The sequence below is a fragment of the Odontesthes bonariensis genome, chromosome 16, assembly GCF_027942865.1.
Source record: "Odontesthes bonariensis isolate fOdoBon6 chromosome 16, fOdoBon6.hap1, whole genome shotgun sequence".
Taxonomy (NCBI): domain Eukaryota; kingdom Metazoa; phylum Chordata; class Actinopteri; order Atheriniformes; family Atherinopsidae; genus Odontesthes; species Odontesthes bonariensis.
The window spans coordinates 12162171-12278170 of NC_134521.1; the positions used below are offsets into that span (position 1 = coordinate 12162171).

At 41.2% G+C, this 116000-nt stretch overlaps 8 protein-coding genes across 13 annotated transcripts; 5 read left to right on the forward strand and 3 right to left on the reverse strand.

Moving 5' to 3' along the window:
- The first annotated feature begins 5715 nt into the window (after positions 1–5715).
- Positions 5716–7356, forward strand: LOC142401706 (odorant receptor 131-2-like). The gene has a single exon (XM_075487169.1). The coding sequence runs from the start codon at positions 5780–5782 to the stop codon at positions 6704–6706; it is 927 nt and encodes a 308-aa protein (XP_075343284.1). The 5' UTR covers positions 5716–5779; the 3' UTR covers positions 6707–7356.
- Positions 7357–11709: 4353 nt separating this feature from the next.
- On the forward strand, positions 11710–45200 carry nectin3b (nectin cell adhesion molecule 3b). 2 transcript variants are annotated; one of them, XM_075487938.1, is made up of 8 exons: positions 11710–11842; positions 20717–21064; positions 22481–22780; positions 24477–24594; positions 24920–25071; positions 39389–39533; positions 42382–42484; positions 42881–45200. In XM_075487938.1, exons 1-8 carry the CDS (start codon positions 11767–11769, stop codon positions 43052–43054), a joined length of 1416 nt encoding a protein of 471 aa, XP_075344053.1. In that variant the 5' UTR covers positions 11710–11766; the 3' UTR covers positions 43055–45200. The 2 variants fall into 2 exon arrangements, with proteins under 2 accessions (XP_075344053.1, XP_075344052.1); XM_075487937.1 differs by lacking the exons at positions 39389–39533; positions 42382–42484; positions 42881–45200 and adding an exon at positions 28975–29757.
- rtn2b (reticulon 2b) lies at positions 44366–51627 on the reverse strand. Its single transcript, XM_075487939.1, has 7 exons — positions 51566–51627; positions 49933–50140; positions 49638–49776; positions 48423–48492; positions 48176–48222; positions 48036–48094; positions 44366–47947 (listed from the first exon to the last, which is right to left on the reverse strand). Exons 1-7 carry the CDS (start codon positions 51576–51578, stop codon positions 47839–47841), a joined length of 645 nt encoding a protein of 214 aa, XP_075344054.1. The 5' UTR covers positions 51579–51627; the 3' UTR covers positions 44366–47838.
- Positions 51628–53949: 2322 nt separating this feature from the next.
- On the forward strand, positions 53950–60134 carry ppm1nb (protein phosphatase, Mg2+/Mn2+ dependent, 1Nb (putative)). Its single transcript, XM_075487170.1, has 6 exons — positions 53950–54779; positions 54943–55514; positions 56946–57063; positions 58877–58991; positions 59081–59138; positions 59231–60134. The coding sequence occupies exons 1-6, from the start codon at positions 54374–54376 to the stop codon at positions 59246–59248; spliced, it is 1287 nt and encodes a 428-aa protein (XP_075343285.1). The 5' UTR covers positions 53950–54373; the 3' UTR covers positions 59249–60134.
- Positions 60135–61055: 921 nt separating this feature from the next.
- Positions 61056–62881, reverse strand: kcnk12l (potassium channel, subfamily K, member 12 like). The gene is made up of 2 exons (XM_075487171.1): positions 62533–62881; positions 61056–62152 (listed from the first exon to the last, which is right to left on the reverse strand). Exons 1-2 carry the CDS (start codon positions 62879–62881, stop codon positions 61146–61148), a joined length of 1356 nt encoding a protein of 451 aa, XP_075343286.1. The 3' UTR covers positions 61056–61145.
- Positions 62882–66762: 3881 nt separating this feature from the next.
- ccdc61 (coiled-coil domain containing 61) lies at positions 66763–71975 on the forward strand. Of its 4 annotated transcripts, none has more exons than XM_075487173.1 (13): positions 66763–66970; positions 67823–68004; positions 68083–68165; positions 68543–68703; positions 68794–68946; positions 69028–69235; positions 69312–69412; positions 69529–69749; positions 69836–69914; positions 70008–70205; positions 70290–70323; positions 70543–70609; positions 70715–71975. In XM_075487173.1, exons 2-13 carry the CDS (start codon positions 67857–67859, stop codon positions 70807–70809), a joined length of 1548 nt encoding a protein of 515 aa, XP_075343288.1. In that variant the 5' UTR covers positions 66763–66970; positions 67823–67856; the 3' UTR covers positions 70810–71975. The 4 variants fall into 4 exon arrangements, with proteins under 4 accessions (XP_075343288.1, XP_075343287.1, XP_075343289.1 ...); XM_075487172.1 differs by having other exon boundaries at positions 67847–68004; XM_075487174.1 differs by having other exon boundaries at positions 67847–68004; positions 69312–69394.
- Positions 71976–72163: 188 nt separating this feature from the next.
- On the reverse strand, positions 72164–95164 carry atrxl (ATRX chromatin remodeler, like). The gene is made up of 35 exons (XM_075487940.1): positions 95030–95164; positions 92279–92385; positions 92111–92166; positions 89905–89933; positions 89573–89694; positions 89118–89234; positions 88700–88809; positions 87516–87583; positions 85659–87439; positions 85072–85132; positions 81080–81231; positions 80781–80957; positions 80599–80698; positions 79437–79527; positions 79123–79308; positions 78843–78975; positions 78494–78603; positions 78203–78346; positions 77700–77877; positions 77474–77611; positions 76259–76434; positions 76058–76175; positions 75780–75910; positions 75619–75692; positions 75240–75325; positions 75006–75150; positions 74833–74924; positions 74639–74744; positions 74368–74545; positions 73629–73820; positions 73409–73552; positions 73235–73306; positions 73045–73140; positions 72608–72736; positions 72164–72527 (listed from the first exon to the last, which is right to left on the reverse strand). The coding sequence occupies exons 1-35, from the start codon at positions 95041–95043 to the stop codon at positions 72426–72428; spliced, it is 5715 nt and encodes a 1904-aa protein (XP_075344055.1). The 5' UTR covers positions 95044–95164; the 3' UTR covers positions 72164–72425.
- A 4737-nt stretch (positions 95165–99901) lies between these two features.
- Positions 99902–115055, forward strand: LOC142402327 (plastin-3). 2 transcript variants are annotated; one of them, XM_075487941.1, is made up of 16 exons: positions 99902–100000; positions 104584–104688; positions 104870–105021; positions 108304–108433; positions 108582–108714; positions 109521–109602; positions 109701–109866; positions 109973–110115; positions 110682–110777; positions 110881–111076; positions 111283–111361; positions 111448–111565; positions 111639–111769; positions 113473–113596; positions 113757–113881; positions 113980–115055. In XM_075487941.1, exons 2-16 carry the CDS (start codon positions 104628–104630, stop codon positions 114110–114112), a joined length of 1869 nt encoding a protein of 622 aa, XP_075344056.1. In that variant the 5' UTR covers positions 99902–100000; positions 104584–104627; the 3' UTR covers positions 114113–115055. The 2 variants fall into 2 exon arrangements, with proteins under 2 accessions (XP_075344056.1, XP_075344057.1); XM_075487942.1 differs by lacking the exon at positions 99902–100000 and adding an exon at positions 102678–102696.
- Positions 115056–116000: the final 945 nt, after the last annotated feature.

A 116000-nucleotide genomic window follows, 5' to 3' on the forward strand; every position in this document is an offset into this window, starting at 1 on the left:
CCACTGTCCTGTCCAATAAAGGCATAAAAATCCCACAAAAATAATAAAAATAATTTTAAAAAAAAGATACCAGGATCAATCGAATGCAGAACATTCCTGCAGCAGTTATCATCTGCACAGAGGATAAAGCATCGTGAAGTCAGATTATTGTTGGAAATGTTTCAATATGTTGAAACTGAGGTTTGACTTTTGTTTAGATGTTCTATAAACACATCCTGACATGGTTTGGGGCCACCTATCTCCTAACAGAGAGATAGAGAATGAAAGAATATCTTTCGTTCTCTATCTATAAGAATGAAAGAATATCTTATTCATCCCAAAGGAAAATGCTATTGTTGCACTATTTAACATCAGTACAAGCTTGCTGCTGGTAGGAATGACTTCCTGCATCTCTCAGAAGCCTCATACTGACCACACTCCGTTGTTACTGTGTTATAGATGGAGGGTGGGGGTGTTGTTCTTTATGTTCATTAACTTAGGCAGCCTTCTTCTCTTTACAATCCACTCCAGAGCAGTCCCCAGCACAGAGCCAGAGCCCTCTATCACAGTTTGTTCAGATTCTTTGAGTCACTGGCTCTGATTCTGCTTATGAAAGATATGCAGCATCTTTGTGCAGAGATTAAAGGACTTAAGCGTCCTTAAGTACAGTCTGTTATGTTCCTACTTATAGACGGCCTCAGTGTTTCATTTCCAGTCTAGTCTGCTTTCTCGGTAAACTCTCAGCCATCTGTAATCATCGCCCACCTGCACCTCTTCTGCTAGGATGGAGACCGTGTTTGGCTTATTCCTTAAATCCATAATCATCTCTTTTGTTTTGGATCACTATAAACTGACACAAAGCTTTTTACCTGAGTTATCACCTTTATGGTGCTCTTCCTAATAGGAGGGACTTCCTAGGTCACTGTAGCTCACTGAATATTTAGATGTGTAAAAGCGACATAAAAAGAAAAATGTGCTTCGCACTGTTTCCCAATTTATCACCCTTTGGATTAAATAACGCTCTCCACAACCATCATAAAAACAAATTAGGGGATATCTTTCGGAAGAATGGTGTCTCATTCCTCCAATAAATATAATGTGTCCTAACTCCGAACTGAAGAACTTTTAGTTTTTTTTCTTCTTGTATAAAGATAAGGAAGCGTTATTAAGTTGCACATGAGGCATAGAGCAAAATAAAACATGCTTCTTTTCTTGAGGACCATGACTTTTGTTCATTTTTTTTCCCCTGAATTTCTTTAATCTGTAGCTCCATTTGTTTCCTCGTATTTTCAATTCCTCCTTTATAATCCCTCTGTTATTTTCAAAAACAACTTGGACAAATTTTCATATTCCAGAGAGGAAACATGTTCACAGAGACACCAAAGCGGTAAACTGAGGAAGGATATTAAACCGACACACCAGAACATTCAAAGGTATTCACCAAGCCACCTGATACATAAGAAAAATTACCTTCGATATGATCACACAAACTTACTCCCCCCCCTTCTCATGTGAGGGGTTACAACAGAGTAAATGTTTTACAGAGAGACACATCACAGGATACCTCATCTTAGACCCAAAGAGAGCATCTTTTCCAAAATTAGGGTCAATCCCACCTGTAAAAATCTCATTTGAGAGGTTGAAGTGTTTCTAAAAATGTAACTATGTTATTAAAAGGAACAACTGACATGTTAGTCTGAGGAAGTGGTTGTTTTTCTGTCCACTGACAGAACCTTTGAGATAGCAGACGATGGGCAGCAGTTTTCTGATATTCACACTGAATCATTTAATTTCTAAGTCCTTTGGTGACAGTTCCATAAATGTGGTTACAAATTATTGTTTAGTTCAGGTTTGCGGGTTCCAGAACTTTTTTCCTTTTTCTTCCTGATAAACTCCACAGAACTAAAGTTTTTAATTGTCCCTCCATAGAGAAGCACAATGAAAAACATGTTGCATGAGCGATGTAAACATGTGAATTATTAATGAATCTTAATGACTGTCCTCTAAAGAACCAAAGCCTCTGAGGTTATTTTGTTCTTTAAGTCCGTAAACAAACATTTTCTGTTAGTGACAGCAGCTGATGTATTTAGGTTGCATCATTTCAACTGAGAATGGGATATTTCCTACTTTCAACACAAAGACTGAAAACTGTGGAATAGTGCCACAGTAAGAAAGCGACTTTGTCCTAATTTGCTTAAATGGGTTTTCCACTTGAATGAAATCAAAAGAACAGGTAAAATCCTAACTGACTAGTACCAGTCAACCACTGTCATTCATCCTCATGTAGGAGCTGAAACACAAAGAGCAAAGCAGGAGTTTCTCCAACAGACTTGACTACTGTAACGGTCTTCTGACTGGACTCCCCCAAAAGAGTCTCAAACAGCTGCAGCTCATTCAGAACGCTGCAGCCCGAGTATTAACCAGAGCAAAGAGATCAGATCACATCACCCCAGTTCTCAAGTCTTTACATTGGCTCCCGGTCAGATACAGAATAGATTTTAAAGTTCTGCTACTCGTCTACAAATCACGGAATGGTTTAGGTCCAGAATACATGAATGACATGCTAGCAGAGTATAAACCCAGTAGAGCTCTGAGATCTACTGACTCAGGTCAGATAGTGAAGCCCAGAGTTCAAAGTGGAGACAGTGAAGCAGCTTTTAGCTGTTATGCTGCACACAACTGGAACAAACTACCAGCAGAACTGAAATCAGCCCCAACTGTAAGCACTTTTAAATCCAGGCTAAAAACATTTCTCTTTCGGTGTGCTTATGGTTGAGTTCCTTTAAATAATTTTTAAAGCATAATCCTCTTAATTGTTTTATATTTTTATTTTTCCCCTCTTCTTTGATTGCTTTTAACTGTGTATTTTAATTTTTATTCTATTTTTTTTTTTCTTTAAATTCCTTCTTTTTATGCTGCTTTATGCTGATCTTTTAAATGCCTTGTCTTTATGTAAAGCACATAGAGTTGCCTGTGGTATGAAATGTGCTATATAAATAAAGATGCCTTGCCTTGCCTTTTATAAAAATAGTCCCCATTACTGGCACATATGTTGGCACTCTGGAGCAGCAAACACTGTAACTACACAACGTTATATTTCACGCTATTTAAGATATTCATGGGCTCCAAAGGATGAAACTGACTACTTATCTCAACTTTCCTAAAAGATAAGTGAACAACTTAAACAAATAAATATAGAACTTTTACCTACAAAATGATGCCAAAGAGACTATTCTAACATTGTAAATACAAGCATAGAGTTTATTGATATTAAACCTGGGGGCCTGTTCACTCATCATGTAGATTTTGACTCAAACTTAATTATTAATCAATGTTTAACTTTACTTGTTGTTGCAAAGAATATTGAATAAAAAGGAAAGTTTAGCTCTTGATTATCTAAACGCTATCTTACAACGACTTTACAGGGGACTCTTTTCCCAAACTAAGAACTTCTTTAACGTTCTATGTCACAAGGACATTTTTATGAGAACATTTAGCAAAGAATTAACAATATGAAGGAAAAGAAACTCTTTGGGAATATTTTTAAAAATGAAGAAAAATTTCTAATTGCTCAATAAAGTCTTTAAAAAATAGGTCCCTTTGCATACTTCAGATTTGTTCACGTCTAGTGGCGCGGCGATGACGTCATCCCAGTAGACGCGTGTGTAGAAAGCCCCCGATAAGCCCCCCGATCCCCCGATAACAACAACACGGCAGCTCTGAGCTAACAGTGCACGTTCATTCCTTCATTGGTCTTAAAGTATTGGTGAAATAAAGACAGATAATGCCTTATTTAGAGGCTGTATTGTCTATGTCCTGTGCTCTCCCGTTATATGGATATACTCAGATCTTGAGTGATCTAAATAGCCTCAGAAGGATGCCGACTTTCACCAAACTGTTATCGGTGAGTAGATGAACGTATTTTATGCCAGAAATAAGGTCCAGGTTTAAAAAACCGAACTTCTCCTTTAACAGTCAGCTGGTCAAAAGGCACGCTGTAAAAAAGAAAGTAATCCACAAAGTGAACATTAAAACTTCCATTACTTATTCTTGGTCTTATAATAAAGTTACATTTTTTTTAATCTCATTTTTATTTAACCTTTATATAACGAGGAAAGGCCTCATTACGATTACAAATCTCTTTTCCAAGAGTGTCCTGGCCAAGACCGCAGCAGGCAGATAAAAATGTACAAACAGACATATCAACACACGTATAAACCGACTGATCAGGCAACATCTACAAACAGACGTATCTCCCTCTAAGTCATCCAGCATTAGGAGCATGTCATGAAGTTTCAACTCTTTTTGCAGTTCGTTCCAGACAAAAGGAGCAGCATACATGAAAGCTTTTTTCCCATCTCGGTTCATACCCTTGGGACTGAAAATAATAAAAAAAATAATCCTGTGAACGAAGGCTATAAGGCCCTGAACTCTTCAGATGGAGGAAGTTCGAGGGGTAAGACGGGAGTAGACCAAGAACAGCCTTGTAAACAAGAATATGCCAATGTCTTAGCCTACATATTGACAAAGAGGACTATCCAACACGTTCGTACAATAAACTGTGATGGGTGAGAGATGTAAACTTAGTGACGAACCTCAGAACCCCGTGATGCAGAGTATCAAGAGCACACAGACACTGAGATGAGGCACGTATGTACAAAACATCGCCACAATCCAAAACTGACAGAAAGGTTGCAGCAACCAACCTCTTTGTGGATCCATATGAAAGACAGGATTTAATCCTGAGGTAAAAAGCCAGCAGATGAATATGTGCAGTAAAGGAAAGAGCTTCATCAATTAAAATTCCTAAATATCTACAACACAATACAAATTCAATCTGTGAACCTTGCGAAGGGACAGTTTAAGGCAGGTTCTATGTTTTGTCCTTAGCATTTGAAAAAAGCCCGACTTTGGGTTTGTCTGTATTTATCAAAGGTTTTGCTGAACTGTGTTAAAGGCCAATTGTAACTGGATGAGTGCCTTGGTTGGGGGGGGGCTGTCAATATTGTTTATATAAAGGATAAAAAGAAGTGGCCCTAGAACTGACCCCTGAGGCTCTCATTCTGTTTCTTTAAGGCGTTGTGAGGTGTAACCTTCAGCCTGCACGCACACTGTTCTATATGCTAAATCATTCTCAGACCAGCAGACAGTTTCAGTTGACAGATCTACTCTAACTAAATTATGTATTAGCAGTGAGTGGTCCACCAAATCAAATGCTTTAGAGAGGTCAACGAAGAGGGCAGCACAGTGTTGTTTAGTGTCAATGGAATGAATAAAATGGTTAAAAGCTTTAAGAGCTGCTGTCTTTTTCTAAAACCGGGCTGAAAATCAGACATAACCTTATTATTGACTAAAAACACCTTTAGTTGATCACAACTTCCCTAAAAGGAAACCACAACTAATACAGAGTTCTGATAGGCTGTTAAACCCACAGGGGTGTTGATGTGAAAAACACAGATCACCAATAAAGAGGAACGTGATGAGCCGAAGGTTGATTCTCTCCACAGAGCTTAATTGCCAAATGAGCTCAGACCAAACCAGTGACATGTAAGTGATGTGTTTAAGACATACAAACTGTTCACAAGGCATCCGGCTCCATTAAATGTTACTTTTGTAATACAGTGTATTTTAACTGATGTATGTTGTGGCTTTGTAGCAGGGCATCATATTTAATATTGTCATCTAAGAGAGTGATCTTGCACAGGCTTCACTCCTCAGGACTGTTCGTGGTGTTGGTCAGGATCCATCTGATGTGTTTGTGTTTGCTCTTCCTTTACAGACGCTGCATGAAGCCACAATCATGAACTACACACAAGACCCCCAGATGGTGCAGTTTGAGACTACTGTCAAAGCTCTGCTGTCTTTACTGCCCTGTCTCTTTTTCTTGTATGTCAATGGTGTCATGGTGTTTACCTTGCTGAAGAAGCCTATCTTTCTGGACTCCCCTCGATATGTTTTATTCGGTCATCTGCTCTTTACTGACTCTCTTCTGCTCCTACTGACTGTGCTGCTGTACATACTTGCGTTGACGGTGGCCAGAATGATCACCTTTTTTTGTATCATTGTCAGTGAGCTTGGAGCCATCACTGTAAAGATATCTCCCCTCAACCTGGCCGTGATGTCTTTGGAGAGATATGTTGCCATCTGTTTTCCACTGAGGCATGCTGCCATTGCCACGGTCAGGACAACAGGTATAGCCATCACTGTGATGTGGATTGTGGCCTCTTTAGACTCATTCACACAGGTTTTTCTGTTAGTCAGTCTTGAGAACACAGACTTCACAGTGCAAAGATACTGCAGAAAAAGCGACATCTTCCGGCAGCAGGTCTATGTGACTTTGACCCTGACCTTCACTATAGTTAATTTTGTATTGGTGAGTGTGATTATCATTTTCACGTACGTTGCAATTGTCGTTACTGTAAGGTCTACCTCTTCTTGTGTGCATAATGCCAACAAGGCACATAAGACTGTGTTGTTACATCTGCTTCAGTTGTGCCTTTGCCTCATCTCCACTATGTTTACCATGATCAGCTCCAACGACATGTTAACCAAAAATCCGGACATAGCTGCTCATATTAGGTACATCCTTTTTTTAGTTCTAATCGTTTTCCCAAAGTGTTTGAGCCCGCTCATATATGGCCTCAGGGATCAGAACTTCAGCCATGTTTTCAAATACTATTTCACCTTTGGCTTCAAATCTACTGTCAAGCCATTTCCCAGGTCATGATTTTGATGCTCTTTTTATTCATTTTCTTGCTCCGTGTCAAGCACGTGCAAAGTGTGTGTGGTGAGTTTAAAGAAGCTGTATCTGGTTACATGTGAAAAAGTGGTCAAAGTCATGTCAGATGATTCTGAATATTACATAATTGTTTCATTTTAAGCACAGTTTAGCTCTTAATTATTTACTTGTACTACAGTTTGAAGACTCTTGGGTCAAAATTCTTTCAAGTTTAGTTTATAAGCTGCTTTTATTGTGTATTTTTGGGGATGACACATCTGATCGCAGGAAACAGTCTTTGATCACATACATTCACAATGAAGAGAGATTCATAATGAACCCTAAATACATCTGTTTGTGTGACACTTTTGTATTTGTTCACAAAACTAATTATTTCTTTAATGACTTATTGGTACAATTTATGAAAAATTCTGATTATATTTTTGTTTTGAGTTTCTAACTATGAATTATGACCTAATTATGTGAAGAATGTTTTTGACCATCTGAGCTTTTTAGTGTTTCTTTTTCCACACTCGCAACTGTACAATTACTTGTTTCTATATTACATGTAATGATACAAAATCTACACAAAAATCGAACTATTTGTTTGTTGCTAATGTAATCTGAGTAAAAGCTGATGTTCAAAATGAAAAAAATAATTTCTAATGGCTTTGTCACTTTTACTGGTGTCATCAAGGTGGAAATGATCAAAACCTTTCATCTTTATCAGTTTTTCACCTTAAATTGCTAAAAAATAGCAAATTTACTAATGAGATGTATTGTTTTATTCAAGCCTATTAGCCTCAGTTCATGAGAACAGCACAACAAGCCCATTTTCACACAGCACTTTTAGTGGTTTAATGACTCGTATTAATTGAACGAATAAGGTCAGCCAGAAAATTACTTTGTAAGTAAAGAGAAGAAAACATTTAATTGTCTTTCCTTTCTAATGCAATAGCACTGTGCAACATGAAATATCGTTATTAGATTAAAGACCTTTGTGGTGTTGATGTCTTTAAATCTTCTGTTGTATTCTGTCACCTTTCATATGCACTGTGTATGAAAAATTAAATTACTTTTATTCCATCAGTTTCAATGCATATTCAATTAATACATACATTAGAAAAAATAACTACACACCAGTTTTAAAACAAACTGAAAAGTATAGAGTTTATTGATATTAAACCTGGGGGCCTGTTCACTCATCATGTAGATTTTGACTTGGACTTAATTATTAATCACTGTTTAAGTTTGCTTGTTGTTGCAAAGAATATTAAATAAAAAGGAAAGTTTAGCTCTTGATTATCTAAACGCTATACTCACAACGACTTTACAGGGGACTCTTTTCCCAAACTAAAAACTTCTTTAACGTTCTATAGGCACAAGGACATTTTTATGTCCTTATGTCTAGTTTCAATGCATATTCAATTAATACATACAATTGAAGAAATAACTACACACCAGTTTTAAAACTGAAAAAATAGCTCACACATCTCACCTTGTGCAAATAACATTAAATCTGAGGATTTGCGGCTATCTTTATCCAGAGCTCACATCTGTGTGTTTGCCTGGTTACAACCCGCATGAATATTGCAAACATCAAGATGATTTGACTCATATCAATGGCAGATTCATTCTGAATCCCATGTAAAGAGTTCATATTTCAGCCAGCAGATGTCACCTTTGACTCCTAGTTCCATGGTAGACACCATGGCTGCAGCTGCAGCTCTTGAGTGGTATTCTAGTGTGTGAGCATGTGGCTCAAGTCGTACTGAAGATACACATTCAACAGTTGGTTGCAACGAATTATATTATTAATGAGATTCCTGGCCCCTTCTTTTTCCCATAGTGCAGATAGATACTCATGTTGGGAAAAGGACTGAGACAGAGTGCAGAGAGTGCAGAACAATTTACGTGGGCAAACAGGGAGAGAGGTGCTGACCGGCAGAATAAAGGAAGTGTCTGAGCAGGAGGTGGACTAATTTAAGCAATCTTTACTCCGCCACAATCCTGAATCCCTCTCAATACCTCTCTGGCCTCCATGAAACAGCACTTGAAAGGTTGAAAAACATTCCAGAGTGAGAAATTACCTGGTGACCGAGAGCCGCTTTGGTTCAGAATACGAGCAGGGGGGGAAAGGTTGTTATCATGATAACAAAACTCTTCACATCCTCAACCAAGACAGTGAACGCCATGCTTTGGGTTTGATAATGGCAACTTTCTTTGCAGCCACAGTTTTACATTTGATAACAGAGGATATACAGTTTGCCAGCTTCTCCGCTGTGTTGTGGTATTTCAATGTAAAAGCAACGAGTGCATCCAGAAAAGAGCCTGAAGCACAAACAAGAGATGGTACAGAAACAGAGAAGGCTTGCCTCTTTGTGTTGCTCGCCTCGTACATTCAATGAATGAGAACACACTTCATGACGTATCCTTGTTAAATTTGTACAACCAAATTGTTTTGTATGACCAAGGTGCTTATATGGTCTATGTCTGGCACAAGTTCAAGGTGTTTCTATAAGAAATAGGCTTTAAAATGCAATAAGAAAAAGAACCTATGAAGTAAAGCGTAAGAAAAGAAAAAAGAAAAAAGCATTCTGTATGGTAGTGGAAAGATGGATGTGTAGGTCTACAGCTCCCTGAAAAGGCCTTGAGGAGAAGTTGGAGGGGGATTAAGCTCAAATTCCAATATAGAAGAAGCCCCTAAATCAAATTATCCAGTCTTTTCACAAGCTCTTCTTCTACCCTCAGCTCCGATTCTTAGAATATATGGCAACGTGTTACTTTCATGTTGATGCACTGCCCAATGCATTCTCCTGACTTTCAAAATAGATCCAATAAGATTAATGCTCACATACACATGGCTGTGCACAAATGTTTCACCTGCAGATGACTGGGGTGGCATGAGCAACTCAATCCCTACGAGTCAAATTAAAGCACTGACCTGGTTAGCTCTCTGTCCCCAGTAAGGGTGGCTGCTGGCCCCCAACTCCCTCCACCATCCCACACACTGATTAACTGAACTGGGAAAAGCAACTCGAGCTACATGCTGTATGTCTGTGCCATCGAGAGAATACAATAACTAATGTCACTTTATTTCTAGTGATTGACTAAGATCACAGAGTTAGTGGTACTGTTACAGATAATAAATGCAATCACCATAAAGTCTGACTCTCACAACATATTATCAACATTTTTTATAAAGACCATGATATTTTACAAAAAAAAATAACTCGGACAAATAGCTCAAACCTTGTTTTTTCTATTTCTTATTTTCATACTGCATACAGGTCCTAAAAAGTCCTGTTTTAGGTAATTAGGAGTCAGACTTTTGGCTACTAAATGAATGCTTATGTCATTATACATCAACTATAGGCCAAATGCCAGTTATGAATTAGAGGATTGGTGGGGATACATATATCATTGTAGCTGCATGTTTCAGGATTTTTTAAATCTATATAAAAAAAATGCTCACTAAGAAATGATCTGTGGGTGTGGGGAAGGTTTGTGGAACGTAACAAGTGTTGGTTTCATCCAGCACTATATGATGCACATTAAAGCAAGAGTAGCTGATCTGGCGGTAGCCCAAGTGGGGATGCCAATATTGAAAGAAATCCGCAAAAGGCAGGCCTAAAGTTTGCCAAAACTTTCATATGTTTGTATGTAAGCTACAGTCTTTGTGTGATGATGTTGAATGGACAGAGGAAGACAAAGAAGAGCCCTTTTGGAATGCAGAGCATTTTAGTTTATAGGTTAAAAAATTAGGCTAATGAGGAAATAAACAATTGACCTGTACTAAAACACATTGGAGGTCATATCATACAGTGGGGCTGCTTTAATGCCTGTGGTACTGAATGTCATGAATAAATGAATGTAATGATGAATCAGAAAATTACCATAGCCTTTAGAGTGAAGTGTGTAACCTCATGTCAGAGAGCTATGAGTGAGGGGGTATTGGCTCCTTAAGGTCATCAACAGCACAAATAAAGAAAAATATGGGTGTTTTTAAACTGGCCAACTAAAAGCCATGACCTAAGTCCCATTGAAAACCTTTAGAGAGAATTTACATCTTTCACTGCACACACAAAGGACTCCAGCCAACTAAAAAGAGCTTAGAGTGCCAGCAACGGCTATCAGACAGGTGAGAGAGGCTTCAAGATGGCAACAAGAAACTGATGCTTAAGGCTGTGCAAATGTGTGATGCATTTAATTATTATTAAGTATTCTATTTTGGTTACCTTATATAATTTTTTCTACGCTTTTTAAAGGTATTTCTATTAATTTTGTTTTTACTTTCATTGCATCTTAATGTACATATTTCTGTGCTTTTATTACATATTACTTATTTCCTTTTAATTCTGGCAGGAGCACCTGTGGCATAAAGATTAATAAAGTATTTCGGATTCTGATTCCATAAGTTTGAAAGTGAAATTTTAGGCTGTTAAAGAATAGCTCTGAATAAATTCCTAATTCTGTACTTAATGTGTGCCAATCATTCTGGCCAGCAGTGAATGGTTGCACCAGCTGTCTAGCAAAATAAAAATCCTGCCGCAATTACAAAATACATAAGACGGCCCCGTCAGCAATGTAAATGTATCTTGTAAATGCATTTTTTCTTTGAGAATAATTAAGCCGCTTTCCATCACACTTTATTAAATGTGTCTTCTTCTGTTCGTTCAAACCCTGTTGGCAGACAGTGAAAAAAAAGCAAAAATGACTAAAACAGCTCTAAAACATGAACATGTATTTTCACAGAGACAACAAAGAGGCCTGTAAAGTATGAAGTGATATGATGAATCAATATATGTCGAGTTACCAACAAAGATGACGTAATGTGTATACTAATGGATCCCTCCTTCGGGGGGAGGTTGCTGTAGAACCGTGACCAGTTCCCGGTTACTCGCATGGTCAGGTGTGCCCCAGGTCTCCCCACTCGGTGCGGAGCAAATGGTACAGTCCACATGCAGTTCGGAGTTGTTGCTGAGGAGGCTCCACTGTTCAGCACTGTTCAAATTGGCATGCATCCTGCGCTTTGGCTGAGGAGCAGGAGACTGCACTACTTTTGAAAAATGTTACCGTCTTCCCAGCGGAATTACCCCGGGCAGAGCAGGGTTGCAATATATCACCTCTTGTGCATTATTTCAGGTGAGTCCCGATTTTTTTTTTTTTTTTTTTTTGCGGGAGTTTTATTTGTTCCACCAAACGTTAAGACAGAAGTTTTGAGGGGGGAGCCAATGTCTCGCGCATCATACAGAAGCCTCAACGAACGAGTTGTTAAACGGCTAACGCCGCGTGCTTTAAGTTCCGATTCTAGCAAGTTTAGCTAGTACCATTTAAAGCCCAAAACTTGCATATAAGTTTGGTTAAACATCTTTGAAGAGGTAGCAAACGGGAGCAACCACCACGGCTGACGACGCGACCCGAGGCTGTCATAGAAACGGTCCACAGAAGACGCCGAGGAGCGCAGGCGGTGATGATCAGTCATATTAACCGTTACTCAGCCAACATAGAGGTAACTTAGGATTCAAGGGAAGCCATATTAGTTCCAGACACGTTTATTGTAAAGAAACACCACTGTGTGATGGCGCGACGCCACCTGCTATTAAGAAAGTGTTGAGGAACTTAGATTCGTGCCATCAGAGAAGACAATGCTAATTCAGCCTCCCCTCCACCCACTCACCCCGTCACCCCGTCAGGATGAGGGTCAGCCACCATGTGCCTGCTGTGCAGCCTGAGCTCATTATGGTTTAATCAAAGAGAGGCCAGTTCACTAACTCCACCCCCAAAAACGCCAACTTTGTGTCCAGTGTTGCGTTGCTGTGGCGTTAAAGTAAAACCTAAATATTTTTTTTCCTTTAGCTGCTCTAACTCTTGAAACTGGCCTCTTATTTGCCCCCAGGGTTGAAAAGAAATCGGTGACAATACCTGACACAGCACTGATACGTGATAAGGTTAAAGCTTTTCTGTGCAAACTGTTCAATAAGTCACCTGAATCGTCTTAATTGTACTGTATACCGTAGTTTGCAAAACCACCTTTAGAAAAAACTCTCTGAACGGAATACATAAAAAAAAAAAAGGAAATCACCTTTGATTAAATCTTTATTGTCTCCAAGGATAGGCCTCATTAAAGTTAAGTGTCATTTCTCAGGCCAGACTCATTTATCCCCTCCACACTCATCTATTGACTAGAAATAATGCAGTTAAATGCCAAATTATTAGCTCCACAGCCATGAATCTCATGAAACAGAGTGCACACCCCAGTTTCTTTTTGATCAACTGAAGGAGAAGCTCTCGCTTTTGTGCACTTTGATTCGCCTTTACATTAGAAGACCCAAATATTTTGTTCCACATACATTATTGATCTACTGCGTGTTCTTCCATTGAGAAGAGCTCCGAGTCCACTCTCGAGCTGTTAAGGAGCACAGACAGGTGTCCATTTGTGTCTGTTCAGCTTTAGTCCGCTGTACATTTCAGTGGTTTTGACCTTCTGGTTTTGTTGAAGGCAAAGCAGATGCACATACCCCTTGAAGTAGTAATATGAAGGCTTTAAAGGGGAGCAAACGCTTTTGTTTTCCCTTACATTTTCCTGTCTTTGAGGAAACAGACAATGCTATAGACACCTGAGGCCAGGGGATACCCGCATCCGGCCCTGGAGGGCTGCTGTCCTGCAGGTTTTAGATGTTTCCCTGCTTCAACACACCTGATTCAGAGCAATGCATCATTAGCAGGCTTGTGCAGAACTTTGAAGAGATCCATTTCTTCTGTTGTGTTGAAGCAGGGAAACCTCTAAAACCTGTAGGACAGTGTCCCTCAATGTCCTTAGACACTGGAGAAGTTGGGAAAATAACATGCGGGATAGCAGGAAGTGCACGTGCAGCAACAGGCCTGCTGGAGTTAAAATGCAGTAATGTATGAAGAGTCAGATGGTCATGGACTTGTATCTGTTCAATATTATAAACACAAAATCTTAAGACAAAAACATCAACTGTGCACTGATTTAAACTATTACCTGAATGCCAAAGGATCAGTGAGACAGTTGGAAGCAACAGCATGTTGAAAGGCAGGATGGAAGAATGAAACAGGGCAACTTTAGGCTGCTGAGATCGCTGCTTAATTAGAAAAACTGCAAATGTTGATCCAAAGCCACGGTGTTGGTTCATCTCTATTATTATCATCAAATAGCACTCCACTACGCATTTCATTGAGACTTTAAACACTTTAACAGGATTATTGTGTTCATTAAAACAAAAAATACTAATTTAGTTTAGTACAGCATAGAGACAATTCTTTTACCTTCTAAAAAGGCTTTGATATATCTTAACCTCTTTCCATGAGAATGCTCATTAGCTCTTCCTTCTCATTTGTGAGGAAGCCTGCATGTTTTTTTCCCCAACAATAATCTTTTGATTTTCTCTTTCTGTGCTGTGCATGTTTTCGCTGTGCTTTCCTGTGTCTTTGTGTTGTTTCACTGCTCTTTCTCCTCTGTTTTTGTGTCACTCTATATATGTGTGTGTGTGTTATATTTCCCCTTTACACAATATTGTGACCCTAGAGCTGCTCTGTGTGTCTGCGCCTTGCATCTCTGGATCTTTGGTGTTGGTCATGTGGAGAAAGAAGAATGTGAGAAGGAAAAGTAATTGGGTGCATCAGTTTTTCCAGCAGAAGCAAATTCTTGGAAGAACTCGATTTTCTTTCCTCCCGACATAACCAAGTTCTGCTTCTCCTTGAGGTTTTGTTTCCGGTTAGGGACCACCGCTCTGTTTTAAGCTGCCGTACGTGACCTAGCTCGTTCTAGCTCGTATTTGTTCCGAACTAGTTTCTGGAAATGCTCCCGATTTAAGACACTCGACAGTTGGATGGAGCAATTGTCGTTAAAAAGTTAGCTCAGTGTTGGTGTTTTCGATTCTCGAGAGCTTCATCAAATAAATGGTTCTTTGGGTGAATAGCCACTGATGGACTGTGCCGGATCAATTTTAAGTCTTTGTAAAAAAACATAAATTTGATAAGCTAATGGGGATGAGATGTGTCTTCGAAACTACTGTTCAGTCCTTTCCTGTCTTGCTCTGCCACTTCCATCCCAACACCTTTACCACTTATACTCGTATTTCCGCTTTTAACAAGGAAAGCTTCCCTCTAGCAGGATAACACATATTAATGCACTTACTGCCACGTAAGTGGTGTATGCGAAGGTAATATTGACTAAAGTGAGACTGAGTAGCAGAGAGTCCCCAAGGAACAGCGTGTCCTTGATGCAGAGAAATGTCTAATCTGTTTTGTGCTCAGTTTCTAAAAGATACCTTTTTTCTTTTCTTTTTTTCAGTTATAAGCTCTGCACGAACTTAATACAGTTTATTTTTCTTTGGCTGGATATCAAATGGGAATAACTGTTGCTATGTCAAGATAGGCTGCATGTAACATCAAATAGACATTGCTCTTACTCTCATCACTCTTTTTTTTTTTTCACTTTGAGTTGGATAAAATGAGGGCGCAGTTATGTAAGGTTGTCATCAAGTCGCCAATAAAAATTTAATTCAGCTGCCATACCTCTTCCACCACACATTCAGTGCAGGGGAAATTCTGCTTTACTTTGTCCCACTGAGCTGCTGTTCGTGCCATCTGTGATCGTTCAGGAAGTAACCGAATGGATCTTTTTGTGCTTATTGTTCAGTAGTAGCCATTTCTATGCATCCGTTAATTAGCTTTACCTACTTTGTGCTGCTCGGCGTGGCAATGGGCTGCAGCCTATCCCAGTTAACGTGGGGCAAGAGGCATGGTCCATCATAAAAGAGTGTGGCATTTTATATTTTTAAAGACGACAAAAACACTGTTGGATTAAAGTTGAGTCACTGCAGACCAGCTTGCTCTGGCATTCCTATGTTAGGATAAGCTAGCTCCCACTCTTTTTAAGAAGCCTCGTAACTAAGTTTACACATGGGTTGATGGACAATGATTAATGGCTCTTAATTGTTATCAGTGGTTACAACTGAGTGGTAACTGCTTGATGTGGCTGGTCAGGCTTTTCCACTGTGCATCAGAGTAAACATTGTCAAGCTCCTCTCTTATAGAAAGTGGTTCAAAGCATTTTTGGAAGGAAAAAAAATCATTCTGGAAAGTTGACCTGCATGTTTGAACTTTCTCAAATTAAGTGTTTTTTTTTGTTTTTTGGGGGGTTTTTTTGCGCACTTCTCGCATCTAAAGAATTAAAGACCCATTTGATTTATTTATAATGGAAGTCTGTGTTCCCACAACAATAGGAGGCTTTATAGCGTTAGCATATTGTGGTTTACTTTTCTGTAAGCTACGTATGCCCACAGGCCACATCTGTTTAACTTAGGATGCTGAGGGACTCTCATTATTTGTTGAAACACAAAAAGAGGACTAAGCTGCCATTCTTGGTTATTCTTTGCAAACAAAGGTTTGGCACCAGCTGAGTCACACGAGTCGGCGGAAGAAAATTCTTGTGGCCAGTTGGAGAATAAAGCTGGGGAATAAACCCTTATAGCGGTTAGTCCTCATTCTGCCTAGAAAATGTTAATTATGTGCACAGCAGATAAGTGTACAAATAAATAGAGCAGAACAGAGGAATGAGGCAGTGGTTTGAACTGTCATGCTTGTGCTCTGATTGGCTGGTGCCTCCAGTGCGCTGCTAATGCTTTCTGCAGCATAGACAGCTAGGTGGTTTCCACTCAGCTCCTCACTCCACTTCCATCAGAAGTTCCTGAAACCCCTCTTAAATATCAAATGGTCACAAATATTGGCGATTGTGCCCCAATAAGATGCCAACAGCTCACGGCTTTATTTGTCACTATACCATTTACGTGTAAAATCCAAGACGCTTTTAAACTCTGCTTCTCTGACTATTTGCTGTCAGGATTTTTCTATGTAGTTCCCTCCATTGTTGTCGCATCTTGAATAAGATTAGCCGAGAGATTACCGTGGTATTCATTGTGTCGGGCTGATACTTGAGCGTTTGCGCCATCCCCTGGATCACAAGATGCACTACAGTCTGATTAAATTTGTTTATACAACATAAAAGCACATACAGACTGTTTATCAATCTGAATGGAGCACTGACGTTTGAATATTCCCCGACTGTCGACACAATTTTCAAACTACTTGAATGTCTGCAGACACAACCGCACACTAAAACTGAGATGTTTGATGGTTGTATGAGTGTTTATTAGAGCCACTAAGCACTGACGTTGTGTTGTGTTTTGTGAAAAAGAGCAGATAAGCAAGAAACGGGAGAAAATAAATTTAAAAAAATTAGTTGAGATGAGTGCATGGGAACCCTTCTGCTATACTGTGCTCATGAAGCCGTTGCCTCTGCTTGTACAGGATTCCTAGAGGTATTTTTTGCTGGGCCCCACTGTGCTTTTCTCCCTGCAAACGAGGGGCTGATGGATTGCCCCTTCCTCTTTCATTGCATGTTCCACTGCTCTCCATTGAGAGATCACCACATTGAGCACATGCATCTCTGCTGCTTATCTCTGAGAAAGGGCTACAGTTCTGCTGTGAGCCTCCATCTTCAGACAGTCCTTAATTTCAGCTTTAATTTCTGTCAAGGGGCACTTCCCTGTAAAATGATCCTGATTGTAGAATGATTAATTAACGTCCGAATCAACTTTTATGTCCTCGTGTGAAAATTCCTGTTTTTCATTTTTCTTAAGACAACTTCTGCAAAGTTAACACATTAACACAGTGTCACTTTAACATTATTAAGTTAGAGTTTCACACATCTGCCAGGGGATTTTAATGAACTCTCATAAAGATATTAGGAAATGATGCATGAAATGCTGTTCTTAGCCATACTGACACAAACAAAAAAAAAACCTTGCATCACATTCTCAACATAACATTTTCTAAAAAGCAATAAAAACAATTTTTTACGGAATAAAACGTCCTGCCATCCTGACTTGGATTAAACGGGTATAGAAATAAATGGATGGATGGATGGAATAAAATGTTAATATCCAGTCTTTTCATAGTGGCTATGCTTTAAGGCACAGATGAAAATGACCCAGAAACCAACAAAAGTGTGTAACATGGACAGATTTTTAAACAGCAGCTGAAGCAAACTTCCTGGTTTTATGGCGCTTCTTGGCTCCACATCCGTTGTGAAGACACGGGGTGGAGCGATGGTCCTCAGCAGACTTTGTCTAATCTACCCTGAACTTTGGAGCTAAATAAGAATGCAACAGACTCTGTGCTTAAATAATCTATTAGTCCTGGGTCCTGTTGGTCAGAATGAAGCTAAAATTTCTCAACAGTTCTAAGGAGCACTGCTATTAATTGCTATAGAATAACATTTATGACCTGCATTTCATTTCATTGTCTGCTGAAAGTGGAAATCTAACCAATCAGCAAGAAAAAATATCACTCATTAGTGATTAGGAGTACATCCTGCCAACAATATCCTGTGCCGGTCAGGCTAAAGTTCACACCGAACATGCTAGTCGTGGTAATATGTGACCAATGTAAGCTCTGCAGTGCTCTGTGAAAAATGTCAACCTCCGGTTAACTGATAGCAGGGTTTAACTGATGAGCATCACAGGAACATGTGACTGCCACTAGTGTAAAATTACTGAAAATAAGCTTGGAACTTTAAATCAGTCTGGTACTTATTTCCAATTCTGAGACCCTGATCAACATTTTAGATTTATGTTGATACCAAAACCTTGTTTCATTTAGGCACTTCATGCTCTCCTCAGCTGCCGATTTGTTGTGAACAAAACTAACCCTTGTTCAACCGTTCAAAACATTCCGCCTCTTCTAACTTTCTCCGTGTGAGATCATCGTACGTGTGCACGGATGACATCTTTTAAGATGCTTTAGTAGATTTAGTAGAACGGCACCACGTTCAGGAAATCTGTTCAGTGACCACAAGTTGACAGGTTGGCCGTTTAGTAAGCAAATAAAACGGAAACATTTGTGAATGAGAGGCGGTTTAGTGGAAGTTCGGCTGTATTAACATACATTTGCACTTTCAAATGTAAAAAAGATGTAACTTTGGAGCCATATATGTGGGGAATGCCGGAGTCCGTTCGAGTCTAGTTGGACGCATACATGCAGGAGTGCTTGGATCTCCACCAGAGTAGTCTGGGTGTGTTAGTCTGATTTTGAGAAGCTCAGTTTTTGTGTTTTTCAGTTGCACCAACGTGTTTTGCACATGTTTTAAAAATCATGTTGTGGTCGGACAAAATGAATGATTCCCCCCGCAAGTGTCATGTTAAACATTCCTGCTGAGTGCAGCAAACTCCTTCGAGCTGTCAAAGCAGCTTCTGGTCAGAACTTTAAGAATAAAGGCGTAGAGAAAACAGAATGTAGAGATTTGAGTTTATCTATCAGGTGAACTGAGGAGGCTTGTATCCATGCTGTACACAGCTAATCATCAATCTGCAGGGAAAATCAAGATTTCGGGGTATTTTTACTCCGTAAGATCAGTCGATGGTCATGACGTCATCTTTTTTCCAGGCCGTTTGCACATAATTAGGCTCTATTCCAACGACAGTAAATCTAGGAAAATAGACATTTGTACTGAATATTTTTGAAGTAGGAAGGAAGACAAATTTCCACCCACAGTGCCAATATTTGAGGACACTGCCTTTTTAGAAGAAGATTGGTCAGAGACAGAGTTGTTTCTGGCAAAGCAACAATAGAATAGTTGAAGTCAGTTGCCAAGCAGTGCAGCAGATTTTGATTTGTGATGATGTCTTCCTCCTGGCATCTTGTTACAATTAGTGATTTTAGTTGCAGGCCTTTGTAATCTTGTAGTGTTGCATTTACTTTTGAAGCCCTGAGGATGTTTCCTTCCACTTTTCTCTCTCTCTCTCTCTCTCTCTCTCTCTCTCTCTCTGTGATGATGGCATCATCGTGTTTGAATGTTTCTTCTCCCTCCTCATTTTCTTTCTTTCTTTGACCTTCTGCTGTGTAGCATTGAGACTTGCATTTCTGATAAGTGTAGGTAACAGAGTGCAGGGGTTAGTTATATTTGGACAGAAGACGTACACACAGCCTGCTTATTATTCCCGAATCCAGGTCAGTAGGAGGGAGACTTTCTTCATTATTGAGAACACTTAGTTGCACAGTAAGCTGTGTATTGTTTGTTTCAGGGCCATTGCTTGCTTGCTTTAGTGGTGTAAGGCTTTGATTCCAGTTTAATACCAACAGATGTCAGATGGCGCTGTGCATGTAAAGATATGAAATGGATTTCAACATCTGACATCAGAAATCCCCTTTTCTTACTGAGTGTTCTTGATTTTTCTTCACTATCAACTCTAAACGTAACATGTGTTTTTCAACCAGCACAGTTAAATCTCAGAGTTTTTCCTTCATACGTTTGCATGGTCACATGGCACTCTTGGAACTCAATTTTGATCAAACAAATTAGGTTGCTTTAAACCTCGAATACTGAATAGCGGCACCAGACGCCAGTGTGATCAAATAAGAAATCATGCTGGCATCAGAAGCTCAGGAGGGGGAAAAAATGCAACCTACTTGGTGTTCACTGCTTCGAGAATGCCTCTGGGAAAAAAAAAAAGCAAGGTGTTCCCTGAAAAGGTTGTTGTCTGGAGTGCCAACCCCTGTACAATTTGTTCAGCATTAATGAGACCATACAGATGAGGAAACTGTGCCATGTGCTCCAATAAGTCTCCATACAATCCCAGATGATGGTTATATGCAGATAAAAGGCTGGATGGTTGCTTTCCTCTTTCGCCTGGAGGGCACATTATCCAGGTCTATTTTCACAGAGCAACTTGCAGGTTGATGAGCTGAAACAACCCATAAATCCCAGAATGAATGGATTTATTAAGAATATGAAACATTTTCCAAGGATTTTTCATGCAGTCCTGGCTTGAGCCAGAGAGTTTTTGATAATAAAGTATTCATTGTGGTTGTTTAATCAATCAATGTGACAAAGTCTCATGTCTCCAGTTTAAGAAATTAATGAAATCTAGTTAGTTTGCCAGTGAGGGCGGTGAATATTCATTAAATTTCTGTTTTGCGTGTCCTCGGCAGGTGCATGGTGCAGTCAGGTGGTCGTGCCTAAAAGGGTGAGTGCCGTTCTGGGAAAGAATGTGACGCTGGAGTGCAGGGTGGAGGTTGGCACCAACCTGACTCTTACTCAGAGTTCCTGGGAGCGTCGTCTACCTTCAGGCTCCGCCACTGTGGCTGTGTATAACCCACAGTTTGGCACCTCCATTCCTCCGGAGTATATCAATCGCCTGTATTTTCGGTCACCTTCTTCCCACGATGCCACCATTGTACTGGAAAATGTGGGATTTTCTGATATCGGGATCTACACCTGTAAGGTAGCTACGTTTCCTCTGGGAAACACCCAGGCCTCCACTACCGTCAATGTTCTTGGTAAGTATGTATGTTTATGTATTTAGTATGTTTCACTTGGGTCCAACTTAAAATTATAGGTGTGAAACGTCCCGTGGATTTTATGGAAATGGTCCAAAAAGAGAGCTTCCGCAACTTTTTGGAAGGGAAATGGACCGAATTTATTTCATCCTCAGCGGTCACTTGAAATGGAGTTTCCACGTCCCACAGAGCAGCTCACAATGTTTTCCTCTTTGTCGGTAGCGGGATCGATTTCATATTCAAACTATTCTCGAGTGTTGCACTTCAAGTTTGTGCTGGTGGTAGGAAAGGGAATGATATTCTTAAACTGCCAATGAAATTATCCTCAGGATTCATTTTACTACATTCATTCGAGTGATTACAGCCCCCCATTACCCATTTACCTGTCTATGAATTAACCAATGTCAAGTTTACTGTGAAGCAGATCGTGTGGGTGATGACAATAGGTTGTAGGTATGTGTCATGAAGTGGTTCAGTGCTTTTGGATGAAGTGTATTGTAACACCAAACTTTCTTATATTAAATGTATGGACTTTAACAACATAAAGTTTGGTTCAGATCATTTGGAGGCGAGAACACCTTCAGTCTTCTGGAGTCGCCTTTTAATTGTAGGAATTGTTTAAGGGGAAAAATGACACTAATTGTTTGATCTTTTTGATGATGGAAATGTGAACATCTCTTGTCTGCACAATACATTTAGTTGTTAAGCAGGGCAGAATGGTTTAAATCTATTCCAGCTTGGATTAGATATTTATATTTGTCTATGTTGTCATGACAGTGTGTAGAAATAATGAGATGAGTGCAGCGGATTTTGGTATTTTGGTTGTAATGATGTAAGTAAAAGCATTGATTACTTAATGACACTTTTCTATGTAAGTTGATTTAAAAAAAAAGATAATAGAATTATTGCCCAGGGCCCCTTTTTCTTCAGTTTTACCTTCTGTGCTGGAATGTATTCCACGGGTGTTTTTGACAATATGTTATCCCCCCTGCATGAACACATACTGATACTGTGAGCTTCTCTGCAATTCAGTGGAAAGTGGCAATTCAGGGAGGAAAGGAAAACAAATTTTGCCACAGCAGAAAACGCCAGTTTAGTCAGTGTCTACTGGCAGTCCTCGTATTGGAGAGCCCGTTGTTTCATTTGTATGCAATAGCAGGTTTTCAGAGCTGTGTTTTCAATTTGCTGAGGGAATTACCCATTTTTATTTGGATCGGAAGTTGCCACTGCCCACTCAGACACGACATGTTCTGTCATTCAGTCCGTTTGGGTGGCTGGAGCTGCCAATGATGGGTTGAACTGAGTTGAAGTGACGAGAATGTACTAATTAATGCAGGAAAAACAGAAATCTAGTGTTAACCTTTCAAAAACTACAGTTATCTCTGTAAAATTGACCTTTTCTCTCTTTATCAACAGTGGAGCCAAAAGTATACGTGTCTGCTGGCTCAACTGCCCTGATCGATGGTGGCAATGAAACTGTGGTGGCCATCTGTATCGCAGAGCGAGCTCGGCCCACCGCTGAGGTGTCATGGGAGTCCAACCTTTTTGGCAAGTCAGAAGTCCAGCTATTTGACGACGTCAATGGCACGACCAGCACCCAAGTGCGCTACATCTGGCAGCCCACACGCCATGTCCAGGGCCACGAACTTACTTGTGTCGTCCGGCACCCAGCTCTGCAGAGTGACTTCAGGATTCCCTACCAGCTCAACGTGCAGTGTAGGTGACTTATATTTCAATCGCGTTGAGAAACTTCACCAATTTACTTCTCAAAACAGATGACTCGACTAAAAAAAGAGAATATTTGTGTACAGGCTCCTCACATGTGTTGATTGTGGTCACTTTAAAATATGAAAGGGTTAAAATGACTCCCTTTAAATCAAACAAATGCAAACCAGCAAAGAAGCTAGAGTTTTATAAATGGCATCCTAAATGCTGTCATGGTTTTGGAAATGTGTCGATGATGTGGAATTAAGTTGTGGCAACTATCATAACATTCATGTCATCTGAATGATCATGATCCATGTAGGGGTGGGTGATATGGGCAAAAAAAAATATCTCGATATTTTTTAGGATTTTCACGATAAAGATATTTTGACGATATTTAAAAAAAAAAAAAAAAAAAAATTAAAACTTGCGTTAAGATCACAATAAAATGAACATAAGCATGCAAGTCTAAGAACACACGGCCGGTAGGCTACAGTGAAACTGCTAATGGCTCATTAAATCAGTTATGGTTCCTTTGATCGCTCTACCGTTACTTGGATAACTGTGGCAATTCTAGAGCTAATACATGCAAAACGAGAGCTGACCTTCGGGGGATGCGTGCATTTATTAGACCCAAAACCCATGCGGGGTGCCTCGGGGTGCCCCGGCCGCTTTGGTGACTGATAACCTCGAGCCGTTTCTCAGGCTACTTCTTCTCCCTCGGCGCCCCCTCGATGCTCTTAGCTGAGTGTCCCGCGGGGTCCGAAGCGTTTACTTTGAAAAAATTAGTGTTCAAAGCAGGGCGTGGCTCTGTGGTAGAGGACGACTGGCGCCGCACTTTATTGATTTTTGGCGATTTGGGGAAAAAAAAATATATATATATATATATATATATATATATCCTATATCTCGATTATTGCAAAATTACTCATCGTCAAAACAACATTCACGATAATTTCGCAAACGATACATATTGCCCAGCCCTAGATCCATGGTGGATATTGGGAGAACGGGCCTATGGGTCCATGACTTATCTCGGCTTTAGTTTGTATGCTGCACTGTGCATCGTCCGTTTTCACACATGAACACCAGAGATGTTCGGGAGAATGTGAGGACGGTTTGATTCGGTCTTTTTGCACAGTTGCTGATCACATAAGCGCATCACAGCGGGAGGCTTTCTACAGGAGATTTACTCTCCCGCCTGGAAATGCGAGGGAATTGGTGTGGGGGAACAAGTAACTAAAGTGAGCGTGAGGCACCGCATAATGCTAAAAAGAGTACTGCATGTATCTGTACCTATATACAGTAATGGGGAGTGAGGGGAAAGCAGCGTACAGGTCAGCAGAGGACATACTCTCACTCGCACAGCGACATTAAATGCTCTGGAGTATTTGCTGACACCGTTCATACATTGTCTCACGCTGACGTTCCGGAGGTTTTACATGCTGATGGAAAAGAAGTATGAAGCATGTGTTGCAGACATTTCTCACATGCCACCACTAGTGTGTTTGTGTGTGAAAGTTGCTTCAGAGGTGGGATTTATTGCATGTGCGCACCCCAGAGTCTCTTCCAGGATTATAAATACATTGAGAAATATTTTTCACATTTCAAATTTACCTTGAGCAACCAACCATGTGTAGAACTGCTTAAACACAGCAGCAAATGCTTGAATGCTGTTTTCTGATGTTTCTTCTTTTCCTCTTTACAGTTGCTCCCGATATCAAAGTTGTGGGGTACGATGGCGACTGGTACGTGGGCCGGGAAAATGTTCAGATGACATGCAAAGCCAATGCAAACCCACCAGCTCATCACTTCAGATGGATCAGGTCTGTGTATTATAGTTTCTGTGGGGGCAATCAAAACACTGTGGTACCCAGGAGTAGTTAAAGTTTAACTATATAATATCTTGAAAGTTTGGACTAAACTGATTCACGAAACTTTTGCAATTTAAGTTTTGGGGTGACTTTTAAAGGTAAACTTGGCAAACGGAAGGTGAGCAATTGAATAGTAACATTAGTTTTGCTATTCAAATCTTTTACTTGTCCAAAATGATTGTATTAAGTTGTCATTTTTTCCATTAACTCTGCATAAGATGTCGCATGTGTATGTGTGATCGTCTGAGAATCCAGCTCTGTCTTTTGTGTATCCCAGATTGGACAGTGAAATGCCAGAAGGGGTGGAAATAATAAACAGCACTTTGCTCTTCCTGCGTCCCCTCCAGCGGAATGACTCCGGTGTTTACAGGTGTGAGGTGGCCAATGACATCAACCTCCGCAGCCGTGATGTGCGCATTCTCGTACATGGTGAGCAAAGTAAACGCACCGGAACACGGCTGACTCCGGTTGCCTTCTCTTCCCTTAGGAAGCACTGTGCATGCTTGCACGTCATCGAGGGTATCGCTGCCCGTGACATTGTCCTTCAAGCTGAAATGTGACACTGTATGATTCTCATCCATTGTGTACACACTGAGAGCCCTATCGAGCCATCACCCATGGTACAGTGCGTTAGCACTGATGTTGGTTTTGGTCGTAATTGCATGCTGATTAGCTTTGATTAACATAAGGTCTCCAGATGTTTAAACGGGGTGTTCCTGGGTCAAACGGCTGCCAGTATTTGAGGCCCCTTTTCACCAGTGCACTGCCTCTGCTCTGCCCTGCTGGCTTTTTGTCCAAGTATGTCGTGTCTCTCTGATGTAAACGATGAGCATGCTCCTCTGGTTTCACAAAATGTCTCTTGCCTGTGGAAACTCTCTTCTTGGATGAAGTTCTGACTATGATGTGTGTGTGTGTTTTGTTCTTATATCTTTCTTGCCTTCTTTTATGTGCTTTTTTTTATTTTTTGCATGTGTCATGCAGTAAGAGGCAAAAGCCTGCAGCCTCACTGTGAGATGATGTCCCAGATTCATAAAACATTAACTAGTCCTTTTCAACTCCTATTTATTATTTATCATCCATATTTCATTTTCCTTTGAGAGGACCTGTATGGGTGTGCACGAGTTGATACATGCGGGTGCGCCTTTCATTGTATGCGTTGTTGTGGATGTGCTCCCGTCAGTTCACTGCCTCTGCATGGAGTTGTACAATTTATACACATGGAGACTTCATGTTTCAGATCTATAGTTGAGAATCGTTGCCTCACATCTGGCCCTGTACTGACGTTAAAGTAGCAGAGCAATCTTGCAGCGCCATTAGAGCTTTTCAACTGAGATTTTTTCCATTGCTGTAGCTGCTTATGATTATAGCCTCTGGCTTGTCTGTTTGTGGGTATAACCACTAACCCACTTCATTTCAAGGCTGATGTTCTTCTCATGGTGTAGTGAAAAATAAGGTCACAGAAATAAGTGCTTCTGCATGCACTTATTGGGCATATAGGTGCAAAGAACGACCCCTGGTTGCCAAAATGATGAGTTGAAGCAGTGAAATTCTTTTAAAGTTAAAGAGGTTTTTTATAATTACTTCCTTCCATGTCGGCTCCCAGTCCTATGAGTTGTGTACAAGGTGTGTTTATGAATCTTTGATTTCATCAGGAGCCTTTGGTTTGTTATTGCTCAGCCTTAAATACCACAATTTGTTATTACAGCGTTAAAGTTAAACTGAGGAAAAAAAAGAAAAAGAAAAGGGTCTTCAGGTAAGAAACACAATTTCTAATTCAGAATGACTTTGAATGAGATATTTGCGGATTATTTTGTTGCGGACATATGAGAAAATGTCCTACTTAAACCAAATGTGGAAAGAATACATAGGAGTCGTGATTTAACGACTTGTTACACTATTTCCAGATGAAGAACTCAAATGAAAACCTTTTTTCAATCTCTATTTTTAACTGATATTTTCCCTCAATTGATTTGTAGAAATTCCAACAATTGCTAAAGTAATTTAGAACGTCTCGAAAATGCCTCGAAATGCAAGAGAGCAAACATTCTGAGCATGTGCAGTGAGCTTAATCTCCTTTATGGGCTACTTCAACAAAGCGATTGTGGCTCATTGGTTCACCTCATTGTGTCCAAAACTCTGATCGAGTCCAATACAGGCCTAAATAAAGCTAGCCAGTAATAGAGAAACCTGTGTATGTAGGTGCCATTGTAGTGTTGGTTTCGAAAGTATGTGCATCACACTTGGAAATGGTGGTACGTAGGCTGAGACATCAACATTTCCCCCAAGGGCCGTTTGCTGTCTACTCAGGGATTTAAAAGTGTAAAAGCTCAGTTTTTTTTAACTAAAAACTGTTCACTTTTGAATGAGAAGTGCAAACACAAAAAAATGCGTTTTACAAAATCTTATTGTGGACAGGGCGTTGGTCTGTCGTTGCCAGTGCAAATTACCACGAAGGAGGGTGTTGGTCTAATCCTTAATCGGTCAATTGAAAACAATGTATCTGTCTGAATGAAGGAATATTCAGGTTAAAATAGATTTGCAACTGTCCCACCATCTTGTTAGGATTGTAGGAGTGGAGCGCAGGAGTAATTCAAATGTTGTGAGTTTCTGTTCGTCCCTGTGTTGCAGGAGCCCCCAACCTGCTGCCAGTTGTGTTCTCATTATGTTAGTAACAGTCAGTGGGGTTACATGGCATTGTAAAAATCGTATTAAGGGCTAAATTACAATAAGACTGAGTTATTAAATTCATGTATACACCTTAATCTGACAAGAAATTGGATCGGATTAAGACCGCGAGATAACTCGGTTGAAAGTCAAATTAAACCTGCTTGTAGACGCTGAAGCACGCCGTGAATTAGACTTTGCGTTCTGCACATGCTCGAGATTTTTTCCCGGGGTCGTGACCCGCAAGTCAAAGGAGACGATATTACTGTTGTCACCGCCGTCGGAAAGAAACGAACAACGCGATGGAGAATGCGCCGTTGTGCGTCGCGTTTGTGCAACAAGCAGCTCATCACAAACGAAAAGTAGAGGGACGTAGCTTCATCTCGCTCTTCGTTCGCCATCTTTCTCCAATGCCTGAGTTTGTCGTTATTGGTGGTGAAGGGGTCAACAGAAAGTGGCTCTATTAGCAATAGTTGAAATGGGTACAGCGCCACCTATCATACCGGGGTATGACATGCTTTGTGCCTCTGATTCGATTCATTCACCGCCATATATCCAAGGATAATTACCCTTGCTCAAATAAGGAGCATAACCCAACTATAGCTATAATCGAATTAATCTTATCATGTAGACCCCACTGAGTGGCACCAACTGGAAGATGTAGAAGTAGAGCTACGGCTTAATGTACGGTACTACAAGGATGCTGGTTTTGAGTTTGTAGTGAAATGCACAGTTGAAGTGAACATTGGTTCAACCATTGTTTTTATTTAGGGTATATTTTCAGTTTGTGTAAATGGCATGTATGTAAATATAGGTTGTAAGATGTCTTTACTTTGCCATGTGCTTGGTGTCTAATAATAATTAGCCTTGTACAAGTTGGTTACAAGCATGGCGGTAATGTTTAAGTAGCAGACATGGCTATGGACTGTTGGCCTCTGTTCTCAGGTCGCCCGCCCTCCGTGATTCTCTTCGGGGCTTCAGTGTAGCAGACAGTCTGCCACAGCAGGCCTCTGTCTGCGATCGGGCTGTTGCATCTTAACGACCTTAAGCTGGATAACGTTACTCCCAGTAGACTGGGCAGTGGGATCAACAGACTTGACTATAAGCGTGCACATGAAGACCCGGCGAGGGTTCGGTCCCTGCCCCATAAAGCGTGTACAAACCCACCCCTCAGAATCTCAACCTCGACTCACTGTTCGTTCGATTGGTGCCTTAGGCTGCCCAGCTCTTCTTCCTCGTCATCCCTTTTCAGTGTAAACATAAAGTTAAAAGTCGGAGGCCCTCAGTGCTCTATTAAAAGTTTTACATTAGTGAGGTGAGTTTTAAAAAAGAAACGAGTGGTGGGGTTGCGGTTATATTGTATACAGCACTCCTGAGCCACCAGATAAATTCCATGTGTTACCATCACTCAAATATAATAGATGTCTGTTCAGAATTGTGTATTTAGAGCCAACAAACGTCAGTTTTGTTATTTCACAAATTGTTTTATTTCTATGATCAGCTTACTGCTGCTGTGAGCATATGCACCGTAGTTTAGTTGATGTTTTTTGTCAACCTATCCCTTCCTAGTAAAATGCTGATGTAGCTGGCATTGACATTCTCTCCTTCTGTCTGTTCATCTCTCCCTTTCACTCTCCATTCCCCCCTCACCCTCCTTCCCTTCATTAGATCCTCCCACCATGCCTTCCACCATTACCGCTCCTGTCCTAACTGGCCCTTCCTCCTCCACCTTTGTGGTTGATAAAGGGCTTGTCCTTCTGAGCTCCCCCACACTTGAAGCCCTGCCTGAAAGTAACCTTGGTTCCATAGTGGGTGGGGCCGTGGGAGGGGCCTTGTTCCTGCTACTGCTATTGTCTCTGGTTGGCGTATGTTACCTAAGGAAACAACAGACTTTTCATGGCAACTACTACACCAAGCAGTACCTGGGCCCCAATGACCTTCAAAAGGCCCCTACACAGCATGAACTCCGTCCTGCCAAAGCTGGCAGCAGCTCTTGCAGTAGGGACCACGACCGAGAGGAGTGGGGCGGCCACGAGCTCAAACGTGAACGTGACCGCCGTCAACTTAGCAACTACAACGGAGAAGAGTATCCCATTAACGGGTACACAAGGGCCATGAGAGAGAGTGGTCACACCAGCCATCAACAGAATCACAATCATGAACACGCACAGTATTCTAGTCCACAGCAGGCCAGATGTACCAGATACCCTCGCCCCCCGAAACCGCAGGGAAACTGCTCCCCCTACCTGTCGGATGACTGCTACGAGAATGGGGCTGAGGGTGATTATGTGTCTCATACTGATGGCTCAGTCATCTCACGTAGAGAGTGGTATGTTTGACGAGCCTCGTGGTTCTGCAGGGGCAGAGCTGCAAAGTTTTGTTTATTGAATTAGGAAAAACACCTTATTTCTCTTCTGTATGCGCACACACACACACACACACACACACACACACCAACTAGGCTCTTCTGTAGTTCACTTGTTTTGTTCAAGTGTTCAGGTTGAAACTTGAGGTAGGATGTTGCTCTTTTTTTTTTTTTGTGGACAGACTGTGGACTGTTCAACTAGTTTGATAGCCTATACAGAACGGGTAGTACTTAGTGTATGTAGAAATGAACAAAAAAAAAGAAAGAATTTGTATGTGCTGTCGCTGCCTTACTACATGGACTTCCACAATTAATTTAGCATCACTACTGTCTTAAGTTGAAGCCCGCAGAACTTCCAGATCACAAGTGGGTGTCTAAGAAGTTTTTCTAGTCTCTGCGAAATCAGTATTTTGGTAAAATTAAGCTTTACGATGGGTCGTTTCCGTGCCAACTCACTTTAAGATGATGGACTTGCTGAATTAAATTCATGTGATCTTGCAAAGTGCTATTACTTTAACTTTTTTTGACGATGAGTTTTTAAAATCTTGCCCACAGAGCTTAGATTTCATCAAATTAAGCCTCAGTCATTTTTTACCTCTTTGCTTTGAAATTTATAGCAAATATTGATGAAACCATTAGGATAATTTGTACCTAAAGAGTCGTTATTATCTCCATAAGTTATATTTTTCTTCAAATTTTTGATTCTTCATCTTTCGTCTATCTCAATGTTTTGACCTGCGTTTTCAAAGAAAAGAAGACTGCCGTTAGCCTAAGTGAATATCGCTTTGGAGATAAAAATTTACATAAAAAAGTGAGGCTAGTGAGAACTACGACTGACCGTTTTTAGTAATAAATTTTCCTTTGGGTGTCGTGGATGTTGAGCACAAATTTCAATCCGGTTGAGTGAAAAGAAGAAATGATTTGGCTTTGACAAGATTTCAAAAGTGATGAAATTTAGCTCTAGGGGCCAAACTTGAAAATGTTTGAAGTATTTAGAAGAGTTTTAGCATTTTGCCAACTCCCTCTGACTTCATAGATGTCGATTTAACCCTGAGGGTGAGGTGAATTGGTAATTTGTATGCGGTGGTGTAGTGCGGGGTACACGTGGGTTTATGAAGTAAAGCTGATTGATTGTTTTTTTTTTTTTTCCAGTCGTAGAGTATACCCACTGCTACATCCCATATGAAGTGCATCACATTTAGCAGTTTGCTTCCAGTCTGTTTGTTTTCTCAGGAAGGCAGAGACATGACATGCCTTTCTTCGCCTCTCACTGGCCGCTCGTAGTTGCCTTCAGTAGATGGGTTGGTGAGGAAGAGACGCTCATTTCGTACATTTCGTCACTGTCCTGTCAAGCAGGGAATGTGACTGCAAATGTCCATTTTGAGTCAACTAAACACTCTTAAATGTCACTGTTTATAACATAGTTTTTCATCCTTTGCTGGACAGGCAGATTTAAAAAAAATAAATAATAAATAAAATTAAAGTAAAAATATATCTAGTTGTATATTAAGAGTATACCTACTTATCTGGGCACCACTACACCATTGTATGTGTTTATTTAGCTTCCACTCATTAGATCCTCAAAGAACCTCTGAACTGTCAACGGGATCAGCAGGATTCATTTAGAACCCACAACTGGAGCTGAACTTGTAAGATTTATTTAATCATTTTCCCCCAAAATCTCCCTTCCACACAGCAGAGCCATAATAGACTCATTTATTTTAGAGGATTTATCTTCCTGACTAATCTGGAGCCCTTCATGACTGATGACCTGTTCGCACTCGCAGATGTAAAATGTATTTCCACAGAGCTTTATAATGGATGGCTGATTTAGTGGTCTTCCTTGTTTTCCACTCTAATGTAAATCACGATGTAAGGATTTTGTGCTTGAGGACTCTGAATGTCCAGGTGATGCGTGAACTTAAGAGCATTTCTCCTGCATGCTTGTCTTTTATTATCAGGAGGCAAGGATCAGAGACTGAATGGTGTACATTAACAGCAGATTGAGCCTTAATTTGCATTGAATGCCACAAATTTGTCCAAGTTGAAATAGCAGGGATAATATTAATTCAGTTGAACATTTTATTTTTATTCTTTTTATATCCTTTGTGTGATTTACTGGCTTCTGGGAAGAGTTTCAGGTTAGTTCTCTTCATTAATTGGCCACATATGTCCATATTTTCCTGTTTTTTGTTTTATCAGATGATAATGGGTGAGAATATGAACACTGGCACCAAACTAGGCCTCTTGGAGAATCGAGCGCTATCAGCAGGGTATCGTTTGAAGCAGGCTTCTGTAGGCAGCCATCATACACGGCCCTCCTAGTCACAAAAAAATGATTTAGAATGCACACTCTTCCACACTCTCCTCTGATGGTTTAACTTCTCTACCCTGAGCAGGAGTTAGTGTGCCTCTGTATGCTCTGCCATTCTTTTAGTTCTTTAACAATTTAACATTCAATTATATCGTTATAGAAACGTATGAATTATGTCCACACGTCAGGTTTTGATTTCTCATTTGAGAACCGTTGAGTGTCTGCACTTTTTACCTAAAGTCTCATTCACAGCTCGGGGTCGGAAAACGTTTCGTTGCCCTCACTGAATCATAAAATCTTACTTTGAGGAACTATGACATAATCCTTTTTTCCAAGCTGGATTTACAAAGAAGATCCAGTCTTTTTGTATCGCCAGTAAAGGCTACAACATTGCAGGATGTACCAAGTACTGTGACTGAACTGAGGAGGGGGTGTTTCTTTTTATTTAATACTTGTCAGTGTCATTGGGCTGTAGAGTCTCAGTGGTTCAGGTGTCAAACATTGACTAAGCTATTATGGATGTAGTGAGGATTTAAAGTTTTTGTATACAGATCAAATCTATTGTATTTTGGCACTTGCACCTATTTACCACACTGTATGGAGGAGATCCAACGATTTCTGTCATGGAGATTAGTTTGTGAGTATATGCCAACTTTAGTAGTGTCGTCACCTGTGCAGTATCTGTTGCCAGATGCCAAATATTTGTTTAACTTGTATTTAGAAATAGGATAAGTGTCGAACTTAAGTATTACTAGGCAACAACTGATCATTAGCTTATAGAAATAACTAATGGATCACAGTTGTGTACAGGGTAGTTTGAAATAGAAAAGATACTTTAATATCGCAGTAGCAGATGTTGAAATGGGAACTGTCTTACTCTTTTTTTTTTTCTTTTTTTTTTTGTCCACTTGTGACTTTTGTGTAGCGATTAGGCTGCGATTGTCATTGTGAGATTTGACAAAGAGCAGTTGGGGATGGCTCCTAACTGCAGTAAAGTAGAAGTAATTCAGCTCTGTAGACAAAAGGTGCACATTTCAGTGACTTTGACAAATAAGGTCAGTTCCTTTTGTAAAGGGAAAATGTTTTTGCATTAATATACCCACGTTGTGTCTCACAGATTGCTGCTGTCACCCCAGCACCAGAAAGGTGAAATATTACACACTAATGCTAGCAGGCATGAAGAAAACTGTGACTGATATAAAGCAACCGGGGAGTATTTTTGCAAAGTTGTTTTCGTGTTTGATTTAGTTGTTTAGTGTCTTGTTTAGCGCTACAAAGAATATTCCACAAGCCTCTGTAGTAAAGGCGAAAACATATCTAAACACTTGGGCAAATCCATCCCAATCGATCTTTCTATCATGTTTTTTATGGAAGTGTCTGAATGAAAGCTAAGAGTTGGGCGTTTGTCAGCTGCATAGCTTGATTCAGACTGATAAATTAAGGATATTTTGTGGGGTTTAGCCTGCCGCTGACAACCACTCACTCTGCCTATCTGGTTATTTCCACATAAATTCAGAAAATAACAGGAAGCACGGCAGCCTGAACCCTTTTTGTGTTTGCTTCTATGCACTAAGACGGAAATTCCTCTAATCAATGTACTATTTTCGCTTGGTTCGCCAATTTTGAGCCTCGCACCTGGATTAATGAAGTTCTTTTGTGCTGACATTTGTATAGAGATCTGTCATCAGTATCCTTACCTTGAGATACATCTTTGAGTTGAAAAATACAACTAGTGCCTTAGATATTTTAGAGGAAATGTCTTTCTTTTTTTCTGTTTGTTTACTTATTGATGTGATGACCTGTTTTGTTGCTCTGAGATTAATTTGTTTCATGTTTGGTTTGATTTCACTTTGTGTCCAGAGGAATTCTTCGTGCCATTTAAACCTGGGACAGCTAACGAAGCAGTGTATTTGAAAACCTAGAGGCATTAAAAACACACAAATTTATAAGCTTGAATGAATTTGGATGTGAAATTATTTACATCTCTACTTCAGAGGTATCCGTCAGGGGTTTCGGTTTCTGTAGAGTCACTGTTGATCAAAGGACTGAATAATAACCTTCAGTCTCACATTGTCAGTGAAAAAGCACCTTGTGATCTTGTTGTTTTTTTTGTGTGTGTGCGCGTGTAATGTGTGTGTAAATACATGTATATAAATAGGAGAAAATGTAAGTTTGTGGAAGGAAAAAAAACTATTTATGTCAGTGACGGTGGTGGAGCATTATTTTGTCAATCCTTTTGAGATACTTTTGTTCAATAAAGCACCTTAGCACCTGTGAGTTATTTTCTCTGGAGCTTTTTCAGTTTGCCATTACTCAGACTGCTCAGTCTCAGCCTCTTTGTTCATCTATAAATGACATCATCTCTAGCTCCCCAACGCATACTGCTGCATAACACACACACACGCACACACACACCACCCCAAATCCAGTGTGCACATTTGGGACTCTGAGCATGATGTAATTCAATTTTTTTCTTTTTTTTTTTTTTTTTTTTTTTTTCTCCTCTTCATCTCATCTCTCTTCCTCTTTTGTTACTACTGATTTAGGTTGTTGATTTATTGCATTTGTCATTACGGTACAGTAGGACTGAACTGCATCTTTCCGCTGGTATTTCTGTGGTCAGGAGATTGGGAGACGGGGGGGAGACTCGGCACCTCCTGTGCCCTCTTCAGCAGTCCGTGTTTGCTTTGTTTCAGGACAGAGAGGCCCTCGCTCTCCCCTACAGCTCCTCTCCTTTATGAATCCACCACGCTCTCACCCCGTGTCTTTCTCCCAATGTCTACCAGCTGGTAAAATTAAACGCTGAGTGTTTCCGACTGGCCCAAAGTCCCCACTCTCCAGCCCATTGACTGTCCCCATGGCAACAAGCTCATCTGGAGCTGCTGATGGAGGCTGTCTTCCCACAAACGCGACCTGGCCACAGAAAGCGGAGGAGAGGGGGGTGCAGGGGCCGGCGTGGAGCTGAGAGGTTAACCGTGCGCCTGTGAAAGGCAAAAAGAGAATTAGCCGCTGGAAGGGAAAATGGTCCGTTATGCCCTGCTGCTTTACAGAGAGCTCCTCTGGCTATGAGGGCATTACCCACCAACATGACCTTGACGACGGGTCAACAATACGCCCTCCTACAAAAAAAAAAGTTGTCATTTGGGCCGACCCATCTTTCTTTCTGTAGATCTTATCATGGTCATAGCGGTTGTCACTCCTAACCTTGAAGTAGGGCATGCTCAGTCTGAAAATAAATGCTGGAGCAGCTCAGTAGCTGTAATGATGTCATCCAGCAACGCTTGAATTTGTTTGAGACACCTGTGTAAAAGATTTGCTTTTCGTCTGCAGTTTCCCAGAATACTCTTCACATCTCAGCCGGCGTGGAGCGCTGCAGCGCTGCCAAGTGTGTGTTTGAGGGAGAGACTTTGATATCATCTCCGCAGAAGAGGTTGGATGAAACTGTCACCGATCTAAAACTGAACATATTTAAACAGTGCTTTAATCTCCCCAGCCCACTGCCGTTCCACGGGCCTCTGCTCGCTGTCAGCTCTGTTTAGGCGAAAGCGTGACCACTGAGGTGTCGACACTCGCTCCCTTACTTCTGCTCAGGCCACGAACTGTGCTGTCATTAATTCATAAGTCTGTCTGTGGCGCTGACCTCACTTACCAGCAGCGTGTACTTCTTCTGGCTCCACAGCGACGATGTTCGTGCGATAAAGTGCTGAAGTTGGAGAGGTTTGCGAGGGACAGAAAGGAGCCAAATCTGGAGCTAAATCCCAGTGTGGGGACAGCTGATCCAGCACTAACACCAGTAATCCAAGCCCCTCCAGAGTAGATGGTATTTGAAACAAAAGAGCTTCAAAGGGGACATGTCAAAAGAACATTTGAGTTGTTTATGAAGATAACGGCGCCAAATGACCAAAATGATGCACGTTACCATCTTCACAGCTTTTTTTTTTGCTTTTTTCTCCAGTGAACCCATCAAGTTCAACTCGTCAGTGAACTCTGTAATTTGCTTCATGCATTGCAGGTTTAAAGCACTTCTAGTCTCGCCCATCTCACTGTGAAGGTCCCTGTAAGCGTCTGTTGAAAGTCATTAAAGCAGCTGGCTTGATGAACTACATTTTTAAGGCATTTTGATCAACTCAAGAGGCCCCTGTTATAGTTCAGCGGCCATCAAAGGTAATTGAATGGTTATTAACTGTTGGAGGACAGCGTGAATAGAGAAGAGGGGGGAGGGGAGAGCAGGAGGAAGAAGTGACAAGCTCAGAAACCCTCCAAATTGTTCACTCTGCATTATAATTGAACTGTTATTTAGAATTCTCATCTCAGCACGCTATTGATTTTTTTATTTTTCCCCTACCTTAGCAGCTAAATTAAGTGGAATTGACCATTGCACATTTCACCTTCATGTGTCCTCCTTTGTCCTCCACTTCCTTCAGTGTCCCATATTCAGTTTTTACACATTACTGCTGATTGGCCAAAGCATTCTGCTTCTGTTTAATACATTTTAATCACAATTAATCCTAATCCCCCCCCGACAGCATGCAGCATATGCAGGCATATGGTGGAGCAAAGCTAATTCCTGCATTCTGGAAAAAACACTAAATGAGGAACAACAGCGCATGTACAGATGAGGATGAATGATGGTAGGTTTACACAATAAAATAAGTAAATTAGTCAGCAGATTGATCAAAAATGTGTAATTGGTTGCACTGTAACAGCTCTGTGTCTTTCTATTTATTTGATTGTACTCACAGCTGTGTGCATACAAAGTATAATTAGTGCAGTACAAGCAACAGGTCATGTTCAGGCTATAATAATGTTCTTTAAGGGGGGTTGTTGAACTCATTCAAAAGAACATTTCTGAAATATAACTATTCACCACCAAAAATTAGATGGGAATATTATATTTAAGTTTGCTCAAAAGCACAAACTTCAGAGCATGTTTAGCTCATCATAAAGATGTTTAGGGGAAGAAAAGTTACCTTTTGTCTGAATTAACTAAACCAAACTAGAACGAGTCCGGGCACTCGTCAGAGCTCGCCGAGAGGTCCCTCGGGCAGGAAGTCTGGAGCTTGGCAAACCAGCTATTGGGTAATAAAGCCGAGATCTCTGGAGCAGTTGAAATCCCTCAGCTGGGAACGGCTCTTTTGACTGAGCACCTGAACAGTTTGGCAAACTCCTGAGCGTACACCAAAGCAACCTCCCCCACCAGTAGGTTTTGGTTGGATTCGTGGCTCCCGAGCTCTCAGCTAAGCAAACCTAACCTAACTTGTTATAGCTTATTAGTTTGACAACATGGTGCATGCTTATACATACCTATACAGCCTCGCCCTGCGAGTTGTTGGAACTGTTTCCAGAAGAGAATCTAGAAAGAGCACACTTAGCTTTTCTGAGCTGGTGCTCTGTGCATTTTTTTTTTTTTTTTTTAAAGGTTAAAAATGATATTTTTAGCAGAAGAAGACTTTAAGACTGTGGCCTCCCTGTGTTTATGAGGAGACCTTCGGCCCTCACGGACGCGCATACGGACACCTGCATCATCACAGAGCTGTAACCCTTGTAACTCAAGGGATGGGGACTAAACAGCTGTGGAGCCTTAAGAAAACCACTTATCAGTGAGGCTAATCGGGGGGAAAAAAGGCTTAATTTAAATTTGCTAGGGAGCGTAAAGATTGGACTCTGGAGCAATGGAAGAAGGTCATGTGGTCTGATGAGTGATGGGTGCATCAGGGCAATAAGAGAGGCGGCTGAAGTGATGCACCCATCATGCCTGGTGCCTACCGTACAAGCCTGTGGGGGCAATCTATGCTGCAGGTGGTCAGGTCTAGGTTCAGTAACGCTATGCACCCAGAGAATGAAGTCAGCTGAATATACTGAATGACCAGGTTATTCCATCAGCACGGGCATATTCCAAGATGACAATGCCAGGATTCATCGGGCTCAAATTGTGAAAGAGTGGTTCAGGGAGCATGAGACATCATTTTCACACATGATCGGCCCCCACAGAGTCCAGACCTTAACCACATTGAGAATCTTTGGAATGTGCTGGGGAATACTTTGCGCAGCCGTCCGACTCTCCCATCATCAAGATCTCGATGAAAAATTGATGCAACTCTGGACGGAAATAAATGTTGTGACATTGCAGAAGTTTATCGAAACGATGCTAGGGGTCAACGACATAACGTGTGACTTTTCTATCTGCCGTGGCTTTTCGTTCACATACAAATGAAGCTTTAAGTAACTGAACACTGCAGAAGTCTTTCAAATTCCCTCAGACTTTGAGCCCAGTTGTGTCAGACAATTTATCTTTTTAACCTTTTGATAACTATTCCATACTCAACAGCTACTTTAACTTAAGCTTCCAGTGTTGTGTGCAATAATTGTCTGTTTTTCCTTTACAAACCTGTGATCATGCCTGAAATCTGACCTTAGTGAACAGTTAATGTGTTTAGTTTGTGTTTTCTATATTTTTTTTAATGTATTTTTGTATATACGATATGTTTGACATTTATACACTTGATCTTTTTTATTTATTTTTTATTTTTGTTTTAATTACTGTTTCTGTTAACTGTCAGGCTGCTATAATAAAGAAAATTTCCCCGATGTGGAAGTAGTAACAAAGACGATATTTTCAAGCACTTTTCAGTGCAAGTTAACCTTTATGAAGAGAAACTTGTTTTAACAATAACTGATATGTAAAAGACTTTAATAAAAACCAAAGTTCATTGTGCAAACTTTGAGGTGCTTTCATTATCCGTTTTAACACATTTTAATTATAGAGCAGATTTCAACCTGGTTAAAGTTGCTCCTTTGTTCAACGTGTAACCAGGGGGATAATCATTGATAACATGCTAGAAGTTCAGCTTCTTTTCCTCCTGAACCGTGCTGCTGCCATTGTGGGTCCAGTTCTGCCTTGTTGCCTCTTAAAAACCCACCTGCTTTGGACAGTGGCAACCAACTCACAAGAACATCGCTGCTACCTCCTGAGCTGCTCATTTTTAATTCAAAAGGCAGAGCGTTTCCTGCAGTAGCCCCTCCCATAGCCACTAACTTTTATGGAAACATACAAGTGTCAACTTTTCTCAGTAGAAACACTTAAAACAAGTTTTAAATAATGCAAAGGAAACAGCACAGCGCTGGAGGGATAATGCCTCCGAGCAGCTTGTGCACAAGTTGCCAAAAAGAAAGTGTTACATGTTGTAAACGTTTAAAAAATGCACACGTTTCTGAGAAAAAGGCTTCCAAAGTGTAACATCTTTGCTTTGCTGCAATCTGTGAAAGTGCAAATAAAACATAGAAGTATTGATTTTTGTGTATCAATAAGTTCAATCTGATGTAAGAACACAAGTTGAGGTGAAACTTTTGTGTGTTCCTGTTACTTTGTGGTATACTGGAAGCCTCTTTCTACTCTGTCTCAGACCAGTCTCAAGCAGAGAGGTCAAGCTCCATCACTGTGGCCGGAGCTGTGATGGGCGCAGTCCTGGCTCTCTTCCTCATCGCCGTCTTCATTATTGTGATCCTCACTGCTCGCAAAGCCCCTCCAGCAGCCTTCACAGACAAAGTGTAAGTCTGACAAATAATTCATGCTGTCTAACATGCTTGGCTGGTTAAATAATGTCATGATACCTCGGGAGGTGACTGAAGCCTGCTGGTAGGTTCAGGGAGTTGCTCCTTGCTCCTGTGGAGAGCGCTGCAGTGGTGCACGCCCTGGAGCAGGGAGGCTGCGGGACAAGGTTGAAGGAGGAAAGATAATTTCTTGGCATCGAGCCATTGTCCTGTTTTGTTCAGCCTGTTTTTACAGCAAATGAGCAGTCACATTAATGTTAGAACAAAGAGGAACTTTCAGGTTGAATTATTTACACATTCTGCCAGAGTTCTGTGTATGACACGAGAAGCTCTGTGCCATGTTATGTCTGCATCTGTTGTGTCTCTTCTAAATCGCTTACAGATGCTTAAATACAGGACTGAGCTGGATCTTTTGTGTTTTAGCACATACAAATGAAACCTTTTCATCTTTTAGAAAGAAAAGTACAGGAGGAGCCTCCCACCTTTTAAATAATGGGCAGTGATGTAAAACTGTGGGCCATATATCCCCGTTGTCCGTCCCTGATAGTGTGTGACAGCACTGTGATGTTTTAAAAAAAAAAAAAAACCCTGCAATATAACAGCAAATACAGTATTTTACAAAACTCAATATTAATTAGTTTTCCACGCGTGAGGGCTGGACCGTATTCCAGGTACCATTAAGCAAGAGGCGGGTTACCCTCCATCACTGGGTCAACACAGACACAAATTCAGAATCGCCAAATAACCTCACAAGACAGTTTTGGGGCAGTGAGAGGAAGTCAGAATACCTAAAGAGAAGCCACACATGCACAGGGACAGCAGGCAAATTCCACAAAGAAAGGCCCCAACCAAGATTTAAACCGTGAGGTTTCTTGCTGGTGCTAAACAACCTGTTCAAAAGGCACTCAGGTGTCCTTTGTTTTTGCAGGCAGATACAGCCGATAATATGCAACCTTGCGTGGTCATGAGAACAACTGCATGTGAAGGTTAAAAATGATGTTCATGTTTAAAACCCTATCCAAATTTTTTTTTATTTCTAACCATCGCTGAGAGCCCAACCAGAAATACATGTAACCAAGGCAACAAGCAAAAATGTCATTCATGAGGGTTGCGTTATTAAAAGAATGTATTTCAACCCTGAAAATGATTGTTTTCTAACACGACTGTTGATTTAATAAAATAAAAAAAGAGCTTGTGCTTAACATCCCATCCATCCTCTCCTTCCCCTGTTATGAGGACTTTGTGCCTCTTAAACGAAACACTTGAGGGCTTCTTTACACTCAAGTAGCCTCAAGCGTTCCTCAAAAGAAGGTAGCTGAGGGATTAATACTTTCAAATATTTTGTTATTTCTAATAAGTAAGATTTTCCAGAGAAGAAATCTTGTGAAAACTGGGAAAATCTCAGTGAGGTATGATAGTGAGCAGGACTGATACATCGGTTAGATATGAGCTGCAACAAAAAGTCCTCCCAAGTACTGGTGTCACATTTTACTCTCATTTTCTGTCATTGTCCCAAATTAATAAGTCCTTTAATACGCAACTTATAAACACTCCAATGTTTCCTTTATCAGATCACATTAGGCTGTGTACATATTTGCATTTTAATGTCAGTAGCAGCTCAGTCTTTAGAGAATTTTGAAGGACATTCACTGTGCGTGCCGAGTTCAGAAGACCCTGCTGACTGTCTGAATGTTGGCAGTAAACAGCATGAATTACGGCTTGACATCCGTGCTGGGTGTGGGCCCTGCATCACCGCACTGACACTACAGGACGCTCTGTCCGCCATGTGCTGGGGTGGTCAATGCCACGACAATCTTAGCATCTTAAGTGTGACCGTGGCTGGAAGTCCCAGTGGAATGAGTTGTGGGGGTGGAGGGTGGACGCAGGCCCCGTCCCTCTCCTCCATCACACGCAGGTGTGAGCGTGGGACAGTGAGTCGCCAACTGTAATCTATGTATGAAAGAGAGGCACAGCATTAAGTGACACGCAGTGCTGGAAAATCAATGTCTGTCATGACATCTTTTTATGAATTGCCAAGGTCAGTTTCTAGGTTTCAGTCTGTTAGTGGATTGGGATTTCAGTAAATGAGGGGAAGGCTGTGGCTTCAGCATCTTTCAGGGGTTCAGAGGCACAGCTGCCGCAAAGCTTCAGATTTACTTCTAATTCCATCACCTTTGAGATCCTGTTTATCAGGCCACTTTTATCACTGGAAACCAGTGCTTAAGGGATACCTGAGCAATTTAATAGGCTAAATGTTTAAAAATATCAGTCAAATTTGCCTTTTACACGGATTTCATCAAACTGGACAAAAGCTGATTGATACACTTCCCACAATGCATCTTGTTTAGTCCTCCCTGCTTGAAAAATCCTCCTAGCTCCCATCTTTAGTTTGTATTGCATGCTTTCTGGTTTAACCTTAAAGCCCATGATGTGATAACCTGAATAACATGGTATTATATAAATAAAAACTTTATTTCACAGACTCAAGGTCCAGATAAGAACATGCAGTACATTAAAAAGATATTAAAATACATACAACCCCCCCCCCCCCCCCACACACACACACACACACACACAGAGACAATCATTTCATAAAAATCAGATTGGGGATAGGCCCACATGCAATTGGCTTTTCCAGTATTTCCAGATGTCAGAATTGTATTGGGTGTCATTGATTCAGAAGTTGTTTCTTTCAGCAGTTGCCCTTTAAATGTGATCCAGTAAATGATTTCACGCTCCCCATAAACTGTTATTGACCTGATTCATCTTTCGTCAAAGCACAGTTTATTGCTCTGAAAAACCAAAATCTCTCATCACTGCCGTGTCTCTTTCCTCCTCTGTGAAGGATTGACCTTCCTCCGACTCACAAGCCGCCCCCTCCCTACTCTGAGAGAGCACCGGCTGTTCCTCTGGGAGTCCACGCATCACAAGTGGCCTGGCTGTGTCAGGTGAACCCCGCCGTCTTGTTGCAACCAATTCAAAAGCACGTATGGAAATCAAAACGTCTCTTCAGCGCAAACCTTTCTGCTTTGTTAGCTTACGATGAGTCACAACAGGCGATTTGAAACAGAAAACAATCAAATGACATGTCATTTTCTGATTAAATCAAGAGGAGAGGCTTCAAGGCTGAACTCATTTAATATGTAGGATGGTTTAAATTTTAATTTGTGTTCTCGGCTCAACTCAAGCTTCCACAAGCTTGTTCTTTTTATAGGCTCACGCATGAAAAGGGCCCCACCTGAAACACATGTTGACATGAGAGTAATACCAGAAGGCAGTTGTGTTCGGCTGCAGGAAAGAGCATCAGCAGGATGACGCTTTGTCTTTTTGTTTCTTATCTGCAGACTCGTAGAGGAGAGTGCAGGTTCGAGCGTACCGACAGGCAGCGCCCACCCCCAGCAAGGCCCGTGCTGCCAACAGCGCGAGGCACCGCCCAGCAGCGCTCCCGCCTGGAGTGGGTGTGTCATCAGAGTGGGTCAGACCGGGTTTACATCAACCACCGGGAACACTATGTGTGACAGATAACCTGAATGCTGTCCTCCAATCAGCCAGCAATCACTCTGCCTGAGCGGCATCCAGCGTGCAGGCGTCACCTGATTCCCTGAGCCATCAATCCAGAGGAGACGGGTGGCAACAGTGGAAGAAAATGTCTCTCTTTGCAGGCGGTTCTCCACATTTTGACAAAAAGTTTAACTTTTTCTCGATGTGAGCTGATTCATACCACTCTGAAATGTGTAACATAGTAAATATGTAGCTTTAGCCAGCAGCCAGCGGTTTGCGTAGCGTAAAACAAACGAGGGTCGTGTCAACAGCTTCACACCTTTCTTAATTTCCCTTATCTGAAAAAATACATAGATGGCATTATACATATACCAGTCCAGGGTTCTGAGATCTGTCGAGTCTAAATATATCAGCAGGAACACTGATGATTAAAGGGATAATAAAGACGTTTCTGATTTGTTGTTGTAATGTAATGACGCCATGTTTTTGTGTGTAAATGCAGCCTGTGGGTCATTTTAGTTATGTAGCGGTAACCTCGTACTTATCATAGAAACAATACAAAGTGTGACTACTCTTCTGTAGAAGAATTAAGCTGAATGGATCATGATCTACATACATGTCTGACTTCCACTGTGGAGATCCTGAAAACTAACCTTTATAAGTGCCATTTTGGAGGCGTTCTCTTGTCTGAATATATCACTTGTCGTAGTGTTCCCACTCCTCCAATAGGACGAGATCAATATGAGTTGTCTACTTGTGTGACAGATCGCATGTATTAAAGTGCACATTATTGCTCTCAGTGTCCTCAGTCTGAAACAAATTAAACGCATAAACTACGAGGAAAGAGCCTGAATGTTAGACCGATTCTGAACAGCTGTATGAGGCCAGATAGCTCCGCATGAGGGTGTTTAGTGACCTTTATAAAGTAAACAGAAGCTCTGAGTCACTGTGTGAGGAAACAGGACAATATGTCCTTGGAGATTTGAGAAAGAGTTTGAATTGACACTTGTATTCATTTATTTTATTTTCCTTTTTAAAAAGAACCTAATTTCAAGGTCACCGTCGCATTGCATCTGCTGTTTTCCAACATCAGAGAGAAGAGCAGCTTTTAATACCAAGAGGATGTTAAGTGCATGATTTGGTGTTTGAAAACCTGTAGCTTCATTGTACTGTTGGTGGAAATGTTTGACAGATATTGTGTATCTTTGAGATCAGTCAGTGCTTTGGTTTCTCAGTCTTGCCAAGCCACGTTACAGGCACTTTCCAAGAGTGACACCTGGTGGTTAAATGTGTCAGTGCAGTCTCTGGTGAGCTGAGCGGACAAAACATTTGTAGTAAATAACCTTTTATTGGGGAGCAACATTACAACAGGAAATAACAATGGAAATAATACATATCTATAGACATATTGTAAACCTAAAATAAAAGATATAAGTGACAACAATGATGATGCCTAGCAGTAGGCAATTTGATTTTTTTTATAAGACCATTATTATTATATGATTATTTGTTTGTGCATTCAGCAGCTGCATTAAGATCATCAGAGTCCTAAACAATAAATATCACAGTTTCACATCAACAAACTGATCATTTCCAAATGCTTCCACTATATAATAACATCAGACGGTGCCAGAATACGCCGCTTCATTGGTTGGCAGCATGATCTGGGCCAAGGAGAGCAGCACCGTCTGCATTTACAGGCACCCAACAGAACCCGATGTGACTGAGAAAACATGCCGGTGCCGTACATACACCAGGTGTGTACATTTCAGCTAATTAAGACACGTAAGTATGAGTGCAGCTTGGTTTTGGAGCGCTGCTTATTTTTGCGGCTCACTGATCTAACATGCTAACTGAATTAACTGCTCACAGTTTACTGGCTCAGGTTTGGCAACTTTTTTTTTTTTTTTTTTTTCCCCCGTCTTTGTGTTTTTTAAATTTGCATCGATGTTCAGAGTTTCAAATGCTATGCAGTCATGTGAAAAGGAAAGTAGATCCTCTGTCAATTTTTACGTTTTATGCATCAGGACACTTTCTTTTCCAGGTTCTAAAATTAGGTGGATACAGCCTCAGATAGACAACATACGACATATTAAACCACATCACCATTTATGTGACAAAAACTGAGCCAAAATTCTGAAGAAATCTGAAAAAAAAAAAGTACACTCCATGATGAATGTCTTGTTCATCACCTTCAGCAGCAATGACTGATCAGAATTTTGGGCCTCTACTTTATAATGATGCATAGTTCATTAAGGTGTGTGTGTTTTGTTTTGTTTTGATGTTGATGACCCAGTTTCAGCCAAGCTTTAGCTGTCAGACAGATGGCCTCACTTTTGACTCTTGAAATGTTGCTATACAGCGGAGTTTATGGTCGACTCCATGGCTGCAAGGTGCCCAGATCATCAGCCCTCCACCACTGTGCTTGACAGCTGGTATGAGGTTTTTGTGCTGATATGCTGTGTTTGGTTTTCTCCAAAGGTGCTGCTGTGCATTATGACCAAACATCTTTGATCTGGTCTGTCAAAAGGACATTGTTCCAGAAGTTCTGTGGTTTGTTTAGACGTAAATGTACACACTTAAGAATTGCGCCCATGAGAGAATAGGTTTTCCTGGCAACCCTTCCAAAACAAGACCTGGAAATGGTCTAATAAACCTTCCCAGATTGATGGGTAGCAACAATTGCTTCTCTAAGATAATTGTTCATGTCTTTCCTCCTTGGCATTGTGTCAACACACACGTGAATGCTCCAGACCAGCAAACTGCTAAAACCTCTGCTTTCACAGAGGTGCTCACACCTTCTAATGATTAGTTATCCAAGAACATTTGATTAGCAGAACCTGGCTGCTACCTACCATCTTAATTCCTCAGGACGCAGTAAGGGTTCACTTAGTTTTCCACTCACTGCTTAGTTTTTGTTAAATAAATAATGGCATGGTAATAATATGGTGGCATGTTTTTTTTCTTTTCCACATGACTCTAGTCAGATATACTTATGCAAACATCAGGTTCTTATTGGAAGCCTTAAATTTTCCCACTGAAACCAACAAAAATATCAAGGAGAACGTTAACGGGTCAAATGAAAATTTCTTTGTGCTATAAGAAGAGGTTTCAGTAGCTGCATTTTGTAGTAACTATGAAATTCCTCAAACTACACTGGAGGAGGAATTATTGGTATAATGGCTTCTGTAAATGGATTAATTTCATGTTTATGAGTGACCTCCACCTCTTCATCAAACTCCCCTGAAACAGTTTTATCTTCATAAACTCCCGGGGGCTTGTTGTGATGCTTCTTTACTCGGATTTTGGAAGTGAGATGCATCTTCTCATATGTTTAGATAACTGTCTTTTTTTAATCCTGTGTCTGACAGTATTATTCTAAAACACGTATTATTAAAAGTTAAATCTACTGAGATGTCCTCTGATGGCAGTTGATCAAGTTCACACAATTATCCAGTAGATTGGAGATGATGGAGAGATAGTGGTAGATCATAACTAAAAACAGAGTTAAACAAATGGAAGAGTGAATACTGCGGGTATTACAATTAAATAAATCTTATCTCTTGAAAAAGTAATATATTCAGGAAAAACAGCATAGCCTATTCTGTCATGCAACTATCTTTCAGCTTTGGTTTTACAGACTGCAGTTTTATTCTTTTACTCCTACTACTGTAGTGCTGTGTTTATGGATGTTAGACAGCTGTTTTCAGTTTAAATGCTTTTAAAATACCCCATTAAATCCATAATCTTTCTCGTTTATATTTTCCATGCAGCACAGCAGTGAAGCAAAGATAAAAGCTAGCAACAAACCAACTGTAGCATTTAGCATTTAGCAAGTTAAAAGTCAGTTGTTTCCTTGTTTAAAAAAAAAAACAGAGCTAAAGAAGAGCAAATATTGGAGTAGAATTTTTATGGAACCTGAGACAAGACACATTTATGTTAAGGTCAGTGCACATGTCCGCAAGGTGTGTTCTTAGACAAGGTTTGCTAACAAATGTGCCAAAGCAGCAGTATGTTAGCATTGTTTTTCAGCCTGTAAACCACTGCCTCCTGGTGGTCAAATATATAACTGTAGGATTAAATAAACAGCTAAAATGTTTAGAGCTACATAATCTGATCTACAGATTAAAATATTCATTGTTGCACAGCAGTTTTTGTGCATCAGTTAATCCAGATTCAGAGTTACTTACAAATGAGGAGCAATACAAAGTAACCTTTGAGGCCTGACTAAGCAACACTAGCTTGAAGAGCAGAGAACAATGCTCTCTTTATGTCTCAAAAGTTGTAAAGTCTGATGCTCAGGAAGCTTCTTGTGACACTTCAAAAGAGCGAGTGTGACCCCATAAATTCCCAGTGATTTTAGGTTATGTTTGTCATTCTTATTCTACCCAGCTCACAGTAAACGATTCTAAATAATCAAGCAACAATAACACAAGTTTGCTTCGTCGTGAATAACTGCAGTTTAGCATGAGGGCAATGTTCAGTAGTTATGTAAAAAACATATCTGCAAAGAAATAAACATTCTCCCTACTTGGAGTAGATGACAGTGTGAACTGGTAACATTAAATGCAGCCTACAGAGAGCACCTCAGTAAATAAAATTCCCCTCCTCATACACAGTCCCTCCCTTTCTTTGAGCGAATGGCAGCTTTGTTTCTGCTGTCAACATCATTTAAATGTTGCTCCCATAAACAATCGTGGTGGAGAGATGGAAATTAGCCACCCCATCAGCGGCCCCACAGAGGATTAACCATTCCAACATTTTCCAAATCACAAATGCTTTCAACGTGCCCCCCAACAAGTTACTTTGACTTGGCTTTCTGTTTGGGGGCAGGTGTGGCTGGTGGTGCAGGTGCCAGGGCATGTGCCGGGGCAGCAGAGGGTCGAACAGTTTCATACAGACTGAGAAACCTGCAACAAAACAGAACACAAAACGATGCAAAATAGATTTGAAGCACGACATGAGAAGTACAGAGAAAAACATACAAAGGTTACTTACAGCTTTTTGATCCTCTTCACAAAGGCTCTGATCGTTCTCGCCACCCTTCTTGTCCGCACCTGTCACCAAAATTACAGACCAGTCAGTGCACTCAAAGCAAGCTAGCTTTTATCATAATCATAGATGAGAAAGAAATGTACCTGCTGCTTTTTGTATAACAGAGGAAGGGAGAAAACAGCTATCACAGCTGTAAAGCAAGAAAAAAAGAAATAATTTACATCACTACTATACTGTACGATTGTACAGGTGTATTTTAGCTTGAAGAACACATTCTTCCAGTTAAATATGTGATAAAATGTCAGCGTGATACCCTGATGGTAGCATGTGAGTTTAAAACAACTCTATAGTTTGTGTTCTCTCTGTGTTCTCGCATGATTTGCAACTCACCAGCTATCACGAGAGTCAGCCCGTTGGTTACGATGCCGACATAGGTCAGCAGATAGAGGAGCGCAACGAACTGAGAAGAAAAGCACAGATGGTAGCCACGTTAAGATGTGAATAAAAATGTATGAACATATATCTTTCTGAGCTACATAGAGATAAATCCTATTTAGGAACAAGTGGTACAGTACTGAGTAAATTTTGCAATGAAAACAGTAAATGGGTGCAGTGATTTATTGCAACATGTAAAAACATAAATGGAAATACAGTATTTTAGGGAATAACAGAGTTTGTACAACTCTAAAAAGCTTTAAAGTCAATATTTGGTCACAGGCTGAGCCCTGTTAGACGAACTTTCTGTCATTTTTTTTTAAGTACACACTGCACAGGAAGCTGAGATATGCCAAGTTTTCAGCTAACAGCTCTTTGGGAATCACCTTGTTGGTGCAAAAGCTATTTCACAGCTGTCAAACTGAGTTATCTTTGGAATTTCTTTTGGAGATACATCTTAAAAAATAGGAACAAAAAGTCTTTGTGACAGGCTGCGAGTAACAAAGTGATAAAGGATACAACTTCAGTTTGGAATGTCTATGATGTGTAGACACAACAATGGTTCATCCCTCGAGTTTGGTGCCTTTTTTATGCTTGAGTTATCCATCCATAAACAGTAGTGGCTCAACAACACTAAAGAAAAAAGCCTGAAGAACTATTACAAGAGAGTCTGGCTCCTTGGAGGCAAAATATAAAGAAACGGGGGTGGATCAAAACCTAAAAAAAAATATGGGTTGATTTAAACTGTGCTTACAGTTAATAAAACCTATGCATTTCTGTTCTTTAAAGAGTTTTTAGTTCACTGTTTTTGGTTTCTTTGAGTAAACCTCAAACTGAGCTATATAGCTCAGAAGAGCATTGTTAGCATTACCCCAATGCTGAGAAGACATTATGGACCTTTAGATAAGACTCAGTGAAGAATCTGCAGTTAGAATGAAATTTTCTGACTAATCTTCAGCAGTAAAACCCCAAATCAGCATGAGAAAAGAATGAATAAAATATTGTTTTCAGAGGTTACAGCCTGCTAACCTATTCTAGAAAGCCTTAACAAAAGCATGGTCTCTTTAATCCTGCCACCGGATGGTGCCAAACATTTTCGAGTGGGCTTCTCTAATCATTTCATATACATATATCATTGTGTCTGTCATTACTTTATCATGACACTGAGACCTTAATAGAGTCGATCACGTTTTCGATAAAAAGAAGACGTTTGATCTCTGAGACAGCAAACGCGATCAGCAGCACCACCTCCTCCACCAGCATCACCGTCTCCTTATCTGTCAGAGAGTTGTCATAATCCAGATATGACCTGGGCACAAAGTCACACACACAGGTCTTTATGGTAGAGAACACACTCTGTATACATCAGCATACAGAAAAAGTGCACATATATTTTTTCTGCCACAATGTTGGAGATCCATTGAGGGATTTGAGGGTTAAAAAGCAAACCAATGTATCGACTCACTGAAATGGGTGGATACCAGGGTTCCAGCGCAGCATCTCCAACAGTTTATAATAAAGACGAAGGGTGAAGGTGATGCACATGATACCCAGGCAGATGTGAGAAAGCACAGTGATGGCGCTCAGCTGGAAGAGGCTGGTGAGACTAATCACCAGCCCCGTAAATACCACGCAGGTCTTCCTCATGTTCCTCCAATACACCAGATCCACAACTACAAAACATGGTGACAAATGAGAAGTTACCCTGAGGCCTGGGGGACAGAAGGAGAATTTCTGATAAAAATGGAAAGCCTGTACTCAGTAAGGCCTCGCTGAGGTATTTTAATCTCCATAAATACGCTGATCCAGCAAAGGTCTTTCTTTGTTATACTACATCACTTTCCTTTAAAATAGTGTTTCACTCTGTTGCATTTAATGGCTGCACAAAGGTGGAGTGAGGAGAAGTTAATTAAATTGTAGCTCAGATGAAGCTGACAACATGAGGAGACGGTAAATATACTTGTGAAGTGAAGAAAGTATCGGGCAGGGGGAAAGCCTTTTTTTAAATTTCTTATAGAAAACAAGGCTAATTGAAAGGGACTTAAAGGAAAGGCACCACAGGTAGTCACCATGTGAGACAGAATTGTTTAATAATTTGAGTTTTGAATTGAATTCGAACAAATAGAGATAACATAACTGATGTTATGACCCTTCTGTCTGACAACTAAGAACAGATCAGGGTGCAGCTATGATTTTAGTTGTATGACAGGAAAAATGTACAGTTAGTCATCTTAATCAGTGATGATGACAAAGGAAGGTGAAAGGACAGGTACTAAACTAAGAATACTATGAGGATACATCAAATCAAATTAAAAAAAAATCACAAACCTCTGAAAAACTGATAAATCACCTTTTTGTTGATTTCTCTGCCACAACAGGAGGTGTTAGAGGTGAAAAAAGGATTCCCTGAATGACTGCTTTTATTAATGTGCTGCGTAATGTTCTGAATGGAATATGAACGCATCGGTTATTTCATTAGATTCTACCACAGCAACACAAAATGAGCGTTTTTAACTCAGGATAATTATCTGGAATCTTAAGTGTAAAACATAAACAACTACGAGAAGACAACAACACAGCAGTTCATTTGCAACTAACAGGAATAAAATACAATCACACACAACTGAGCAAGAAACTAGCTTTGGTTAGAAGCTTTCCATGGAAAAGCATTTCAGGTTTTCTTAATTCACTGCAACTTTTTCACAGGAAGCCGGTGAGGGTGAAGCAGATACTTAAGCTGTTACACCAGTTCAGTTATTTCCCCATGCATGATTCATCCATAGCTGACTAATCCTACAGACGCAACAGAGTAGCCCTGACTGGGTAATGCTGAACAGTCCTCGCTTGTGTGACGATTAAAAAAAGAAAAACAAATAACATCAATCAATGATAGGATCTCATTTAGATGAGCCCCACTCAGCTCATCTGTCCAACAAGTGAAAGACATGTTGGACTAAGTGTTTGCCTTTTCGCCCTGTCTGTGTTCACACCTGTCCAGCAGAGGCAAAAAAACTATTAAATTCTCTCTTTCCCCTCCAGCGGACAGCTGGACTGCTCTGATTCATCTTATTTCAAGCTGACACTCTTTAGTTCCTTACGTTTGGTGGCCATTTCAGCGGCGGTCCTGCTTGCTCCCCTCTCTTCCTTGTGCTTCCACTGTTGGCTTGCACCCTGGGCTTTTTTTGGCCACCCAAGCTTCGTCAGCAATATATGGCCTGCCTGGCCTAATTTTATCCTGTATTGGATTCACCCTGTGTGGATTCACACACACACACACACACGAAATCGGGAACCCGAGACATCAGCATGTACATGTCCCTCAGCTTTCAGACTCTCATGCTTCCTCAACCACTTGGTGGCCAACCTCCAGGGGCCACTGCGTGCAGCTATGCTTGTGAGGAGCAGCTTTTACTGTAAAAATCCTCACCCTTCAGGATCCATGAGGAAACAGCTCAACAGTAGTCAGTAGGCTGCTATCTGCTCCAGCTGTATAGCTGCAGAGTTCATGACAAATGAATGAATTTTCACACTGAAAAACAGCATATTCTCATCTCCTCATGGAGAAGCTCACATGTCAAATACAAACAATGAATATGGGGATGTTTCAGTTGCAGCTGTTTCTGATGAGAGCCAGACAGAACAGAGCCTGGAGCAAAACACGAGTCATCGTTTGTATTTTCAGCATCTCAATCCACAGGGGACATCATTTACATTTTATTCATTTATTCATCGTCTTATTGCTTTGAAACAAAACTCCTCCCGGTCATTTATTTCCCTGAAGCATGTGGTCGTGCATCTGGATGGGAACACATGTTACACTAAAACCTGTATATAGCTTTCAGCATTGATAGTGCCTTTCCAGATATGCAAGTTTACAGTTCCTCAGGTAATGTACCCCCATACCATCATAGATGCGGGTTTTTAAACTAAACACTAATAACTATCCGGATGGTCCCTCTCTCCTATTTAGAGGATGTGACGCCCACAGTTTCAGAGTCGTCCGATCACAGAGCAATTTTCCACTTTGCCTCAGTTCCTTTTGAATTAAATTTAATCTGCAATGTTTCTGGATCATGTTCATTTCTGGCTTCTTCTTTGCATTGTAGAGCTTTAACCTGCATTTGGATGATGCTGTGTTCACAGGCAATGATTTCTGGAAGTGTTCCTGAGCACATTCAGTGATTTCTATGACAGAATCGTGTCTCTCTTTAACACAGTGCTGTCTGAGCGCGTAAAGATCACGAGCATCTGATGTTGACTTTCAGCCATGACCTTTGCACACAGAAATGTCTCCAGATTTTCTGAAAATTTAGAGGATGTTGTGTACTGTTGATGATGCAGAATTCAAAGTCTTCAAAGCAGATCTCTTAACTCTGAGAGGCTCTGCTTCTCTGAGGTGCTCTTTTCATCATACAATCATATAACTCACCTTTTGACCTAATTAGATGCAACATGTCGAGGTGTTTTTTACTTTCTTTTGTTGTCCTGTCTTAACTTTTTTAAGACATGTTGCTGCCATCAAATTCAAGATGAGCTAATAGTTCAGATAGCAAACAGTTAATTGTCTCACTTTCAACATTTGATGTTTTACATGATTTATTGTGAATGAAATAATGGTTCATGTGATTAGCAAATCAATACATCCTGTTTTTATTTTACATTTTACACCGCATCTAAACTTTTTGGGAATTAAGGTTGTACCACTCTGGAATCAGGAGGATCATTAAAGCATTCACTAAAACAAACATTTGCTTCCCTTTTTGCGTACCTCTGTGACAAGCCGCATCCTGAGTTATTATGCTGTAAAAAGGTCCAGTCAGCTGTTTTTATCTGGTCACAGCATCGCAACCGGAGTAGAGTCTGCAGCTAAATCAATGTACATGGAGAAGTGCAGAGAGATGCAACGTCATCCTGGTGGGTTGTCCAAATTTAAGCTGTTTTTCTGGGAATGTTACCAAAGAAAGAAGCTGTAAGACATGTTGTGGTGCACTATAATCATTAAAAAACATCCTGTGACCAGTTTTCCTTAAGATTAAGGGTGTTTCAGTCCAGAGCTTTCATGTTTGTGAACAGTGTCAGGCAAAAACAGAAAATACACGGTACAAGGTAGGTGCAAATTATGCAACATAATTATTATGGTTAAATCCAAGAAAAGAACAGTGGAGTCTGGGCCCATACTTAAAGAATTAATGTGGTTTCAATTTCAGGTTTTAATTGAGGAAGAGAATCCCTGTGAAGATACAGCGCACCTAATCAGCATGTTTAATGTAAAAAGAAAAAGGTGAAATATCACTTTAAAGGGATCGTAACAAACCAGCCCCCCGCCATGACACACTTGCTAAATGGCCGACAGTCCTATAATCCACAAGCCATAATCCCAACTGATCAAAGGTTGAGATTACCATCAATGGGAGGAGCAGAGCTGCAGATAGAAGGACATTAACGGAGAATGAGCTCAGACATGACAGTGGCAATGCAAGCCAGGCAGGGATTGGTGTACACAAATAGCCAGCCAATCACAGCAGAGGCTAGGAAAATAACAAGGCCAGGAGAGAGCTGATGAAAGAGGGAAATGTTATGAAAAAGCGAGGGAGAAGGTGAATCCGCAGCAGCACAGAGAAGACACCAAGCAAAGCGAAGAGCAAGGATGAGTGGAGGACAGAGTGCTGATCAGTAAGGTCTCCGGAGGCGAGAAGAGGAAGATGAAAAGGGAAAGGGGGGTAAGCAGCCATCACACAGAACATCCATCAGCTGAGGCAGTCATGCTCTGAGCCTTGGAGCAGCAGGCCGACACAGACACAGCACAGGCCCAGAATCAGGCCAACAGCTCAGCGCTCCGTCCCAGCCATAAACACCGGAGCAGGGACAAAAGAATATTCCCCTCGCATCAGCTGCGCGGGAAAGCCATGAGGACAGCCAGGAAAGGCACCGTGGAGATGCCTGCATTCATGCGGCAGCTGGTGAAAGAAACAGAGAAGAGGGTCAGCTCTTTTTTCAAAGGGGGCCGTGGAGGAGCAGCAGAGGGAGAGCAGCCAGGGGAGGGGGAGAGGGAGGAGGTCATGCCAAGCCCTTACCTGGACCGGCCAGTGCTGGACAAGCTAACAGAGGAGGGCTGCGCCCGCTGGGGCCTCACATACACCCTGGCAAGCATGCAGGGCTGGAGGGCCAACATGGAGGACTTCCACAACTGTGTGCCACAGCTGGGCGGAGAACTCGCTGAGTGGAGCTTCTTTGCTGTGTTCGATGGTCACGCCGGAAGCATGGTGGCACAGTACTGCTCCCAGCACCTTCTGGGACAGATCCTGACCACAGGTGAAGGATTTCCAATTGAAAAACTATTAATATGATGAAGAAGAATAAATTACTCAAAGATGCCTGAGTTTCATTATCTCATAATGATCTGATCCCTTACAATGGTTGTTCACAATGTGTTTTATTTACTTTGTTTTGATTCCCCCCCTCTTTGCGCTCACAGGTGGAATTGGATCAGAGGACAACCCTGAAAAAGTGAAAGGAGCCATCACAGAAGGCTTCATGCAAACGGACAAGCACCTGCTCTCTGTGGCCCGTCGGGAAGGCTGGGAGAGGGGTGGCACCACGGTGGTGGCCACTTTCATCTCGCCATATTACATCTACTTCGCCAACTGTGGCGACTCGAGGGCCATGCTTTGCAGGTCTGGGCAGGTGTGCTACTCCACTGAAGACCACAAACCTTACAGCCCTCTGGAAAAGGAGCGCATTGAAAGTGCAGGCGGCTCGGTGTCCCTTCAGCGGATCAACGGATCCCTGGCAGTGTCCCGAGCCCTGGGAGACTTCAGCTACAAGGGGGCAGAGAACCGGACACCTTGCCAGCAAATGGTGTCACCGGAGCCAGAAGTGTGTGTAGTGGAGCGCTCACCAGCAGATGAGTTCCTGGTGCTGGCCTGCGATGGAGTGTGGGACACCATCAGCAATGAGGAGCTGTGCGCTTTCATCCACAACCGACTGCAGGTCTGCACTGACCTGAGGGATGTCTGCGCTCAAGTCATAGATCTCTGTCTCTATAAGGTCAGAGCGTGTTACCTCAAACTAGAGCATGTTACGTTAAGCCCTTTTAATTACAGGGTGATCCTGCTGTGGTGAGAACAACAAAGTCTTTTACATAATTATAAACACAGAGAACAGATTCAGTTTCACTCTGAGTTACATCAATTCTTAATGGATTGTGGATTTTATGATCGAGCTGAAGATTGCCGACATCTTATCTATTTGAGTTCAGTTCAGGGTTACAGAGGTAACTCTGATAATTTTTACTGTACACACGCCTTATCAATCACGTTATGAAGCAATGTTCTGTTTAAAGCAACGTGTATTTGTTCGAGGATTCATCTTTGACAAATGTAATCCCAGGCTTTTCATGGGATAAGACCCATGTTGTGGAGTCTGGACTTAAATAGAGTTGAGCTGTACATGGGACAGATTTTTGTGTTTTTAAGCTTTCAATTTCAGTCTGCAAGTCAAAAGTGCACCGTGAGAGCAGTGGTAGAGAACCAAAAGCTTCAGGTAGTCAAACCAAAGCGAACAAAAATCTTAAGAGTTCAACAAATGGCAGTTGAAGAAATGCATGTAACAGGACAAACACAAGAAAATCAGGAAAACAACTTATCCCAATTCAATAGTATATGGACAGCATTTAGAAAAAAATGCAATAAATTAAATAAACAACCAAATTCAGGAAGGAATAGTTAAATGTATGAATAGTATATCGTATTTTTCCTAGATGCAGGGGCAGATGATAGGAAAATGGTGAGGACATTTTTCTTAACTCGTTATTGATGTTCCAGTAAAGTGTCATTTCTCTGTGGCTTTCTCTCTGAGATTAACTAACCTCAACTACCCTAAAACACCTGATCATCGAACAATAATTTGATTACAGCAGTTTATGTCAAAATTTGTGCCCCATTCAGAACCGATGAACAACATCATTGGCTTTAAAAGTAAAGATTCTGACTGAAAAAGCAGAACTGACATCAGCAAAAGCTTTGAATCAGTTTCATTTAAACAGTGGCTGCTGTTCATGGTACAATAGCCTATACAGTGATTTAAAATAGACTGTAATAGACCCTAACTCCCAGGGATATATGAAGAGAAATTGAATTTAGTCTCTCCTATTCTCTTTCAAGAGAAAGACCAGACTTTCATCACCAGATAAATGTGTGCCATTGGTGCACATGCTGAAAGTCCATGCTGCACTCTGGACATCACGTCTCTGTTTTGTAACACAGCTTCAGTTTAGACAAGCACAGTGACCTCAAAGTGTCACACTCAGTTTATATTTTACGCACCACTGCATCCATGTGCCACTGCTGTGCAGGCCTTGAGGTGAAAATAATCCATCTCTAAAACCTTTCACGAAGGATGGAATAATGTTCTGTTTGTTGACATTTGTAAAGAGGAAGCATCATTACTCACCCGGGCCCTTGCTGCTTCACTCCACAGGGCAGCTTGGACAACATCAGCATCATCTTGCTCTGCTTCCCTGGAGCCCCCCAGCTGTCAGCAGAGGCTTTACACCATGAGGCTGAGCTGGAGGACCTTCTGGAGTCCAAAGTTGCAGGTGTGTGAGTAAAGATGACGTGAAAAAGACATCGTGTTGACAGATACAATCTATTTTTTACTGTTTGATTCTTTCAAAATATATAGATATTAGTAGAATATTAGTATAGTAAAAATAAATTCCACAAACTACTGTCAGTGTAGCCAAGAAACAACGTATGTGCATTAGTACACAAGCAATCCTCTTAATTTTTGGTAAACCCACACACAGTTTACTCTTCTGATTTTGATGCCACGGCTACACATAGTTATCACTAAGTGTACTCTTCACTCCTCTGAGTTGAATTTGCAAAGACTTTACTCATTTAGCTTTTTTTCAACTAAATTATCTGGAAAACATGTATTTTAAAGGTGCTTATTGTACCAAGAAGAATGTTTAAAACATAAACAAACAATATCTATCTATGACGTTACATAAAAACACCTATTTTCTGTGCAGCTGAAACGCACAGATTAGATATTTTAGAGACGCATCGTATGAATGTGTAATACCACTTTGCACCACTAGATGGAATGTTATCACTGTAGTGTTTAGTCTGCGCTGGATTAAACGAAAGAAGAAGAAGCAACACTAAACAAGAAACAATTATTACTAGTGATTGAAGTTCCTGGCAAGCAAACATTAAGTTTTCACTAGCAAAAGCACAAAATTACCTGAATTGACGTTTCACACAGTGTTAATGTTTTCCGCCATGTTTGTGCTAAAAACCGAGCTAAACTGTGCACATGTACAGATTGCTTTGTTATCATCCACGGCCCACAAAGTATCAGCAGTTTAAAATCACCATGTGCTCATCTTATCTTCAGTTGTCTGTTTTCTTGTCTTACGGATGACTTTACAACTTTCTGCTGGCTTGCATCTCTGTTAAATCCTGCCATGTGTAAATGAAGAACCTTCATGAACAGGATGACATCGCACAACAACAACATTCAAATTGTGTCTTCGTGGAGGGCACTGGGATAGTGGGTTGTTGCATTTTATACTCAGTTCTGTAGACAATCTAATATGTGAACTATAATTGTAATTTTCATGCTACTGGAAATGTTTGCACTCTCTTTATGCCTATTTTAAAAAACTATTTCCAGACAAAGTTATTCAGAATTCCTTTTTTGACATTATAATATCTGTTATTTGTGGTATTGTGAGTATGTCTGACTCTAGATTCATAAGAAAGATCTTTATATTCAAAACTCGTCACAAAATAGTGTCAAGTGTGAAGGCAGAGCAAAAGACACTGAGTCTGCTTTTACCACTTTTAACAATTCAGTAACTATTAAGGTTAATGAACATGTCCAAACTCTCCAGGGATTAACTGAATTTTCACAATCTTTTGGTATAGAGAATTTGTTTTATATCAATGCAAATACACCAGGAAATTACAGGTAAATTAATAATCTAGAACAGAAATGAAACAGTAGGGGCAGTCCGTGGCGTAGTGGGTTAAGCAGCCGCCCCATGTACAGAGGCTACAGTCCTCGCTGCAACTGGCCCCGGTTCGACTCCCGCACCAAGCGGCCCTGTGCTGCGTGTCTTTCCCCTCTCTCTGCCGCCTGCTTCCTGTCTCTCTCAAACTGTCCTAACATTAAAGGCATAAAAAGCCCCAAAAAATACTTTAAAAAGAAATGAAACAGTACACCTCTTTGTTGGTACAAACTCTTCCCTCTTGTAGTGATAATTTGAGACCCAAGATGGCAAAATTCCCCCCTTTAAGATGCTCAAGTGACTTACACCGACTTACTCGTGAAATAAAACTCTTGTTTGAAACTATATAAATGTGTTAATGTTTGTGTATCTTTCTTTTGATCTCTGACAGAGATTTATGATGAGCTATGTGCCACAGGGGAGGAGCCTGACCTTCTCTCTGTCCTCACAGTCCTGGCATCTACCGTCATTCCTGGATTACCTCCAGGTGGTGGCATACAGAGCAAGTAAGACATGCAAAATTAGCGTGTGCCTTAGTGTTACTGTTTACAGCATGTATTGATAAAATACAACATGTTACTCCTGTGTGTTACAGAAGGAACTGTATTATCTCTGCTTACTACCAACAAAGAGAGACACACAAGCCTGCACATGTGAGTATAAATCAGTGCAACTCAGACATGGTATTCCCTTCACTATGGAAAGTTAATTCACCTGGTTTTCCCTACATTACCTGTATTTACAGGGTCTGGGAAGCTTTTGAGAAGCCCAAATGGATGTTATCTCTCCGAGATGAAGAACGACTGTAATTAATGTGAATATTAAAATTGTTTTCCTCGTGTGTGCAATTTTAAAAGAAGGGAGATTGTGAACAGACAGTGGTGTTTGTTTACATCATGCTAGGAAGCAGCATTTTGTGGCAACAAATACAATGCAAAAATAAATCTAATAAAGCCTGATACTTTATATTTATATGAGAGGGATATTTTGTTAAACTAACCCAGATACACAAACCAAGCAACAAACCTCTGCCTCTTATTCAGTGAACAGGAGGTACCGAAGATAAATCCAAATGACAGACTGTAAAACTGAATAACAACCAACTGTGAAGCTGTACATTTTCATTGGATAAAAGCAGGAATGTTAATACTTGTCAGGTTCTATTTTAAAGAGGATATTTTAAGAATAGATATAAAGAATTTAAGTTTGCCTTTATAGTCCAGCAAGGAAAAATATGTTGAAACATTGTCATAGCTAGCCAAAAGTTAGCATGCAGCTAATTATACCCTAATTATCCCAACAGGAAAAGCTAACAGCGCAAAGAGTTTAAAACAGTCAACAAAACAAACATATCCAGAATGATTGGAGTATATTTATACTCGCTGATAAATCGTGTTTTGCAGGTCTTTCTATATATTTACCATATTTCTAAACACGTTGTTGAAATGTCTATGAAATTGATTTTTTTTCTGTGAATTGGTTTGTGTACTGTGCTGCCTTATTCATCTTTTATGTAGTTGATAAAACAGCAACAGAACGGGTTATTTCATCTGCATTATAAGATATTGTTGAGTCTTTGAGTCATTATCTGTGTATAGACTTTACATGATAATATTAATGATTGTTTTAAAATCTAAATAAAGAGCATCTGACTGACGACTTGCAGTGTTTTTACATAGAATTTATTTCTAATTAAAAATATTTTTCCTTGTTTTGAAATTGGCCATTTTTCAGACAAATGGATGATTTGTTTTGTAAGACCTCTAAAAAGGAAGCTTTCTCCCTGAAAGCACAGTTAAAAACTTGATATATATCAAATTAATTTAAATCTTTTTTTTTCTTTGCATAGTAAAGGACTAATTTCTCTCTGCTCTGTTTATTCTATGGTGCAATTACTTGCAAAGCACTTAACTGGCATAAGAGTGTCCTCTACGGGCCATATTTGATTAGATATTCTCTACTTAGAACCCAGGATGTCTTTCAAGACAGCTATGAATTTCAATGACAAGCAACGAGGAGGTAAGCTTGGTGCCCTGTGACCATTCAACTAATTAACTCTCTCTTGGTGCTTATGAGCTCCTCTGATGTTAGAGCAACTATATCTAAATATAATCACATTTGAAATATTTTACACATGTAGGAGACAGTTCATATTGTGTTTGTATGTTCACTAACATTGACAACCCCCTCACATACAACCCCATCTGTTGCGGTGACCAGAAACATGTGCAGCACTCTTAAATCACACAGTCCTCCTGAAGTGGTCCTTCACGGCTCCTTTCATCTGATTGCTCTGGTATGAGTCAATCACTTGTGGACATCAGGCCTCTCCTCACAGTGATGGTGAGTACTTTTTATCTGTATTTGTGTTTTTTTTTCTCCTCCTCACCAAGCAAAATGGTCAGCCATTTGCTTTCCAGGTTCACGTTGGAAGTGTGATGTCATCTGAGCTGATTTCTACTGAAGCTGCTTATCACAAAAAGAGTCAAAGTTGAGAAACTTTGAGAAAATCGCCCAATTCTCCGAACTTGGTTTTGTAATGCTAAAAGGATAAATTAATGGTTTTCAAAAAAATTATTCCTGAAGGGTTTTGTTTTAGGGCTCCAATATAGCGAACCCAAATCAACGTGCACAAGTACAACTAAGATGTTATTCCGATGCTATCTGTCCACACTGGTTTCCTGTAGGCGATTGTTCATTATAGCCAAGGCCCCCACCCCACCAGAGAATCCATTTTGATGGCCGTAGCTTTGCCGTGGGCCCTGATGAGCTGTTTCACTCAGCTGCTTCTGCAGCAGTGCCAGAGACACCTTATTAGACACCATAAACTCGTTGACAGAGATCATCTCTCCCGACATACGGCGGCCTACGTATACTTCAGCCACTGCACCAGCATCCGTCTCGCTGTCGCACACGGTCTCCACAGAACCATCTGTGTAGCGGTGTCTTCCTACGGTGCAGTGGGATGAGACGGGCTGGACCTTGTTGCGTTTCATGCGTTTCGATCTGAGGTGTGCAGGCAGATGCCTCTGGTTGTGTTTTTTGCTCTGGAGGCAGGGGCAGCAGAGCCACCAGCACCCAGGTGTGGAGCAGGAGCAGAGCTTATGTTGCCCTGAGCAGACCAGCTTGCTCAGGATCCAGTTGAGAGTTTGCTTGATGACTATAGAAATCACATTGAAGAGTGAGTAAAGGCAGCAAACTCCCATTAAGATGAAAAGACAGTTTCCGAGCCGGTAAGCCCCCTGAGATTCATACTGCTCTCTTTGGCTGCTCACCAGGTCTCCAAAGCCGATGGTGCTGAAGGCTACGAAGCAGAAATAAAGAGAGTCCACGTAGCTCCAGTTCTCCATGGAGCTGTACAGGGTGGAGGCACTGCACGCAATAACAACAGATGCCACTCCCAGGATCAACATCACGTAATAGACGGACGGTTTCCAGCCTTCCAGGCTGTCCTCCTCACCAGACGACACCTCCCTGCTCGATATCACCCTGACTCCACCACACCTGAGCCGACGCTCGTGACACCAGCGCATGATGTAAGCTAACATTGTGATGATCCTCTCCAGGAAAAGGTTAAAGAAGAGGATGGTGGCAGCACAGCCAATGAGACCATAGAAGATTAAGAAAATCTTTCCTGCTATGGTCACAGGTGTGGTCATGCCAAAACCTGGAGAAGACAAAGTAAAGGGTTAAAGAAAGCTCCTCTTACAGTTATGGGTTTTAACACCACTGTCATAAAAACAAATCTCTGTGTGAGTCCTGCAAATGTACCGCCGTGCACAGTCAAGTTTTATCATGTTGAAGAGGTCACAAAGACGCATTAAAAGTGTCAAGTGTCCCTAAAGCAAAACCATGTGGTCCGGGCTGGAAACCTAAGTCATGTACTGCAGTGCCTCAGCCTCGTGGGGCTCCAGGGCAGTTTCAGGCCCAGGAATGTGAGGTTCACAAACTTATATAGTGTTGCTTTAAATGGTCACAGTTAAAAAGCTTGTACGGCATGAACAATTGAACATAGAAATGTATACATTTTTCAAAGTGAACACTTACCAATAGTGGAGACCACAGTGCCCACAAAGTAGAAAGCTCCAGAAAAGTCCCAACGTGGCCGCAATGTGTCCACTCTGATGCCAGCTCCGTTGGCCTCCTCGTACTGCCGCAGCAGGGTGTGCAGGGCACCCAGGTTGACCCTGTATCGCCTGGTGAAGTTGTCAAGCTGCTGCTTCCAGAGAAGGCGGGCACGGATCTCAAAGGGGTGCTCCAAAGCTGAGAAAATGGCGGCCCCGCACAACAAGTACAGAAGGATGAGGCCGGCCAACAGGCAGAAACGAGCGTTGTCTTCTTTCATAGGTGCTCTGGGGCAGCAGCAGCAGCCACCTGACGCCCTCCTCTGAGCCATGAGTGCAGCAGCAGCACAGAGACACCCCTGTAAAAACATGCACCTCCCCCGCCGGCGCTACCAAGTCACAAACTTATTCTATACGATACACCTGCCACACAAAATGTATGCATTTTCATCTTCGTACACAGCGAGGCATGTGGCACAACTACGAAACATCTCTTGGAGGAGATTATTGAGGGGCTGCTTCAATTATTTAGTTGGGAAATTACAGATTGAAAGAGAGTGTTGTCTGTTTCAAACAGAGATTCACGTGAACGGCATGTTTGTAAGAAGAAAAATGTTGTTGGCTCACTTTCCTTGCTTTTTCACACTTGAAAATAGAAAAAAATTGACTCAAAACATGCCAAATAATCCAATAACCCCAACAAGACTATTAAATAAATACAACACTAATGATAAAAACATCTGTCATTCGCCATTAAGGATGCAAGTGCCACATACCATCAAACAATCAAGGCAGAAAACACATATTACCTTGACCTGCTGAGAGTCAACTCCCTGAGCGCTGATGGTTTGCGTGCAATGTTTCCATGGATCTGCTGAACAATGACAAGAGCCAGTCATTGAGGTTTTCTCTTTTTTTTTTGTGGAAACTGAGAGTCTGTCTGATGTTTCATCTGTCACACACTGACATCATCATCTCCTGCAGAAGTCTCCTCCTCTTTTAAGCATAACCTGATTGGCGCGTTCATCTCTCCATTTTAAGAGCATTTTCCCCCATCTCAACTTAACATCGCTTCCACATCTGACTGAGTGATTTGATTAGATGATTGGAAAATTTAAAATCTTTTAGGGGCTTCTATCAGGCAGGGGTCCAAGAATTTATCCTGATTACATAGTCTTCACGAATAATTCAAACTGAGGTTTATAAATGAGAAAACACAGTAATAATGGGACAAAAAGCTCGCCACTTCCGCCAAATAAATTTGAGGATGGAAACACATCTTTATCCCCCCCTCTTTACCACCTCTGAGGTGCAGCTTCCAGACCCACTGAGAGGGCTTTTTGTTGTTGCTGCAGACTGTGTGGGAGGATTTATTGAGTACGACCATCAGTTTCTCTGTTTGTTCATCCCTTTAATCTTGTTCGGGGCTGGAGGGCAGGGGTTCCCTCCACTGCCGACTGATGGTTCAATGACAGCAGCAGACAGGTGTGGAAGACACAGAGCACGTCTGCCTTGACATGCAAAAAAGCAACAATTACACCCTGCTTGATGTCATTTTTTTCAAATGGTCAAACAGTAGAGGACTTGCATGGCATTAGCCTCTACTTCAGGATGATGCTAAAGAAAAAGTTAGGGGATCAACAAAGCAACATGCAGGTTTTTACAACATTCTGAGCCAATACTTTGGGAGATATTTCAGTCTGGATCATACATATCAACATTATATACAAGAGGACTTGGACATAAATTGTCATTATGGTCCGATTAAGTATCCAAGTGTTGTCTAAACAATGTGTTCAAGTGTGTCACAAGCCATGAAGATGACTGTTTTATTTTCAAGTGTTACGGCCGGTTAATGAGTTTAGTTCTTACATGCTAGCACCATTTTCTCAATCAAGTTCTCAAGGTTTTGGGCTTGCACCACACATTCGTAATTTCCTTGATGGCCAAAAGCTATCTCTCATCTTCCACATGTTCGGGGACGTATTTTAGTGAAGTCCAAAAATGCTCACCATTTATCTTTCAAAGAGTAATAGCTTTTTAACAGCCACCCTTCCACCGAATTTGTTGGGTGAACAGCTTAAAATGTTACGATGGACAAACACTCCAGTCCTCCAGCTCCTTCGGGGATCTTTCCTGCCTGGTCTGTTGGTTTGCTGTGTTACCTTCTCTTGGCAAGCTTGTTGTGGCATCTTATCTTTAACAATCCTCTGTTTTAGATTTTATTTATTCTTTTATCTTATGCATCCTTACATTAATCTGTATTTTTTCCAGAAATGTGTCCCTAATCTAACTGAAGTACCTCTTGGTCTTCATTGAGTTGTTGATGGTGCCTCTGGCTTAGTGGTCTTGTTGTCTTCACATTCTGTTGACCAACTTTTAACAGTAAGTGATACTGGATATTGTGTTGGATCCTATGCAAACCACACGGTATGTACTACAGTATAGTTTTTCATATATCAAATTTCTCCTCAGGGAAAAAGGACAGAAAACACCAAAGCCTGCCAACATCAGCCAAAACATGCTCATCTTATATTAGAAATATAAAGTAGTTGTTATAGAAATTCTTTAAGAAAACAGCTTGACTGTTCAGAACTATCAGACAAGCTCACAAAATGTGTTCTTAAGACATCCGAACATCCAGACGGCCTCGTTCGGATTAGTGTTAAATCAGAAGAACCCAGAAATGGGGTGACATCTGTGTGTTGATCCGTCTCCCTCCGCTGCATGTACCTGGTGTTCAACACAGCCTGCTGGGACTCTGGTGCCCCACTTTCCACAAAAAGTGGGGCACCAGAGCAGTCAACAGCCATCATCTTTCCACAGATGTCATTACAAGGCCAAGGCTGTTCTTGAGAAATCAGCAGCTCCTCTTCAAAGTAAAGGTTGTGAGGGGCAGAGCCTAACTTAGTACTGCACTATACTGTATATATTTTTAAATTTACATACATTTGCACCTGGTGACAAAAAAATTGCCCCATTAGATTATACTAGATAGATTACATCAAAATGGAGGGTTTTTTTTAAATAGTGTACAGTAAACTGATTTATATATATTTATCTATTTTAAAAAATAAACAGAAACTTTTATTTTGAGGTCATTTTGAGACCCCAATTTCATTGGAGTCATAGAAAGGAGACACAAAGTCCCACAACTTATTTGTGTTACTGTGCTGATTTAGGACAAGAAAACCTCAAAATAAACCTTAGTATGTCATATTTTTTGGCACACAGACACCAAGTCATACAACTTCTGCCTGATTGAGCTGTTTTCTTCTTTTTTTTTCTCCACGTTTTTTCATACGGCCAGAACGAACCCAAGACTTCAGACGAACTAAATTCACATATGGATGAACTACATTTCCACAGAATCAGAACACAGGTCGTGCTTATCAAACATCTAGAGAGGGCAGTTATTTTCTAATAAAGACTGATACTACTTACTGAAAAAGTTAAACATACTGACACGATATCAGCACAGGATTTGTTGCTCAAAATGTAGCTCTGCCTAAGTATGTAAATGGATTTGTTTACCAGAGGTCGGTATCTCGACGATTTTTACAGATCAGAAAATAATCCAGTGGAACTGTCTTTTATTGGCTGCAAATCATACAACAGAAGAATATTAAAGATGAGCTATTATTCATCAAGGGACACCATCACATAAACATTTAAAATTGTATTTGTATTTCATTTAGTTGCTATTTGATACACAAATCCCAACTGTTCTTACGGTAAAACCCAAACACTTGTTTTTCTGCATAAAATGTCAATTTTATTCATAGAGCACACTTAAAATAACACGTAAGGCCAAAGTGCTGTACAGTAAAAATGTCAACAAACCGATAACTACACAGCATTTCATGGAACCAAAATTAAACAAAACTGGTGAACTCAATAAAAGAATAAAACTGTTAGTAAAACCAACATTTACATTAAAACACAATACGTTTCTTAACGTTTTTAAGGGCTGAGCAGCTCTAATATGAACAGGGAGGGACAAGATCACTCATACAACAGCCCAATAAATTATATGTGCAATGTTAACACACGTCAATTAAAATGATAATGATCAATAAGTTTTAACACAGGCCTTTGGCGTTGTTTTATTGGTTCTTGTAACTGAAGCGGGCTTCAGTCGTGTGCTCTGCCGGTGCTGTGAAGGTAATGTTTGTTCAGTGCCTTTGGAGGGCAGCGACCCGCCTGAGAGACTCCGAGCCTCCGTCAATCATGCCGCAGAAGAAGAGCAGCAGCCGCAGACTCCAGGAGAGAAGAAGAATTTAACGGTTCCCGGTTGTTGAACCGCTCCAGTCTGCAGGGTGCCGGTGCCTAAATTGTTTGGGACTCCCCGCGATGTTTATCCAACAAGAAGCTGTCTGTTGAAAGCTATCCACACTAAGGTCCATCTCTGCAACCGAAAGGTAGCGTTAACGTACGTTTGTTTGGCGCTTTTCCCCCTTTCACTCAATAGCGTTATATGTTTCAGAAACTAATCGTTTCAACAGTAATTTGTGAGTAATTTGACACAACTTGCGCTAAACGTAACGCCCTTGCTAGCTAACCGTAGCTAACGATGGTCAGTTAACGTTACCAGAGCGAAGACGGTCACTCGCTAGCTGCCCTCTTCACAGAGGAAAACTGCATTAAATGTCAGACGTCTAATTGTATCACTATCATTGAGCCTATGTTCAAAGGACGTCATTCATAAACTATTTCAACAGTATACGTTACGGTTAATGTTGCAGCAAAGGATGATACAGATTTAATTTCGAGAGAAAGAGAAGTCAAGCGCGAAATTAACAGCGTTTTAACTCCTCACCGGAGACACAATTAACAACTTACACTTTAAACCATGGGTTTTGGAAAGGTTTGGACCTTACCTGGTGATTTATTTGTGACGTGGTCCACTAATTGGAACTTTTTTCCATGTAAAAAAAACATCTTTTTTAATTGAACGGTACTCGCTCCCGCCCCACGCGGTGTATTTAGGTAATAACAGGCGGTGAGGTCAGCCAGGTTAAATCGGGAATAAAAACACAATAATGTGGGTAAAAACAAATAAGTTATCCTACATGCTCTTGTTGTTTTTAAATGAACCCAGAGAGATGTCGTTGTGGTGTTTTTACTACTACCGAAAGGATTATGCTGACCTGCACAATATGGTGTAAATTAAGTACACACTTCGTTTACAATCCTGTAAAATTTGTGACATCAGACCTGTACAAAAGCTTGTTAAGACTGCTGTAATTTAAACACTTGCCCCTAATTTATAGGAATGTCTAATTCCTCCAACACAGACCCAAGACAATGGAAGAGGGCTCAGAGGTGATGGAAGATATTGTGTTTCGAGGAGTGGAGTTTTCTGTCAAGATCGAGTTGGACAAGGGCGTGCTGACAGTGGAAATCTCCGACTCGCTGACAGCGGATCAGTGGAGAGGGGAATTTGATCCGGCGTGTAAGTGGCAAATACGTATTTAAGAAAACATACAGGTTTTCTCTGTCGTGCTATTTAATTTTGTTTGTTTTTTCCAAGACATCGAAGACCTCACTCGCAAAACTGGCAACTTCAAGCAGTTTCCAATTTTCTGTAGCATGTTGGAGTCGGCCGTTAGACAGGTACGCGTGATTGTTCACACAGACACACTTCAGTGAAGATTTAGAGGGAGGACAAAGTCAGTAAGGAAGATTTGAACAGACAGATTCGCTTGAGGCTATCTGAGCTGAGGAGGAGACTCATTCATTCGAATTCAACGTTTCCACATGAGTGAAAAATGCACCGTTATCCCGAGCTGTCTCATTCTCTGTCGCCTTGTAACTGACGCACATGGACAGGGAGACGAAGAGTGTATGAAGTCATCAAAGTGAACTGATGATGTACAGAATAAGATTGATATGAAATCAGGAGGCCTGTGTCATGATAACGTTTTACATGTTTTAAATGCTTCTTTTTTCCCCCACATGTTCATTCGGCTAAATAGAGTTTTTCTCTGCAGACGAGTGATTCTGTTACACTCGACCTCTTGACTTATGCTGATCTGGAGCTGCTTCGCAACAGAAAAGCAGGAGTGGTCAGCCGTCCTCGTAGCCATCAGCAGTCATCTGCTCTCACTGCCAAAAGATATCTCATCCTCATATATACTGTGGAGTTTGACAGGTTGGTGTCTGTTTGTCGCGAAAGCTAAAATGTTTACATCGAGCATTTTTATTGGATTAGGTATTAATTTGTCTCCACTTGTATGTGTAGGATCCACTACCCTTTACCGCTGCCATATGTGGGAAAGCCTGACCCAGCCGCCCTACAGAAGGAGATCAGAACCCTCAGGGCTGAGCTCAGTGCTCTCACCTCTCATGGCGTAAACAAATCTGCAGATCTGGAAATAAAGAGGCTACGGGCAGAGTAAGTTGGGTTTAATCTCTCACCGTAAACCAATATTAAAAGATTTGGGACTTTCTCTTGACGTCGACCACTGTTTTAAAGGCTGGCAGCAGTGAAAGAAGAGAAGGAAGCCATGGCCAAGGCTCTGGAGCGGCTGCAGATAAGTGGAAGTGGCTCCGCATCCGGCCGAGAGGACTGGAGGATCAGAGATGTGGTGAAGACGCTGGAGGAGCAGCTCGTCAAGGAGAGGGCCAAAAGTCAAAGGTCAACGAGCAAGAAGTGCCTGGAGCAGCAACTCCTACTGGAGCAGGTGAAAATGTTCTGGAGAAGATCTGATTCTTTCGTTACTCAGCAGGGTTGTAACTTTTTTCTTCTTTTCTGTGTAGCTGCAGGAGTTGAGGGCCTCTGAGTGCGCTCTACGTGTTCGTGTTAAGAGTCTCACCAATGAACTGGCGTTACTACGGAGAGGGTTAGACAATCTAAGCGTGTACTATATCTTTACTTTCTTTCTCTTCATTCATTCATTTTCCTCTATTCTGGACCTTTGACATCTGGACGTTATTCCCCCACTGAGCTCATATGGTGCTCTTGCTGTGTCTGCAGTAGACTGACTCCGGTGTCTGGTCACATCAGCTCTCGAGCTGATGGGGAAGTTTATCGCTCTGTTTCCCGTGAGAGGAGGTCTGGCTACGGGAACATGAGAGCACGCTCAGGGTCTAGAGAACGGACGGAGGATAGAGTGCATAGGTCGGTGGAAAGGGGAAGAAGAGCAGACTCTTCAGGTCCTCATGCTCGCATCCCCAGGCCGTCACCTTCACCCACAGGTACCAGTTCTGCTCATGATGATCAAACTCCTCGTCACTTATAGGACATTGACTGATGAATCTAAAAAGGAAAAAACACCTTACAGGGTCCCGGGTGCAACGCTTTGACCCAACTGCTTACATTCAAGACAGGCAGCGCAGACAGAGAGAGGCAGAATTCAAAAAGTTGGTTCCAATTATTTACCCATTGACAACAGACCTGTATTCAATGCTGCTGCAGCTGCTGAGAGCAACACCTTTTACCCTGATATCTGTCAGACAGAGGAAGACGCGAAGGGACATGCTGACGTCCCCCATCATCCCTGAGAGGGGCCGCTCCCGCTCCAGAGAGGCCTATCCACAGGCGGCCCGGTCGGGCAGCAGAGGCAGGAGTCTGTCTGTGGAGCGCAGAGGCAGCAGGAACTCCTCTGAGAGCTCGTTAGTGGATATGGATGAAATGGCCAAAAGTCTGTTCAGGTAATGAAGTTACACTGCACAGGTTTTGTGAGGCATCTTGTTTTAGTTGTCAGTTATTTTATTTCCCTTTTTTTCTGTGTACAGAGGAAGGAAACAGACTTATAATGGACCTACTGGGGTGAGTATTTTATTTTTTTTGTGTGTAAACTAACTAATCTTATGAACCAGATGGAACCAACGGTGTGTTAATCTGTTTGGTGCTAACTTATGTGAACAGGCTCAGTGTTTCACTCCACAACTCGGCCTCAAACCTCGTTGTTCCTTCTGAACACGCAGAAGGTATATTCATTTTAAAAAGGTTTGGCTTATGCTTAACAGTGCAATTTATCTATTCCAGCCCAGAGGTGGCCTTCTGACCAGAAAACCATTATGTAGTACACCAACCCAGAGAATTAAAGACAAAGGTAACTCATTCGTATCTTTTAAACTTTTTTTACTGCCACTGAAATAAAGCTGCAATCTTGCCACCAACACTACTATTTGTTATTTTTTTTTGTCACAATCCCCAGAGAGCTCTTTAGATACAGGTGCTGAGCTGTCAGAGATTGATGCAAGACTTCAGGCACTTCAGGAATACATGAGGGATTTGGACACAGGACACTAACCTGCTGCTCACAACTGAACATTTTATCTGACAACTGCACAGCGTGGAGCTCAGGTCGGCTGTGCGCCGACTGAGGAATGCATCCCAAGTCAAACTCGGGCCACGTGTTGGGCAGATTGTGTTGTTCAAGTGAGAAACTCAAAGTCACTCTTGAGGCTCTGATCTCCAGGACTGAAGGAAGCTACAGCCATCACTGTGAAGGTCATTGGACTACTTTTTGTGGACTATAATCTCTTTTTCTTTTTTTTTTTTTTTTTAAATAACTTAAAAATAACTGTAACTTTTATTTTGTACACATCTTTGTAAACGTGGGCAGCACCTCAGTCGCTAAATATCTTATTTTCATCCTTAAAATCCTCGTTTTCTGTCCTTTTTTAAAGAAATCGAATCGGAAAATGTGGGTCAAGTCTTTCATGTTCGTAATTCTTTATGAAAACTCATTTCTGGGCCGTTTGTTTTACATCAAACGGCACATCTGCCTAAATTCATCCTAACGGCGTCCAGTGATTACCGTCAGAATGTTGATTCAGTGGTGATTTTCCCCGATTGGTCTTTAAAGTCTCCATCTTTCCAGGTTCCACAATGACAATTATATGATGGTAAATCCATGTTTACGATTGTTTCTCCCCCAGTGCATGCTGGGAAACACCTCATCTCCTGTCTTCTGAGAGGCAGTAACAGAGTAAATGGAAAAATACTGTTTGCATGCATATCGTCATTCCTGCCAAAGCTGCGTTTTACGTCCTTTCCTGCTCGACTTTGAAGGTTACATGTGCACCTTTAACCGTTACAGTTGATCCACTTTTGCATTAAAATGAACCATTTTCTAATATTTCCTGAGATGCCTCCAAACCTTGTGTAGAGAACCAGTTCTTTTACAGTGCTGTGGATATTAATATTTATACTTTGTGTCAGTCTTTGCCAATTTTAATGAACAGTAAATGTTTTCCTGTCTGCCTTTTATGCCTCTAAAAAAATACTGTTTACAAGAAACATCTCGTGTGTGAGGACATGCTTTCTTTTTGTTCCAGTGTCAGCTGGTGAGGACCCTGAAGGCAACCTTGAAGATTTTCCAGCACCGCAGCTGGCTCAGTTTCATTAATTAACACATTAGGTTTGGGGCATCGTGTCATCTTTGGGAAACCACGATCTATCTGAACAGCTGCTGAGTTCCTGATGGGGATACGTGGGGGGGGGGAGAGCAGGGGGTCCCACCAAGGGTGCAGAAAACTATTTTAAAGCTCAATTTACACAATTCATACATTTTCAGAGAATTGTGTTCTTTGATGATATATTTTGGTTGATCGGTTTACACACACATCCTTTAAGCCCCGCCCACAAAAAGTACCCAGAACAAAATCACGTTCATTTATTAGCAAACATACAAAATGTTAATTCAACAGCTAAACATATTTAGGGTTTTTAAAGCTTGTACAATTATCTCCCAGAGCAGAAAGCGGTTAGATTTAAAATAAAACAAAAAACTACATTTCCTGTGTCGGTTAAAGTGCACAGTATTACAAAAAGACTATCAAACATGGAAGCTTGAAGCATTTACGTTCTAAGTCGTGGAAACTATAACTTGATGCAGAGCATAAACGTCACTTCTCTTCCCACTAAGGCATCGACGTCTTTCCGGGAGGTTTCACAGCGGCCATGGCTGTCTGCATCGCTTGATTCCTTCGACTGTTCAGTATCCCCTGAATTCTGAACGTGAGCTATTGTGGAACACAAAACGTGTGAATGGCTACATGTGCACGCCTGTACAGAAAAGCCCACAGGTTGAGGCGTTACTTACCGACTGCTGCTGTGCGAGAGCATCCCGATAAAAGGCTTGCGTAATCTCCTGCCTATTATCATCGTACTCTTTCCAGATCTCAGCTTTGCTCTGGACTTCTGCTTCAGGTAGGAGGGGATACTGTTGCCGCTGTGGAATGAATTAATGGTAAGAGATGAGATCCGACGAATATCCTGAAAATCTTCTTTATTCACTTGATTCCATTGAGCAAAGTCAGGGACTCATTTTTACTCAATCTATCACAATGATTTAAATTGGTGTGACTTGTTCTGATGACATTTGTTGTGATTTGGCATCATGGAAATTAAACGGAATAAAATTTAACAGTTTCTTTCTTGAGTTTTTCAGATAAACTGACAGTTTAAGCACTTGATGTATCCAGGCATCGTTTAAGAAAATGTAACCTAGTTCTAAATAATGAAATTAAGGTCACTCACCAGTCGTAACTTGTATTCTTGGATGGAGTGAGACCTCATCTTCTGCAGCGTCAGGAAGGCCACCGATACGCTTGTTCTGCTTTTGTTCAGCAGTTCCTGCAAGAAAAATGTAGCTTGTAATGTTTTACTGGAACCCAAAAATGATCAGTAATTTCAGGGAAAAAGGTTGGAAATGTAGTTTTCTTTATACCAGTAGCTGCTCGTTGGTTTTCTGATTCAACATGTCCTGATCGGAGGTGACTGGGAGGCTGGCTGTGTTGGACTGTGGAAACACACAAAGACAGAATTGTACATGCATAAAGCACAAGGAATACGATGAGGTTTCCCCAGTGAGAGATCAGCTCAATTGCTAATAACTCTTTACCTCGGCTTCATACTCGGCCCACGCAGCTTTACGCTCCGCCTCACTGAGCTCCTCCTCTTCTTTGTGGTCCAGCAGGGATTCGTGCTCGTGGTAAGACACGATCTGCTCTTTACAGGATTCCAACAGCTGTGCCAGGACACTGTCCTGAGAAACATATGCAAACTGTTACTGCTGGCATCTTAATAGAAACCTAAAAGACAAGACAAGACGGTGAAGTCACCTTTGGTAAAACAGAGGGGCATCTCTTGCTCTTCTTAGAGTTTGGGTCATCGAGCAGGTTGGGCTCAAATGTGTAGAGTTCGGTCAGTTCGAAAAGAGTGAAGTGCCTCTCAATCTGTTGCTGATCTACAACTCGGTACGACAAAGACTGCTTGGTCACCTGACGATCATAAATCTTCTCCTCCATGGTGCCCTGGAGATAAAAGATTAGTTATTCTTCCCTGAATATTGAAATCCATCCAATTTAGGGTCGCGGGGGGGCTGGAGCCTATCTCAGCTGTCATTGGGCGAGAGGCGGGGTACAACCTGGACGGGACGCCAGTCCATCACAGGGCCACACGGAGACAAACAACCACGCTCACACTCACTCCTAATGACAATTTAGAGACACCAGTTAACCTAACATGCATGTTTTTGGGCAGTGGGAGGACGCCGGAGGGAGAGAACCCACGCATACACGGGGAGAATTCCACACTGAAAGGCCCTGGGTGGGGATCAAACCTGGAACCCCGTCACTGCGAGGCGACGGTGCTAACCACCACACCATCAGCAGCCCTGAACATTGAAATGATCCTGATATTTTTTTTGATGGTGTACTTTCATTTAAACACAATATTTACTCAAGTTTTAGAAAAGTCTTTGTTAGAATCACACACAAACAACCATTAATATAAAGTGGAGACCAAACAGTGAAATTATTATATCATCAGTGATATTATCGAAGTCCTTTAGGTATTTACCTGAGCCAAGAAGCGGTACACAAACACTTGCTTCAGCTGACCGAAGCGGTACACTCTGTATATGCTCTGTATGTCGTACGAGGGATTCCATGAGGCATCAAAGACGATGACCCTGTTAGCAGCCACGAGGTTGATGCCAAGTGATCCCGCCCTCGTTGAAATGAGGAACAATCGGCCACTGAAATTAAAAAGTAAACATCATAAAACCACGAACTTTGAAGTGGCTCTGTCCAACATTCTGGCAAAGTAAGTAAAAGTTGTGACTGTTTACCGGTCGTTGGCAGCATTGTTGAACTTGTCTGCCCATTTCTTCCTTAACGAAGCACTGGTGGAACCGTCCAGACGATAGTAATCTTTGTTTTTAATCCAGCTGCCCGCTGTTAGAAAAAGTCGGCACCAAAATCAAAACGCAAGAGCAACCAAGGAAAACTTTCTCATTTCTTTCTCTTTGACAGAATAATATACCTTCGAGTGATGATGTGTGTCTGGCTTTGTGAGAGGCCTCCAGGAACTCTTCAATGAGGTTCAATGAGATCAAGGACTGACTGAACACGAGCCTAAGAAAACAAAGATGGATTTTTGTAATTAAATCCAGCCAGAAACTTGGCCGCGTGTTTGACTTACAGACACAAACATACACTTTCTCCCCCAGATCTTCAGCCATTCGGAGGATCTCAAACAACAGCACCATCTTCCCGGAGTGCTCCATGATTTTGGCGTCACTTTCAGACAGCAGATTCCTGTACCAGCACTCATCTGCACTCTGAGGCCCCAGGCTGGAGGCTGCCAAAGGACAAAGTATCGCATTATTCACGAGCTACAGGAGTGGAGTACTACTGACACATGCACAGTACAGTGTAGTATAATAATACCTTCTACCACTGGGCCATCTTTGGATGCAGTCACTGTGTTGTTTCCATTGGCGTTCAGTTTTTTTTCTTCGTTCTCTTTCTGTCCACTGCAGCAGATACAGATGATACATAACAAAGTTACAGAAAATACCCACATCACTCCTTCCTTTTTTTATAGACCATTGTAAATGTGAGCGTTGATACACTTTCTGCCCTCAATTAAAAGAATATATAACTTTGATAAGTCTATGTGCGTATATTCATCCTGCACTTAGCATGTTTTCACCTAATTTAATGTGGTATTCAGGGGTACACGAACATCCCAAAGCATGAGCATTTTAATGAATCAGTGGAAGTGCTGAGAGTTTAATGGGGAATAAAAGAAAGAACAATCGTTTACCTCTCAGCCATGATGGTTTCCACTTTTCTCAACTGAGCCGCTGCCTTGACTTGATTCTTCTTATTCAAACATTTCTGCGATGAAACCAAAACCAAAACATCGGTGCTAATCATATTTGCTCAAACTTGTCGAGAGACTTGTGGTTGGCGTGTTTTCGGTACCTTGTTCACTTTGCTGAGGTGGCTGAGATGAAGGCACCACGGGTGAGTCCAAATTCGGCCGAGGACCTGAAAGTCCTTGAACAGGTTTGCTCCGGCCCTGTGATTTGTTTTGTTAGTTAAGGAGCCCTGACCTGGAAAAATAATAAAATGTCTACTTCTGACGGCTGAAGGTCTGACATAATAACTGTAAAAACCTTCATTCTTGGTTAGCACACAGCAAACTAAAACCATTGTTTCTCTACTTGTATTTCAGCAGAAATGTGTAAACTGGTTCTTACTTGTGACGTGGTCGAGGTAGTAGCGATATAACTGGTACTGAAGTGGAGAAATCCTCACCGCCAGCACATACTCATGTTTGGGAGGCAGAAACTGGCTCAGTTCAGAGTAATCTTTTCTCTAGGAAAAGGATGAACAAATTGTTGTGAGGCTGGAACGTAAAAATGATCCAACTTGGCTGTTTTTTTTCCCCTTTGTTTTACCTGCACACATCCGGCTAACACTTCGTGAAGCACATGCGCCCGCTTCTTCATGACCCGGACGTCTTTCGGGGTGGAGTCGGCACACTGACCGTTCTGTATGGGGTTGATGAAGCGGTTTCGGAATTCGCCCAGAGAGCCGAGCAGATTTTTCTTGATGAAGTTGACCATGCAGTGGTCTGTGGGAACAAAGCATGCCCTCTAAATACGAGTCTCTTCCAAAAATGAAATATCTGTCAGATCATCAGGCTACTCTTAATCTTTTGGAAAGTCTTGTACTTTGTGAATTATGAATTTTCTGATACAACACAATTCCATTCAAGCGTTTTTCATTCACACGTGTACAACAACAGTCCAATGGAAGCTGGCTCAGACCATTTTTCTTGCTGGTTCCAGTTCAATCCTCAGAATGATTTGTTGCATCCTTTGAACCCTCCACATACACAGTCTAATATTCATTATCTGCCCGTCCTTTGTATTTAAAGTCAAACTACCTCGATGAGAACACGTATTCCCAGTGAAATCACTTCCCTTCCCAGGAACTATGTACACACTATAAAGGGTGCTAACATTTCTGTTCCAACCAACTTGTAACTCGACACTTTAAGAGCTATACAAAGCAGATATGCCTAAATTTATGTTTCCGACATCTCAAAGAGAGAGTCATCTTTTCCATTTATATTTCCAGAAATGTACCATGTCATTCTTTCAAAGTAGGAGGTTAAACCGTCTCCTAGTAATTGATGTTTTTTTGCTTGGTGCCTGCAGCAGCTTTATATCCCTCGTCTGTGTCAGAACCTGGACATGACCTCGGTAAAGCGTGTCAAAACTCAGAGGTATCCGAGTCTTGAATACAGCATTTAAAGTTGTGGAAACCCTTACAGTATTGGGTGAGTTTAGGGAAGTCCAATACTATATGAAAATGGTTTGCTTCCCTTGTACCTCTCTACTTCCAGAAGTTCTGAGATGTACTCTGATATTTCCCTTGGTGCAGAGTCTGGAGTCAGCTTGTTGGTCCAGAAAACAGACACCAAATGAATCTCAACAATCCAATTAACCTTCCCCTTAAAAAGACCGAATGTTATCAAATGGTCATTCCTCACAGCCACTCAAAAAGGGTGCCTTCAACACTTCAATCTATTGTCCATTATTCATTCAGAATAATAGAAAAACATTGCAACTTTCCTAGCTCTGCTCCTTATAGCCATGAAGACTTACACTCAACAAGGTTGTTCTGAAGGGGTGTGCCAGTTAACATCAGTCTTCTTTGGGTCTTGATGGCATTCATTGCTTTGGAAACATTGGTGGCTTCATTGCGAAGTATGTGGCCCTCATCACAAACCACAAAGTCTGGACCTGAGAAGAAAAGAAAAACATGTCAATCATCAATAATCAACGACTCCTACAACTGAAGCTGTTATGATAGCGTTGGGATTTTTTGAACCTGGATCCACCAACGCGCTCTTCAACTCTTTCTTCCACTCCTCGTTGTTGACGTTTCGGGCTACAGACAGGATGCGGTACATTTCGTACCCCATTATTATAACACCGCCATCTCTCTGCCAACGCTGCAGAGCCCTGAGTCGTTCAGAGAGATCCTTTTTCGTAGCAAGTTCTGTAACCTGGAAGACATTTTTGTTTGAGCTGCATTGACACGCAGAAATGTGACTATCAAATCAAAATCAAATCAAATCAAATTTATTTGCATAGCACATTTCATGTACAAACAATTCAAAGTGCTTTACATAAAATAAAAGCATTGCAGCAGGGAGTGGAAGAAGCATTAAAATACATAAAATAATAGAAAGAGAAACAAATAAAATAATTTAAATGAATTTAAAAACAAGCAACAGTCTAGATAAGTTAAAAGATACCGTGCAGATTTCATGCATAGACACATGAGAAACTACTGCAAACCCCAGTACAAGTTCTGATGTCTTTTCATACCTGGACTCTATCTTCTCCCATGTTGTCTTGCCATTTCTTGAACTCACTGTCCCAGTTGAGGATGGTATTAAGAGGGCACACGACCAAGGCTGTTCTGAAATTTAAATTTGGTGACAGCAGCACCGTATGAAGAAACGCTACCACCTATAAAACAGAACAAATATGAGTAGAGAGGCAGAAAATAACAGCAACTGGCAGTATCATAAGTGACTTTAAAACATCTGCATTTATACGTCTATGATCAGTCCGAGGAGATAAGAATATTTGAGTTAGACGTGTGTGTATCTTCACCTGCAAAGTCTTTCCAAGACCCATGCAGTGTGCCAGTATACAGCCCGATCCTGGAGAAGAGTTGGCCTTCTTTACAGACTCACAAACACTGTCCCAAATAAACTGCACACCTGTGAGAGAAAATACAAGTTCCCAGGCTTTTCTACATACAGTAACACACCAAGGAACATCATATTCAGACTCATTTGAAAACTGTCAAACTCAGGATGTGAAGCGACAAAGTCTGAGTGTATCAGTATAACCAGAAAGTGCTTTAATTATTGCTCCTGTTGCCACCAAAGTGCCTGTATCGTGAGAAAAGAATAAAACAATGTCTTCCTCAGTGACTGACGGGAGAGCGCAAACTAACCGTCCACCTGGTGAGGCTTCAGTCTCGTAACCAGGTTCCTGTGCACCTGAACAAGGGGCATCTTGGTCTCCTCGTCCTGGTCAAGGACCAGCTTGGTCGTGATGGGACCCAACTCATCCTCGATCGCAATTATCTGGTAAAAAAAAAAAAAAACACACAAACAAACGAATAATTAAAGCCCTGATAAAAGCAACAGCCGGTTATCTGCTGTAGAAATGTGACTACTGCAAAGATCAAGCCTAATCGCCAGTGTGGGTTTATTGGTTTATATTTCCTGTACCTCTCTCCAGTCCTCCATCTGTTGCTCTCTCTCTGCCAAACGTTTGCGTCTCTCCTCCTCTTCTCTGAGAGCTTCCTGAGTCTCAGCACGAAGGTTCACATCGTCAATGATTTTGCGGATCTTTTTGCGCCCTTTGGGGGTGCCTTTACTTTCGCTGTTCTCTTCATTTCCATCCTCCTGATCACTCTGCTCAAATCAAGAACAGTCCAAAATGACAAAAGCACACATCTGTTTCCTTCCAGGCTTCAGTTCAATGCATCAGATGAGTAGACACGGATTTAAAAAGGGCAGACGGATACAACAACAGCCGCTACCTTTTCACTGCTGGAGTCGGACACCCAAATGCAGGGAACTTGTTTCTTCAGCTCATAACTACAAGCTGCTTCTGTTTCGTTTGGATCTAATCTGGTGCAAAGAAGAGGCGGGACAAAAGTTAGTGTTTATAGCTTACTGCAGTCATCCATAACTGTTATTTTAATCATTTCACTCTTGTAGGTCCACAGTTAGTCTAATCTTTCCATTGTGAAAGACAGCAGTGTGCTGTTATCTGTCGTTTTATTGTTAAATTGTATATATAATGTCGATTCTGCACGAATATTGAATTTACCGTAAATATTTTCCAGTAAGAAGTGAAAATGAGTAATGAGAAATCTTTGCTTCTCTTCATTAAGTCCTTCCTGTGAGACACAAAGCCCTCTCCTCATCCATTACATCCCACAGGATCTCTTTGTTCTCCGAGCGCTGGCCTGCTCGTTAATTCACAGATTTCCAGGACCACATTGAATGCAGAGCCTTCAGTTTTAAGATTAAGCATTTTTCACAGGATTTTTCTTTTAATTCTCATTTTAAACAGGTCTCTATGGTATCTGAGTAATATATCCACACATTTATCACATCAAAGCTCGACTATGACGGTTTCATTTCAGCTGAGTGTCCAAATTATTCCCTTAAAATCTTGAAGTTGATCCAAAATGTCAGGGCCAGAGTCCTGATGGGTAAAGCTGAGAGAAATCCCATTTCTCCAGTTTTAGTATCTCTACGTTTGCTTCTTGTAATATTTTAATTGGCCTGGCTCCTCACTGTCCCCCTACAACCCCAGAAAAAGCCTTCACTCTCAGGGTGGAGGCATACCTGTGGTTCCCAGAATTTCCTGCACAGCATTTAGCTTTAACGCTCCCTAAATATGGAAGCAGCTCTTAGTTTGGGTTTGGAACACGGCTTTCGAAACCTAGCTAAAAACATGTTTAATATGCTTGATGTCTTTGTATATCTGTCTGTGACAGAATCATCAGCAGGGAGGGGTCTTATAATACATTTCCATAAAACTTTCATAGGCTGGCAACCCATTAAGACCTTAAGCAACATGTGCAAGGGTGGATTTGGGTCCTAATAAGATAAGATTAGAGGGGGGAAAAAAAGGCATATACAGTAAAGCCTTGGCAGAAAGTTTTTAGATGGCAGATCACATTAATGTACCTCTTAAGTTCATCGTCATCATCCTCCGACTGACTGAGCTCCTCGCTCATCGCCGCATCTTCATGCGAGTCACTACTTTTAGCAGAACTTTCACTCTCAGCTTGACAGAAACAGAAATCATGCATTAGAGCAGCGCCGTCATTTCCCGTTCAAACATGTTTTAACCTCACAGGTGCGCTTACTAATCAGACATCTCCTCCTGGCTCTCCTCTTGTTCTCCTGCTTCCCTACTTCACTCTCAGGCACTGCCTTGTCACTGGCTGGTCCCTCATCTAAAGTGAGTTTGTGGCGGAGGAGATGATGCCTGGACCTGGGCTCATCAGACTTGTTGTCAGATGACTCTGAAGCCAGGTCTTCCCCTGTGGCAGAGATATGCTCTCTCATCATTTCACCCCTTTCCAACATCCCCCAGGAATACACATCAACTACTTCCACTAAAACTGGGAGATTTCTGTACTTGTAAAAGAAAAAACTGACTTACCATCTTCATTTGTTCCGTTCCCCTTGTCTTTTTTAGCCTCCTTGTCACCTTCTGACTCGGAGTCATCCTCCTGCGTGTCGTCCTCCGAAGAAATATCATCAACCGAGGAGCAGTCGGCTCTAATTTGGGCCAATAGCATTTTCTTAGCGATTCTTTTAAGAGTAGAAAAAAAAAAAGGGGGGAAAAGGCACCTGAAGTTCATTTTATGATCAGTAACAAGATCTTCAACTGGATATTTAACTTGATGGCACGTGACGAAAACAGTTACGTTTTGGCCAGGTGCCGTCACCGTTTGTGCTGTTTTTAGTGCTCAAAGTCACTTCTAATCAATCCAGACTGCGCATGAACACTAAAGAATTTGAACACATCTGGGAGCACTGGGAGCTAAACATTCAAAGTAACAGCAGCAACGATAAGAAGAAAACAAAGGAGAGACAGAGACTTTTGTTGAAATTATGAATTTATTACAGCAAACAAGTATTAACCACAGGAGGGTGGGGGGGGGGGGGGGGGTATTATCCTCTTCTCCTCCCAAAGCTTGTTCTTTATTGGGAAACAGGGAGCACTACTTGTTGTTCCTTTAACATTTGTTTGCTTGCTGGCATATGGACACGTTTTAAATGCTCTTTTTTTCCCCCATGTAAAACCGAAAAATGAAGCCGATTCCTAATTCAACCAAAGTTTTAACACCTGTAGTCTTCTCAGGTGACCAGAAGGCGACTCATTTGACTTATTAACTGTAAAAATGCAAAAGAAAAAGAAAATCAATCAAAAAAAAAAAGGAAAATATTGAAGTCTGTGTATAAATATTTCTCAGAATGAAACCTCAACTCTTTTAAACTCCAGTAAAAAGTAAAAAGATTCACAATAAATAGGATGGTTCCCAAACGTAAAAAGCTTATGATTTCAATACTATACGGTGTAGTGATTAATTAAGACATATGTACAAATTGTAAAAATATGCAATGCACCCCATGTAACTACTCATGCTGAGCGAGAGTCAAACAGTATGTCACGATATGGATCAGGCTCAAGTTAAACTTCCACATCCTGCAAGGGCATTTTCTCAGGCCCAGTTTGATCATAAAGAGGTCCTCAATACAGGTCAGTGTGGACATTACTGCCTTTTTCAGAGACGTTTAGACCTGAATCCAGTTACGGAGTTTATTGTAAAAGACGTATTTACAGTACAGCAATGACAGCACCAGTAACAGAAGTTTGCCTCGACTATTTGATTTGTTTCAGCTTGGAAAGACGCAGCAGGAGCAGCAAACACTGAAGAAAACGAACACACTAACACACATGATTTCGGCAGTACTGCCATGATAATGAAAGAATTCGTCCTTTTTTAGGTTTTAGCCCATTAACCACAAACATTTGCAAACTTTACATTTCTGCTGACCATTTTTACTCAACATGAAGATGCACTAGCACTACAGCTAAAGAAAAAACAGACTACAGGGAGGGGGGAGTGACGAGAGGACGGCTAATATATCCAAGATTAAGCAACTCTTGCCTAATAGCACTGCTTTCACTGTTGTGCTGTCAGAAAATCCGACCTGGAAAAAACATGAGAAACAAACATGGGTGTCGTTAAAGCATTATGTAAGAAAACGTGCTCGCTTGCATTTTAACAGTTGTTTCACAGCCCACTCTCAATTCCCAGATATACAAGGTCGCCGTTCTTTTTCAAAGCACTGACTAGAGAAAGATTGCTTTTGTTGTTTTGCCCCGACAGCTGGTTTGCCCATAAATCAGGGTTGAAATCTGCGGGTTCAAAGACGGTTAAACGCTTATCATTAGTTTTAATGGTCAGCAGTAATGTATAGTCTGTGTAGAGAAAGTGGGGCAAAACATGAAGAACACAAGAGTGGATCCACTGGACCGTAGTCTGACAGAATATTTATCGTTTCGGACAAGAATCAACCAGGTATTTAAACGTAAATGGAGGGAAAGCGAGTTTCTGTTCACATTATTATCTGCAGACGGATGTTTTTAGAGTAAAAATGCATGATTATCATCTCAGAGTCGAGCTGTTCATGCGATGAAACTGCACATTAAACTGAGGCTTTAACAGGCTGAGGTGGGAAACTGCCCACAAAAGTAAAAACAACTGTACTAATCCAGAGATTAACTTCTGAATGCACACAACAGTGAGCTTAATCGTCTGTACCTGTACAGGTCAGAGTGTAACACATGAGGGTTTATTTTACACGTCAGTGTTTCTGCACAGAGATTGTTGTTCGAGGACGGAGCGATGATGCAGATTAAAGGATTTATTCACCTCTGTTGTACCGGGACGGCGTCAGATGCTTCAGTGCATATATCAGAGTGCGTGCATGGCAGGATATTTCTAAGAGTAGAGATATGTGCACGTTGTACGATAATCTGTGTGAAAACACCACAGAGGAAGAAAGCGAACTGCAGAAAAGGACATGTTAGCCCTTATCACTGCGTAGTGTAGGCAGCTCCAGGAGTACTTTTATCAGTTATTTCTCCATTTCAAATATGAAAGTAAAAGACACAAACAAGACCTAGTGGGATTGTGGGATTGTGGGATTGTGGCAGTGCTAGTATGAAAGTTTGAGTTTTAGCTTCTGGAAAAAGGCTTTTTTTGTTTGTTTAAAGACTTCATTTGTAGCCTAAAAGCCAGCTAGCTTCGAAAGAAGCTCTTGTAGGATCGTGTCATCTTGGTGGCTGAGTGTAAATAACAGAGCCCTGATGTCGATGGCACTGAACAATCAAGTCAGGAGTGTCAATTACAAAGGAACGTAAATGGCATCGACTGCAACTGGCTGTTGCTCGCCGTGAATGTAAAACTCACAGCTGTGAGAAGAAGAAACTCTCAGTTGTTCATGAGGTTTTAAGTGCAAGCTGTGGGACACTGGCTGTTTTTAAAGGTGCCCTGTAACAAATACTCACATTTACCATCATTAAAGCCCGCCTCAAAGCAGACTCCAACATACAGAATCAACACTGTGTTGAATTTTGTTCAAGATCACGTGCAGTAGTCACATTACAGAACACACGTTAAGGCCTGCAGACAAAAAAATGCAACTTTTGAGCCTAAAAGAATTCTGACGTCGAATAAAATCAATCTAAAGTGCATTTACAGACTCATGTACATTGTATCTGATATTTTATTAAAAAAAAAAAAAAACAATCCTTTGCCAACTTAACATTAGGGCACAATTCAACCGTCACTCCACATCTGTGACACATAAAGGGTTCAAGAAGGTGAAGCACAAAAGATTTCCACATGCCTACAACTTTGCTGACACTGATCTCCATTAATGACCACTTATTGAAAAAAAAAAAAAAAAACACTTTGTTCTTCACGTAAATACGTGTGCAGACAATCTTGCAAAGTTTATACTCCACGTTTAAGTAACATTTTTCCATTTATCCAAGTTAAGCTCAACGGTGGACAAATGTTTGTTGTGCATTTTCTGTATAAACACAGAATTACAGGCTTCCTGCATACGTCAGAATACTTCCACTGGAAACAAACCTGTTCGGCATTAAGAGATAAAACTTTAAGGCAAAATAAGTTTCATTCATAGTTCAAGTTAATGCTTTAGAGCAAAGAGATTCAAAGTCTTCTTTTTTTTTTCTCTCTCTTTTTAAATCAGCCAAAATGGCAGGGCAGAAATAATAATAATAATATTATAAACTCTATTAAGATTCTTCTGGAGCAGTTAGATAATATACTTTAAACACTAAATAACACACACAAGATAGGTATTGTGCCTCTCGTTCACAAAGCTGCATTAAGCGAGGCTCAGTCCGACTGAACCATGAGGTGGACCTAAAAGGTGTATTTGATCCCTGGGACTCGGCAGCTACGTTTGGGTCTCCTCTGAAAACTCCGCAGCTGAGTTCTAATGACAGGGCGGCTACCAGATTTTACACGGAGGGGGCGGTTTGAAGTTGCATTCTTTCTTCTACACTTAGGGTGTAACAACTCTACACCCAGGTTTTTTGAATCGTACCTATTTTCTGGATCATCGTCTTCTTCTGCTGCCCACGAGGGCCCAGACTGCTCATCATCTCCTGCAAAAACACCAACAATTAAATATACATTCACATTTAGCAGACTTCTGAACACCGGCTACTGAGTCAATATTAATATGAATGGCAGAGTACAAGCAGGACAAGTACAGAAATGCAAGTAAGAGCAGGTTAGGTGTGTTGCTGTCAAAATATTGACATGATACATAATCAAAGGAAGGGTTTAATGGAATAACTACATAGACTGCAAGGTCACATCATTGCCTGATAGCAAGCAGAACATGATATAAACCTTGTAAAAAGTAGTTTAATCTGAAGTTTGCAGACATATAGGGTACGTGCACATATCAAACATCTACTTCAGAATACATTCCTATCCTGATAAAGAGAACTTGCCAACAAGCACTTGGTCTAATGACTAAGATGGAGTGCTTTACATCCACTGAGGTGTAACATACAGCATTAGCCAGTAGTTTTGAAAGTAAGGGATGCTGATGATTTAGCTCTAATCATCAGTGGGAAGACAAACGAAGGTCTGGATACACAGAGTCTGATCTGTGAGACTCACCTGATGATTGCTGGAATGCTGCAACTCCCAGTGAAGCCACATCTTCTGTGATTGGCTTCATCTTCTGATCACTCCCATCACTTGCAGAGTCGTTGTCTTGTTCATCATCGCTTGATGAGGATGATGAATCAGTTGCGTCCTGGTGAGATTTCGTTTTATCCTTCCCAGCTTGCATTCTTCTCTGCTTTCTGGCCACTTCTTCTTCTTCTCTTTTGACGAGGTGAGGCTTCGCTATTGACCTCACCGTGTTTAAGTTTTGGATCTTCTGCTGCGAGTCTGGATCGTCACTGGAGGAATCCGTCCCACTTTCCCGTCGAGCTTTGACTCCTCTGTTGCTCGATTCAGACTCAGAGGAGCGGTCCAGCATCTTGCGTTTTAGCCGCATCTTCTCCGGTGACATTGGGCTGTTCTTTGTGAGCCAAAACAGACATTTCTTGGCCACCTTGTTTGGCGACGCTTCACCACCATCCTCATCACTCTGGGCTTCATCTGAGCTTTGTGTCAAAGCCGCTCGCTCCAGCAGAGCAGCAGGGACTTCATCCGAGTCGGAATCGTCTCTCGCTCTGCTCAGACTTTGTTCTTCAGTGTTTGCGGCAGGGACATCGTTAGGCGTCTCCTCGGGGTCAGAGTCGCTGTCACTGTCTCCTGCTGAAAGGGACGTTTTGGTTTTGACATCACTTGGTCTGCGCAGAGGAGTGGTCTTCACTCGAGGAGACCGTCTATTGCCTTGTTCCTCCTCTGATAAGAGAAGTGCAGTCGAGTTATCGTTGCTGTCAGCTTGAGTACATACACTACTTGTTTCTTCATATCCCGATACATGTTTTCCCTTTGACTTCTTTTCTTTCTTCTGGACGTCCTCCTCCATCTTTGGGTCCTCAGATGACGGCTCCTGCTCCATGGCTACAGGTGTAAGTTTCACTACTAGTTTTTTTGTCATGTCAACCTGACTCTCAGAAGGCTTCAGGTCCATTGTTCTTGCCGTCCGCCCGGCTTCACATGAATCTGAATCCATTTCCTTCCCGGAGCAGTCATGTGGACCTCTACCATCTGCGTATCCCTTCGAATCACAGTCATTATCTTCTAAATGCTCATTTGCCAGTTTCTGCAGGTCATTCATGCACCTGGCATCAGAGATATCCAGCTCGATGTCCGCTTCTTTCAGAAGGGTATCAAAATCGCTGTTAAGAATTTTTTCCCAGTTGCCCAACACGTCCAAATCACTGAATTCCTCCTTAAGGCTATCCTCCAGTGCTGAGAGAGACTTCCGCAAACCTTTGACCACGGCCAAAAAAGAGTTCAAATAGAGGATACGAACACTGGGTGTTTGTTTCTTTGTTGTGACACCGTGAATAAAATTGATAAATGTTTGGTTTAAAGCATTTGTTGAGTCCACTACATGTTTGGCCTTTTTTGTAATGTCCTTGGAAACTTGCAGGGTGTTGTAGTTGAAGACAACATTCCCATCCATCCCACTGTGATCCCATTTATCCAAAGGAATGTTTTGTGGCGAGTGTGGCAGCATGTGATACAGTTCAGATTTCCCCGGCTCCACTCGATTCCTCCTACGCTGCTGATGCCACAGACGCTCGATGTTCTCGAGGACGCTGTCGCACGCCATCACCAGGTCAAACAGAGGCTCGGTACTACACACGTAGCAGTACCATTTGCTCTCCAAGATGCCAGACAGTTCTTTCCTTCCCAAGTTTCTGAGGATGCATTTCTTGCAGAAAGCATTACTACAGAAGTCACAGCAGATAAGGTTTCCTCCTTCAGCACACCACCTGCATCAGGAAAAGTAGGAGACTTTTAAAACAGCCCCACAGTACATGTAGGAATGTGAAAATAACCTGATCTTACCTGCACTGCTCATCCATTCCATCTCCATCCTTGCTGATGTCATCACTTGAGTAATATTTGTAGCACGCCTGACAAAAACAATTGAAACGAAAACTAAATCAACATTTGTTCATTCGTACTCCCAGTTCCTCAAAGATTTAACAATAAATAATGTTACGCACTTGATTACATTTCTAAAAGCTAACTGTTAAAGTGTTGTTCCTATTGTTTCTTGGAGGTCTAAAAGATGTTTACATGCTCTCATGCATTCATTCCCAAAGTGAGGGGGAATTTTATGTGGGTCGCCAAATAAAGTTGTTTGTTTTTATTGATAATTGGGAGAAAAACAAAGTATGATGTATGATGAACATACGTGAAGTGTGATTTATCAAACGTCTATCACTTTTAAATGGCTAGTTTAAGATGATGCCTAACTGGCAATAAAAAATAATCATATATGTTTGTTAATTCTCTTTTTGAGGAACTAGGCCTAATGTAAAATGGGTTTGCATGAGGATTTATCACCTTAAAAAAGTGGGTCCACAGGAGAAAAGTTGCTCTAATGTACAAAAATCCATAATTCTCTCTGCTTTATGCTGCAGCTCTTTTCACCCCGTCTGAAATCAACTGTTTAACCATTTAAAGCCCCATCATGAAAAGCTCAGTCTCCCCGGTTCAGTAACCAAGCTTCAGTAAAATGAAAACAATTAAATGTTTCATCCATTGATTCTTCTTAACATTTTTCAAAGAAATCTGAGTTTTTGCACAGCTTACCCATTTATGTTAACTCTGCTGAACAATTCAAATAGTTGTTAAAGACTTCTCTCTGTTTTTTGGCCTTCCTCTGGAGTTGATCAATGTGATGCTACGAGCAGCTTTAAATTTAATATCAAGATGCTTTTACTCATTATTATTCTGTGAAGCACTTTGGTCGTTTAAACTTATTAAAAAAGAGTGACGTGGCTTTTAATGCAAACCAGCAGTGGGTCTGATTTTCATATGTGATCAGCTTTTCAGATCAGGTTATCAAATCAATAACAGCCCTCTTCAAACGTGCCTATTTGGTGGTCTTCCGCACCATCATGAGCTCGATAAAAGCTTAATAGTCTAAGTGAAATTAAGCCATAACAAGTAAGAAGCCAATCAGTGCTCTCTGTGAAACTAGCTGTTCAAAACAATAACAACGTATCAATACTCAGACTCACCTTGCAAATCAGTACTTTCAGCACCGGGTGTCGATAGAGGGAATCTTTGCGGAAGTGGTTAACTTGTCGGCCACACGCAGTGCAGCTCACAATTCCCACGTGTTCGATTCCTGGGAAACACAAGTCAATCATTGGCAACAACTCCGTTATAAATATAGTTTGCTGGATTGTTTATCTTGTTTGCGACTGTCTGTCCAACAGATTCCTGATAAGATGCAGATGAGTAAAACTATTCGTCAAAATAAACAAACAAACTTGGAATAAGCAGAATTAACGTAAGAATCTGTAAGCTGCTTAAAGTGATGTGAATTTTCACCTTGTTTTGACTATTTGTGACTGTTTTCAGTCAGAAAAATGACCAGCAGGTAAGAACTGTCTAAATGAAAGTGTGAGGATCTCCACAGCAGCAGTGACTGACCTCCACGTCGCTTTGAAAACTCTTTCCGCAGCACATTGGGTTTCCGACTCCGAAACTCCGGACCCCTGAAATCATCTCTTCCGTTGTCAACGGGTTCTGGTCTGACCAACACTGTGCCTGCAGGAACAAAACAACACATTTACTTAAACTTAACACGAGATTATAACCAAACTAATCTAATCAAGTCTACACATAGTAAAGCACAGAATAACACGTTCACAATGACTTAACACAGAAAGAGGCACATAAAGCTACTTCTGAACTCAAAGACAAACAAAAATACTCTCTGTCTGAGACTCACCTATACATGCTACACCAAATCTGTTGCTTCTTAAACACATCAGACACCAGTCAACTGATTTTATACTTGTTATAATCTGTCCAGTTTAAGGATAAAGGTTGAGGTGCTTACACTGAGTGTGTGTGGGGCAGCAGCGCAGCACTTTCAGACCTACCTTTAGGCAACCGTGTGACATCGAGACGACCATTTGCATTCACGGGTAAATCCAAGTCCTCGCTGGCGTTTGATTCTCCAGATTCATCCAGTCCAGAGTGCTTTATGACAACTGAAGGTTTTCTGTGACATTAGTGAAACAGGGAAAAAAATTTAAATTTGGAAAATATACCACAGTGCAGCAACCTACTTTAACAGTAAAATAGGAGGAAGGAGGGAGGCCATTATAGTTCAATATACAGAATTTTCAGCCTTTGATTGTTAAATCTGGTGCCATCTCATATTGTAGTGCTTTATCTTTGCTTACTTAGTATAAATGAACAATGAACTCACCTTCTTGAGCATCTCGTTTCCAAACCCACCTGCAAAAACAAGGTAGCAGGTTTATTTCTCTGGGCCATTTCATGTTACCTGACTCCCGCCCTCTGGTATTCGCATACCATCTGGGACGAGCCCACAACCGACACGATTTCAAATGGGGCTATTTTTTCTAAAACTCGTGCATGTGATTGGATGAAGAATCCGTCCGTCATCTTGACTGACACGCCACTTCAGCCACTCCCAATGACTCAACCCGTGACGCAGCTCAGAGCTTACCTGACTCCCGCCCTCTGGAGCATGAATGGGCGGCCATAACGCCGCCCATTCATCCAAAGTCCCACCCAGCGATTAATGATTGGCTCTGATTATTTTCTAATCGGACGAAACACATATGACTCCCAGGCTCCTCAGATGGTTGTGTGAGGAAAGGGAACGCCCCCGCGTGTAGTTGGTGAACGCAGCCAGATGACGTGAGTCAGGTTACATTTCATGCTTACCACCAAAAATTTCTGCATATTCTGAGAAGAGAATATCATTAACAGTGAACCAGAGAGGAAAGCAATGTGTTATGAACCTTGTGAATAAATCAATATGATGCAAGAATATAATTTTCAAACAATACTAAATGAAAAGGAGCTCCATCACCAAACACTGTGCAAAAATACCAAAGAAGCCAAGCTGTTCTAAAATGTTCGATTAAGTGTTGACAGGGTGCGAACTGACTTCAAACATAATGCAAAGTCCTACCAAGGAAAGTCCTACTTTTTTCATTTGGTCTGAATTTAGCTGTTAATTAAGAAAACATTTTACATTCATAACGTAAGTTGAATTGTAAGAAAGAAAATCTTCTGAAAGATTTTGTAGAGATGAAAATCAAATCGATCAGACTCGCACACTTTTCACAAATCAGTTGTGCCTTATTGGGGCAAAAAAGACGTCCTCGTTAATCCGCCACTTTTCCTCAGACCCACATCAGCGTGTGCTTACACACATCCACCTAGCGTCAAGAAATCAGCGGTTGTTGGTTAGAGCGTCATTTTCAGCCTTACGCACACAGCCCATTTCGCTTCGACCCCAAATCTGTTTCTGTACTTTCACACATGACACTAATGCACAAAAGGTGTATTAGTGATTATTGAAAATGCCAACAAACACAACTGAAATAGGAGGTCTTCTTCTTTCTGCATTCGTTTATGTAGGAGCCTGGTTTAACACTGAATTACACAATATAACTTCTTGGCGTTTCTATGTGTTTCTATGGGCGCAGAGCAATGATAACTGCATACAGAGAAATATGGCACCACTAAAATAACTTACAATAGCAAGTATACCTCTAAATAGAGCTAATCAACTCGTACATATAAGTCATTACACACAATATTTCATTCAGTGAGATGACCATTTTTGCAGTGAATTTTTTTCACACTCCTCCTCAACTTTAACCTCAAATTATGTTGCATTCACTGTACCTTGAAAGTAAGAAGTTCTTTGTGTTTTTTGCTTTGCTATTGATTCCCAATTCAACAGTTTTATAGTTTCCATAACCAAACAATTAACTGAGCAAATGATGCTCAACCATGATGCTGTTCAAGCTTTTATATCCTGACAAGGAAATCCAACCTCTAACTGCCTAATTTCTGATTGGTCGATGAAGGCACCATTCATACACCATAACAAAAACAAACTTTAGTTAAAACCCATTTCAGCTACATGACTTCCACCCACCTATAAGCAGCGTTTTACCAACCTGGGCCAGTTCAACACATGACTCGCTACAAGACTGCCTGAAAATGTGATCAGTATCAGTTCTCCATAGTAGAACTGCAAAAATGGAAATACTGTACAAGTATTTGGGAATAAAATTACATGTGAAGTATTTTTCTATCAGTGTGGTTGGTGTGTGTGCTTGCGTAAGTGCTGAGGTGTGTTCTGTGTGCTTTCCCGTACAGTAATAACATGGTTCAAGGGTTATTAAGTATCCAAATTCATGTTTGTTTAGTAGCTAGAAGCTGTAAGACAGATCTCAAGTAACACACACACTGCGCCTTCCTTCTACGCCCTTAAACCAGTGGCTATTATACAGCTGTAAATTTGTGTTTTAAGAGGATAACATCAACCTGTATCTCTGAAATGTCTTGACCAATGTGTGTCACAGGCAGTTCAATAAGGCCTTAGGAAATTGTGTCAACTTTTAGAAAAATAGGATCCTTTCAGTTACCTCTGTCACAGTACGGCCTGCTGAGTTTCCCACAGAGCAGCTCTTGTTTGTCTGACCTGTGAACAGAAGATCTGTTAAATGTTTGTAACACATATGTTTAACCACACTCTATAACTAATCACATGATTAAAGCATCTACAATGATCCCATAAAGTTTCATAGGTGTACCATCATTATCCTCAGATGTTGGAGCACCGTTGCTGTCCTCAACATTGGAATGAGACAAGTACTCGTGAAGCTTGTTGACCAACACATTCAGCTTGCTGGTGGAGGTGCTACAGTCAAGAAAAAAGAATTGCACTCAGCAGGTATAGAAAATGGATGGATGGATGCATCTTTCCATCATTAGACATGTGAAACATTTCATAAACTAAGAGACTATCAAATGTAACATCAAGTCCTTTATAAAGATTATGGTTCAACCTTTACCAAACAATAGTGAATGCTCTATGTGGTTTCGTATCTGGACAGATCATGCATCAAGTATTATCTTTCAGCTTCCCAAACAAGTGATGAATGAAACCTAACAAGGCTATCCTATTTCCTTTCAAAGGCTCCGCCTCCTACACACAATGTAGATTTGTGTGTGTGTGTGCAGAGCACATCCTCAAGCCTTTAGTATGTCTGAGTATGTTGCACTGAATGGCTGATGGTGCAGTCACCCCCATATTTGTTAGCTCAAAAGTCTAAACTAGGCACACAATCACCACATCAACAGAGGGCAAAAGGGGCAAAAGACAGAGGCTAGCAGATAACCTGGTAAAATATTTAGTTATAATTCAGCAGCTATGCAGTAAATTTAAGAACTGTCATGCAATATTTCAAAGAAAATCACATGAACAAACAGGGAAAACACTCATTATTTTCGGTTGCTAAGGTGCTACATCTCAGATAACATCATTTCAATCTGAACTTCAGATCACTGAAAATGTTAAGTTACACATATATGAAGATTTAGTCTCTTATGTGAGAAATCAGCCACTTACACGTGTTCTTATAAGAGCAAAGAAAATTAATACTGATCATCTACACTGCCAGGCCAAAAAATAAATAAAAGCCACACACTATAATTTAATCATTGGAGCACCTTTAGCTTTCGTTCGCAGTGGCATCACTGCTATAGACAACGTTACATCTAGAGCGGCATTCATTTTTCATCACCATATTTTTTCGATGATGGAACGTAAAGTCTTCTCCTGCACGTCCAAAAGATTCACTAAGGGGTTCGACACCTTAACCCAGGGATACCCACATCCGGTCCTCGAGGGAGGCTGTCCTGCAGGTTTTAAATGTTTCCCTGCTTCAACACACCTGGTTCAGATGAAATGGATCTCTTCAAAAGATTGTTAAATTCTGCACAAACCCGCTAATGATGCATTGATCTGAATCAGGTGTATTGAAGCAGGGAAACATCTAAAACCTGCAGGACAGCGGCCCTCAACGACCAGATGTGGGTATCCCTGGGTTAAGGTGTCGAACCTTGAGTGAAAAAGATGCTCCCTGAACATCTCTTTCACAATTTGAACCTAATGAAACCAGCCACTGTCATCTTGGAATATGCCTGTGCCACCAGGGAGGAAAAAGGGTCTAATGAAGGAAAAACTTTCATTCAGCATATTCAGGTTATGAGTCGACATAATTTTCTGGGCTGAATCCAATTGGAGCAAATCTAGATCATTTGCATACTCAAATCCTTATGGTTATGTTTCTTTGTATATTTCCCAGTACGATTTGCATTAACACAACTTTTAAATGGATGTGCAGGGAGTGGTGAACTTCTCTTGGATGAATTTCATTTGAGTCCTAATGCAATTAAAGAAGGAAAGTAGGATGGATAAGCTAAACTCTAACGACTCGATCTGCACCATCTCCTATTAAATGTTAAATAAATATGCTAGTTATCTTGTTAGCCCGATTCTTTCATTGGAAGCCCAAGAACAAACCGGAGAAATCTTCAGTTCACAGAAAAAGTATTTATTTTGGTCGCAGGTAAATTATGGCAGTGCTGGGCTCGGTGTGAAAGAGCCCTCGCAGGGTCGCCGTCAGAACGAGCCCTGATCTCTGGAAGTAGATCATATTCATCTTCTTCACATTTATCTAACAGAGGTTGGACTCACACACGACCAAGTATAATTGGCCTGTTACTAGTGACATGAACAGGCCAACCACTGTCCACGTCATGTTCTTGGGATGTGATAAACAGTGTGTGTGTGTGTTGTTTTAGGGTGTGTATCTAATGTATCAGACCTATCTGACACGATAGAGAAGCTTAATCTGTCCCAAATATTTTTAGTCTAGTTATGCTATCTTAAAGTCTTGGACCAATCAAGGATATACATCGTGTAGTATGAGCAGAGTGGGAAAGTACAAAATAAGAACAGAGGTTCATTAGAGAAATACAGAAGAAGAATACATCATGTCTAAGAACAACGCCAAATATAACAATCTGATGCGTCATGTAGAGGTTGTAGTCATCATCTACTTGAGAACTACAAGTAGGGATGAATAATTTAAGAAACACATATCATAACTTCTTTTCTTTTTTTTTTTTTAATGCTCCTCTAATGATGCCAAAGTATTACAGGTAACAAGGTGTACATGCCAGACTGACTGGGGTGTTGTTATGTTTTGAACTAGGTTACGCTCAGCACACCTAAAGTTAAAAAAAAAAAAATACAGCGACAAACGCTTCCATCAAAAAACTTTTTTTTTTTTTACATATTTCACATAAATTTCCAGTCATGTTTACACTGTTATTATTTTGTCACTCTATAGCTACACTCGAATCGATCATTATTATGCGATATCCTCCCAGTTAGCTTAGCTGTTAGCCGATTCAGCTAGCAAAGCGCTATGCTAGCTCACCGTTATACTGGCTAATAATGCGAGTAAAACGCATTTAAAAACCGGCAATTTTACCTTAATGAAGACATGTTGCAAAGCAGGCAAACAACCGAATTAGTGAAGCGTTTATGCTCTCATTATTCTAATATAATTTGGCAAAAATATGGCGCTCAATAGCACTGTGTACAGCAGCAGAGAAAATAATTGGCAACAAGTGAATACTGGTCTTGTTGAAACCTTGTTCACGTGTGGTGAGTTAGCGCCACCTGCCGTCCCGGAGTGCAACGCTATTATTACCTTACAACGCTACTCTATCGTTCTATCGTCCGTTACTCTGTACTTAATCGACAATTTATCAGTTTACGATCTCTTTAGCCGCAGAATTATCAATACTGCAGTAGCTGGATCCTTAAATGTCAACCAAATTCCTAAAAATGGCATTATTTCGTGATTAAAAATGAGATAAATGAGAATGTCCTACCGTGTTGAAAAGATAGAAAGTAAGTCTAAACTTTTTATCATTAAAATGATAGTTTACAGTGATAATTATTCCAAATTAAGGATGCTAAATTCAAACACTGAATTACAACCCTAATTCTAAATAAAAAATTGTGTAAAATGTAAATACAATTTATGTATCATCTAATGTGATTGTTTATTAGTCTATTGTCAATTAAATATCGGTTTATGAGATCCTAAAATCATTGTATTCTGTTTTTATTCATATTTTCACAGCATCCAAACTTTTCTAGAATTGGGGTTGTGCATTTTATCTCATTTCATCATTATATAGTATTGTTTATATTACTTTTTGTAGGAACTTAGGCTTTCTTATGATCTAAAATGTAACTTCATGTAGAGTTATGACCATTTTTTTTGTATGATGACAGTAAATAAAAGGTTTTTTGGTTATATTTACCCCACAATCCTTCCATATTGGGCTCTTGGAGAGTATTAATGTGGAATCTTACAATAAAAAATAGGCTTTTTTTGGCCCCGTAGAAAAACAAACATAAATAATAACATTATTTTCACTGTAATTACTGTAAGCTTCTGAAAATAGTTTAAATGTCGGCCAACAGCCATCCTCACAGGCCAGAATCAGCAGATAAAACCACCAGATGGCACAGATACACACAAAGGTTTCTTACAAAGTAACAGAACAACTATTCACTGGATATGTTTCAGTAGTGAATTAAAAAAGGAGAAAAACAAACATCTTTCACAACCTCTTACAGTGATTTGACCAATCTTAGCATGGATATCTGACGATAGTACATATATAATATACCAGAATTATCAGATATACCACCATAAATAAAGTTATAGGTGTGTAACATCTTCTAATGCCTTAAAACGCTCAATATTTTAGGCAAAAATGGTCGAGTTGGGTCATAAAAGGCTGAAATCTGAAAAAGAATTCCCTTATTTGGGGATTATATTTGGGATCTCTTCATATTTATATACATTCACCTGAAATACACTAAGTATTTATGACTTTATAGATGCCTTTGCTCTTTGTTTATTTAATGGGTGCCATAAATTTAACAACATGAATAAAAATCTTATCTTATGTTTTACCTGCTTCCTCTGATTGTGAAATCTTTAAAACTGCTTTCATCTTTGCTCTGTGCCAACATTTAAACGATTTAAAGCATTGATCACACCGCTCAACACATCTCACTGTACGTCCTCAGTTGACTTCATGATAAATGAAAGTAGCTTCTGATCTCTCAGCACTACAGCATTTACAACATCGTGATCATTGCTGACGGCAAACATTTTACCAGCAGGAAACACCGACCTTTTGGCCACTCTCCAAGCAAACGTCCCTGATTGATGTTTGGATTTTTATTATTTAGCACCTGAGTCTCATGATTTTACTTTCACCTGTGAATTGATTCAAATCTGATCATGTTTGTAGGATCCAGTTCCTGTATTTAGGCTTTTCGACACATATGTGAACTTCATCACATTATTTCTATTGTCTCTAACATCTGAATATTAGATGGTAGGATATCAGTTGAAATATATACATTTATATTGAAGTATTTAGCTTTTTATGATTTGATATATATTAATCCAACCCATTGTCAATATGTTTGATTTGCTATTATGTGCAGGGTCAAGTGCCTGTCTCAGCCAACACTGGAAAAGTAGTAGATTTGCCAAAAACTGAACTGGTTTCCATTGTATCACAGAGCTAACAAAGCATTACAGAGACAACACTCATGCTCAAATTCAGACCTAAAGGGGCTCATTTTGATCTGCCGGCTCACATGTCCCAAACAAAAGGAGTATGGAGGACAATAGAGCACCACACTGAAACACACAGAACATTAAACATCCACAGAGGCACCTAAATTTACGGTACCCTAAAATGTACGAAAAAAAAATTGTAAAAAAAAAAGCACTGTACACATAAAATTATTAATAATATTGTTAAATTGTCTTAAAAAAAACTATGAACAGACAAAATGACATTCGGTTATGTTAATATGTTCATATGTGTATATTTCTATGTATTTAAAAAAAAATTGTACATTATTTTTAGGTTTGATTGGGATAAACTTCGCAGTTACATGCAGTTGCATCCCATCAACACTACACAAAATTAAAATAGAAGAAAAATAAGCTACATAAGAAATTAAGGTAAAAAAGAATAATGTTGAATAAGCTAAAATAGTAGCATTTAAGCTATGTTATATTATAGTAATGTAAATACAAACATATGAGTAATTTTATACTTGAACCGTCTATGTATAATAAAATAAAGTTATGTTTGTTAACAAATTATTTACCACGCATTTGAAATTTACCATTTAATGTAAGTTTAAACAATTTTGATCGACCAAGTCGCTTGTAGCACCCTCCCGTAAGGGTTGAACTCCTGTTTCTGAAGAAATAATTGGAGGTTGTTTATTTCCTTTAAAAAAAAGTAAAATTTTGAGAAAAAGTTTAAATTCTACTTTAAATAAAAATCTAAATTCAGTTTAAAGATCAAAGTCAAAATGTGCAGAAAAAACTTGACAGTTCAAGATTAAAGTTGAATCCCTGAGATTAAATCAAACCAGCATATTTCAACAATATACTTTACATGTATTGATTCATGTAAAGTATATTGAGCCGGTGAGGTATTTTGTTTTTTTTTATGGATACGTAAGTACGTATGTAAGTACTTTAAAAAGATTGTAGGTCTAAGGGTATAGATTCATAGCCTGGGTGCCAGCCGAACTTAGCTCCGCCCATAAAATTTTTGGTCGGGAAGTTCGGTCTGGCTCTGCTCAGTTGGGAAATCATTATGCCCGACCAAGAATCGGTCGACCCAATCAGATTGCCAGGGCGGGCTTTATACGATGATGGACAGATGATCAACAGGGACATTATCGACTACGTCACTAAAGAGCACTTGGTTTGAATTCTGATTGGTTGTAGGTCTATCCAATTGAGCGAAGAGGCATTTTTTCTCCTGGTTCGGTTGAAACACGCCCCATACTCAAAAGTCTATTGAGCGGTACCAGACTCACATTCTGACTAGAATCGTGAGTATGATGTAGTCAGGCTAATAGATACACACCTTCCAAACATCTTAAAGGTGGGGTATGAGATCTTTGAAAAACGGTTCCTGCAAGCTATATTTTTGAAAATACACAACCTTGCCTCTCCCTTCAGCCCACCCCTCGAAACCACGCCTTCAAAACACATGAACGAGTCACGAGTCTGTGAACGCGCAGGGGGGAGGGGTGAGGGGGGCTGACGGTTGATTGGCATGCCAGAATCCAATAGAAGTAACTCTCATCATTACTTCTATTGGTCAGACATTTCCTCTTGCTACACCCTCTACAATGGACTGAATTTTTTTTTTCCCCAAACATTCTATTTTAGTGGGTGCAATGGGGTCATGAGGAGGTTTTCAGACAATATGATAAAAAATGCTCCAGAAAACATCTCATACCCCACCTTTAACACATTCTCCACATTTCAACTTTATTTTTTATTTTTTTTAAATGTTCCTTTAATCTCAGAATTTTTATTTATTTTCAGAATTTCCACATTTCTTCTTACCCAAACACTTTGACCTTTGTAACATTCTCTCCATAGCACCTTTCACACTGACGAATAACCCGCGTTTAATCTGCGAATTTAGCGTGTCCGCTGTTGCGTTCACACTGCCGACCCGGGCTGCCGCGTCAACTCGACTCGCCTTTCGACCCGCGTCGGACCCTAGTCTTTTTGCCGAGCCGAGTTTGGTGTGAACGCAATCGACGCGGGTCGGACGTGGGCGTGGCGTGACGTGAGGAGTTTAAAAGACAGAATGGACAGCTGATTCAGAACAACAGCGACAGGTGAGGACAAGTTTTACTCTGTTTTAGCCTACATCAAGTTCGAGACATTTTTTAATATGGCCAACTGGGGAGACAAGGAGGTCCGCAAGCTCCTCAGCCTCCGAGCAGAGGACGTTATTTACCGCCACATTTCGGGGACTATAGTGCTCTTGTATTCTCCGCATATGTTCTTCGGCGGCATCCCACGTTGTAACCATCCACACCCCGTAAAATAACATCTCCATGAACTGCATATACAATTGCAAAAACAAGTCCTCAAGGTGTATTTAACCCTACCTCCGACGCATGGCTTGTGCCTACGTCATTGTACACGCCCAGCATTTTATGTGTTTCGTGTGACGCTCTGCCGCTAGGCAACGCCCCCTGAACTCGGCTTCAGGCGACACGGGTCACTAACACGCCAAGCGTTCACATTGCTCGACGCGGGTCGAAGGTGCAATTTGGACCCGCTAAGGTAGCGGGTCGCAGTGTGAAAGAGGCTTATGTTTCACTACACGTGTTTAAATTAGGTGCTTTTCCTTTTTTTCTAATTCTTCTTTTGTTTTTGTCTACGAGTCATCAACGACCTTCCATACATCCACGCCTGTCCGTGACGTCAGCCGCAGGGCGGGGCCAGCATTCCTGCTGTCTACTTTTGTCTCTACGTGGAGGAGGCAGGACTCCACAGTGGACGCTGTCTGGAATTTCAGGCGCACCGACAGTAAGTACCGATTTCCTGGCAACTTCTTGACCAATTACTCCTCACAGCCTGGCTTTGTGTCTGTAGCGCTTCTTCAAACAAGCATCTTTGCCTTCACCTTTTCTCTCTGAGATAGCCGTCATCCTTTTCTTTTTTTAGAGGGGCGGATTTCCAGGAGTAAACAGGGGACAGTTTCCTCCCTGTAAAACTTTCATGTCTGTCGTTAGCCGGCTAGCTTTAGCCTACACCTCCTCTGTGTCTACTCATCCCCAAAGCGCTTAAAAGTGCTAAAATAGTAACGATTCACACTCTGTCTCATTTAATTGTGACCAGATAACTTTTAGACGCCATAACAAAGGAAGTGGCTTTAAAGTGAGCGTGCGTGTTGATATTATTGTGCAGCCATGTGTCTGGAAAAAATGACTAAAGGTTATTTTTTGGGGGGTTCAAATATGTGTTCATATTTGTGAAAATGGCAGAGTATGTTGGGCAGAATACAACTAGGCGGCTCTCTGGAGGAGGCTGTATAGGTGGAGCCAAAAATCTTAAGTTTTTTTTAAATATTCCCGGTGCACGAGCAGATGCTTATTGTAATAAATCGTTTATACGTTTCCTCCTCTGACAGAACAGGTTTTCTTTTTGTTCACACCCTGTTTGCTGCTCATAAATGAGTCAAATTAGTTCTGACACATTTCTTTGCAAAGTAATATTCCCCCCAAAAACTGTGAGGGAGTTTGGGGGGAAAAAACCCATTCCCTGCTGGATTGAAATACGTGTGTTGGGGAAGCTGGGGAATATGCAATGAATGTTTTTTTGTGTTCAACAGCAGTGGTCCGTGTAAACTTGTTTACCGCTCTGAGTGATTTCCCAGATTTTTCCTGGAGTCCATCTGGGGCTGCAGCACTCTGACATCTGGGATCCCAATCGTGGATCACAGCTTGGACAACAAGGCTGTTTGAACCCACATCGTGACTTGGAAAAATATTGTGACTTGGAACAAGAAGTGTGTTATGAATGCAGTAGATTCTTTAAGTTTTGTTCGCCTGGACACATCAGGACAGATGTTTGATTCTCCTGCACAGTAGCAAAGACATCCGTTTTCTTAGTGGAAAAGGCCGTGACTTATTCTAACCTGTACTGTGGTCAGATTGCCCCTGAATGAGCATGTGTGGTTAGCACAAACAGCTGAAGTAAGATGGTAGTTTCCCCTTGCTATCCGAGCACCTATTGTAGGTGTTTCAAACAGAGGCGTGATGTGTCTGATGTTATCACTGTAAAGACAAACCAGACCGTCAGGAAGGAGGACGGTTTGTTTCCACCCGTGCGAGCGAACAGGTTGCCCCACTTTTCTGCACCGTCAGGATCCCTAAACAGGTGCCTTCACCCATTATGATGGAGTTACTCTTTTATTTAATTACATTGTTTTTATATGTTATTTAGGATGAAATGACAGCTGAGAAGCTCCACGTGATCTTGCAGCTTTATCACTTTTATTGGCGAATAAAACATTGATGCGGTTGGTCATTAACATTTCAAGGGTCGGGTCCCAGTTTTTTAACTTTGTCCTACAGCGAACAGTCGAGCTGTCTCTCTGAGTGTTTTTTGTTGTTGTTTTTGTTCATTTGTGCCGCCTCGTTCTGCGGTATTTAAAGGATGATGTCTTACAGTTGCTTTTGTTGAGTAATGGCAAACAGTTGTAGGTGTGGCTGCTCACCTGTGTCATACAAACAGGCCGACCCAGCTGACTCGGCAACACCTCTGTAACCCGTCTTATGACATTCTCGAGTGGCCGTTTGTTTCGGTCTTTCTGCTGTAGCAGACGCTCCTGCCGCCACATTGACCTGCTTCATTGCTCACCACAGCTATGTGCTTTCATCTGACGTGCACAATTTTTTTTTTTAAATCAGAAAAACTGTGGTCATTTGAATATTTTTATGATACCTTGTTCCTTTTGCTTTGTAGGCTTTATAATAGCCCCTAACCCCACCCTGAGTGATCTGCTTGCAGCTGGTGTCACAGTTGTGTGCACACTCGACGTTTGTTGTCGTCACCTCCTGCTTACCTGTCTGTACGCCCGAGCTTATCTCGTCCGCACCACACAGCCTGAAAAGGAAATAAAAGGCACTGGTGACTCAGTTTTCTGCACATCTGCAGCCGATTGCGACTCAGTAAAAATCTCTGTGTTTTCGCAGACTGTTGGGTGTGTGCATATGAACTTGACCACACTTGGGAAGGGTGCCCACTCTATTTGTGTGCCTCACATTTCCCATGTAACTGTGGATGAAACTCCGGCAGGGGCGGGGTGCGTCGGCCCTTCGCATTTAACTCAGCCATCTGGGAGCAGCCCTCTGTTTTTAATTGGCTCCATCAAAGGCGATTGTAAATGTCGTGGACGTGCTGTTTTTAACTCCACAATTAAAGCTGCTTCTCGGAGTAAAACGCGTGGGTGGGGATGAGGTGAATTGTAAAGCGAGCTTCTTTAATGTCTCGAAGAGATAAGCCAAGGAATTCCAGTTGTTTGGCTCGACGTCACATGACCGGATTGACTGAAGTCAAGTGGATTTGCTGCCATTTTTTTTTTTCCTTGATTTCAGGAAAAGAGAGATCAAAATTACAATATTTGTGTGTCTGTAGGTGAGGAGCGTCATTCTCATCTATCGAACTTCTCCTGCAGGCGAGCCCTGATGTTTCAGTAATGTGCCTGAACTCTAACAGAGGTATTGATGTGCTTTTAGGCGATCCATTTAGGAGGTTGGTGCTGTTTTCTGAATGCACCGTCCAGCTGTCAAAGAGAGCAACTGTCTGCGGGGCCTGACACTCCGAAACTGGTCCGGCTAATGTAACGCAGGATTTATTGCCGTGGTTTGTGACGGGGGTTACAAACCCCCTATTCTTCTGTGCCACAAGCGATACGGCTCGCATTTGTCTGCCGCCATCTGTGCCCTTGCTCCATGTGCTTAACCCCTCTGCTGTTTCCACTCTGCCTCTGTTGAGGGTGTGACGAGGGCTGGCAAGTGAGGTAATGTTTGTCGGCCCTTATTGTAGCCGGGCCGACTTCGGCAGCCACATTTCACATCCTTTGGGAGAAAAGTTAAATATAGCAACGCTGGAATCGTCATTTTCCTAATCGTTCAGTCAGGAGTTTGGCCTACCCTGATTTAGAGCTACTTTTCAGAGGGAAAAACACTGTGTTCTCTCTGATTCATGGTGACGCATTTAGAATTATCTCTCTTTTTGTTTTGGGGGATAAAAGTTGCAAATCCCTTGTTATAGTTACTTGAATCAGTTTGGAGTTCGGTGGCAGACTAATATGTTTTTAATTCCTCTCTTTGTTTTGTCTGTAAGCATTTCCGTGTAGGAACTGAGACGCACCTCAGACATCGCATGGTGAATCACCTTATTTGACTGCTATTATTAGTTTCATTCATTGTAAAGGGCACACAGCTACAGGACTTTGTCCATTGTCTGCTGGTGTGTTTGTGATTCAGCCTTAAAGAGGAGAGACGTGTGCCCATACGTTAGAAAATTATCTCCATGAATCCAGCTGCTTATGATCCATTTGACTAACTCAGCATTTAACTGTTTCCTTATATGGTTTTAAACGTGTTATAAAATCCGGACACACCTACAGTAGCTCAGAAATCTGTCCTTTAAATCAGGCGAAGCAGAACTTCTTCGTGCTGGAAAAGTCTTTGATCCTAAAAAAAAAACCTCCTTTTGCTTCTGGAGACTTGTGCTGGAGAGGAATGCCATCATACCAGTTTGTCCTCGCACGGTGAGGCAGCGCGCCCCGCTCACCTCTTTGTGAGTGAAGCCCGATCCGCTCGGGCCTCGTGCATTCCTCCACCGCTACGGAACGGGAAGAAGGAACTGAGTGAAATTCCTTCTTCTCAGTGATCTCCAGACGGTTGCTTTGCCTCCGAGGAGGTTGGGAACATAGAGGCTTTTTTGTTTTGAGGTTCAGCAAAAATAACTAGTTCGGAATCTGTGTGTTTCACAGATCTTTTCATGATGAAAGGCTCCTTTTCTCCGTTCAATGAAACCCTTTACGTTGTCTCATAAAACTGTATGATTTGCTTATGATAACAACAAACTATTTACTCCAGAGTTGGGATCAAATATAGAACGATGAGAGCAAAGTGGATATTTTTAGAAGACGAACTGTGAGCAAATTCATGAGAGATCGCAGAAATCATCCACCGGCTGCTCTGGTCCAAGTTCCTCCGGCAGTTTTCTTACAGAATGGGCTTGTTGGTGTACAATGGAGCTAACAGGAAATTACTTTGATTAGGGGAAATAAACATGCTTGGAAAAGGAAAAGGGGGGATGCAATCAGTCGGGTGGAGGGTCAGTGTGGAGACCAGTAAGGTACTTTTCTTAAAACCTGACAGTTTAGTTGTAACCTGGAGGGGAAACGCTGGCTTCTGTCTGCAAAGTTATTGACTTTAGTCAGAGCTGTGCAGATCTTTCCGCTTGTTTAAGACGCTGGAAGCTGCAGCTGTCTGGACGAGCTCGGGAGACTTGGATGATGTCTGAGAGGCTGATGGTTTAGCTCAGCTTGTTCTTCTGTCTGCTGTGAGCTGATGACTCTGTTCTCTCTGCAGTCACACCTCTCTCTGACTGACCACATCGGGTCAATCACCGAAAAATGTCTGGAAAGATAACAAAAGAGGAGGAGGAGGAGATGAGGGAGATCTTTGGCAAAATTGGTGAGTAAAAGCTGTGTTGATATGGTAATTTAATACATATTTTATAAGCGTGTGCTTTTTGTTTCATATCACCGAGTTTTCTGCTTTTTAAACAAACTATTGAATTATTTCAGAGACTTTAGGGGGAAAATTATCAAAAAAGAATATAATTTAAGGGTTGGATTGTGTCCCATCTCTGCAGATCTGGACGGCGACGGACACATCTGTGATTACGAACTCAGCGAGCTCCTAAAAGAGGCCGGCCACGCCCTCCCTGGCTACATGGTCCGAGAGATCCTCCAGAAACTCGATCGCAACAAGGACAATAAGATCAGCTTCGATGAGTTTTTGGTGGTACGTTTTTCACCTTCTGCTCACAGCTTTTCTCACTTGGAGCGAAAGCCAGTTTTTCTTTTTTTTGTCATCCGCTCTGCCTAAAAGCACTTCAGCCCTCTGAGTGGGACCCGTATAACCTTCAGCAGCTACAGGGTTGAAATGCCTCTACAAACCACACAAACTCACCAGCATGCAAAGGAATGTGGAAGTTAGGTCAGCAAAGTGGAGGGAGTTCCAGTATTTCTTGTCCGAAGTGATGAAGGAGCGCTCATTCAGAATAGTGACATTTGGTACAGGCGTGCCCCGTGAGTCAAACTCTGAAGATAAGGTTTGCTAACCAAAATGGACCTTAGCTTTGATAAAAAAAACACTAGTTTACAGGCGAAATCCACGTTAAATGATCGTGAATGTCCTCCTTAAACCAACTTGTTGCTAAATTAGCAAAACTTCATCATCACCACAAGGTCATGATTGTCTTGTTGTTGTGACTTTAGTCATTTAGGGAGTATAAGAAATGCCAGCAAGCATCCTGCAACCTCGTGTGTGTGTGTGTGTGTGTGTTGTGGTGAAGACGGCTGCTGTGCCGGGCCGGGCTGAATGGCTCATTGTGGTCACACCAGCGCCTGTGGGGCTGAGGTCACCGATGTAGCATTGATAACCTCAGCTGCAGGAAGTATCGGACATACTAACACACAATACGGGTTATCAAAGCTGCACACATGCTGTGCTTTGCTGATAAGAAATGTGCCCACAGTGTGGAACGGTCCCATCATGTGTCACCCTGAGACTGCTTTAATGCCGGGTTAGTGTGGAGGAGGACAGCTGTTGTGCTGAGGTTTTACTGCTCCTGTTAACTTTAATGACACGCTGGCTCTCACACTCTCAGCACTGTAATACTCAGATTACATGTGTAGTTAATGCACAGTCTCACTGCAGTTCAATTGCTATCATGAGATCAACCTGCTGCCCTTGCTTGGTTAATCACCGTCTCCTCTCAGCCTTTTAGCTGATCAGGTGGCTTCGTGCTTCCAGCTGTGTCTGCCGAGGGACCTCGACTGCCGTGTGTGCACCAGGCGTTCAGTACGGCCACAAGGGAGCCATAATAGAAGATAAAAGAAGATGATTACTGCATGATAACTAAAATATTATTATCAGTGATTTATCTGCTGATGTTTTTTTTCTGCTAGCAGGGCTGAACTTTTTGTAATTAATATAATCAAATGTAATTCAAAACTGTTCTTTTATTAGGTTTTTGTTTTTTAGAGCTGGGCGAGTTAACTCGTTAATTATTTAACGCCGATAAATATTTTATTGCGCATTAACGCAGGTTTTACAAAAAATTTTACACATTTTTTTGGGGAGGGGGCTTTTGTACCTTTTAATGGATAGGAAAGTTCAGAGAGAGAGGAAGCAGGGGGCAGAGAGAGGGGGAACGACACGCAGCACAGGGCCGTCCGATGTGGGACTTGAATCGGGGCCAGCTGCAGCGAGGACTGTAACCTCTTGTACATGGGGCGCCTGCTCAACCCACTACGCCACGGACCCTCCTTTTTTTATTATTTATTTTATTATTGTAAAAGTTGGTTGCTCAAAGGCTTTTACTTTGTCAAAGTCTGTTGCTGTCTGCTGCGGAACCAGAAAAGAAAGTAATCGGCGGATCCACCAAACATGGAGAAGGGTACGGAACTTTTACTCGGCCATTTTCATTTTAAAGTTCTCCCAGACGGCGGAGTCGACAGAACCAAAGTCATCTGTAAACACTGCCAAGTTGAATTGTCTTCTCAGCGTAGTTAGTTCCAGTCTAAAATATCACTTAAAGGCAAAACACACAACTGATAGCAGCAAGTCATTCAAGGAAACAGACAGTGGAGCGAGGCTTCTACATAAAAACTACAGAAAGATGCTGATGTTAAAAGTGTGTTTGCACAACAAATGTTATGGCACTTTCATTCATATGGCAGTACATTTAAAATAAAACTAAATGCTAAAGGCTATACACTACTTTTGAATTCATTTTTGGATTTTGCGTACAAATGCGATTAATCGTGATTAATCAGGGAAATCATGTAATTAATTAGATTAAACATTTTAATCGTTGCCCAGCCCTAGTTTTTTTTAAATGACCAATCGTCTAAATCGGGTTTGTTTGATACAGTAAGTAGAGTAAGAGCGGTGCTGGTTTACGTCTTTGTCCCATGTCTCTGCTCAACTGCATCAAGAACAATAATTTAAATCAAAGTGTTGTAGCCGCTGTGACGTCTTCCCTCTCGTTTTGTTGGCTGCTGTCCTAAAGCCTCCAGTCGAGCACACAGCAGTTATCATCTGCGTTTCCCTTTTTCGAAGCCAGAAGTGATGCGTGAGAGAGTCATCAGAGCAAGAACACGAGGGCACCGTGCACGTCTGACTCTGAGGTGTGTCACAGAACGCATGACTCCCAGTTGGACAGCTAAACTCCACTCATCGCAACCCAAAGTGCTTCAGTTACAAAAGCTGAAATAAAAACACTGAATTAGCAAGAAAAGCTGGAATCAAAATGAAAACAGTAGCTCACAGACATGTCAATAAATGACATATAGTGACGCTTTTTAAAGCAGAGGGTGGAGTTTTATAGAATTTGAGAACAATTCACCATGAAGTTTTCATTAATTCGCTTTAATTGCTTGTTTTGTTCCCAGCAGGCTTTGATAAATGTTTTATTTCCACTGTAACGTTGGACAGTTTGTGGATTGTGAGTGAATCTTAAACCCACATTTACTTTTAATCAATTTTAAACAACAGCCATAACGGGGAAATTTAACACCGATGCTGTCGACAGAGCAAAGTGTTTCAATTCTACTGCGTCATTGTCCCGTGAACAAAAAGGGTTCATTTAGGTTCATCCAGCAGTTAATCCGCTTGATATTATCGGTGAAGTTGGTCCATTTGAAGCATACGGATTAAAAATGCAAGTCAGTTTAACATTATAGATTTTTGTTGCAGAGCTTTTATATTAAATTGCTTCCGATGGTTTTAACTTATCTGTTAGAAAAGAGTCTGAGATATTGTTGATAATAGAAATAAAGGTTAAAAATAGGTTATCATAGAAAGAAGTGAAGAGATTATTACTCAGATTATGTAAATCTGTTTTGGAGTTTTGAGACAATCTGATTCTAAAAGCCTTTGTGATGAATTAACGACACAGATCATAATGTTCACACGTATTACCATTGTTGCTCTGTCATTCTTTGTGACTTTTTGACTTTGTTCTGACTTTTGAAGCATGGAGGTAAATCGATATTTAATATTCCTTGTGTGTTTTAGATTGTCAAAGATCTGAAGGGCAGTCAGATAGCAAAAACCTTCCGCAAGGCCATCAACAGAAAAGAAGGCATCCTGGCTATCGGAGGGACGTCCGAGCTGTCGAGCGAAGGCACACAGCACTCGTTCTCTGGTATGTGACGCTGCTAATGTTTGTTGACCGTTGACTTTGTACCCTCTGCGGGTCGGTTACAGATGAGTTACTGCTGAGATGTGTTATTAGGAGTGACACGAAGTGGTCGTTGTTTTGCTTTTTACCAATGTTATGTTCATCTTTAAAGAGGAGGAGCGATACGCTTTTGTGAACTGGATCAACACTGCTCTGGAAAAAGATCCCGACTGCCAACATGTCCTGCCCATGGATCCTAACGCAGACTCTCTATTCACATCTGTGGGAGACGGTATAGTGCTCTGGTGAGAGTTCCTGTTCCACACCCTCTCGTAATGAATAAAGTCTGAAATAAAGCGACTGATACCCAACTGCACAATATGTGGTAAAATTCTAACTTATGAGCCTGTGCTGGGAAGGAAGCTGCATTCATGTGGAGAAAGGATTATCTCTTGATCCGAATATATTCTGATTATTCCTCAATTATCAGTATCATCTGAAAGAGAGAAAGACTTTAACACAAAAGTAGTGGGAGTAAAGATCAAATATGGAGCTCCACATAGGCCAAGTTGTCTGTGCCTTAACTGCAGGTTCACCACTCAATATGATTTAGTCCGAGGGAACAGCTTTATGATTTTGATTTAGGAAAAGTTTAACAAATCCCAAACAAATTCTACTTAACATAATGCGTCATCTCTGTTATTTTGTTTGTTACCAACATTACGACAAAGCTAGCAAGCCTGATGTCATTAAACTTGGTGGAGGACGGGCGAAGTAAGAAGCTAGTAAATTTTAATGGACGTATGGTTAATTTTTTTGATAGAAAAATATTAACATTTTTCTCTCTAATTGTGAAAAGGGCAGTTGTTTGTCCTTATTTTGTGCTAAAAAATTGTTATTTTATTAAACGGTTTGTAGATGAAAGTTATTTTTAAACTGTGAAGAAATGAAATGGTGACCAACTAAACCTTCTGGATCCAACACGATGTCCTAAAAGAAATGTTTTTTCGACCTGTTCAACCCTGATCTTATTGTGATACATTCGGTATTTAAAAGCATGTATGTTACATCAAATGTCCGACGGTCCATGTTTGTTTGTTTTTTTGTACAGCAAAATGATCAACCTGTCAGTCCCAGACACCATTGATGAGAGGACCATTAATAAGAAGAAGTTGACACCATTTACAATACAGGTCTGTCTCAGTTAGTTTTTGGAAACGCTGTGTTCACATATATGTTTTTTTTACCGATTCTGCTGAAGTTAATACATCCGATGATTTGTACGTTGCAGGAGAATCTAAACCTGGCTCTGAACTCTGCGTCCGCCATCGGTTGCCACGTGGTGAACATCGGCGCCTTAGACCTGAAAGAAGGGAAGCCTCATCTGGTGCTGGGCCTGCTGTGGCAGATCATAAAGATCGGCCTTTTCGCAGACATCGAGCTCAGCAGAAACGAAGGTACGGAGTGCAGTTGGTGACACATAAACACGGGCTTGAGTCCTATCACTAGTGCTCACTGGTCTGTTGTCAGGGAGCTTAACTGATCATTAACACCCCTCAACAGCTCTGGCGGCATTGCTAAGAGACGGGGAAACCCTGGAGGACCTGATGAAGCTGTCTCCAGAAGAGCTGCTGTTACGCTGGGCAAACTTTCACCTGGAAAATGCTGGCTGGCAGAAGATCAACAACTTCAGCTCGGACATAAAGGTGGGTCGTCGAAGCCAGTTCTTGAGCTTAAAACACCACAATGAGACTGGAAAACCACTGAGGATTTTATAGAATTCAAAGAAACACTTTAAGCAAGTTTCTTGCTGGGAGGGTTTGTGGGTTATTCTTGTTTATTTCTCTGCACCTGACCAGTAACTAAGTACACCAACACAGTGTCTGACAGCACATCAGGGCACCTGACCAGTAACTAAGTACACCAACACAGTGTCTGACAGCACATCAGGCCAGGTAGTCGGTGTTTATGTTTGCACAAAGTATCTGCTCCAAAAATAGGAAGGAGTGGGTTGAAAGGGCTTGTGTTTTGCAAGCTACGTGCATTTTACTGAGGAGGTTCATATAAATGAAAGCTCTGACTGTGTGAGATGTGTAGTGTTTGTTGGCTACATCTCATAAATCCAACAGGCAGGTATATGAGTAGTTATTGCACCCATCTTTATCTCACTTATCACGACGTTTGTTCTCTATAATGTACGTTTAAAGGCCATCTTTTGTGGAGTGGATGTGGAAGTTAAGACTTGATTATTTTTGGTTTGTTTAATTCCCAGGACTCCAGGGCTTATTTCCACCTTCTGAATCAAATCTCTCCAAAAGGCACAGATGAGGATCAGCCGCGCATTGACATCAACATGGCAGGCTTCAGTGTAAGTTACTCTCAACGCTCGCAGCTGACCGTCTTCACCACATGGCAACAGTTGCAAAGTCCCTCTGCTCCAACCATGTGTGCCGTGTGTGTGTGTCGTTCAGGAGAAAGATGACATGAAGAGGGCAGAAGCCATGCTGCAGCAGGCCGACCGGCTCGGCTGTCGGCAGTTTGTCACCCCAGCTGACGTTATAAGTGGAAACCCCAAACTCAACCTTGCCTTTGTGGCCAATCTGTTTAACAAATATCCAGCGCTAATCAAACCTGAGAATCAGGACATTGACTGGGGACTCTTGGAGGGTGGGTATTTACCTTCATCTGGTTTAACAGTCAGTATCTTTCATGTGGGGGCGCATCGGGACTTTTACCATGTTGTTCACAGACAAAATAACATGTGAATGGCTGGCAAATTATTCTTTAGTTAATTTGCAGATCATATGTTTACAACTATTACTGGTCACCTTCACTGTGAAGACCTCTTAATCCTATAATCCTTTGCTGATTAGGTGAGACCAGAGAAGAGAGGACATTCAGAAACTGGATGAACTCCCTGGGAGTGAACCCTCATGTGAATCATTTGTACGGGTATGTAAGCTGGATCTCATACCAAACAAACTTGTATCTTATTTAATGTTGAAGACCATTAACCACAATGTTCTGTATTCTTCCAGAGACCTACAGGATGCCCTGGTCATCCTCCAACTGTACGAGAAGATTAAAGTGCCCGTCGACTGGAACAACAAGGTCAACAAGCCTCCTTATCCCAAACTGGGAACCAACATGAAAAAGGTAAGTCCAATTCCTTTTCATGCTCCTTATCCAAGAAGGAAATATATTGAAAAAATGAATTTCGTGCCCCCAGTTGGAGAATTGTAATTATGCTGTAGAACTGGGCAAGTCAGCCAAGTTCTCCCTCGTTGGCATCGGCGGGCAGGACCTGAACGATGGCAACGCCACCCTGACCCTGGCACTGGTGTGGCAGCTGATGAGGAGGTGAGACCCCACAGCAACACGGTCACTGAAAGACAGAGTGAAACACAATTTTAATTCCTGACTTTTTCATCATTCAGAAATGTGCTGTGCACTAAACATTTGTGCAGAGGTTTCAGATGCTTGACAGGTTTTAGTAGCGTCGTCATTATTTGGCATTTAATTGGTTAAATGGACTGAACAAGTGAGTACTACGATGCATGTTTGCACTCAGTCACGGCTTATTTATATCACTGTTGTGTTAATTAAACATGAGTAGATGTGAGGATTTATGATTTAATTAAATGAACTTTGTCCAGGTGTATTCTATCAGCAGGTGAGAACGTGTTGTCGTTTTCTATCAGACCCAACATGCTCTTATCTTTGGATACCGACAGAAGCAATTTAAACCGCTCAGTTGGCTTATTTTATCTCTGCGTACGAGCATCATATGATGCAGTTTAGTTTGGCTCTCACTGTCCATGATGCACTGATATCTCGTTTTATTTTTAATGGTTTTAATTTTCTCAGAGAATTTATTTGAAATCTTTAAAGCCATGTTGCAGGGCCTCAGTGGATCATACTTGTTGTTTTTAGTACATCCTGCAGGTGCTCGTTCTAAATAAGACGGGGTGAGTTTGGGGGCCAAGTCAATACTTTAGATGCTCATACTCCTAAGCTACTTTTACAAAGCGGAGCCTTCTCCTGTTATCCAAGTGAAACAGGACACTGCCATCATGAAGGCTTGTTTACATGACTTTTAAAGTTCATGTAAACATGTTTGTCCAACCAAATTGATACAGAATAAGAAACTCTTAATGCAGTTGGGGGTGGAATCCCTCCTGTAAGTATACTCTTAATTGGATTACAATGGGCCAAGGCCCTTTGCACATGTTCCAAAGTTCCATCTTTTTTGTAAAAACAATGAAGAATAGATGTATATTTTAGCCAAATCCAAAACAAAACTGCTCTCATTTACCTTTTTTCCTCTGTCAGCTTGCAGTCACTTAAAGCATTTCCAGACTGTCGCTCTGATCTAATAAAACCCTGATTTTTATAAGCCTCATCTGACAAAATCACCATTCCAGTAACTTAAAATCAATGTCTGTGCAGTGAATGATTCATATACTTGCATTCATTGAAGCTGCATGATGTCTTGAATGTTTTCTTCAGTTTTGCTCCCGTGCACGTGTACTTGGACACGGACAGTTGTCCGGTTACATGGCGAACCGTAGCTCAGCTCAGCTATGCATGTAACAGTAACGGTGTTAGTGGCTCTTATGTGTCAAAGTAGCATCCACAGCTAAGGTTTTCCTAGCTGACATGTACCCGTTACCATGATTTAAAAGTAAAAATGATTCATTGGACAAGAACACACAGTTTTACCACACGTGTGCTTATCGAAGGGTTATTTTTGGCACTTTGCAGCCTTATGAGTGTGTCTTAGATCGTGCCGTCATAGTCAGGATTAAGATTCCTTACCAACGGATCAGAGCACAGGATCCAGCTGCCTTTCTATCCTTTTTTGGACGGCTGTTGGAAAGTACTGACCACTGCATAACTAAGGCTGCTTTGTTAACATATTTAGTAAGTCCCTGTTTTTCAGTGCTTTAGATCAGATTTTGCAGGACGTGTAGACGTTCTGGATGAAATTCCAGATTTAAAGTTTCCTCCTTGACGTTTTTTGGTCTCTAAACTCAAACATGCGGTCTTTTCCACTCTTTCAGATACACGTTGAATGTACTGGAGGACCTGGGTGATGGAGAGAAAGTAAATGATGACATCATCGTGCGCTGGGTGAACAAAACGTTGGCAGAGGCTGGAAAATCAACCAAGATTTCAAGTTTCAAGGTAAGCCAGCAGTACCACTTCTAAATATCTGTATATTTCAAATCAGACCTAACTTCACTTGAAATTTCGTTAAATGTGAACTTTAAGGTTCGTTAGCTAACTTTATGGGACGTTTATTGCAATGTGAAAAGATGTGGGTGTGTGTTTTTGGATTGATCAGGACAGGGAGATCAGCAGCAGTTTGGCGGTATTGGAGCTGATAGACGCCATCCAGCCCGGAAGTATCAGCTACGAGCTGATAAAAACCGGCAGCCTCTCCGAGGCCGACAAACTGGAGAATGCCAAGTAAGACTATGTTGAAAGAGAGGAGGTTAACTGCCATTATGTTTGCAACTACTGTATATGTGAACAGTTTCACACGAGGAAACCTGTGACCCTCCTAGATACGCCGTCTCCATGGCGAGGAAGATCGGAGCCCGTGTCTACGCTCTCCCGGAGGACCTGGTGGAGGTCAAGCCCAAAATGGTGATGACGGTCTTTGCCTGCTTGATGGGTCGGGGGATGAAGCGCGCCTAAGCAGCTGGGATCATTGTGACACTTACTTTTCTCCACAAGCGATTAGCATTTTGAAAGAGCGTCCCCAACTGAAGGAATAATTTTTTTTTTTTTTTTTTTTTTTCAAAATCACACATTTGCATGTACCCCTGACCTTTGATTGACAAAGGTGTTTTCTGAAGGATCATGTGCTGTCCTCTTATTGAAGGTGAGGCTACGACACTAAAGCCTCTAAAGAGATGGCTCCCGTCAACCTTCTACTCTCAGTATGCAGAACTCTGTTTAAGGATGCTGTTTTTTAAAGCGAGTATGCATATTTCCAGCTGCAAGGTTGTTTACATATTTTTACTCAGACTGATAAGTAAATTATCGCCTTGACTAAGCAACAGACATTCCTGCATTTTAGACTTATGAATATGTGCTCGAGAAGGCCAAAAGTAAGAACGTAAGTCAGGGAGGCTGGATGTTTAGGTGGAGCACACATCAACAAACACCCGAGCATCTCCTCTTACTGAAGGAAGTTCCAGCATGTCTTAAATGGCACAGCGGACGTCTATATATCTGTATACAGAGACCATAAGGTCGAGTTATGGTGATGTGCTGTCTGTATTCATTGTCCTGTCTTTTGTTAGTTGACATTATTATTCCGCCATGTTCTGTAAATGCTGTCTTAAGGGATGTGTTGTATTGGGATTCTTATTTAGTGTCTGTTAGGTTGGATGAGGAGCAGGCTGACCTGACTCTCCTGGCTTCTGCTGTGCCTTCTAGTCTCAAAGACGACTTGTATCTGCGCTTTGAAGTTTTTCCCTTTTTCTCTCATATTCAACATTACCAAATATAAACAGTAACTTCATTCCAGGTAGCTCCATGATATCCAATGACAAAGGTCAAATTGTATTTGGTCTCGTGTTCATGTGTACTCTTCAGTGCTTTACATGTAACAATAAATATGACTTTGAAAATAGCTCATGTGTGTTTGGTCTTTGCTGTTTCTGGAAGAGGTGTTTTCTGGAGAAATGGAGTTGACTTCTCATTCATCACATACTATTGCACTGTTAGCTCAGAGCTGCTGTGTTGTTGTTATTAGGGGCTTATTGGGGCTTTCTACACACGCTCTGGTGGGATGACGTCAACGCCGCGCGCCGCTGCAGCACAGCTCATTCACTCCGGTAAGGACGTCCATTGTACTCAAAGTTGTCGTCCACGTCGTCAAATCTGATAAATATTCTGCCGTGTTGCACAAAACTAGCAGTAAAAAAAACTCCGTGTGAAGTTAGCCGACTGTCACAGAGCACGGAGTGAATGAGCTGTGCTGCAGTGGCGCGCGTTGATGATGTCATCCCAGTAAACCTGTGTGTAGAAAGCCCCCGATAACAACAACACAACAGCTCTGAACTAACAGTGCAGAAGTACGCGTTCATTCATTCATTCATCTTAAAGTTTTGGCTAAATAAAGACAGAAAATGCCTTATTTAGAGGCTGTATTGACTCTGCCCTGTTCTCTCCCAGTACGCGGATCTCGAGTAATCTAAATATCTTCTGAAGGACGCTGACTTCCACCAAACTGTTATTGGTGAGTAGATGAATGTATTTTATGCCAGAAATAAGGTCCAGGTTTTAACGAACTTTCCCTTTAAGTTGATCTTTCTAAAACGTAAGTATACTGTTAGGGGTTGGCATGTTTTCTGACATTTTACACGGACTTAAAGAGGCTTTAAAGGTGTTGTTAGTGATCGACATAAAGGCTACTTTGGAAAAGTTGCATCCATTGTCGCAAATCGCTGAAATACACCCACAAACATGCAAACGCATTCAGATTGATTTGAATATTCTTTCAGAGGGCTTTTGACAAATATAGATCATGTTGGGATGTCCCTGTGGTGAAGGAGACTATTAGAAAACAACCTTT

What these genes read in the sequence shown, in the direction of transcription:
- LOC142401706 (XM_075487169.1), top strand. Translation starts at nt 5,780, where the DNA reads ATGAACTACACACAAGACCCCCAGATGGTGCAGTTTGAGACTACTGTC.
- nectin3b (XM_075487937.1), top strand. Translation starts at nt 11,767, where the DNA reads ATGTTACCGTCTTCCCAGCGGAATTACCCCGGGCAGAGCAGGGTTGCA. An exon ending in CCTCTTGTGCATTATTTCAG is followed by an intron (nt 11,843 to 20,716) that starts GTGAGTCCCGAT and finishes TGTCCTCGGCAG; the next exon opens with GTGCATGGTGCAGTCAGGTG. An exon ending in TGTGCGCATTCTCGTACATG is followed by an intron (nt 25,072 to 28,974) that starts GTGAGCAAAGTA and finishes TCCCTTCATTAG; the next exon opens with ATCCTCCCACCATGCCTTCC.
- rtn2b (XM_075487939.1), bottom strand. An exon ending in ACGTGATCGACTCTATTAAG is followed by an intron (nt 48,493 to 49,637) that starts GTCTCAGTGTCA and finishes TTTTCTTCTCAG; the next exon opens with TTCGTTGCGCTCCTCTATCT. An exon ending in GCTGACTCTCGTGATAGCTG is followed by an intron (nt 48,223 to 48,422) that starts GTGAGTTGCAAA and finishes CTTGCTTTACAG; the next exon opens with CTGTGATAGCTGTTTTCTCC.
- ppm1nb (XM_075487170.1), top strand. Translation starts at nt 54,374, where the DNA reads ATGAGGACAGCCAGGAAAGGCACCGTGGAGATGCCTGCATTCATGCGG. An exon ending in TAGATCTCTGTCTCTATAAG is followed by an intron (nt 55,515 to 56,945) that starts GTCAGAGCGTGT and finishes TTCACTCCACAG; the next exon opens with GGCAGCTTGGACAACATCAG. An exon ending in TCTGGAGTCCAAAGTTGCAG is followed by an intron (nt 57,064 to 58,876) that starts GTGTGTGAGTAA and finishes GATCTCTGACAG; the next exon opens with AGATTTATGATGAGCTATGT.
- kcnk12l (XM_075487171.1), bottom strand. Translation starts at nt 62,881, where the DNA reads ATGGCTCAGAGGAGGGCGTCAGGTGGCTGCTGCTGCTGCCCCAGAGCA. An exon ending in CACTGTGGTCTCCACTATTG is followed by an intron (nt 62,153 to 62,532) that starts GTAAGTGTTCAC and finishes TGTCTTCTCCAG; the next exon opens with GTTTTGGCATGACCACACCT.
- ccdc61 (XM_075487173.1), top strand. Translation starts at nt 67,857, where the DNA reads ATGGAAGAGGGCTCAGAGGTGATGGAAGATATTGTGTTTCGAGGAGTG. An exon ending in AGAGAGGCAGAATTCAAAAA is followed by an intron (nt 69,915 to 70,007) that starts GTTGGTTCCAAT and finishes GATATCTGTCAG; the next exon opens with ACAGAGGAAGACGCGAAGGG. An exon ending in ATGGCCAAAAGTCTGTTCAG is followed by an intron (nt 70,206 to 70,289) that starts GTAATGAAGTTA and finishes TTCTGTGTACAG; the next exon opens with AGGAAGGAAACAGACTTATA.
- atrxl (XM_075487940.1), bottom strand. An exon ending in CCGACTCCAGCAGTGAAAAG is followed by an intron (nt 79,309 to 79,436) that starts GTAGCGGCTGTT and finishes TGATTTGAGCAG; the next exon opens with AGTGATCAGGAGGATGGAAA. An exon ending in ACACACATCATCACTCGAAG is followed by an intron (nt 74,745 to 74,832) that starts GTATATTATTCT and finishes TTTTTCTAACAG; the next exon opens with CGGGCAGCTGGATTAAAAAC.
- LOC142402327 (XM_075487941.1), top strand. Translation starts at nt 104,628, where the DNA reads ATGTCTGGAAAGATAACAAAAGAGGAGGAGGAGGAGATGAGGGAGATC. An exon ending in CACACAGCACTCGTTCTCTG is followed by an intron (nt 108,434 to 108,581) that starts GTATGTGACGCT and finishes TCATCTTTAAAG; the next exon opens with AGGAGGAGCGATACGCTTTT. An exon ending in TGACACCATTTACAATACAG is followed by an intron (nt 109,603 to 109,700) that starts GTCTGTCTCAGT and finishes TGTACGTTGCAG; the next exon opens with GAGAATCTAAACCTGGCTCT.